At 33.1% G+C, this 144,179-nt stretch overlaps 4 protein-coding genes, 1 long non-coding RNA gene and 4 other non-coding genes across 9 annotated transcripts in view; 3 read left to right on the top strand and 6 right to left on the bottom strand.

The window, feature by feature from the left end:
- Positions 1-69,493: 69,493 nt before the first annotated feature.
- On the bottom strand, positions 69,494-71,897 carry LOC18604726 (ER membrane protein, putative (DUF962)). The gene is made up of 4 exons (XM_007037336.3): positions 71,438-71,897; positions 69,996-70,058; positions 69,847-69,918; positions 69,494-69,753 (listed from the first exon to the last, which is right to left on the bottom strand). The coding sequence occupies exons 1-4, from the start codon at positions 71,792-71,794 to the stop codon at positions 69,637-69,639; spliced, it is 609 nt and encodes a 202-aa protein (XP_007037398.2). The 5' UTR covers positions 71,795-71,897; the 3' UTR covers positions 69,494-69,636.
- Positions 71,898-80,809: 8,912 nt separating this feature from the next.
- On the bottom strand, positions 80,810-80,883 carry TRNAI-AAU (transfer RNA isoleucine (anticodon AAU)). The gene has a single exon. It is a non-coding gene; the product is annotated as a tRNA-Ile (tRNA).
- An 86-nt stretch (positions 80,884-80,969) lies between these two features.
- Positions 80,970-82,431, top strand: PNSB4 (NDH dependent flow 6). Its single transcript, XM_007037334.3, has 6 exons — positions 80,970-81,130; positions 81,222-81,269; positions 81,429-81,600; positions 81,705-81,760; positions 81,859-81,930; positions 82,105-82,431. The coding sequence occupies exons 1-6, from the start codon at positions 81,035-81,037 to the stop codon at positions 82,216-82,218; spliced, it is 558 nt and encodes a 185-aa protein (XP_007037396.2). The 5' UTR covers positions 80,970-81,034; the 3' UTR covers positions 82,219-82,431.
- Positions 82,432-115,434: 33,003 nt separating this feature from the next.
- On the top strand, positions 115,435-117,236 carry ACHT5 (atypical CYS HIS rich thioredoxin 5). Its single transcript, XM_007037332.3, has 4 exons — positions 115,435-115,825; positions 115,940-116,119; positions 116,421-116,585; positions 116,688-117,236. Exons 1-4 carry the CDS (start codon positions 115,586-115,588, stop codon positions 116,937-116,939), a joined length of 837 nt encoding a protein of 278 aa, XP_007037394.3. The 5' UTR covers positions 115,435-115,585; the 3' UTR covers positions 116,940-117,236.
- A 6,510-nt stretch (positions 117,237-123,746) lies between these two features.
- On the bottom strand, positions 123,747-124,518 carry LOC18604722 (uncharacterized). Its single transcript, XR_001926868.2, has 2 exons — positions 124,155-124,518; positions 123,747-124,016 (listed from the first exon to the last, which is right to left on the bottom strand). It is a non-coding gene; the product is annotated as an uncharacterized LOC18604722 (long non-coding RNA).
- LOC148763720 (small nucleolar RNA SNORD96 family) lies at positions 124,431-124,519 on the bottom strand. The gene has a single exon (XR_016025640.1). It is a non-coding gene; the product is annotated as a small nucleolar RNA SNORD96 family (small nucleolar RNA).
- Positions 124,520-125,165: 646 nt separating this feature from the next.
- LOC148763719 (small nucleolar RNA R44/J54/Z268 family) lies at positions 125,166-125,251 on the bottom strand. The gene has a single exon (XR_016025623.1). It is a non-coding gene; the product is annotated as a small nucleolar RNA R44/J54/Z268 family (small nucleolar RNA).
- A 519-nt stretch (positions 125,252-125,770) lies between these two features.
- Positions 125,771-125,845, bottom strand: LOC148763718 (small nucleolar RNA Z267). The gene has a single exon (XR_016025615.1). It is a non-coding gene; the product is annotated as a small nucleolar RNA Z267 (small nucleolar RNA).
- Positions 125,846-143,708: 17,863 nt separating this feature from the next.
- The window catches only part of LOC18604721 (expansin-A1-like), a 1,447-nt gene continuing 976 nt past the window's right edge, over positions 143,709-144,179 (top strand). The window contains exons 1-2 of the mRNA XM_018116860.2: positions 143,709-143,880; positions 143,999-144,179. The exon at positions 143,999-144,179 is cut by the window's right edge and continues 132 nt beyond it. Of these exons, the coding sequence (XP_017972349.2) occupies positions 143,754-143,880; positions 143,999-144,179 (308 nt within the window). The 5' untranslated portion in view covers positions 143,709-143,753. The remainder of the gene's footprint in view (positions 143,881-143,998) is intronic.

Raw genomic sequence — 144,179 nt, 5'->3', positions numbered from 1 at the left:
CTATCCTTGTAGGTTAGAGTCATAGTCATAAGGGAAGACTCACTCAACCTTAAGTGACATCATTGTCCAAAATCATCCATCGGCAGATCATACATTATCATCATAACACAATTGGACACACATATCCATACCATAATCTCATCATATCGTCATTAACATAATCATCATTCATGGTGCTACCATGCGATTCAGCCCTAGAACATAGAGTCATCAGACTCAATCTTTCCTTAGAGTCATCAGACTCAATCTTTCCTTAAGGACATAATAATAAGCATATTACTATACAATAGCCTAGGTACAATCCTTCTAGGCACTTGGCATGATTTTCATAACATATGCTAGTCTAGACACAACATTTCTAGACATACATAACATATACATCACACATGGCATTCATACTATCATAGAGAGCATACATTCACACCTAATCATCATGCTCCTAGTTCATAAAAATCCCCACTCACCTTGACAATATAGGTGTTCCTCTTCCAATACTCATATAATTTAGCTCACCAAGGCTTTAGTCTCAACTTAACAACTTATAGTTCAAAAAATGGCAGAATTCTTACTCCTCATTATCATCTAACATTTAACAATGCAAGATCATCAATATTTGTACCACAATTCTCTATTCTCAAACTAGATTCTAGCTTTCAGAGCATTTTCAGCTTTTTAGATAGCTCAATATATAGCTAATCAACATACAATGCTCCAATCCCTTAAATTCTCCAACAATGAGTTTAATCCTTACCTTATTTGTTGATTTGTCTCACTTGAATCCCAAATTCCTAGCAACACTCAAACACCCTAAATCACCGAAGCTGAAACATAAGATTTTCAATTAACAACTATTCAAATTAAAAATCAATTGGTCAAAGGTCTTAATCTTACCTCTAGATTGATTTTATAGGCTCAAAATGCCTCCTCAAAGCTTCAAATTTCCATTTATGGGGCGTGGCTTCAAAGAGTAGCAAGAGTGCTATTTCTTTTTTTTTTTTTTCTAAATGGGCAGACTACCCAATGCTTATATATTTTTACAACTTTTCATGCATTTATCAATAAATGGCATGCATCTATCGATAGATCCTTCACGGATCTTAACATTTTTTCCCTTCATCGATCGATAGATTTTTTGAGTCTATCGATATATGGCATTTTATGCACTTTTATTTCATTCTCGTAGTGCAATTTATTGATAGTTTTCGAGCATCTATCGATAGATTGTGCCCCATTCTCGTTACCATCACTCCCGAGCATTCGTCTATCAATGGTGTTTGCGGATCTATCAATTCATGTCCTTGTTGCTTTCAATTCATTCCCGGGTGGCTATCTATCAATAGATATCCTTCAGTTGCCCTTCTTTTACTCCCATGTGAACATCTATCAATAGTTACTAGGACTCTATTGATAGATGTTCATCGACTCTTGCATTTCTTTGCTTTTATCTTTCATCTATCTATATAACATGAACATCTATCAATAGTTTATACTTAAAGTTCAATTCTTCATTTGTTTAACCTTTCAAATTCATTTTTCTAAGTTCTCAATGCATTCTCATTCTAATAATCATCTTAATCTACCATACTTTACTCATCATTAAGGCATACACTTATCATATAACTTCAAATTCTCAATCATGCTCTATGTCACATAACATATCAACCATACTTAACATAATTTACTTAAGTATCATATTCATAATTTACTTAAGTATCATATTCATCTAAGTGCCAAACAAATGCACTATATCATTCATTCATGTGCCAACACATATGCACAACATCATTTAGGTGCCAAACGTATGCACAATATCATCTTGGGCTTTCACATACCCATATATTCATAATCATTTCTCTATGCACATAGGCACATCCTTAAGTTCAATAACATGTACATTAAAGTTCAAATTGGCCTATAAATTAGCTTAACTTCATACATAGTTAACATCAAGATCGGGGGTTTTACAAGGATCTAATTCGAGTTATTTGTGGAAAAGCCTACAAGAAAGTCAAGAGCTTATTTACAAAGGATTCCATTAGAGAGTTGGTGATGAAAGGACGATTTTGATTAAAAGGAACAATTGGATACCTTATGAGACCCCTCGGTTGGTTGTTATGTGTGGTGATATGGTGACAGACTCAACAAAGGTGTGTGATTTTATTTTGGATGAGCAAATATTATGGGATGAGGTGAAAATAAGAGAGTGCTTTCCTCCGTATGAAAGTGATCTCATTTTATCACTGCCTTTAAGTATAAGAAGACCAATGGATCGATTGGTGTAGAATAATAGTAATGATGGTGAATATAAGGCACATGTGGGTTATCGGTTACTTTATTTTGAGATGGGAGATACTCATGTATCAACTTCATCTGATAATGATGTTTTGATGTGGAGAAAATTATGGTCAGTCAATTTACCAAGAAAAATAATTTTATTTATATGGAAGGTGTTGACTGGCTGTCTTCCTACCAGAGAGGCTTTGATCCGGAGAAGAATTAATATCGAGCCTAATTGTCCATTTTGTGGAGCGGATTTAGAAACTGATTTCCATATTTTTTGCGAATGTTTGTTTGCTAGAGCTGCTTGGTTGCATTCCCAATGGGGTTTTAGAAACATTCCGTAACAATTCTTTTCGACAGGGGAATGGTTAAACATGTTGTTACAACGACTCGACAAGGCTACTATAGAGAAGATTATTTGTGTTTTGTGGGCTCTTTGGAAAAGAAGAAATGCAGTAGTGTTTAAGCGTGAGAGGAAGGAGCTGAATGAATGTGTGGAATTGGGCTATGACATGTGTCTGAAGTATCAGTCTGCTGTTGCTGTATCAAATTCGGTTTCACCACCTAATGAATCTAACGAGATTCAATAGCGGCCTCTAGTCCAAATTAAAATGAATTGTGATGCCTCCACTTTCGTTGAAAATGGAGTAAAACAAATAGGGGCAGGGTTGATTGTGAGAGATTATAATGGGGAATTATTACTTACAAGAGGGTCCATGAACGATAGCCGAGCTTAAAGCTTTGTTTTGGTCACTTGTGATATGCCAGCGTGAACATATATAACTGTTGGAGATTGAGCTTGATTGTGTGAAAGTCGTCAATTGGATTAAGAGTAAGCAGCTTAACGGTGATATGGGGCATATTATAGAAGACTGCTGCTTGGTATTAAGTCAAATAAATTGTTCAACGATTAATCCTTGTAGGAGGACGGCCAATTTGGTAGCTCACGAGATTGCAAAGACATTTAAAGAGTTGGGTGTGGATCAAATCGTATGGATGGAAATATCTACTCTTTGTCAATTCATGCTGCAACTAAAAGTGATGTTGATAGATTATGAAAATGATTATTGAAATTAGATTGGCATGTTTAATGAGTACTCTTTTTTCCTTCTAAGCGTTTTGTCTCACTGGATTTTACCATGGGAAGGTTTTTTTTAACAAGGCTCATTTTCATGCCTTAGGTTCTTTACAATGTGAGAGGTCTCGGTTAGTTTAAATTGCTTTTCTCGTATTGTAATATTCTGGTATTTCATGATTAAATGAAATTATCCTTCACAAAAAAAAAAAAAAGAATATGTCATCTTAGTACAATCAAATACCATGTCCACATAAATAACTACAAATTTTTAAACACCCGTTAATTATTAAATTGATATTGTCAAATTTGAAAATTATAGACTCAGTTTTTACAAATTATTATATAGAGATTAAATTCACCACTTTGATAGAGTACATGAATTATTTGCATAATTTGACCTAGATTCTATAAGAAAAATAAAAATAACTAAAATATGAATATAAAACCTTTTTGTATGTATATTTGCCTACACATCAAAGAATTTATTAAAACAATCAAATATTTATATTATTATGTATAATTAAAGTTAAGAATCCAAGATACCTTTTTTGTGTAATTTTTTCCGATGAAAGTGTATTCCAAAATAAGACAAAAGGTAATGAAGAGGATCTCAACCTCTAATTAATATCGGTAATACCTTTAAATCAAAATCTATGATAAATACTTCATAATATATAAATTATATGACTTATACTCTTATAATAATATGAGTTAGATGATGCATTGTTTTTTTTTAATATGACTTATACTAAAGAAATTAATTCATTCTAATTAAAATAAATATTCAAATATTAAAAATACATCTACTATAAATTTTGAAGCCTAAATAGAGGTTTAAAACTAAATTTGCCTTGACATATCTTCTTTACAGTTGTCTAATAAGTAATTCACTTTGAAAATATATAGCTTTTGTTTTTAATAGTTTTTTTGGTGACTATTATGTAAAAATCATATGAGTAATATAATTTAAATGGACTTATTGCTAGCTTAAATTTAGAGTTTTATTGGTCATGTGAAATTTTCTTAAAATGTTTGGAAATCAACTTGAGAAAATTAATTTAAAATATTATAATTTTTCCTTTTTTTTACTTTTAGGATTTCAATTTTATTTATTGAATTTAATTAATTATAGTATATTATTTTCTATAAAGAAAATCTTAATTGACAAAAACTAATTTTATTTTGGATAAAATACACTAACACTCCCAAGTTTTAACCATAATTTCACACAAGTCTATTAGTTTTCAAAATGAACACTTTACCCCAAACATGTAAACAACGTTAATGCCTACACGTGAAATGTTTAAAATGCCCTCATCCTTTTTCCACTTTTTTCTTTTCTCTCTAGCCAACTGGCAACATTCCATACACTTGCCGGTCACTCCACAACCGAATCTAATCATGAAATGTCAAATTTGGCCGGATCTCCCCAAGGGAGCACTAGATTGTGCTCTCTAGATTGGGGGAGCACCACTAAGCTCCCTGGTGCTCCCTCAATCTGGGGACCACTAGATTGTGCTCCTTAGAAAAGCGCTGAGATGCACTCTCCCTAGCCGGATCTGGCACTCCCTAACCAAATCGTACCGCGAGGTGGTCAGTCGCGGGATGGCTAGCCAACAAAAAGTAGAATAGAGTTTTTTTTTGAAAAATTATAATTTGGTAATTTTGAAAATTAATTAAAAGTACAATTGTCCTTTCAATATTGCCATGTTATCAAACAAACAAGAATATTAATTAAAAGTTGACTAATGTTCGAATTTATGTGTCCAGCAGAAGATATTCTTTGGGAATGAGTGTTCATTTTGAAAATTAATGGACCCGTATAGAATTATGGTTAAAACTTTAGAGTGTTAGTGTATTTTACTCTTAATTTATTATTTTTCATGAAAATTATATGTTTTATATGCTTATACTTTAAATGTTAATTAATTAGGAATTAATTAATTAAATCATGATTCACAAATTTATAATTTTTATTATTATTATAATTATGATATTAAAGTAATAAGTTATACTCCCCTATTAATCTAAAGTTACTTGACCAAACCATAATTGACTTTAATTAACTATTATATTAATGGTCAGATTTGTTAGTGAAATAACATTTGAGACCTTCCCGGAGATGATTCCCTTCCTTATCAAACTTATTTGCCAAAACATGTTGAATTAATGGATTAAGAATTGGCAGGCACATGAACTTGTGTTTAAAAACGAGCTTGAACTAAACATCTTGTTCTTACGCCTTTGTCTCTATGTGCTTGTAAGCAAGCATTAGCAAGAATTCCACCTTTTAATTATTTGACCATTAGTTTCAACAAACTGATCCACAACGCCAATTTGCTCAAATCATACCACTAATCTAGACTTTAAATCCATCATTGTTCTCACATTTTAAGTAATTGATGATTGTTAGTAGGGAAAAAACCATGGGTTGGAGAAGGTAATTACCACATGAAAGAGATAGTGAGATTAAAGAAATAATGCAGTTGATGTTTTATAAATGACCTGGTAGGCCTTAGCACCATTGAGTTTGGAATCCAGTACCTAACAATGATGCCACAGAATTTATTTAGTAAGGGTTTCCAAAGGTCACAGAATTTTTTTTTCTACCAATCTGTAAGCTCTAGCAGCCTTTTGCTTTTTATTCGTGACGATTGCAACAGTGTGCTAGCATGTATGAGCTTGAAAAATTTAGAGGTTGAAAACCACACAACACTTAGAAAACAAACGTGTGTTGTCATGTCCTTTAAATTGTTTGATGACATTAGTGATGAAGGTGCCTTAAACCCTTCAAATGCGCACCAAACCACACTGGTTGGTATGGTAGGCAGTTGATCAGCTGGAGAAGTTCTTGAATAGACTCTTGTTACCACATCACCCAATAATATTACTCTGCCATGCCAGCCTTTTTTTCATGTCAAATTTAAAGGTGTTAACCATACAAACACCGGCGAAACAACGAAACATGGAACTATAGACTGATAAGTTTCTCCGCATACACATCCGATCGAAATTTAGGGGATATCTGAACAAATTGAAAATCGAACAAGTTTTACCAGTTTGGTCGATTTCCCCTCAAAATTAAAATATTAATATCATTTTATAATTTATAAACTTGAAACATCTAAATAACTTCTAACATATAAGTAATATTTAACACAATATAAATAATATCTAACACAATATATATATATATATATACACATATAAACCATCTAACATCTAACATCTAAACAAAATATATGATACCAACCAACTTAAAGAAAATAAATTTAAGCAAACATTCAATAAACGTTCTTAAGGAGTAATATATATGATTGATTAGGAGAGTTAAATCATTACTATTAAAATTATATATGTATATATAATAATTTAAAAATATATTATTTAAGTTTGATTCTTCAATCAGTTCGATTGGATTCAGACACTGAATATGGATCGAACAAACCAAACTTATCCACCTTTAATAGCCAAACTGGCCATTGACCGAACTCAATTCGATTCAGTCAATTTGTCTGGGTCGGATTCATATTGCTCAACCTTGTCATCAATTACGATCATATCATTTATATATAGAAGAAGAAGAAGAATGTCATGATCATTACATTGAATAAATAATGTAGAATCATGATGACTAGAGTAAAACCAAACTGAGAAATAGTTGAATTAGATTTCGCAAACCAAGCTCTTGGTGCTTGTTTCAAACTATATAAGGCTTGTTGAAGTTTGTAGACCTTATGCGGAGGATGAGAGTACTTAAATGGAGGTGGCATGTACACTTATTCCTATAAATCGCCATTGAGAAATGCATATTTGACATCCACTTGAATAAGTGTCCAATGTTTAACAACAATAATGACTAAAAGACTGCGGATAGGAGTTATACGAGCCACAAGAGCAAAAGTTTCTTCATAATCTATACCACATTTTTGAATATAATTTTTGGTCACTAAGTGAGTGTTATAACATTCTACAAATCCAAGTGAGTGAGTTTTTATTTTATAAACCCATTTGCAATTAATAAGAGTCTTTCTAGAAGGGATGTCGACTAAATCTCAAGTATGAATTTTCTCTAGCGTTTGAAGCTCGTTATCCACAACTTGTCAGCAATAAGGGTTAGTATTAGCCTCATGATAAGATTGAGGCTCATGGAAGGTTACAATAACAAGAAAACAATGATAATTAAGGAGATGATTAGGAGTTTCTCATACCCAAGTAAAATGATAAAGGATAAAAACAAACATGTACAGTATCAACAACCAAGTCAATTGTACAAGGGTAAGTGTCAAACCATGTTCTATAAAATAATTACGACGTCATTTACATGCTCAATAGAATGTTTGCAGATTTAGAAAGTTCGAGGAATCGTTAAAAGATGATATTGCCCCTAATGGTACCATTAAGTCGATTAAGCCTCGAACTAGTTCAAATAGGAATTTTAAGGTGAAATTAAGAGTTTCACAGTTCATGGATGACTCAAAATGGTAATTCGGAGTTCGAGGATCAATTTGGAGTTAAACCGGAATTTTCACTATCTAGGGGTAAAATGGTCATTTGCCACTTGGGGACAAAATGAAAATTTTTAGAAAAGATTTTTTTTGGTCCATTTGACTTATTGGAGTATGATTTGAAGTTTAGAAGTGAAAAATTTTAATTTCGGGATAATTTGGAGTATAAGGGTGAAATGGTAATTTTGCCACCCCGGGGGCAAATCGGCAAATTTTCACCCCCGACACGTGTCAAGACCAAGGGATTTTATTCATCATGGAAATGGATAAACATGAGAAATGTGTGCTGGAGAATTAAAGAATTAAAAGTCAAATATTTAAAATTTGAGCCAATAAAAATATGCCATGTGTCATGTTTTTATTATTTTATTATTTCTTTATAAAAAGGCAAAAAAATCAACCCATTTCTCCCATAGTGATCAGCGAAACTAGAAGAGAAGAGAAACCAAGGAAGCACAAACCCTAGGTGGGAAAAATCAAAGAGAAAGTGTTGGAATTCAAGGATTTGATCAAGCAAAGGTAAAATTTCTTTGATTTTGCTAGTGATTTACCTTACCCATGCATTTTTCCTTAATTTCCATGGTTAAATTACATGTTTTCATGATGAAATTATGGCTGGTCAAAATAGGTATGGAGAGAGAAAGATGTTGGAATTGTTTGATTTTGAGTTATGTTGGTGTTTAGAGTTAGTTAAACATGTTTAGAAACAAAACAACAAGAAAAGAATCCATTTTCCCCATGAACCTTCAATGGCCGAAAGTTCCAAGAAGAAAAGTGAAGATAAATTTGCCTAATTGTGTGTTAATTAGTTGTGCTTGGTGAATTGAGGGATTGGAAAAGAAATGGAGAAAGTTGGAGTGAAATTGGACGCATTGGCCAATTTATTGGATGAAAAATCGACTTAGGTCAATACCGGGTCTAGATGGCTACCGGTGCATTTTTCATTTCATATCATGCATATATATCGAGCTTCAAATAGCTTATGACTGTTAGACACAATTTAATTGAAATATGTGCCATGGATTATGGCTAGGTGGTGAGCCATTAGATACGGGTAAAGGACTGTACTCGCGGACTGAAAATAGGAGTATATCGACTCCTAGAACAGTGAGTAAACTTACTACCGTCTTAATTATCTAGAGTAGATTTATTTAATTGTGTGATTTTATGGAAAAATAGTTTAATTGGAAAATTATTGTGTTTTATGGGAAAATGAGATTTTATAAAATAATTTTATAAAAATTTTGAAAATTTAATAATGATTTCAAAAATAGAGTAATTGGAGACCTATACTATGACTGTGTTGTTTATCCATGATTTTCATTAAATGGCTTATGATAAATGTAGTTATGACTGCTTATTTTTATGATTTAAAGAATATGTGAACTGCTTTGCTTTGCCTTGAATGTGTTAAGTGAGCCATGTCATACTATTGTGATTTTATTGGTTGGTAGATTATAAAGTGGGCATTGTAGTGACGGGGGTTCTGTGGGTCAACCTAATTAGAGGGGCACGATTCCCAATTATTGAGATTACCTCGATTGGAGAGGCGCGTAGGATAACTCCCGAGGTAGGATTTGAGTACACTTCATGCTGGCCACCACGTGAAACTGGGACTCAGCCAACGCCGAGGAACGGCTGTGTTGTCAAAGGTGAAATGTGTTTGTGTGTGTGACAATAAACAACCTTGGCGGTCTAGGTAAGATGCCTTCGCGGGGTATCCCCAAGAATGGATTTTTGGCAAGGGCCAAGTTTTTGAAAAGTGCATAAGCCATGTTGAGTAATTGGATAAAATCCAATTATTTATATGGGTTGGGATGAATTATTTTAATTGTCTCCTATTACTCGACTTTAGATTATTTTGATGATGTCTGTCTACTCACTGGGATTTTATAATCTCACCCCTTCTTTCTATACATTTTTCAAGCTCAGGACAATTTGTTGATAGTTGATTAAGACGAGAATTAATCTCGGAGTTGCATCTTAGAAAGTAAGGGTTCATAACCCTACATTTTCTTAGTCAGTTGGGGGCCCACGTGTCACTGTAAAAGTAATTTTATTCTTCAGTTATTTAATTTAAAATATGTATGAATATATTTTGCTTTTACACCATGTTTTTGGCGAGTTTCGGTATTTTCGAAGAAAAATGATGAAAATGCCCCTGTGAGCCAGAAAGTAATATTTTATTGTTTTGATTTGGAAATGACTTATGATTTTTTTTAAAATGTGAGATTTAATAACTGTCACTCACTAGGGAGATGCAGAAGCTGATGCTAAGCCTTGCGGGGTTTCGATCGGCATTCGAGGTAATGAACGCCTATCGGGATGTCACGGCGGTTGTCACGGGCTCAATGGGAGTTTCGGGTCGTGACAGTAAGAGCAAGGGTGGGAATATGAGTAAGTTCATCAGAAGTATTATTAGCAAAATTAGGAAAATAACTTACTAGATGTGTCAGTAAAGAACTGAGAAGTACTAGAAAAAGAGGAATGAAATTTCGATAAAGAGGAAAGCAATATCTCCTCCCAAAATGTGGCATACCTAGATAAGTAACCTACTTGAAATTGAATCCCAACAATGACAACTCCTTTGTTCAATCCCATAACCAACGGAACAACAAATTTGGGTATGTGGTTCTGATTTGGTATGTTTATGTGGTTGTAATACGATTTATTGCATACAAGATAGTTAAAACAACTTCACCTTAAACATTTTCAAGATATGAGGTAGAAAAGACAAGAGCTCAAATCGTATTAAGAATGTAACAGTGTTTACATTTAGCTCTACCAATTTTGTAAGATATATGAAATCAAGAATGTAGAATCATAGTGCTCTCTAACCAAGAACTAAACAAGTAAAGAATCTTGCTATTCCAATGCATTATCAATTTAAAGAATTTATTGGTATGAGAGAACTGAGTTTCAATCATGGTAACATGATATAAATTTGAGGTAATTTAGATCTTTGCATTAAAAAATAAATCCAATTAAAGTGTAAATAATCATCAATAAAGTTAACAAAATATTTAGGGTAAAATACTTTCACCCCCTTATATTTTAGTCATAATTCTAGACAGATCCATTAGTTTTCAAAATGGACACTCCACTCCAAAACAATATCTTTTGCTAGACATAAATCTAACCGTTAATCAACCATTAGTATTTTAGTTTGTTTGATGACATAGCAATATTGAAAAGATAACTTTACTCTTTATTAATTTTAAAAATTACTATTATACAAATTTTCTTTTTGCAAAACAAAAAATCTATGCTCCCCGATGAGGGGAGCACCAATCTAGTGGCTTTCAAGGGAGGTGAGCACTAATCAGTGCTCTATTCTTTGGGGAGCACCCAGATCCCTAGGGAGCACCTATAGTGGGGTGGTCGGTCGAAAAATGGGAGCGTCATTGGCCGACCATATTGTTTGAGAGAAAAAAATGGGAGAAAGAACAAAGAGCATTTTAGTCATTTCATTATTTATGTTAACGATGTTTACACTTTTGAGGTGAAGTGTCCATTTCAAAAATTAATGAACTCATCTGGAATTATGATTAAAAGTTATGGGGTGAAGTTATTTTACCCAAATATTTATAACTATTCGTAGATGAAATATGATAAAGGTCCCAAACTTCAAAGGGAACAATCCAAAAAGAGAATAAAAAATAAAAGTACTATTATTAAATATCAAAGCCAATTGTTTTTTAAGTTGATAGTTCAAACAATGAAAACACTTAAATTTTATAGATCTTAACTACCTACAAGTTTCACAAGGATTAAGTTTACTAGTTAAAGCATGACCTAGACAAAGTTGCCACTAATACAAAGATGAATTAGATGTAGTGGTAATTTACACATGTTTTAAAAGGAGATGAGGGAAACAAGCTTAAATAATCTTCCCACCTTGCGACCTGTCCTAAGAGTTTTCCCCGCCTATGGATCCTATACCAAAAGAATAAAATATAACAATAAAGCCTAAATCACATAATTGATCCATAGGAATAGGATTTAATGCTAAAGTAGGGTCATAATAGGTATCAAGAAGACTAAGATGCGAGTCAAAAGCATGTCTAATGTGAATGATATTCATTTTTGTATTATTGGTAGTATGGATAGGAGGAAAAGATGAAATGGATATTTTAAAAGATAAAATAAGCAGATTAAGAGTCATATGATTACAATAAACAAAGTCAATATAAAGTACTTGAAGTAACAAAAAGGGTAGTCTGAAAAGAAGAAATGAAGAAGGTAACCTGTTTTAGCATAATTTTATTATCATTTATAGTGAAAGTAGTATTTCCCTTAAATGTAATAGCAACAATGGATGAAGATCCAAATGCTAAGAAATCTCTCTTAGGTTTAGAGGTTCCACCTTTAGGATTTTATGGACAAACATGGTAGTCTTTAATAATATGCCCAATCGTTAACAATCATTCCATTAAATCATGGGGTAATAAGAAAACTTGTGATCTTTTTAGGATAATTTTATAAAATGTAGCTCCAAACTTCCAGTTTGATGGCTTGAAATGGGTAATACCAAGGGCAACATCAGTCTATGGAGATTATCCAAACCTAGATGCGTATCCTCAAAAATAATTTCCCAAATAGCTGTACATAGTGCTAAAAGTGGACTTCAATGTATTAATGACTTAATTTAAATTACCAACAAATTTTTAGCCATTACCGACAGAAAATTCCATCGATAAAGGTCATATATTTTGTAATGGAAGCCCTCACAACTTTATATTCTAGATGAAGAGTCATGAAAATCTAAGTAAGATGAAGATGATCCTTAATGATTTTAGCTTGAGTAAACTAATACCACTTTGAGATTTTGAAGAGTAGGCTAAAACTAATAATAATAACCAAGCTAGAAATTTTATCGTAGTGACCAGAAAATACCAAACTTTTTTATTCTCTCAAAATCAGCAAATTAAACATGAGTATTAGGAATATAAGTGTTATAAAACTAGTTAATGATTTGGTAATTTTTTCTATCCCAATCTTCAAGGCATTCTACAAACTTGATAACAAGCTTATCAGCTCCACGTGTAGGTTGAATAATGTCCCCAATGAGAATATGCCAAAGTTTATGTCCAATAAAAAACTTCTCATTTTTTGATTATTTCTATGAAAATGATTGCAATTGGCCTAAAAACTTCATATTTCTTCATCTTAAAATCAAAATTAACAAAAACATAAGCCAAAAACTAGAATCAAGAGATTAAAAATTTGTACAAATAGTGAACTTGTGAAATGCTGACATGGTAGGGAGTCATGGCAACTAATGTGGCAGATGATGTGTTTGTTGATGTATTAAGGTGATGTGGCGGGTGGTTACATGGCAAGTGATGCATCCACCACCATGGCAAAGTGATGTGTCAAATAACATCACCAAAATATTGTTATAGTACCCCGTATTTTGATATAGTGGTTAATAAAATTTATGGATACCAATTGAGGTTGATTACTAAGTTAAAAGGGTAATTCAGAAGTGAACCTGTGAAATCTCGATCTCCATAGACACATAACTAGAAGTAGATGCGATAATGCGGACTAGGAGTAATTTTGTAATTTCTTTTGGTGAGCTCCTACGAGTGGGTTTTTTTTTTTATGCTATTAAGATCTAAATAGGCCTAAGGAATGAACAAATGATGTTTATGATGGTAAATAAATGAAAAAGATAAAACTAATGATAATTTTCACGGTAGGGGTAAAATGGTTATTTTGCATCTCGGGTCTAAATTTTTAAGTTTTGTGAACTCAAGTACCTTTAGACTATTATGGACTTTGTTTTGGTGTCAAAAGAGCAAAAAGGTTGCACAAAGGATGGGAGGAAGACAAAACCACCATGTTAAGGGCATTTTGGTAATTTTGGTGGAAATTTGGATTAACTTGAAGCATAAATATTTGAGCTCCAACAACTTCTCCTTCTTCTTCTTCCTTCCTTTTCACGTTCCTTTTATCCTCCATGGAAGCTTGCTTTGCAACTTCCATAACTTTCTCTCTCTAGCTCCAATTTTCATGCTTTTGTGCACTTTTTCATAAAACCTTTGTGCTCTTTCACTCTCTCACCTTAAAACCCTTAAAAAGTCTTACTTCCATCTTCTTCTCACTAGCTGGACATTTAGAGAGAGAGAGAGAGAGTGAGTGAGTGATTTTCCTTGTTAGCGTAAAGAATTTTGAAAGAGAATTCAACTACAAAGACCATCAAGGTGAGTACAAGTTAAAGTTAAATTTCTTTAGTTGTTGATAATGGCTAACAATGGGGTTTGTGAGTATTTTATCATTAAGGTTGTTTATTCACTCTTAGGGTGACTAGAGTAGTGTGAGTAACTAGCCACTTAATGGCAATAGAAGCTGGTTAGGAATAACTAGTAGAACTTGATTAAGAAAGAGCTTTTGGAATTATATTAATGCCAATTTGGGTTGGTTGTGATGTTGTGTGTGTGTAGGTTCCAACAAGGCCTCACATGTCCATTTGGAGCATTAGTTAAGGTTAGAGTCAAGCAAAAGAATCAACAAGACCGGTGAGTAAACTTGCATTTCAAAATTGTTTTGAGAATGAGAAACTATTTGCACAAAACATTGATTGATTTTATCCAACTTTTCTTAAAAACGTGTGCCTTGGGAACAAGCCCTTGATAAATTGTCTCTATGTTGTGACATGTGGCTGTTATGGATTCATGCACTACTACATTATATTGATATATATATATATATATATATGTTGTGCATTGATAGTTGATATTGTGTGATAATTATAACCATGCGTGTGCACGATGTGGGGGGATGCACATGCCGGTGATGACTGTGGTGAGGGAGATGGATGATGATAGTGCCCGTGTGCACGATGTGAGGGGATGTACACGATGGCATTGACTATGCACGATGTGAGGGGATTGCACACGATGACTCCGGCTATGTGCACGATGTGGGGGGATGCACGTGAGTTGGGTGAGATGATGGTGGTATTTAGACCTGACAATTCATGTATTCATGTCTTAAAGGTGTTAGACACGTTTAGACATGAAACACGTTAAGGCTAAACACGAACACAACACGTTTAATATTCGTGTCTTAAATTTAAAACACGTACACGTGTACGTTTAATACACGTGTAACACGACATGACACGATTAACACGTTTTACACGTTTATTAAACGTGTCAATATACGACACAACTCGATTAATAATACGTTTAACACGATTAACACGTTTAACACGATTAAATAAAAATATTTATAATTAAATATAATTTTATTATTTAAATTTAAAATCTATAATTATAAAAATAATTATGACAAAAAAATAATAATAATAACATCAAATATAATAAAATTTAATATAAATAACATATATAAAATTCATTATCATATATAAGGTTAAAATACACATCAAATAATTATTAAAAATTATTTATATAAGGTTAAAATAGTCTTTAACTATTAATGTTTAATAGGTTAATAAACGTGTCATGTATACACGTTTAAACACGATAACATGATTAAGTAAATGTGTTTAAACGTGTTTTAAACGTGTTTGTCGTGTCTGACATGTTAAGGCACGAAAATTTTCGTGTCTTAACATGTCAGACACGATTAGACACGAAACACGTTAAGGGTAAACCCAAAACCTATTTAACTCGTGTCTTCTCGTGTTGTGTTAACATGTCGTGTCCAAAATTGCCAAGTCTAGTAGTATTGGTGTTTATTTATGTATATAAGTATATATATGTTTGTGAAATAAAAGTTCATGAATATGGTATATGGTTGTAATGCATGTGAAAATTGGCATGATGAATCTTGAGAATTTCTCATTTTCTTGCACATTGATTTTTATTGCAACACCAAATGGATTTTTAGTGCAAAGGAGGTCCTTTTTACACTTAGGTGCCCTGCTTCTCACTGCAGCAAGAAACATTCTGTTTTGGCAGCCAACAACTCGCTGCAGCGAGAAACTCTCGAGTTCTGATGTAGTATTTTTATTTTGATGAAGATTTTAACCACCTTCCCGTCTGAACTAGGAAAAGTAGTAAACATAAAAGTTTTAGCCCTGTCTCTTATCTTTCTAATGTTTAAAAATCAGGTCAATTGGACTTCTGTAGCTGGAGATATGATAGAAAAACTGAAACACATGAAAACTGACACTATTTCTCACTATAGCGAAAAACTTTCTATTTTGGCCGCCTGAATCTCGCTGCAGTGAGAAACTTGCTACCTTGCTTGATTTTGACATATTTTTCACCCATTTAACTTCATGGATTGATCTTGGGTTCTTGCAACATTATGAGGTTATTAATCAAAGTTTGAAATGAGGGGTTTTTAGTAAGAAACTAAATCAATTGCATTGTTTTTGAAACAAATGCACATGATTTCCAAATTCTTTCTATTGATTGCTTGTTCCCTTCTTATGTTCACTTACTGAGTTTTATACTCACGTTTTTAAACTTCATGTTTTCAGATTTGGAGGCAGTTGGGACCTAAATTGAGTGTCCACGTATGCTCATCTTCTTAGTAGGTACTATGGCATCTCAGTAGCTGTACCTTTAACCACAGTCACTCTACTGACGGTCAAGAGTCTTATGCTTGTGTATATGTATAAGTAATGAAGACCACTAAGATTCATGTTAAAAATCAAATATGTATATTTGATTACTGAAGCCACTGTAAGGTGGTAAATGAGTGATACTATGTTAGCATAATACAATTGTGAGTATTGGGTTACTATAAAATGTTATTAAAATATTTTTAGTTGAGAATTACAATATGGGTTTGAGAAATGATGGTTTGGAATGATGATCGGGATTGCATAAATAGGCTTGCTTGGGCTTAGTGGGCTATGCCCATTGGGCCCATGCGTCGGTCATAGCTTGAAATTTGGACTGTGACAATTGTAATGTGCTGACATGGTACGATGATTAAGACTTACATGAGTATGTGCAAATGACATGGACAATAGAAAACAAAGGCAACAAGTGCCAACGCATAGGACGCATGAGAAAAAGGCAATAATTTTACCTAGTGCATGGGGGTACGCAAGAGGTCTACTAAAGCTTTGGCAATCAGAAATTGACAACATCGAAAATAGATAAGGTGGATGGTAGCAATAGTGGTGTGATTCGATAACCAAAAAATGTGTAGGTGACTCAAAATGATGTAAGGCCAAATATGATGATTTTCAACAGCTTCAAGCAATAAGATTATGCCAGATTGCTTTTCCAATGATGGGTAACAATGGTGTAGTGGTTGTGATGTTGGCTATTATTGGTTTTGATGAAACTAACTATGACTTTGATACCATATTAAGAGAAGAGAAATCTTTATTTTGAAATGTTAATTAATTATACAAGGAGAATGAGGTGCGTCTATATATATATAAACACACTTACTCAGCTAAATTATAGTACTATCAAAAAAGAGATTTTGTCAATAGTTTTATGTGTTTCAAAATTCCAAAGTGATTTATTAAATCAAAATTTTTTTTTTTGAGGATTGATTGCAAATTGGCCAAAGAAATTTTATCAAAAGATGTTCAAAACATTGCATCAAAACAAATTTTTTGCCAGAGGGCAAGCAATTTTGAGCATATTTGATTTTGACATAGAGTATATCAAAGGAAAATCCAATTCTCTACTTGATTTTCTCACCAGAGAAGTTTTACAGGGGAAATCATGCCTCCAAAATTAAAAAAGCAGAAAAAGAAAAGAAAAAAAAAGAAAAGGAAGAAAAGAGAGACAACTCTAAAAAAAAAACCATCCAAAAATCCATCAAATCATGGTATGAAATATGTACCGAAGAAGAACAAGGAAATTCCTTCAAAACCCAAGACCAATACCAAGATGCCCAAGACCCAAATGAGCTAGACTCACAAATCAAGAAATGGATAGAATCCCTTTCACAATCGCTAGAAATAGCTCTAGTCTTAGCTTCTCAATTAGAAAAAAACACTTATCTTAACCAAATTGCCATCTCAATACTTGAATCATCCAAAGGAAAAGATATGGTCTTAAATAAGCCAAAATCCCTTCAGACGATCTTTCCTACATCTCAAACACAATTACCTTCCTAAAAGGCTTCAACATAATATTACCAAAAAAGATCTATTCCAAATGTTTTATTAATAGAAGAAGGTTTTTATGAAAAAGCCCCTAATATTTCAATCAGAACGGATGAATATGTTGGAGACATATTGGGAGAGTTTGTTATGCTGCTTTCTTGCCTATTATATATGGGTTGAGGTATATTCGAGGAATTATCTATTCCCTGTAAATTTGTCCTAATGGTGGAAGGTATAGAAGAAACAAAAGCTTTAGCAGTTCTAAAGTCTGTTTCATGTGTAGATGAATTTTCTCCTAAAATGTTTATGCTTTTGATAGAGATTGTGCTTTGCCCTAGATCAAAAGGCTGTCTTGAGGGCATTCTTGTTGGTCTGTTAAATACAAGTTCTACAAATCCATCTTTATATTCTGCTATATGATTTATTTCAGTGTTTTGTACTGTAACAGGAGTCATGACTCCTTTGAGTTTCCATCTATTTGGAAGTTGTACTTCATGCCAATGAATAGTTCTAGGTATGGTTGTATGGAATCTAGACATATTTGTCTGAATTAAGAGAGTTTCTCCTCTTGGGCTGTGAATCAAACTTTAGTATTGATAACAAAGTACATAGCTTTGTAATACAATCTGTATACCAAAGTTAATGGTTCTGACCCTGGCATCATCTTATAATTATGTGTTTGAATTTAAAGTATTAAAAAATTCAGGATGTTTTTATCCTTTAATGATACCATGAAATTTGGGAAACAATTGAAATGTATTAGTCCTCTACAGAGGCTTGTTTCTACTGTTCCTAGCAAGAAATCATTAAAATGTAGATGTCTTTTATCTTTTTTTTTATAGTACTATAATGCAGATGAGTAGGGGTTCAATGTCTTTGGAATAGGGGCCCAATGTCTATATATATAATGACTTTGGTATCAAAGCCATCAGAGAGAAGGTACTTCTTTAAAAATTTCATCATTTTATAACATTGCTTTCATTTTACGAGTTCTAGTTTTAATTGCTTTATTTGTACTATATCAATTTCTGCTAAGATCTAAGGATAACAGTTTAGGCCATGGGTTAGGTATTAAAGATAATTCTCCTTCCTGTAGGCAAAAAAAGATATTATCTTAAAAGCAGTAGAAACCCTCTTAGTAAGAAAATAATTCCATAGTTATAAAATGCTCCTTTTTTAAGAGCTACCTCTTGTTCCAGCTCAGCATCTAACCAAACCCAATCCATTAATGAAGAAAAAGTTCATTATGAAAATATTATTCAAAAAATAGATAACTGGGAAAGCCCTAGGATTCCTCAAAATCAAATATATAAATCCTCAACTTTTCATGCTTTACATTTAAATTCTTTCTGCGGATATCTGATCAAAACTAAAGAAAAAGGGATACCCATCCAAAATTAATATGAAAACATCCATCCTCTGGATCAAGAAACAATTGAAAAAATCAAAAACCAAAAACATAATTATATCCACTTTGGATTAGTACAAGTAGGAGCCAAACCTCTTACTCAAGAAGGATTAGATACGTTTATCCTTACAGTTCTAAGAGATAAAAGATATCTACATTTTAATGATTCTTTGCTACGAACAATAGAAACAAGTCTCTGTAGAGGACCAATACATTTCAATTGTTTCCCAAATTTCATGGTATCATTAAAGGATAAAAACATCCTGAACTCTCTAACACTTCAAATTCAAACACATAATTATAAGATGATGCCAGGGTCAGAACCATTAACTTTGGTATACAGATTGCATTACAAAGCTATGTACTCTATTATCAATACTAAAGCTTTTATTCACAGCCCAAGAGAAGAAACTCTCTTAATTCAGACAGATATGTCTAGATCCCATACAACCATACCTAGAACTATTCATTGGCATGAAGTATCACTTCAAAATAGATGGAAACTCGAAGGAGTCATGACTTTTGTTACAGTACAAAACACTGAAATAAATCATATAGTAGAATATAGAGATAGATATGTAGAACTTGTATTTAACAGACCACCAAGAATGCCCCCAAGACAGCCCTTTGATCTATGGCAAAGCACAACCTCTATCAGAAGTCTAAACATTTTAGGGGAAAATTCATTTACACATGGAACAGGCTTTAGAACTGCTAGAGCTTCTATTTCTTCTATACCTTCCACCATTAGGACAAATTTGCAAGGAATAGATAATTCCTCGAATATACCTTAATCCATATATAATAGGCAAGAAAACAGCCTAACAAACTCTCCCAATATATCTCCAACATATTCATCAATGACTAATAATCCAAATATAAATACAAATGATACAAAAAACTCAAAATATTTGTATTAGAAAAAGAATTTGTAATTGATAAAGCATGGTGTAGAAAACAATTTTACTCTAACAAAAATAAGCAAAAAAGAGAAAACTATTTCAAGACTTACAAAATGATAAAAATGAGATTTTACAAGAATATTGCAGTTCGTGAATAAACATAAAATTTTAATACAATTCTTTGAGTGGTTTGAAGAATACTATTTAAAATCAATAAATGTCATGAAAAATATAACCAAATGGCAAACAAACAGAGGGGAAGTTGAATCTCAAAATCCTCCTCTAACAGAAGTCCAATATTCACATAAAAATACAGGGATAAGAGCAAATCCATTAAGAATGAGATATTCTGACCTAGGAGAAACAGTTTCTTCGAGAGACATAAAAATGATAGTTGAACAAAACAAGTATACAAATTGAAATCTCCATATTATTTCAAAACAATTAGAAAATTTAGAGACCTTGGTAGAAAACCAACCCAAAACCATACAGAATTTACCAAAAAGCATAGAAAACATTAAAGTTAAAGAGCCAATTTTCAAACCTTTTGAAATTCTCAAAAAATTCCATCAAACACAACAAAATCAATTCTTAAAAGAAATTCAAGATCGAATTGATGCTTTAGGAAGCCAAAACTTAGGAGTAGTAATCCTTGATACACCAATACAACAAACCCATTCGATAAATATGGTAAATCAACAATTTGATCCAGATAGCTCTGAGGATCAACAAATCAACAAAATGGTTTGGAAAAAACCTAAAAAACTTTATTACCTTAAAAATACAGCACCTAATCTAAATATAGAATAGAAACTTGTGTTTCAAAATAAATATAATGCTAATACAATATATGAATGGAACATTGATGGAATGTCTGAATACAACATCCTCAGTACACTCCAACAAATGACAATGGTGTCTAATGTATACAAAACCCAAAATCAAACAGGTCAAATTACGAATCATGCAATAGCAAATCTTTTAGTTGCTGGATTTATCGAGCAACTAAAAGGCTGGTGGGATAATTATCTTACCATAAATCAACAACAAGAAATATTAAAATCTATAAAAAGGACAATGAAGGTAATAATATCCTAGATGAACAAGGAAGAGAAATACAGGATGCTGTTGCAACCCTCATCTTCTCAATATCAAAACATTTCATAGGAGATCCTTCTTATCTCAAAGACAGAAATTTAGAATTATTATCAAATTTAAAATCTAGAAAGTTAACAAATTTCTAATGGTACAAAGATATTTTTATGACAAGAGTAATGCAACGATATGATAATCAACAACTTTTCTAGAAAGAAAAATTCTTAGCAGGACTTCCCACTTTATTAGGAGAAAAAGTTAGAAATCAAATAAGAGAAATTTACAAAGGAATAATTCCTTATGAAAATCTTACATACGGTGAACTTATAAGCTTCACTCAAAAGGAAGGATTAAAAATATGTCAAGATTTAAAACTCCAAAGACAACTGAAAAAAGAAAGAAAACTTTATGCAAAAGAATTAAGATCATTATGCCAAAATTTTGATATTAGGCATGAACCCTTTTTCTTCAAAAGCTTGTTGTTTTGCAAAACCAAAACAGAAAAAACATAAGAAAAATCTTCCAAAATATTATTAGAAACCAAAATACAAGAAGTATAGAAAAACAAAACAGAACCAAAAGAAACCAGCAAAAATATATAAGACAATAAAATGTTTTAGATGTGGAAAAACTGGCCACATTTCAAAATATTGTAGAATTAAAAAGAAAATTAGTCAACTTCAATTAGAAGAAGAAGTTGAACAAAAAATTAACAAAATACTCATAGGATCTACATCTGATAGTGAAACATCTGCAGAAAGTGAATCTTCAAAAGAACTACAAATAGATGAAATACAAACTACATTTCAATCTTCAACGGAAAATGAAACTTTAATTTAGGTATTAACTAAAGATCAAGAATTTATGATTGAAATCATTGATAAAATTCAGGACTCAACCTTAAAAAAAGAATATCTTGAAAAACTAAAAAACTCGATAAAAGGAAAAACTGATAAACCCATTATAACAACCCAAGAAAATATGTATAACATTAAAAGTATCATTTTCGATAAATATGAAAATTTTAAACCAAAACAAATAACAAAAGAAGAATTACACATGGAAATAAAAAACATAAAAGAAGAAATTTCTAAATTAAAAGAATAAAAAACATCAAGTCGAATGCATAAAAACTTCAAAAAATCTAACAGAGCAGTCCTCATTAGATACAGAATCAAAACAGTAAAAATCACAAGAATACATGATGATCCTTACAAGAGTATCCATACAGAGATACTTAATCAAAATACATCTTATAATTGATAATGAATTTCAAATAGAAACAATAGCATTTTTTGACACAGAAGCAGACCAAAATTGTATTAAAGAAGGAATAATTCCAACAAAATATTATAATGAAACATCAGAAGGATTAAAAACTGCCAATGGAGGAAAACTCAAAATTACATATAAAGTTCCTAATGCAAAAGTACGCAGTCAGGGAATCAAGTTTAAAACTCCTTTTTTAATGGTTAAAGACATAACCCAAGATGTCATTTTAGGAACTCCATTCATGTCATTATTGAAACCACATAAGGTCACAAATCAGGCAATTGCTACAAAAATATTAAAAACTAAGATAATCTTTCCTTTTATAGAAAAACCCAAGATCAAGAACATTAACTTATTAAAATCTTTGTCAATTGTCGTAACGTGCGGGTCCGGGAACCCGACCGCTAGACGTGAATGTGAAAACTCACTAAAAATTAAACTAGGAGTCGCCACCAATCTTTTTTTACTAGGTGCGATTGGCCACCTATTGACTCGATTCTAATTGATGAAAACTTAAATTAATTTTAAGCCCACCGAAAAGAACCTTAAACCGGTCTACAATTTTTTGGATCTAGGTTCGGGAGTACGGTTACGCCCGGGGAAGGATTAGCACCCCTCGGACGCCCATTCCATGAACGGTACCATTTTTAGATTATCCTATTGGGCTTTAATTTTTAATTTCACTAGATTTCCTTAATTATTATTTTTTATTTTATCTCCTATTTAACCTAAAATGGAATGCAAATGGGTGGCGAGATGAAATGCATGGCGTGAGATAAAAATGCCGGACAAATAACCTTTTATCGAGGATATTTTCCGAATCCGCCCATCATACTGGTGGGACTCGGGATATTCTCTCACCTAGGGAATTATCCGAGAAACTCGCCTTCGCAAATTCGACGAATAATTCCCGTCATCGGGGTCATCGTACGTTTTCTTTTTAAAATAATATTTTTGTGCATAATGAACCCAATTCGGGCAAAAGCCTTTTATTAAAGATGGTTCTCAAGCCCTCCCATCATACTGGTGGGACCCGAGGATATCTTTTCACCTAAGGAACTTTTCGAGAAATACCCGCCTTCGCAGGATCCCTGAAAGATCCCATCATCGGGGCTTAAACTCGGAAACAGAAATATTTATATGCAATGATATGTATGATGCAATACATACATGCCATGCTAATGCAATTATCTATGTTTTTTTTTTTGTTATTATTAATTATTTTTATTTTGTTATATATTTTATTATCATATTTTCTATTCTTATTTCTTATTATTATTTTTTTATACTTTACATTTTTTGTTCTAAGTTCTTATGTTTTCCATTTATACTTAGACAAATTGCTTATGATTCTATGTTATTTTAGTGAACAAAAATTATATATTTTTTATTATACTACTTTTATTTTATATATTTTTATATTTTTTTTATTATATTTTTCATAAGCAATCTTTTATTCAAACCTAATGCCTAAGATCTTATTTATTATTTTTTTTATCTTTATCTTCACATTTCTTTATGCCACTTAATACTCAATGTTTAATTTTGAATTAGTTATTTTTTACTATTATATATTTATTTATTTTTATTTATTTAATGTCATGTATATTGTATTTTCAAATTGATTATTTATTATATGTTTAAATTGTTATTATTTTATCTTTTTTTTTATCATTTATTATTTATTTATTATTTTTATCGAGTAATTTTTTTGTATCATCAAACTCTTTATTTATTAAGAATTTCGGAATCTTGAAATCGAGGCCCTCCCATCATACTGGTGGAGCCTTGATTCGGATTTCGAGCCTAGGGAACATAAGCTCGGGATTGCGACTTCTCGCATCCCGATCGATTATCCCATCATCGGCATTGTTTACTTAACTTATTTAATATTATTGTGTCTTAAAATTCAATTTTTCCAAGGTCAATTCTAATACCTATCTTATTATAATTATTTGACTAGCTCAACTATATATTTTTTATTTAACATAAAATGTTTCTTCCTTGTTTATTCTCATTCACTAAATATATTTTTATAATCTAATGTATAAACATATTTTATATGCTCCTTACATGGTTTTACCCAAGAATACCTCACCAATGTCTCAATAGTCTCCAATTTTTACTTAACTTAACCTTTATATATTTTTTTTGCCTATCATCTATTTCATTCATTTATATTTTTATATTTTATATTTAGATCTCTAGATCTATCACTATAAACATATTTTATTTAGCAATTTATTATTTTTTTTGCTATGTGCTTTATTTTCCTAAGTTTCAATACCTCTAATAAATATTTTCTTACATTTGAATCCTTTTCTTATGTAAAAATTTTTTATATTTATATATTTCTTTATTTGTATTACTTTCTTAAATCTCAAAAATAAAACCTAAGGATTTTAGAACATTACATTGAAGTATTAATCTTAAATGATTAAACAATAGTCCTACAAATAAATAAAATGAACCAACTCAAGCCATAAAAATTTAAGAGAAATGATAAATATTTTACCTTTCTAAGCTCCTCCAAATCTACAGCCCACTCCAATCAAGCCAGCAAATTTTATTCTTCCAAAATATGCCATTTGGGGTGGGAAATGGGAGGTCTACCTAGAATACACTTTAAGAAACCCCATTATTTTTTATCATTTCTTCACTTTTTCCTCCCCTTTCTCTCTCTAGTGCCCAGCTACTTCTCTTTCTCTCCACCCGTTTCTTTTTTTGCTTTCTCACCCAAGATCCTTTTTTGCTCTCTCACCCAAGATCTCTTTTTGCTCTCTCTCCCAAGATTTCTTTTTGCTCTCTCTCCCAAGATTTCCCCCTTCCTCACTCACCCAAACCGGCGGCACTAAGAAAAAGCCCCCTGCCCTCTTTCTTTCTTCCCCTTTTTTTTGTTTGTGGCTTCTCCCTTTTGCTGGAAATCTGGAAAATTTTTTTGATGTGCAGATTTTTTTGATCCCCCCTTCCCCGAATGCTACAGTGTCCCCTCCTTTATACCCGATTCTTGGGCTCTTGAGGGGGCACGCTCCACTACCTTGCCAGACGCGAATTTTTCGCGTCTGGCAGGGTGAGGGAGGTGCCTGGCAGGGTGCGTCCGCACCCTGCCAGTTGTACCTCACTCCCCTCTTTTTTCATTTCTTTTTTATTTTAATTTTTATTATTTTTATTTATTTTTTGTTTATGATTTAGTGTCTACAGCTGCCCCTCTTTGCACATTTCGAAAATTCGAAATAGTGCAAAGACGTAGACACTGTATTTGACTATATTCTTTAATTCTCTTACCAAATTTTTTTTTTTTTTTAAATAAATTCTTCAAAACTGAGGCCACGAGACTTTTAAAATGAACTCTTCAAAACTGAGGCAATGAGACTTTTAAAATGAACCCCTCAAAATTGAGGCAACGAGACTTTAAAAATGAACTCCTCAAAACTGAGGCACCGAAACTTTAAAATGAACTCCTCAAAACTGAGGCAACGAGACTTTAAAAATGAACTCCTCAAAACTGAGGCACCGAAACTTTAAAATGAACTCCTCAAAACTGAGGCAACGAGACTTTAAAAATGAACTCCTCAAAACTGAGGCAACGAGAACTTTTAAAAGTGAGCTCCTCAAAGCTGAGGCAACGTACCTTTAAAAATGAATTCTTCAAAATTGAGGCAACGAAACCTTTTTTTTTTTTTCTTTTTTGAAATGGTGAAAAATAATCAATTCCTCATCTGAAATTCATATAATTTTAAAGATGAATTTCCCTCTTTTTTAATTACTTTAAAAATTTGAACATGTCAATTCATCTTCATCAGTTTCCCTTTTTTGGTGTTTTTAGAGCCTTTTCTTTGATCAATGGGGGATGAATCGATCACACTTCCGATCTCTCGTCTTCCCCAATTCATTTCTCATAACTATTTTCTTCCTCTATCGTATGCATGGTCCAATCATTCTTCACATTTTTACTGTGCTCCATTCTATTGCTAATTCCATTCCTTTCTTTCTCTTCTTAGACTCCATTTCATTCCCTGTCAATTACGATCCTTTTTCAAAATATTGCAAACATTTCTTACTTTATCATGCTCTTTATTAAGTATCATTCCAATTTTATGACAAATGCAATGCAATGTACTCATATCTCCTCTTTTGACAGAATGGAAATGAGGGCATTGTTGGGAGCAAAAGGCTACTTTTCATTAGAAAAAAGTGAAGTTTCTACAATCAAGTATAATGACAAGGAACAGGGGAAAATTGATTAATACAAAGGGGATACAGTCCTTTCTTAATGACTGTTTCGATAGATATTAACAGTAGTCTCAAAATTTTATCTCGAAATAGGCACATTTGTCAGCTCCCTTGTCTTTTGTATGAACATCTCGGATCATGATCTTCACCCTTTCTGTGTTAAGCTTTTGTAGTACTTGGACCTCTTTCGTGTCTAGACCGCCCTTTCAGGTTTTCGTCCTAAACACATCTCCCAGATTCAAGCCGCCTTTTCAGGTTTTCAACTTGAAAATTTTCTTTTTCTTCTTTCTTCTTCTTTTTTCTTTTTTTTTTTATGCAAAATATTTCTTGACAGCATCGGTATTTACCGGGTTGGAAAACTCCCTTCCGTCCATCTCCGCCAAAATTAGTGCTCCTCCTGAAAAAGCTTTCTTCACCACAAATGGTCATTCCCAATTCGGTGTCCATTTCCCGCGAAGATCATGCTGGTTCGGGAGAGTTCTTTTCAATACTAATTCTCCTTCTCTGAACTGTCGAGAATGTGCCTTCTTGTCATATGCCCTCATCATTCTCTTTTGATATAACTGCCCATGGCAAAGTGCCGTCAACCTTTTTTCTTCTATGAGATTCAATTGCTCATAACGAGCATTAACCCATTCGGCTTCTTCCAACTGTACTTCTTTAAGGACCCGAAGGGAAGGAATTTCTACTTCAATTGGCAAAACTGCTTCCATCCCATACACCAAAGAGAACGATGTAGCTCCCGTGGAAGTTCGGACTGTTGTGCGATAAGCATGCAAAGCAAAAGGTAACTTCTCATGCCAATCTTTGTATATATCTGTCATCTTTTCAATTATCCTTTTGATGTTCTTGTTGGCTGCTTCCACCGCTCCATTCATCTTTGGGCGATAAGGCGTTGAATTGTGATGCTTGATCTTGAACTTGGCACAAACCTCTTTCATCATCGAACCATTGAGGTTACTAGCGTTATCCGTGATGATTCTTTCCGGGAGACCATAGCGGCATATTATTTCCTTTTGGATGAACTTACATACCACTTTCTGGGTCACATTGGCATAAGATGCTGCTTCTACCCACTTAGTGAAGTAGTCAATTGCCACCAGAATAAATCGATGCCCATTTGATGCCTTCGGGGTTATCAACCCAATCACATCCATGCCCCACATTGAGAATGGCCATGGTGATGCCAATACATGCAGTGAATTAGCAGGGGTGTGGATTCTGTCCGCATATATCTGACACTTGTGACATTTTCGAGCGAAGTCTATACAATCCTTTTCCAACGTGAGCCAGTAATACCCTGCCCTCATGGCCTGTCTTGCCAACTTATGTCCACTTGCATGTGCTCCACAAACTCCTTCGTGAACTTCCTCAACTATTCTCCGAGCTTCGGTTGAATCCACGCATCTCAAAAGCGTTTGATCCCTACTTCTCTTGTATAAGATGTTCCCATCCAAGAAGAAATTCATTGCCAACCTTCTAATGGTTTTCTTATCATTTTCTGAGCTTTGATCCGGGTACTGCTGAAATTTGAGATAATGCACAATATCATGGTACCACGGTTTCCCGTCTATTTCTTCTTCTACACTAGAGCAGTGTGCGGGGCACTCTCGAAGATTAATCATGATGGGTTGGATCTTGACATTGGTACCAACTTTGAACATTGCCGCCAGCGTGGCTAATGCATCGGCCATTTGGTTCTCCTCTCGGGGCAAATGATTGAAGCAAATTTTATCAAAATTTTCAATCAGCTTTGATACATACTTGTGATACCGGACTAACTTCGAGTCACGTGTCTCTCATTCTCCTCGCAGCTGATAAATAACCAAAGCAAAGTCCCCATATACTTCTAAAATGTGAATTTTTCTCTCGATTGCTGCTTGAAGACCCATGACACAAGCTTCATATTCAGCTACATTATTGGTGCAATAGAAGTCGAGTTTAGCTATGACGGGATAATGATCTCCTTCTGGTGACACTAACACGACCCCTACGCCATGCCCCAAGGCATTCGAAGCTCCGTCGAAAAACATCTTCCAATTCTTCTTCTTTGATTCTTCCCCATTTGTTTGACATATTGACATCAAGTCCTCATCTGGAAACTCAAACTCCATTGGTTCATAATCCTCTTCCACCCTTTCTGCAAGAAAATCTGCGATTGCACTTCCTTTGATAGCTTTTTGGGACACATATATAATATCATATTCAGACAATAACACTTGCCATCTTGCCACCCTACCTGATAAGGAAGGTTTCTCGAAGATGTATTTAATCGGATCCAACTTCGCAATGAGCCAAGTGGTATGATATAGCATGTACTGCCTGAGTCGATGCGCCGTCCATGCTAAAGCACAACACATCTTTTCCAACGAGGAATACTTGGACTCGTATTCAGTAAACTTTTTACTCAAGTAGTAAACTGCCCTTTCTTTCTTACCAGTTTCATCATGTTGTCCTAACACACATCCCATGGATCCTTCATTTACCGTCAAGTATAAGAGGAGGAGTCTCCCAACCACAAGTGGCATCAATACTGGCGGACTCAACAAATATTCTTTAACTTTGTTAAAAGCAACTTGGCACTCCTCGTTCCATGCCCCCGGATTATGTTTGCGAAGGAGTTTGAAGATCGGGTCACATTTGAGTGTGAGCTGTGATATGAAACGGGCTATATAATTTAATCTCCCCAAAAATCCTCTAACTTCTTTTTGCGTTTTGGGAGGAGGCAAATCACGGATTGCTTGAACCTTATCCGGGTCAACTTCTATTCCTCTTTCACTGACGATGAAACCCAGTAGCTTTCCTGAAGTGACTCCAAAAGTGCATTTTGCCGGATTTAATCTGAGCTGAAATTTTCGTAACCTCTTAAATAATCTTTCAAGATTGGTCGCATGGTCCTCTGTTTTACGAGCTTTTATAATCATATCATCCACATACACCTCAACCTTCTTGTGCATCATATCATGGAAGAGAGTCACCATAGCTCGCTGATAAGTTGCCCCGGCATTCTTCAAACCAAATGGCATTACCTTATAACAAAAGGTCCCCCACATAGTTATGAAGGTAGTTTTCTCTCTATCCTCTGGTGCCATCTTAATTTGGTTATACCCTGAAAAGCCATCCATAAAGGAAAACATGGAGTGGCGGGCAGTATTGTCAACAAGGGTGTCAATGTGGGGAAGAGGAAAATTATCTTTTGGGCTAGCTCTATTCAAGTCTCGATAATCCACACACATTCTCACTTTCCCGTCTTTCTTAGGAACTGGGACAATATTTGCAACCCATTCAGGGTACTTAGCTACTTCCAAGAATCCTGCATCGAACTGCTTTTTCACCTCTTCTTTAATTTTCAACAGCATTTCAGGTTTCATTCTTCTCAACTTTTGCTTAATCGGTTTGCATTCAGGCTTCAAAGGCAGTTTATGGGCTACAATGTCTGTATTGAGTCCTGGCATATCTTGATAAGACCATGCAAACACATCTACATATTCATGGAGTAGCTTTATTAATTTTTCTTTTTCCATTGACACCAACGTCATACCAATTCTAACTTCTTTCTTACTTTCTTCATCTCCCAAATTAATCGTTTCAAGTGTCTCTTGATATGGGACAATTTGTCTCCCCTCCTGTTCTACTAGTCTTAACAAGTCTGGAGTTAAATCATAATCCTCCACGTTTTCTGTATTGTCAAGTTCACTGACACTTGTACCTTTTTCAAAATTAACTTCGAAACCACTGTCATTATCATCTTCGCATTCATTATTTGGAATCCTGGAAGGTAAAGGGAATTGAAATATGTAGAGCTATTGTATAGGTAAATAGTTAAAATAAAGGGATGAAATGACACGAATGGAAATGATTGATCATGAGAAGAGATATGAGAAATGCACTACGCATGTCAATTTATTAAAATGATAAATGATAAAAAGCCCGATACATAAAATTCCAATGCTCTTGGGCATAAGCATGGATGTTTAGTTTGCATTACTTTGAAATTGAATCACAAGTGACTGGTAAACTCATGATGGTCCAGCTGCTCAACTTTAGATTCGGTGGCCTGAGGTGTGTAGTGGGAATCCCATCCACATTTCCTGACTGTTCTTCACCTTCCTCTGTTGCACATATTAATAAATCAGAAAAGGCTTCCCCTAAAGCTGACACTGATTCTCGGCTCCCAACGGTGAGTAATTCAGGAAAGATGCAACCTCCAGATCGGAATGTCTCGTAAAGATGAGGATATGTCATTCCTTGAATTTCCAACTCATGCCCCTTAAAGCGAGCCAACCTTTCCTTTCTTCTTTCGGCTATCATTTCTTCTCTTTCCTTCTTAGTTGGCTTGTACCCCAGGCCAAACCTTTCTTCATTTCTGGTAGTACGTATGGGACTTCTAATGCCTTGTAGTTCTTTTCCCAATTCTGCCCCCGCTCGGTATCCTTTTCCTAATATCTGACTGACAACCATCTTGGTGGTTTTGGAAAGCCTCGGAATAGGCGGTGTGGTTCCTTCTCCAACATACGTGGTGTTAACAAACTCGAAGGATCGAAAGGAACATTCAGGCACCTCTTCCGCCGCTTCCACGTAAGGCGTATCTGCTGGCTTGCTTATGAGTAAGTCCTCTTCCCCGTTAACACAGACAATCTTCCCTTCCACGATGAACTTGACCTTCTGATGAAGAGATGAAGGTATGGCCCCAGCCATATGGATCCAAGGTCTTCCCAACAAATAGTTGTATGAAGGAGCAATATCCATAACCTGGAATTCAACGGTAAAGGTACATGGGCCAATTTCTACCGGTATCTCAATGTCCCCTACTACTTCTCTTCTTGTTCCATCGAAAGCTCTCACGATCATTTGACTCTTTCGCATGTGGGACATGTTGATGGGTAAACGGGCCAAGGTCCTCATGGGCATCACATTTAAGGACGATCCGTTGTCAAGCAGTACCTTTGCGACGGTACAACCTTTACACTTGGTAGTGATATGCAAGGCCTTGTAATTTCCTCTACCTCCAGAAGGGATTTCTTCATCGCTAAAGGATATTATGTTACCCACCGAAATGTTCCCAACGATGTAGTCCAAATTTTCAACTGAGATATCGTGATCCACATATGCTTGGTTCAGAATCCTCATCAGAGAGTTCCTATGTGGCTCTGAGTTGAGGAGCAAAGATAGTAGTGAAATACGAGCCGGCAACCGGTTCAATTGCTCGACTACATTGTACTCACTATGTTTGATGAACTTGAGGAACTCGGCAGCTTCTTTTTCTGTCACCGATCTTTTTGAGCCATCTGTCGATTCCGGAGGTTGTACCTTTTCTTCTCTAGGACTTTGCTCTTTTTCCTTTCCCTTCTCATTCTTGAGATTCTCGAATGCTTCCGGTGAATAGCAGCGTCCGCTGCGGGTAATCCCTCCAACGCCAGTTATATTTGCAGCATCATCTTGAGATTCAGCTATCCATTTCTTCGCTTTTGAAACTTGTACACTGCAGTTGTAGTTCCATGGGACAGCTTTGTTGTCTTTGTAGGGGAAGGGTTTAGGGACTTCGATGATCATCTTGGCATGGTTTTTGTCCTCCACAAACTCTTCTTTTGGTTCGTAGAAAATGGTTAAAGGTTTTATCTTCATTGGGTGAGTGGACTCCTTGGATATCATGTTTACTGCTGACTCTGAAGCTTTCGTATAAAACTCGATCTTTGATTCGTCCATCATTCTTTGCACTTCCTTCCGGAAAGAACTACAATCCTGGATTGAATGCCCCACACATCCTTTGTGATACAAGCAACATAGTCTTTGGATATCTCGTGAGTCATTCACATTAGGACATTCAGGCCACACCTCGAGAATATCGGCTTTTACCAAGGCTTCAAATACTTTCTCCATGGAGGTTTCCACTTCCCGAATGTTCCTTTTAACATACACCTCCCTTTCGATTGCATTTACCCCTGCCCCAGCATGATTTGGCAGTGGGTTGTTGTTAACATTCTGTTCTGGCTTTTTTTCAAAGTTCAGGATTCCTGCCTTGATCAACCCTTGCACTTTATGCTTGAATGCCGTGCAATTCTCGATCGAGTGACCTTCTATTCCATAATGATAATCACAGTGGGCGGAAGTGTCATACCATCTTGGGAACGGAGGTTTTAATGGCTCTATGTATAAGGGTGCTACTAGATGGTTTGCAACTAACTGAGTGAAGAGTTCAGCATAAGGGATCGGGATTGGGTCAAATTGCACTTTCTCTTGCATGTTTCGCCATCCTCTTGATTCACCAGTAGTATGGTTGTTTGAAGATGTTGTTTGTTGTGTGGTTGAAGCTGTAACAGGTGTGGAAGTAGATGGGTGAATATTTGTGGGGTAGAGTGTCCGCTGGATGGGATTATATGGGTACGGGTTAGGGAAGGCATTTGGCATAGGCGGGTATGGGTATGGGCTTTGTGAAGTGTTGTTCACAGCTGGGTAATAGGGGTATGGTAGGTATGGCTGGTAAGGGTTGTATGTTCCTCCTTGGTGTTGTCCTGAAGTGATGGCTTGGGCTTCTCCCTCTTTCCTCTTGAAAGTTCCCCCTTTTCTTGTGTTTGCCATATCACCTCCTTCTATCTTCCCTTGCTTAATGGCAGTTTCTATCATTTCTCCCGAAATCACCATATCAGCAAAGTTCTTTGTGGCACTACCAACCAATCGTTCATTGTAAGGGGCCCGCAAGGTGTTAACAAACATTACAGTGGTTTCTTTCTCAGTCAATGGTGGCTGAACTTGAGAGGCCACATTCCTCCATCTTTGAGCGTATTCTTTGAAGCTCTCAGTGGTTTTCTTCTCCATGTTTTGTAAAGAAAGGCGATCCGGAGCCATATCTGTAACATGCTTATACTGAGCTACAAATGCCCGAGCAAGGTCTTTCCACGTGTGGATTCGATTGCGGTCCAGTTGGACGTACCACTTTGCTGCAGCACCAATAAGGCTATCTTGGAAGCAATGTATCAAGAGTTTGTCATCATGAGCATATGCGGCCATCCTTCTACAATACATGGTGATATGTGTGACCGGGCACTTGGTTCCATCATACTTCTCAAAGTCTGGAACTTTGAACTTTGGGGGTATAACCACATCTGGAACCAGACAAAGCTCAATTGCATCCATAGAACAATACATTCCCATTCCTTCTATCATGCGCAGTCTTTCCTCAAAAAGGTCAAATTTTTGATGGGTATCGGGATTATCTTTCGATTCAACGGATCCACATTTGAGCTTCTCTTGTTCCTTTGGATCATCCAGATCAGGTACAGAGATGGGATCTGAAGGACTTGCCCCTCCAATTGGCCTTTGTTGAGCATAAGTCGGTGGTGGTCCCATTGGCATCCCAAAAAATGGATATTGACCCACGGATGGCATGGGAATAGAAGCATTCCTTGCAGGTGGAGGTGTAAATCCTGGTGGATACACGGGGTCTGTATTGATTTCTGTCTGTTGAACGTCTTCTGGTGTACCAGAACTCCCTGTCGCTTTCTTTCCTTTATCTGTAGATATTAACTCCAAAATTTTTGATAACTGACCCATGATTTCTTCTTGCTTCTTCTCAATCTTATCCATCCTCTCTGAATGCTCGTCCCCCATGATCTTAGAATGGGCTCTTGTATTGTATCTGTGGAGAATTTATTTTTCTGGAATTTTGTTCTATTAGTTCAAGGAATAAGTTAGAATTTTATATTGAGTGCATTATTATTTATTATTTTTATCTGAATCATGCATTATGATGCAAATGAAATGTATTTGAATAGGAAAGATATTGGCCACCCAACATTTACCATAAGAAAATCCGCATCCATAAAACTTAAATATCCAATTACATCATTGTCTAAAACCATACATAACTATCAAAAAGAAACACCGACTTTGTCATATTGGTCCCTAACCATCTTGAGGTGACTGATCAACCACTCACTCAATTCATCCTTGGGAAGGATCTCTCGCTTGAGTTCTTCGGTCTTGTCTGCCATTACTCGAGCTCTAAATGCCACTTCTCTCATCTGTCTCAGTATCCATTGCATTTCAGCTTCTTTCCTTTGAAGGCTTTGTGTGCATGAATTGTTTCTTTCCCTCATTTGGAAATATTCTTGCCTTATTGCTTCATACTGTGCCTTATAGCCCTCCATGGCAGTTTCCAACATGTTGCAGTCATTTTTCAACTCTTGGGTGGTTTGTCCTTGTCTTCGTACCTCGTGCTGCAAAGCGTTGTTGGCACTTTGGAGTTCTTGTACTCTGGCTAACAGAGAAGAATTTGCCACGCTCACTTCCTCAAACTTGCTTTGCCACTAATCCCGTTCTTTCAAAGCCACCCGTACCTTTCTTGCAGTCTCTTTCTTCACTTCTTCTAGCTCATCCTCATGTCTTCGCTTCATATTCATCATCTCCTTTTCAAGTCTTTTTCTCGTTAACTCACTCTCCAGCAGGACATCTTGAGGTTCTGGATTTACGGGATGTTTTGATGGATTCTTCGGGGGATGTATGACATTTTTCACCCTTTGGTCATGCCAAGTATGATATCCTGTGGTGACTTCATCGGTAACCCTTCCCTGATCTACTCGGCAAGTTTTCTTCCAGTCCTGAGCAATTTCCTCAATTCTCTTTAGCGTTTCTGGCTCTCCATATGTAAACTCTAACTGGTCGAGCTGGTGAGTCATGGGCACGAATTGCTCAGATCCGAACTGTCTCCGCACCATTATTGGGGCATAGCTGATGGCTCCCCAAGGTCCCATCAGTGGTACCCACGGCTTATCCCCACATTTATACATTACTTGCATTCGTGGCATCCATGGAGCTCTCCAAGTCACTTCAATGCTCATTAACCTCCGGAGCCTTGCGACCCACTCTTCTTTCCTTTTGTAGTCGGGCCATTCACTTTCGCAGAACTCAAGGATAGGACAACTTGCAGACAGATAAAGCTTTCGAAATTTGCTTTCTTTGCATTCGAAGTGGCTTTTGATCCATATGGTTAGGAGTTGAGCACATCCGATGAATCGTCCCTCACCTTTGCGTCGACAGAAATTCAAGGATCTGAAGGTTTCAGCTAAGATGGACGGGGCCGGGTTGATGCTCCTTGTCACCTGATCAAAGAAGTCTATGACTGACACCTCCACATGACCTAGAACCTTCGGGAAGACCACTAAGCCGTAAATTGCCATCGCAAAAGCCAAGAGACCTTGTTCATCCTCCATGTGTTTTTTAATATATCCGTTCAAGAAACTCCACGGAAGGCATTCTGTGTCTCCTTTCTTCTTCAAATGCTGATCCACTTCCACCGTAGTCATTCCTAACAACTTGGCCAACTTTCGTCGGTGTCCCGTCTTCTGGGCCCTCCAATAGATCTTGTCAGGCTGCATATGGTCTATCCGGAGCAGAGAGGAGTATTCTTCTATGGTAGGGGTCATGTCCACCTTGTTAAAGACAAAGCAACGATATGAGGGATCCCAAAACTGGACAATGGCTCGGAGCATCTGGTCATCGACTGGTACATATAAGAGCCATGCAATGTGTCCATACTTGTTCTGAAAATTGTCTCGGTGAGCACGTCTCCATTGTTCCCAAATTCCTACCATCTCTGTAAAGTCATTCTGCTGAAGATCCAAGTGAACTCTCTCGGGTAAAATTGAGATATGTCCTTGGGTCAAACAGTCTCCTTTTTCCTGTTGAATCTGCCTCATTTGTAACTCTATCTCATAGTCATTTCTGTATATGTTGAGCGGGCCTGCTGATGACGATGCCATGGATATAACTGGGATCTCTTAGGTTGAATGTTGTGTAGCCAATATTTCTCCTATATGCAATTACGATGTATGCAAATGAACATGTAACATGCGCATGACAAGCAAAATAAACTAAAGTTAGTATGGTAAAAAGAAATAATGGAATGTTAAAAATAATGAGAGAATAACAAGCAATATCATGGGTATTATTGTCTACTCCACGATACTTTATTATCTCGGGGCATAATTTAAAATAGAGGGAGTGGAAGAAATTCCTTCATGTGTACCTATTTATAAGGTATATTCTCACGGGTATGGCCCTTTCTAAGGTTAAGCTGCTCTCGGTACTCTATATGCTGAGCGGGGTTTATAAACAGAGCTAAGGTTCCCAAATCGTTCCTCACTGTTGTCCACACGGACTAGTAAGGCACCCCGGTCCTCACCCATTACAGGCTTCAAACGGACTAGGTTCGATTTGAGTGGGAGTCTTCACTAGCCCGTGCGGAGGTTATCACCTCACGAGAGCGTAGCTACTAAACTCCCTCCTAAAAAGGACATAACCCGGGTGGAGGGTTTATGCATGAATGTAAAATGTGCTGTGTGTGTGAAGGAAATCATGAGTTCAAAGTAACAATCTCACATCCCTCTACCCTAAATCCCCACAAGTATTAGAAGCAATAAAGTAATAAATGCGAAATAAACTAATGTACCAAACAAAGTATGCAGTACAAATCATTAATATTAAGGAAACAGTGAATTATTTAAAGCCTTGGATAACCTATTTTTTTATGGCTCGACTCTCTACTTCCCCAGTGGAGTCGCCAACTGTCGTAACGTGCGGGTCCGAGAACCCGATCGCTAGACGTGAATGTGAAAACTCACTAAAAATTAAAGTAGGAGTCGCCACCAATCTTTTTTTACTAGGTGCGATTGGCCACCTATTGACTCGATTCTAATTGATGAAAACTTAAATTAATTTTAAGCCCACCGAAAAGAACCTTAAACCGGTCTACAATTTTCTGGATCTAGGTTCGGGAGTACGGTTACGCCCGGGGAAGGATTAGCACCCATCGGACGCCCATTCCATGAACGGTACCATTTTTAGATTATCCTATTGGGCTTTAATTTTTAATTTCAATAGATTTCCTTAATTATTATTTTTTATTTTATCTCCTATTTAACCTAAAATGGAATGCAAATGGGTGGCGAGATGAAATGCATGGCGTGAGATAAAAATGCCGGACAAATAACCTTTTATCGAGGATATTTTTCGAATCTGCCCATCATACTGGTGGGACTCGGGATATTCTCTCACCTAGGGAATTATCCGAGAAACTCGCCTTCGCAAATTCGACGAATAATTCCCGTCATCGGGGTCATCGTACGTTTTCTTTTTAAAATAATATTTTTGTGCATAATGAACCCAATTCGGGCAAAAGCCTTTTATTAAAGATGGTTCTCGAGCCCTCCCATCATACTGGTGGGACCCGAGGACATCTTTTCACCTAAGGAACTTTTCGAGAAATACCCGCCTTCGCAGGATCCCCGAAAGATCCCATCATCGGGGCTTAAACTCGGAAACAGAAATATTTATATGCAATGATATGTATGATGCAATACATACATGCCATGCTAATGCAATTATCTATGTTTTTTTTTTGTTATTATTAATTATTTTTATTTTATTATATATTTTATTATCATATTTTCTATTCTTATTTCTTATTATTATTTTTTTATACTTTACATTTTTTGCTCTAAGTTCTTATGTTTTCCATTTATACTTAGACAAATTGCTTATGATTCTATGTTATTTTAGTGAACAAAAATTATATATTTTTTATTATACTACTTTTATTTTATATATTTTTATATTTTTTTTATTATATTTTTCATAAGCAATCTTTTATTCAAACCTAATGCCTAAGATCTTATTTATTATTTTTTTTATCTTTATCTTCACATTTCTTTATGCCACTTAATACTCAATGTTTAATTTTGAATTAGTTATTTTTTACTATTATATATTTATTTATTTTTATTTATTTAATGTCATGTATATTGTATTTTCAAATTGATTATTTATTATATGTTTAAATTGTTATTATTTTATCTTTTTTTTTTATCATTTATTATTTATTTATTATTTTTATCGAGTAATTTTTTTGTATCATCAAACTCTTTATTTATTAAGAATTTCGGAATCTTGAAATCGAGGCACTCCCATCGTACTGGTGGAGCCTTGATTCGGATTCCGAGCCTAGGGAACATAAGCTCGGGATTGCGACTTCTCGCATCCCGATCGATTATCCCATCATCGGCATTGTTTACTTAACTTATTTAATATTATTGTGTCTTAAAATTCAATTTTTCCAAGGTCAATTCTAATACCTATCTTATTATAATTATTTGACTAGCTCAACTATATATTTTTTATTTAACATAAAATGTTTCTTCCTTGTTTATTCTCATTCACTAAATATATTTTTATAATCTAATGTATAAACATATTTTATATGCTCCTTACATGGTTTTACCCAAGAATACCTCACCAATGTCTCAATAGTCTCCAATTTTTACTTAACTTAACCTTTATATATTTTTTTTGCCTATCATCTATTTCATTCATTTATATTTTTATATTTTATATTTAGATCTCTAGATCTATCACTATAAACATATTTTATTTAGCAATTTATTATTTTTTTTGCTATGTGCTTTATTTTCCTAAGTTTCAATACCTCTAATAAATATTTTCTTACATTTGAATCCTTTTCTTATGTAAAACTTTTTTATATTTATATATTCCTTTATTTGTATTACTTTCTTAAATCTCAAAAATAAAACCTAAGGATTTTAGAACATTACATTGAAGTATTAATCTTAAATGATTAAACAATAGTCCTACAAATAAATAAAATGAACCAACTCAAGCCATAAAAATTTAAGAGAAATGATAAATATTTTACCTTTCTAAGCTCCTCCAAATCTACAGCCCACTCCAATCAAGCCAGCAAATTTTATTCTTCCAAAATATGCCATTTAGGGTGGGAAATGGGAGGTCTACCTAGAATACACTTTAAGAAATCCCATTATTTTTTATCATTTCTTCACTTTTTCCTCCCCTTTCTCTCTCTAGTGCCCAGCTACTTCTCTTTCTCTCCACCCGTTTCTTTTTTTGCTTTCTCACCCAAGATCCTTTTTTGCTCTCTCACCCAAGATCTCTTTTTGCTCTCTCTCCCAAGATTTCTTTTTGCTCTCTCTCCCAAGATTTCCCCCTTCCTCACTCACCCAAACCGGCGGCACTAAGAAAAAGCCCCCTGCCCTCTTTCTTTCTTCCCCTTTTTTTTGTTTGTGGCTTCTCCCTTTTGCTGGAAATCTGGAAAATTTTTTTGATGTGCAGATTTTTTTTGATCCCCCCTTCCCCGAATGCTACAGTGTCCCCTCCTTTATACCCGATTCTTGGGCTCTGGAGGGGGCACGCTCCACTACCTTTCCAGACGCGAATTTTTCGCGTCTGGCAGGGTGAGGGAGGTGCCTGGCAGGGTGCGTCCGCACCCTGCCAGTTGTACCTCACTCCACTCTTTTTTTATTTTTTTTTTATTTTTATTTTTATTATTTTTATTTATTTTTTGTTTATGATTTAGTGTCTACATCAATATGCACAAACCAGCTCAATTCATTAATCAATCATAAATTAAAACCAATTAGTTATTGAAAAGAAGTAGTTTCTTTTGAAAGGATAAATGAACAATTAACCAATAAAGAAATCCAACAACAAATTGGACCAATTAAGAATGAAATACAAAAAACAATTTGTTCTAATATTCCCAGTGCTTTTTGGGAAAGAAAAAGACATGAAGTTAGATTTGTTAGGAATTTTGAGAATATGGTGCCTTGGAAAGCAAGTATATTCTCATGTTTAAATTCATTGAATTTATTTGTAATGAAAGTACATTTTGATAATAAGACGAAAAGTTTGTTTTAGTAAGCATTCATTATCTAGTTATTAAGGTACCAAGATTCTATTGAGATATTAAAATACATTTGTATGAAGAGTCATACATATGAGACATGTATTATAATTGAATCTAAAAATTGTTCACAGCCATATAATAAAGCTGGTCATTTTATTATGTTAAGGCTGTAGCGTCTAGATTACTTTTAACGAAACGAATGTGATTCATTTCAAGGGAATGATGAGTCTCAAATCATCGAAATGGTTGACCTTGAGTAACGACACTATAACATGAACTGGAATCATGTGAGAATCAAATTTAAGTTTTACCGTTACTTAAATCTTGATCTCGCACTTATGCATTTGCTTGTAGTAGAACCTAAATCTTGATAGATAGTGGACTCGTGTTTAATCTCCTTATAATCTTTGATTTGCCATGAGCTTGATCATCATAAAGCGTTGATCTAAACTCCATATTTTGGAATTATAATTGAGATGAACATCTGGGAACATATATCCAGATAATGGAGTTCATAGCATTAACATCACTTCTAGCGATTTCAAGAAGATTAGTGATTAATCTAGGCCCAGTGGATTGATGAATTAACTACTCATCACATATGGATACTCAAAAGATTAGATCTTGAGTATTGAATCATTAATTGGATGAAATTTGAGACTAAGGGACAAAATTGACATAAAGAGTAAAACGGTAATTTCACCTTTTCTCATTGGATGGTTATGAGAGTTCACAATATAAGGCTTGCAATTGGACAACTAATAATTAATATCAAATATTGAATTATTTTTTGTAATTATAATTAATCCAAGAGTGCAACCATGAATCTATGGTGGAGAGATTTCATAGTTAATAAGCTTGAATTATTTTTAATGAGATTAAGAATAATTCTAAGTTTATTGAAGCTTGAAATATCTATATCCAAATATATTCCCCACTTAGCTTTGTAGAATTCAACTTGTTTAAGTTGGAATGCAGGTTTTAATTTGTTTAATTAAATTGTATACAAAATTGGCAGCTTTTACATGTTTGTCTTAATTTATACAAGAAAACATGTTTGGTCTTAATTTAGACTAGAAAATATGTTTGTCTTAATATAAGACAAGAAAAATATTTTTTGTCTTAATTTAGTCAAGAAAACATATTTGTCTCAATTGAGACAAGATAAAATATTTTTTTTGTCTTAATTACAGACAAGAGTTGTTTTAAATTAAGATAATTTTAAGAGGATTCTTGCAAAATGAATCTAGACATCCATATTGATAAAAAGAGACTCCATATTTGACTATTACTCTTTTATTTATTATTAATTCATTTTAAATAAAGATGGATAATAATAAAATAAGAGTTATTATTCAATAAGGAGTTTTATTTTATCAAGAACTCTAAATGATAATTAAAGAATTAATTTATTTATTCTTTAGTTTTTATTTTGATAAATATGGAGCATATTTGATGCTTCCATAACTCTGAATGGATGGTCAAGATTGATTCAAAGGTGTTTTATTTTGATTAAACCTTTGAAGCAAGGCTTTTAATAAAAAGAGAAGAGATTTGAAGAAAAAAAAGAGAACGTACTTTTTCTTAAAAAAGTTTTAGCCATCTCTTCTCTTCTCCTCCTCTAAGCTTTTCCAAAGAAAAGAGAATAAACTTAGTTTCCATCTTGTAGCCTTGCATTCCACACCTTGTCCACTCAAGGTTCAAGTTGAAAGTATTCTTGAAGAATAAGTGGTAAACTTATTTGGTCGAGAAATCATTCATCGGTGTGGTATTGTCAGAAAATAAGAATCTCAAAATAAAGGTATGGTTTTCCTACTTAATAGATTCTATTTTTTTTTTTTTGATATGATTATATTACTTGCAATAATAATAATGTGTGTTTTCGCTTATGTAATTGGATTGCTTGCTTCCTTTGTTAAAGAAATTTTTGAAATCCATGCTTTACACAATCACATTAATCCACTAAGATCCTACTCTAACAGGATTACCCTATCATAAGGATTTTAATGAAAACCAAATTCCTACAAAAGCAAAACCAATCCAAATGAACAAATAAATGGAAGAATTCTGCAGAAAAGAAATCCAAGATCTTTTAAATAAAAAACTAATAAGGAAAAGTAGTTCACCTTGGAGCTGTTTTGCTTTTTATGTCATAAAAAATACAAAATTAGAAAGAGGAACACAAAGACTAGTAATCAATTATAAACTATTAAACAAAGCATTAGAAAGGATCAGATATCCAATTCCAAACAAGAAAGACTTATTACAAAAGCTATGTAATGAAAAAATTTTCTCAAAATTCTATATGAAATAAGGATTTTGGCAAATCTAGATCAAAGAAGATGAAAGATATAAAATAGCATTTACCGTTCCTTTTGGACAATATGAATGGAATGTTATGCCCTTTGGCTTAAAAAATGCCCCATCTGCATTTCAAAGAATAATGAATGAAATATTCAATCCATATTCTCAATTTACTATAGTATACATAAATGATGTTTTAATATTCTCAGATAATCTTGAGAAACATTTAAGCATCCCAAAATATTTATTAATAAAGTTAAGACAAATGGATTAGTAATCTCCAAATCCAAAATAAGTTTGTTCCAAACTAGGTTTAGGTTCTTAGGTCATTATGTGACTCAAAGGATTATAACTCTGATAGAAAGATCCATAAAATTTGCTGAAAAATTTCCTGACAAAATCCTTGATAAAACACAATTCCAACAATTTTGAAGAAGCCTTAATTATGTCATTGACTTTTATCCTAGACTTAGTAAGGTCTGCAAACCCCTTCACGAAAGACTTAAGAAAATTCCCGCCCCTTGGACCTCCATTCATACTGAAGCAATAAAAAAAATTAAGAAATATATCAAAGAACTCCCTTACTTGCATCTAGCAGACCACAGGTGTGAGACCTCAACCTCTATAGACTCGTAATTAGAAGTAAACGCGATAACATAGACTAAGGGTAATTTCATCACTTCCTCTAATAAGCTTTCAGGAGAAGGTTTTCTAATATTTTAAGGTCTAAGTGGGCATAAGGACCGAATGAATGATGTATAATGATGAAAACATGAAGAAAACTGAAAGTGAAAATAATTTTCACAACAGGGCAAAATGGTCATTTTACACCCCGAATAAAAAATTTTAAGTTTTGTGAACTTGAGTACTTTTAGACTATTATGGACCTTGTCTTGGTGTCAAAAGAGTAAAAAGATTGCACAAAGGATTGGAGAAGAACAAGCTAACTTGCTAAGGGTATTTTCGTAATTTAAGTGGAGTTAGATAAGCTTGAGCTATAAATATCTTTTTCTTCCAACAGCTTCTTCTTCTTCTTCCCTCTTATCTCACGTTGCTTTCATCCTCCATGGAAGCTTGATATGAAACCTCCATAACCTCTCTTAAAATAGCTCCAATTTTCAAGCTTTTGTGCACTTTTACGTAGAACCTTTATGCTCTTTCACTCTCACACTTTAAAACCCTTAAAAAATCTTATTTTCATACTTTCTCTCACTAGTTAGGTGTTTTAGAGAGAGAAAGAGGCAGCTTCAATAAGAGCTTGAAAGTTTTTAGAAAGAATTTCTATTTCAAAGCTACCAAGGTGAGTAATAAATTAGAGTTGAATTTTAAGTGTTGAGAAGGGCTAGAGATTAAACTTGTGAATATTTTGTAGTTGAGGTTGTTCATTCATTTTAAAGTGATTAGAATAGTGAAAGGAGATGGCCAATTAGATGGCAATTGGAAGCTAGTTAAGAGATATCTTTTAGAATTTATAAGTATTGGAATTGATTTAATTGTGATGCTAATGTGATGATTAGGTTCCAACGAAGCCCCACCGTCCCATTTGAACCATTAGGGAAGTTAGAGTCGACTAAAGGTTCAACAAAATACCAGTAAGTGAACTTGCATTTCAAAATTGTTTTGGGAATGTGAATGGATTTGCACAAAACCTTTGAATGATTTTATCCAACTTTTCTTAAAAACGGGTGCCTTGGGAACAAGCCCTTGATAAATTGTCTCTATGTTGTGACTTGTGGTTGTTATGGATTCATGCACTATTACATTGTGTTGGTATATATATATATATATATGTTGTGCATGGATGGTTGATATTGTGTGATAATGATAACCGTGCATGTGCATGATGTGGGGGGATGCATATGCCGGTGATGATAGTGGTGAGGGAGTTGGATAATGAAAGTGCCTGTGTGCACAATGTGGGGGGATACACACGATGGCATTAATTGTGCACGATATGGGAGGATGCACACGATGACCCCGGCTATGTGCACAATGTGGGGGGATGCACATGAACTGGGTGAGATAATAGTGGTATTGGTGTTTTTCTATGTATATATGTATATATATGTTTATGAAATAAAAGTTCATGAATATGGTATATGATTGTAATGCCTATGAAAATTTGGCATGCTGAACTTTGGGAATTTTTAAGTGTTTTATGTTGATTTTGTCATTTCAGTAGGATGGCCTTTTTCTTGAGAGAATGGAAACTTTTCTTTTGTGCCCTGTTTCTCACTGCAATAAGAAACTCTTGGGTTTGAGGGGTCTGCCTGACCTGGTTCTGGTTACAGCGAGAAACATTCTGTTTTGGCCACTTGAATTTCGCTGTAGTGAGAAAGAATCTCGCTGCAGCTAGAAACTTTCTATCCATTATGCTATGTTGCTGGTTTTGCCATATTTTCCCATTTCAATTACACCATAGTTTATCATGGACTCTCAACAGTTAGGGGTTTATTTAATAAAGTTTGAAATGAGGAATTTTAAAGAGAAACCCTCGACCAGTTGAGAAACTCTCGTTCAGTGAGAATGCCTTTTCGCTGCAACGAGGACCCGTCATTTCATTTGACTTGCTTATGTATCATTGAAGCTTTCATTCTTCAATTTCTTTGTTATTTGTGGATTCATCATTATCAAGTGATTAACCATTTAAGAGTTTAATGAGGGGTTTTAATGAGAATGAAACTAAATTGCATTGTTTTGAAACAAGTGCATCATGATTTTCAAATTTTTCTATTGATTGCTTGTTCCCTTCTTATGTTCACTCACTGAGTTTATACTCACTGTTTTCAACTTCATATTTTTAGATCAGAAGGCAGTCGGTAACTAGGTCGAGGTGCCCTTGTAAATTCATCTTCTTGGTAGGTAACTCAGCATTCAATAGCTGTACGTCGCTCGAGTTTCTCCAGTGGAAGTTGAGTACTCTTTTGTTATGTATAGACAAACCAATGTAAATTATTAAAATATATGTTTAAACAATATATGTACACTTTGATTGGTATGCCATTATGAGTTGGCAATGCTTAGTATTATTTTGATTCAAAGTTATGAAATGTGATTTAGCAACTTTGATGGAATGATGAACAGGTCATATTAATAGGCTTGCTTAGGCTTAGTGGACTACATCCATTGGGCCCATGCATCAGTCATTGCCCGAAATTTGGGTTGTGACAACAAGGCTCCAAAAATAGTAGAAACAGATGCTTCAGAAATAGGATATGGTGGAATCCTCAAACAAGTAAAAAATCAAAAAGAGTAGATAGTCTAGTTCACTTCTAGACAGTGGACCCCTACTCAACTAAATTATAGTACTATCAAAAAAGATATTTTGTCAATAGTTTTATGTGTTTCAAAATTCCAAAGTGATTTATTAAATCAAAATTTTCTTTTGAGGATTGATTGCAAATCGGCCAAAGAAATTTTACAAAAAGATGTTCAAAGCATTGCATCAAAACAAATTTTTGCCAAATGGCATGAAATTTTGAGCATATTTGATTTTGACATAGAGTATATCAAAGGAGAATCCAATTCTCTACTTGATTTTCTCACCAGAGAATATTTACAGGGGAAACCATGCCTCCAAAATTAAAAGAGCAGAAAAGAAGAAAAGAGAAACAACTCTCCAAAAGAAACCATCCAAAAACCCATCAAATCATGATATGAAATATGTACCCAAAAAGAACAATGAAATTCCTCCAAAACCCAAGACCAATACCAAGATGCCTAAGACCCAAATAAGCTAGACTCACAAATCAAGAAATAGATAGAATCCCTTTCACAATCACCAGAAATAGCTCTAGCCTTAACTTCTTAATCAGAAAAAAATACTCCTCTTAACCAAATTATCGTCTCGGCACTTGAATCATCCAAAAGAAAAGAGATCGTCTTAAGTCAGCCAAAATCCCTTCAGACGATCTTTCCTACATCCCAAACACAATTACCTTCCCAAAAGGCTTCAGCACAATATTACCAAAAAAAAATCTATTCAAAATGTTTTATTAATAGAAAAAGGTTTTTATGAAAAAGCCCTCAATATTTCAATCAAAAAAGCTTTTTAGGGGTGGCATTTTAAACCATAAGATTTACAAAAGCCCCAACAGTATTATGAAAATATTTTAATCCAAACAGGGTCTGTTTGTTTTAAACATTATACTGATAAACATGACCTTAGTTTGATCACCCATTCAACAACCCAAATTTTAAAAATACTTCAACCCATTGATTGGGGAGAAAATTTAAACCAATTTCAAAAATTTCTAGGTAAATTCACAATGACTACCGACTACTGCCCAGTGTTTAATTATTGGGATTATCAGTAGGCGTGGTTTAATACTTTTCTCCTCAATAACAAACATACCAGACATTCTTGGTTAATGTTTTTCAATATGGAAATCAATATAAATTTTCACTATGATTTTTGCATTGATGGAATTGGTTTGGCCCATTAAGAGAAATACTTCCCCTAAAAATTGATGAATTATACAAAAAAATTTCTCAAAATATTCAGACTGAACCTGATTAGGACAAATTAAACGTTTCAATACATTTTTTCCCCAAATTAATAATTTCTTGGACCACATCATGGGACTATGCCTACGACACTGATCCTCATACTAGAGCACCAATGGTTGTTCGAAAGTTCAAGACTAAATGGTGGGAGAAATTTGATGAGAGAAAATATGATCTCTAATTCCTTGAAACTTGGTTCAACAAAAACCCAAGACTCTGCAAGAATGCACAAATATCTCAAGAAACTTCAAGATTTCTACAAGCCAAATCAAATGCAAGTGTTTTGCTGGCCCAAGCAAAAAATAAAGCGGAATATAAAAAAATTATGGCAGAAATGCTTAGTTCCCTTGATTTTGATAAAGAAGATTCTCAGCATGAGCCAGAAGACACCACGTCATCAAGAGAAACAACTAACTTAACTCAAGATGAAGATTATATTCTTCCAAGAAGAAAAAGATAATCAATGTTGGTCCCAATAATATGTGCTAGAGGGGGGTGAATAGCACAATTTGGCTCTTTCAAAGATTGTCTCTAAATGTAGACAAAGTGAGACAAATGAAGGAAAGAAATGAAACAAAAATAGCGTAAACAAGATAGTAGAATTTAGAGTGGTTCGGTCTAAGACCTACATCCACTACCTTGATTATCCAACCAAGGATTTTCCAAACAATCCACTAGGAACCGGTGAAATTCACAAGCTTTCACCAAGCTTTATTGTCACGACCCGAAACCTCCCTCGGGCCCATGACAACCGCCGCGACGTCCCGATTGACACTCATTACTCGGAATGCCAATCGGAACCCCGCAAGGCTTACGTATCAGTTTCTTATCTTTCCTGTGAGCAATCATTGTTAAACATTCCGCTTTGAACAATTACTATTCAAATTATTGATTAAAATATAGTATTTTTATATAAAACAATATTTATAGAAACACGTGTAAGTAATCTTTTGTAACGTGGAAGTAAAATAAATTCATATATACAATAATTTACAAAGTTATAATGTACAATAATAAGTACAATGACAAGAGGCCCATAAATACACCAAGTGTTGGTAATAGTAACCACTGTCTGTGAGATAGAGGGGTCAACTGGAATCCTTGACAAAATCGGGTATCTACAAGCTACCACAAGCCTGAAATATTTGGAAAGAAGGTGGGTGAGATTTTACAATCTCAATGAGTAAACAGACATTATTATAAATATCTAAAGGCGAGTAAAATGGAGGCAAGTTTAAATAACAAATCATAAACCATTCATAAGGTTTTCAATTTATTTCTTAAATGATAAAATATTTATAATTTACCAAAACAGTTGTTAAGGCTTATGACTTTTATTAGAAACAGGGTTCAAGCCAAAAACTAGTCCTCGGGGATACCTTGGCCGAGGCATCTAACCGAGTCCGCCAAGGTTGTTAAGATATTTACATGTTAACACATGTTGGTTTTGAAAACAAGTCGTTCCTTGACGTTGGCCGAGTTTCACATTCACGTGGGGCTTCGACATGAAGTGGCTCTAACAGTACCCCGAGAGTTACCCTCATCGCCTCTACAACTGGAGTAACTATGCAACTGAGTTTACCGTACCCTTCTAATAGGTAGTCCACAAAAACCCGTCACTGCAGTGACTAAACCCACCAATTTTAATAAAATTTCAACAGTATAACGTGGCTTTTATTTATTTATCCAACCTGCATAGTAAAAGACAGCTTACATAAATTTTCAATGCAATTAGAAAATATAGCCACCTATACTCATATATCATAGGCCATTCATAGGAAAATATATTTTTCAAGACAATTGGCAGCCTCCAATTACTCAATTTCATGATCAAAAGTTTCTTATTTCAAATAATCAATACAATATATTTATTTGTCACATTTATTTCTAAAACATCAAAAGTCTCATTTTAATCTCATTTTCGTTTCATAAAATACATAAAAAGCTTTTAAAAAGAAACTCTAGATAATTTACAATAATAATAGGTGTACTCACAATTTGTACAAATTAAATACTTTCTAGGTGTCCCGATCACTATTCATCGGGTACGACTTTCTTGCCTTTACTGGAAGGCTCTCCTCCTAAACACATTGCAAAAATTACACAATTCACCACATTGATGCTAAATCACTATATGATTGGCTTAAATCCTATACTAATGCATGGTATGAAATGCAATAGTCTAAAACGGCTTAAACGCGGTATTAACCTATTTTTGGTATTTTACCTGATAAATTACTAACGCGATCCATTTTAGCTCTAAATTGTCCCATTTTCTCTCTAACATTTCTAACCATTAAATATCAGCCAATAACCCTCTAAAATCACCAAAATCAGCTCACTTTCCATTTTGAAAAATTCGGTCAAAAATGGGACATTAACTCGGTAATTTTTCACTTTGTTTTTCTATCACATTTAACCATTTTTCATCATTTTCTCTTCATTTCTCTTAGAATAAAAATTAGTTCATCATCATTGTACATCATTGAATATTCGGCCAAGGGTGGGTATTGTGAGAATTTCATGCTTTCTTGCCCTATTTGATTTCTATACACATTTAACTAACTAAAACTACCAATTTAACTAAGAATCAAAACATAAAAATTTTAAAATCCTTCCCCTTGAAATTCGGCCAGCCCTTGATATCACTTTTTGATCTCTCTCCTCAAGCATGCTAAATGGAAACAAAGGCATAGAAAAGGTAGAAATCAAGCTAAAGTCGAAAAATCTTACCGTTAGACACGTAAACGGACGAAAAACGCGAATTCCCCTTTGAATTTTCTAGTTTTCCTTTGGTTTTTCTCTTTTCTTCCTTTCCTCTCTATTTTCTCTCTTATTTTCTCCTTATGGCTGACCATCACAAGATGTGGGGTTTAAATGGGCTGATTTTCCTTTAAAATAATATTAAATCATTAAAAAGTGCCATGTGTCACTTTTCCATTAGCCCGTTTTTAAAATTTCATCCTTTAAACTTTAATTTTTTTTCACCACTTAAAATACCATAGTTATTCATACCAAAAATAAATAAATCCTATGATTTTGACAAGTTTTGGGTGGTGAAAATTACGGTTTTACCCCGAGATGATAAAATTACAGTTTTGCCCTTATGTTCCGAAAATTGCCGGAATTGAAATTTTTCACTTCCTATCATTAAATTATACTCCAAATAGTTAATCTTGATCAAAAATTTCACTCCATGATCAAATTATTATCTTAGGTGGCAAAATGACGATTTTGCCCTTGAACATCAAAATTTTCAATTTTCCCCAAATGAACTCTCGAACTCCGAACAATCATTTTTAGTCATTCTTGGACTATAAAATATTAAATTTCATCCTACGATTCCTATTTGAACTAGTTCAAGGTTAAATCAACTCAAGTGTACCATTAAGTACAATACCGGGTTTCGTCTATTCTTAGGGGCTTTCCTAGCGTAATAACATGCTACTCAGTGCATGTATGTCATGACATGTGTTTATAGGGTCGGGTTTACATTTACAATGGCCTTTACAAGGCTCAGCCAAAACCTTTTACACTAGTTTTTCCTGAGCTCAACTATAACCCAAAGTGATTTTCCAAGGCTCAACCACAACCTATAACAATCAAGCTATCCGAAGCTTGAATAACTCCTTAGAGTGACTTCCTCACTCTAAGAATATAAGAAAAGAAGTAAAAGAAAGTACCTATGATCACAAGTTGATCTAAATGGCACAAGATTGTGTGCAGAATACAAGTACAAAGAATGAGCGTTAAGGTGCAGCAGGGTACAAGAGAGATTTTCTGGTTTTTCAACTCTTATGTGGTTCAAATCTCTCTAATACTTCAAAGAACTACTTTCTAATTGTTGGAAGACCCTTTTATACTTTGAGAAACATCTCTGATGGCAGTTTGACAGTTTTCTAGCCGTTTGAGACAGTTGAGAGTCGGTTATAGCTGTTACTCTGTCTTTTAGTGCAGTTTTCAAACTTGCAGACAGAATGCTTTTAGTCAACTAACCAATATCTTAGTTGACTAAGTTGTCTCTATTTTCTACTCCTTGTCTATAGCAGTTCTGGCAGTAAACACTTAGTAGACTAGCTCATTTCTTCGTCGACTAAGTTGGTTCTGTTTCTCAATAATCTTCAGCCCGTCATTTCTCCAATTTGAATCTTGGCCAACCAACATTCTTCCTTATTCAACTAATGAGCTTCCTCCTTGTTAGGCAATCATGTCTTATCATTTTTATCTCTCTTTTTCTTTTGATATACACTTTTGAAAGATTGATTTATTAATTTCATACATTAATTTTCCTGCACATTTAAGTAAAGGCATTAGACACAAATGTATGGGAATGTTTTATTATCATCAAAAACTAATAGAGCCAACAATCTCCCCCTTTTTGATGATGACAAAACATTCCTTGATTAATCGCATAGTGTCTTTTTACTCATTTTAGTTTCTACAGAAAATGAGGATTGCTCCCCCTAAGCATATGCTCTCCCTTAGTGTGTGCATATTTTGCTTACTTTATTTCAGTAGATTTTATTCTAGTTATACAGAAGATAACATTGTACATTTAGAGTATACATATGTGCATAATTTTGGGGTGATTTATAGCAATAAATGTTGACAGTTTTTCATAGAAAATTCAACAGGGTCTGTCAACAGCATATTGTCATCAGATTTTGTCTATTCCCTTCACAAATCAGTCAACACACTATACACAGCATCCATTATTATTTACAAACACAATTTGTTAAATTATCAGCATATAGCAGCAGTTATCAGCATGCAGTCAAATATGGTGCAGTAGCAGATTTTGTTAACAACAATTAAAATATCATGGATAGCAAAATATCAGCAAACATTCAATTTTCAGCAATCAAACATCATAGACATATCAGCATTCATGTCTCACACTACTATATAAATAACAAAATTAAAATTGAGTGTTCAAGTGCCACCATGGCACAAATAGCAGTTAATTAAAAAGATGTTCTGAAATTGCCCCTAAACTGTTTTTGCTTCCTATCCCCTACTTTTCTAAGTTCTTGCTCCTGGTTCATTTTTGCTTTCTTTCTTCCCTGAGTTCTTTCCTAGTTCTTCCACCCTAACATTTTTTTTTAATTATTTTCTGGTTCCTGGTTCCTTCTCCCTTGGTTTTGCTCCCACTTTTTGTCAGCATTAAAGCAAGGGGCTTCTAGTCTTTTAATGTGTCAGAGGGTGTGGATTTAGTGTCATAGAAAGGGTTCAGAGGAAAATGAAAGGGTTCTCTTAGAGGTGATGATTTTTTAGAAGAAGGTTCAGGTGAGGATACATTGACTGGAGTTTGAGGTGAAGTGATTGGAGTTGTCTTGGATTTGTCTGCCAATTGAGAAGACTTCCTTCTCTTGAGAAATGCTATCTTTGTGGCCATGATTTTCCTTCCTTTCGTGGGTGGTTTTGTCACTGTCTGTGGTGTTGCAGTAACTTTTTGTTTTCCTTTTTCCAGATTTGGCTCTTATTTTTTGAATTGGTGTAGGTGCATTCTACTGAGCTTCTGTCTCTACAGTTGCTTTTTCAGCCTGTTTCTCAACTTGCTCTTCCCTGACCATTTGCTGGAACAATCTCATGATTGAAACTTCTTCAAAATGTGGAGGAGATGGTTGAGGTTCTGGTTAAGGCTGAGGTTTAGTGGGGGTATTTTCTCGATTAGAAGCAGTTTCTTCAGTGCCTTGATCAGATTCATCCCTATCCTGTAGCTCAGGTGAAGGTGATTTTCTTGGTTGTTCCTCTTCTAGCTCATGACCTTCTGCTGGAACACCATAACTTGCACCATGAGAAGTAGACCCTTCTGCTTGCAAAGTTGAACTTCCAGCACGTTGTTGTGCTGGTGCAGCACTTAGTGTTTCAGATGAATCAACAACAGCAGGTTCTGATGGGATTTGTTCTTTTTCCTTTACTTTCTTTTCCAATTTAGCAAGTTTCTCTTCAATCTTCAGTAATCTAATGCCCTGATCAGTTAGCTTTCCATCCATCCTCATTAATAGATTAAAGATCATTTCACTTGAGAATTGTGAGGATGCTCCCTCTATTAGTGCTGGTATTGCAAAAACCTTGGGTGTTTTAGTGAATTTCTCACTATCCAGCTTGTATCCCATTTTGATCAAGCTGCCATAGTAAATGGCTTGATCTCTTGTCTTTACCATGTCCATTTCATACCTCTTGGCCCAAACTCTCTTTTTCTGGACAAGGGATGTGATGACATTCCCATAAGGTAGATTGACTTTATCAAGTTTGCAAGCTCCTCTCATCTTTTCAATCATGAACCTGCCTACATTCAGAACAACCCCATTGAAGGCATGTTCCATCAGCCAAAGATCTTGAAGGCTGATGTAACTTAAACTTCCACTTCTGCCCTAGATGTTTACTATTACAAAGCAATGCAAAATCCTTATTTGGGGATTAATTATCAGACCGAAATTGCTCTTTGAAGAATATTTTTCCTTCCTCCCGATGATGATTTCCCATAATGATGAGGGATCCTATTTCTTTGGGAACTCATACTCACCTTCTTCACACTCAATTTTCAGTAAACTACTTAAATCATCAACAATGACAACAAATTCTTTCCCATTCAAATACACATTCAGACCATTTTTGACATAGTCATCAAAATCCTCTAATTCTTTTTCTCCTAAAGCAATGCTGGAATATAATTCCTTTACCAAACTTGCACTGTAAGATCTATTCTTAAAAGTGATATACCTTTCAGTTTCAGTTCATTAAAATAGTCGGATAAACTTGTCTGAATTTCTAAGTTCTCATTAAAACTCTTCCAGCAAATATATTTACCGCAGGTTATAAGTGCATTCTCAATTTTTCTAAATCTCAATTCATGCATCCTATTTCTGAACTTAGAAGAGGAAGAACTAGTACCTTTCTTGAGTGTGGATTCCTTGTCCTTCTTCTTTTCTGTTTTCTGCCTCTTTTCTTTCAGTTTCTTAAATATCTCTTTCACTGAAGCAGACGTAATTTTTTGTTTCTTTTTCAATACTTCTATTTCTAATTTTTCTTCCACTGGTCTCTTTCCCTTCTTCTTTTCAATGATTTCTCTACTTTGAAATGTTTTTTCCATTTTGATTTTGAAAATTTCTGACTTGGGTTTGAGGGTCTTGGTTTTGGTATGAGTTAGTTTTAGAAGCAAGAAAGTGGAGAGAAAAGGGTTTCGATTTCAGATTTTTGAGTTTCAGGGGAGAGAAAATGGAGAAAAAGAAGTTGTCAGCAGTTTTAATTTCTCTTAGAAAACCGTTCACCTCCCCCTTAAATATTGCCCTATTCTATTTGCTCTAAATTTTAGTTATTGACTTTAGGTAGTATTTCTTCTTTCTTTAGCACCTGGTACACACATTCCTTTATATTATTTTATTCACTGAGTCTTATTATTTAATGCTACCAAAATACTTTTAGTTGACTAAGATTCATCTTAGTCTACTAAGTGCATTATGTTTCATGTTCATGAACCAAAGGTTTTCTCACAATTCCTGCTAACTAATCATACCTAGATCTTTTCTAATTTCACAAAATTTATCTTCATTCAGTGGTTTAGTAAAAATATTAGCTAGTTGATGCAAAGTATTCACAAATTCAATTTTAACATCATTTTTCACTACATGGTCTCTAACAAAATGATGTCTAATCTCAATGTGTTTTGTTCTAGAGTGTTGCACTGGATTCTTTGAAATATTAATTGCACTTGTATTGTCACAGTATATTGGTATGTTATGCATTGATAACCCATAGTCCTCTAATTGTTGTTTAATCCATAATATTTGGGCACAGCAATTACCTAATGATACATACTCTACTTCTGCTGTAGATAAAGCTACTGAATTTTACTTTTTGCTAGACCATGACACTAGCATACTACCTATAAATTGGCATGCTCCACTAGTGCTTTTCCTATCAGTTTTGCTGTCAGCAAAATCAGCATCCGAATATCCAACTAGGCTAAAAGTTGATTTTCTAGAATACCATATGCCTAGAGTTTGAGTTTCTAAGAGGTATCTAAAAATTCTCTTAACAGCTGTTAAGTGTGATTCTTTAGGTTGTGACTAAAATCTAGCACACAAACACACACAAAACTGAATATATGGTCTACTTGTTATTAAGGAAAGTAGTGAACTAATCATACCTCTATATAGCTTTTGATCTACATTCTTTCCTTTTTCATCAAGATCAAGTCTTATGGACAGACTCATTGGTGTAGAGATTGGTTTTAGCTTCAGCATATCAAACTTTTTGAGCATATCTTGAGTGTACCTTTCTTGGTTGATGAAGATTTCTTCCTCACTTTGCTTAATTTGAAGACCAAGAAAGTACTTCAATTCTCCCATCATGCTCATCTCAAATTCACCCTGCATTTCTTTTGCAAAGTTCTTACATAAAGCTTCATTAGTTGCGCCAAATACAATATCATCCACATATATTTGCACAACAATTAAATCATTTAAATATCTTTTAATAAACAATGTAGTATCAATGCTGCCTCTAACATGCCCTTTTTCAACTAAAAATTTTGAAAGTCTCTCTTACCAAGCTCTAGGAGCTTGTTTCAATCCATACAATGCTTTATGGAGTTTCAAAACATGATCTGGTTTTTCAAAATCTTCAAAACCTGGTGGTTGTTCAACATATACTTCCTCTTGAACGAATCCATTTAAAAATGCACTTTTTACATCTATTTGGTACAATTTGAAATTCATGAAGCATGCAAAAGCTAACAACAACCTTATGGCTTCAATTTAGCAACCGGTGTAAATGTTTCATCATAGTCTATTCCTTCCTCTTGGTTGTATCCTTAGGCTACTAACCTAGCTTTATTTCTAACAATATTTCATTGCTCATCTACTTTATTTCTAAACACCCATTTTGTGCCAACAATAGGGTGATTTAAAGGTCTAGGTACTAATGACCATACATGATTTCTTTTGAATTGGTCAAGTTCCTCTTGCATGGCCATTATCTAACTTTCCTCATTTTCAGCTTCTTCAAAGTTTTTAGGCTCAATTTGAGATATGAATGCTGAAAATTCACATGTTTCTCTTGTTGCTTTGCTAGTTCTAACTCCTTGAGAAATATCACTTATTATTTGATCTTGTGGATGGTCTCTTACAAATTTCAACTTCTTGGAATGTCATTATGCTAATTTTCTATTTTTTTCAAATCTTCTATAGGTGGAGTTTCATTATCTCTTTTAGATGAGCTTTCTTCATCATTCTTATTGTTTTCTAAGCTCATTTCTTCCATTTGTTTTTCTAAGATTTCAACATCATCATCATCAACATGGATTTCATTTTGTAAAGCATTTGACTCATCAAAAACTACATGAATTGATTCTTCAATTGTTAAAGTCTTTTTGTTAAAAACCCTATAAGCCTTTGAGTTTAATGCATATCCTAAAAATATTGCTTCACACTTTTTGCATCAAACTTCCCTAAGGGCTATTTTCCATTGTGCAATACAAAACATTTGCAGCCAAAACTCCTAAGGTGAGAAATATTTGATTTCCTACCCTTGTAAAGTTCATATGGTGTCTTAGATATCATGGGTTTTATTGAGACTCTATTAAGTATATAAGCTACTGTGGTCACTACCTCAGCCTAAAAATATTTTGGTAGGTTATTCTCACATAGCATAGTCCTAGCCATTTCCTTTAAGGTTTGGTTTTTCCTTTCTATAATTCCATTTTGCTGGGGTGTTCTAGGTGCAGAGAAATTGTGATCTAACCCCTTTTCATTACAGAATTTCTCAAATTCATCATTTTCAAATTCTCTTCCATGATCAGTTCTTACGCTAACTATGGCTGGTCCTTTTTCATTTTCTACTTTCCTACAATAACTTATGAAAGCTGATAAAACATCATTCTTATGAGCAAGAAAATAAACCCAAGTATATCTAGAATAGTCATCAACTATTACAAAGCCATAAGATTTTCCTCCTAAACTAGTTGTGCTTATTGGACCAAATAAATCAATATGCAGCAATTCAAGAGGTCTAGATGTTGACACAATCTTCTTAGTTTTGAAAGATGTTCTAACTTGTTTTCCTAGTTGGCAAGCATCACATATTTTATCATTTTCAAATTTTAAATCCGACAGCTCAACAATTAAGTTTTTCCTAATCAATTTTGACATAGTGTGCAAGCTTACATGTCCTAATCTCCTATGCCATAACCAACTATCATTTTTAGCATTTGCAATAAGACATATCTCACTATTAATTTCAAGATCCTCAAGAAAGACAACATACATATTTTTCAATCTCTTTCCTGTAAATGAGACTTTGTTTGTACCTATGTCTATTACTTCACACTTAGTTGAATCAAAACACACTTTAAACCCTTTGTCACATAATTGACTAATACTTAATAAATTATGTTTTAGACTCTTCACTAACAACACATGACTAATTTGAGTTTAAGAGTTCTTACCAACCGTACCTATCCCATGAATTTTACCTTTTGAATCATCATCAAAGGATACGGTACCTCCCTTTCTTTTGTCTAACAGAGCAAACATCATTTCATCTCCAGTCATGTGACGTGAACAGCCACTATCCATATACCAAGGCTGTTTCTTTTTAAGTTGAGCTCTTGAACATGATTCCTTTAAATGCAGCTCAACTTACAAAACAGCATTGCAGTTTTTCTTTATAGGTACCCATACTTTGATCGGTCCTTAAGTGTTAGTTGCAATATAGGATCCTTTAAGAACCCAAATTTTTCTGATTTTTTGCGCATTTCTTTTCTTAAAACAATCATATAATAAATGACCATGTTTACCACAATTATAGCATCTAGGTAATGCATTAGCAGAATTTTTATTGTGGTATTCATATCTTCTTGAAGATTCATTTTTCAAACATTTGAGAGCTGTGTTTTCATCAAGTAATTTTTGCACAACATCAGACTTATTATCCAGCTCTAATTTTAAAACTTTAAAATGTGTCTTTGAGTGTTATAACTCAATTTGCAAAATATTTCTTTGCTCAAAAACAGAATTGAACTCTTGTCTCATCTTTTCCAAATCATTTTCAATAGATGCAGCCTTTTTCTTTAATGTTTTGTATTTTGAAAAAAGTTTTTCAAATTCATCACAGAGGCTGTCACACTCATCCTGTAAATCATCAATGGAAATATGACAGGGGGATGAGGATACCTCTATTTCATCCTCTTGTGCCATCAAACAGATGTTTGTTCTTTCCTCAGATTTTTCATCATCAGCTTCAAAGCTTAATGTGTCACTCTCCGACCATGCAGCAGCCACTATTGCTTTCTTAGATTTCTTATTTTTCTTTGGAGTCTCATCTTTCAACAATGGACACTCGGACTTGAAGTGACCAGGTTTCTTGCATTCGTAGTAGATCAGCTCCTCTTTTTTTTGTTTCTGATTTTCCATGAAGCACCTTGATCTTTTCTAAACCCTCTTCTAGCCAATCTCCGGTTTCTTCTGCCCAGAAGTTTTCTAAATTTGAGTGCAACCAGAGCTAACTCTTCATCATCATCACATGACAACTCTTCCAACTCTTCCTCAAGGATGCTAGCTTTAAGTGCAATGTTCTTTTTCTTTTCCTTTGTTTCCCTCTTATCTTATTCTTCTTCCTCTTTAAGCTCCAGCTTATGAGTTAAGAGAGAGTCACAAATCTCATCTAAGGTGATAACATTTAGGTCTTTTACCTCTCAAATTGCAGTCACTTTAAGCTTCTAATTTTTTGGTAAGCTTTTAAGAAGTTTTTTAACTATTTCATTCTCGGTTATTGGTTTGCCTAACTGACTCAATTTATTTGTGATGTTGGTGAATCTATCTAGCATGCTTGTGATGTCTTCACCAGGCTCCATTTTGAACATTTCATAGTTATGTGTCAAGAGGGCTATTTTGGACTCTTTGACTTGAGAAGTCCCTTCATGAATTATTTTAAGTTTATCCCACACTTGCTTAGCTATTATACAGCTTGAGACTTTGTTGAATTCAGTGGGGGTCAAGGCATAATGCAATGTGTTGATGGCCTTAAAATTTGTTTGGACTTTCTTAGTTTCAGCCTCAGTCCATTCAGACCTTGGCTTTGGTATCAACTCATTTGTGACTACATTTAACGTTGAAGGAATAAAAGGTCCATCAATTATGACGTCTCACATTTCATAATCTATAGCTCTAATGTAAATTGACATCCTAATGCTCCAATAAGGATAGTTAGAGCCATCAAACATAGGTGGTCTATTTGTTGATTGTCTCTCAGCAACTATGGATTTTTGTTGAGCCATTTGGATCCTCCCAAAAGGTGTTAAACCTTAATAATAGGGAACTAGCTTTGATACCACTTGTTGGTCCCAATAATATGTGTTAGAGGGGGGTGAATAACACAATTTGGCTCTTTAAAATATTGTCTCTAAGTGCAGACAAAGTGAGACAAATTAAGGAAAGAAAATAAAACAAAAACAGAGTAAACAAGACTGCAGAATTTAGAATGGTTCGGTCTAAGACCCACATCACTACCTTGATTATCCAACCAAGGATTTTTCAAACAATCCACTAGGAACCGGTGAAATTCACAAGCTTTCACCAAGCTTTACAATGGCTTTTACAAGGCTCAACTAAAACTTTTTACACTAGTTTTTCTCGGGCTCAACTATAACTCAAAGTGGTTTTTCCAAGGCTCAACCACAACCTATAACAATCAAGCTATCCCAAGATTGAATAACTCCTTAGAGTGACTTCCTCACTCTAAAAATACAAGAAAAGAAGTAAAAAAAAAAGTATCTATGATCACAAGTCGATCTAAATGGCATAAGGTTGAGTGTAGAATACAAGTACAAAGAATGGGCGTTAAGGTGCAGCAGGGTACAAGAGAGATTTTTTAATTTTTCAGCTCTTATGTGGTTCAAATCTCTCTAATACTTCAAAGAACTACTTTCTAATTGTTGGAAGACCTTTTTATACTTGGAGAAACATCTCTGATGGCAGTTTGACAGTTGTCTAGCCGTTGGAGACAGTTGAGAGTCGGTTTTAGCCGTTACTCTGTCTTTTAATGCAGTTTTCAAACTTGCAGATAAAATGCTTTTAGTTGACTAACCAATAACTTAGTTGACTAAGTTGTCTCTATTTTCTGCTCCCTATCTCTGGCAGTTTTGGCAGTAAGCACTTAGTCGACTTGTTCATTTCTTGGTCGACTAAGTTGGTTATATTTCTCAATAATCTTCAGCCCATCATTTCTCCAATTTGAATCTTGGCCAACCAACATTCTTCCTTATTCAACTAATGAGCTTCCTTCTTGTTAGGCAGTCATGTCTTATCATTTTTATCTCTCTTTTTCTTTTGATATACACTTTTGAAAGATTGATTTATTAATTTCATACATTAATTTTCCTGCACACTTAAGTAAAGGCATTAGACACAAATGTATGGAAATGTTTTATTATCATCAAAAACTAATGGAGCCAACAATCAAGAGTACAGACAACCTTTGCATGATAATTTAAACAGGAAGAATCACGAGGACAAGTGCATGATGACTCACAAAGAAAAAGAATCACCAAAAAAAGAAAAGAAGATGAAACCTCAATAACAAGTCTTCCAATAATGCTGAAAAAGACAAGAAAGTGACTCAGACAAGAGGAATCACGAGAAAAGAATATGGGACACCATTAATCAGTCTTCCAAAAATGCAAAAGAAAAGAAGAAAAGAAGATACTGCCTCTGCAATGACTCAGACAAGAGGAATCCAATCTGCCTCTACAATGACCCAAACAAGAGGAATCCAATCAGTCTTTCAAAACACAAATGCAAATGAAATGTGAATTGTAACATGAAAATGAAATGCAAAAGAAATGTAAATGTAGATGTCAAAAATGCCTATAAAAGGTCAAAAAATGTAAAGAAAAGGCAGAGTTTTCAATTGATCAAGAATTCTCTCTTGTAAAATTATCTTTTATCAATAAAAATCTTTTCAAAACTTTCTTCTTCTTTTATATATCTGTTCAATTACATACATTTTCTTGTATCAACTTCGAAGATCCTAAGGTATATAGACACACCTCATTCTCTTTGTATAACTAAATATATATATATATATATATGTAAATATGTATGTATATAAGTGATTCTCAATAATTTAAGAGAGAATTAAGTTAATGGTATCAAAATAATAATTTAACAATATTATGATTGTGTAATAATATAACAATATGGTAATCCACTAATTTAGCCTATAATCTCTACATTTGTAATAATTATGTTAATATTTTAAGCCAAATCCTAGATTGAAATTTTCAAACTCTCTTACAGTTGAATAACACCATTAGAATTAGGTGGGTCTTCTTCAATATTTTCTCCTCTTCTAAGTAAAAATAGCTTTTCAAGTGGATCAGTGCAATGCTGACACACAAAAACTTCCAACTGATCATGATATAAAATAGTCTCTGCATTGTTCTTAGACCATTGTTTATATTAGACCCAACATAAGGAGTTAACCTAGGGTCAAACACTAACAAAACATTCTCCATAATTTTAGGCAGTTAGGCTACAGGTTTATGTGGTCTCATGGGTTGAAACTCATTGTCTCCCACAATATTTTTCGAATATCCAACTTTCATAGGTCTTCGTCCATATTGGCATTCATTGTAGTTTTTTATCCAATGTAAAGCGGAAGACTTGATAGATGTAAAAGTAGCCGACAACTTACTAGCCATGCTTGTTTACATGCTTCTTGAGACATTGGATTGAATATCATTGACTTTCTTTGGATTTTCACGTGAAAAAATATCAAATCTATTTCCAAAACCCCCTTCCATATTAAGAGAAAGCTTTTTCGATCTTAAACCTGAACCTCATCAAGTTATGCACACTATACTAACATTCATGGACTGTAATGTTTAGATGAAACATGGCCACCATCACCTTCATGAAGGCACTAGAGTTTGCTTTTGTCACTGTTGTTGTTGAGGCAACTGCCTATTCCAAAGGGCATTTCTCCATTCGATGGTCAAAGACATCACAATCAAAATGCACTATGTGAATAACTTCATATTCAGTAACTTGAACAAGCTTACCAACCTTAACCTTTGAAATCAAAGGTTGAGTAAGATTAACTTTTACACAAACAAGAGAGAATTTTCCTCTAATCATCATACTTGTATTCTAATCTGATGTTAATGATTTGCTTACTTGTTGCTTGATCTCCATTAAAGTGTCTTCATTAAAATACTCAATAGGAAGTTCATTAAAATACTAAATATTTAGTAAGTTCATGAAGTGTCTTCATTAAAGTGTCTAAATGGTATTAGAGCCCAATGACGACTAAAAGTTCATTTTCCACTTCTGTAGAATTAAATAATGATCCATGATTTTCCATGGAGCTTCTGTCAACACCTTTACCATGTCACTTTTCTGTTCAAACTTCATCACATAATACCTTAGCTCGTGATTAATCACAACCACTTCCCCCTCCAAGCACCATAGCTTTAAAATTCTCATCTGAAAGACAATAAAATGGTACCCTAACTTAAATGATATTTAGAAATGTATCTATAAAATTTCGAAGGTCCTTATTGAATTTATTTATAAATAGTTGGACCTATGCTAAATATTTTCTACATTAGGGGTTTAATAAAAAGAAATTAGGGCTAGTATAAGTAGCACGTTTAACACTTAGTAGCCACTTTTTCTTTTTGATGGAGAAAACAAAAACGAAAAATTAGTATTTCTTAGCCTAGGATTTGAGGATTTACAAGATTAAGTTTAAAGAATAAAAATATCAAAAAAATATAGTTGAATTCATCCTTACTAGGTGAGTAAAAGTTCTCTTGTTATAAGAAATAAATCTTGTTGGGTTGCAAGAATTTTGGGTTAAAGTTTATGAGAAAAGACTAAAAAGTTTTGTAATTTCCACATGTTCTTCACGATCTAGCTAAGGTTGGGTCATTTGATTTCATTGTCATCATTCGCATCAGATTTAAGCATGATTATATGCATAGTCTAACAAGGAAAGATTTAAGAATGGGATGGGTTAATAATGAAATTCTATATTGTAACAACCAAATCTCTTGCACCATGACTTTAGTTATAATTTTATAATGATTTATAGAGTTTCATTATTTGAATTTTATATAGTTGGAAAATGACATACGTTTCCTTTCTAATGAGCCAAATGGAAGTGGATTTCGAGTTTCCTAAGTAGGATATGATTTTTTTTTTTTTAAAAGATTGTGGACCTTGCAACAATGTTAAGGGTAATTTTGATAGTTTAATGCACCTTTCCAACGTTGATTTATGTGTTGGGCTTTATATGGATGAAAAGCCTATTAAGTATTGTCTTTTTAGCCAACGGTGAGTAAGCTATCCAAATTATTGTTTAAGAGATTTTAAATTACTTTTTGTAATTTCAAGTGATAAATAGACTTTAGAAAGTGAAATTATTTTTCATATATTTAAATGATTATGACTTTTCATGTTATTGGGAACAAGAAAGTTGTTAGAGTGAAAGAAGGTTAGTAGAACTTCTCACACTACACTTTTTTTAAAAAAGCAGAATCATTCATTTCATTAGTTAAGCAAATACGCCCAAAAAGGAGGACAATACACCTCCATCCACCATGAAAACAAGTCTGCAAACAAAAAAAATACAATCTGCAGCAATTATATCACCCTGTAAACCTCAAAAACAAAATTTACGAACTCCCAACAAGCACAAGAAAGGATCAGCCATACAAAACGACAAAAAACCCTTATACAACATGCATATTCTTTCATAACATATGCAAACCCAAAAATTGAACTCCTCTATACATTGTGCACTTCAATTGATAGAATACTTTGCATCCATAAAAAACCCCTATCATCATAACATAACCATTTACCCCATCAACCATAGATTCCTACAAAACCAGACATTACCAAGCAAACTTGGATTACTCTCAATTAAAGGATTCGGGCAAGACTCAAAGAACGTCAGTTTGGTGTTAAACTTCCGCTTTAGCAAGCGAGTCCGCAACATCATTTGCTGACCGAGGGATTTTGACAATTTCCCAGCTATTTATCGTAGCCTTAAAATACTCAATTTGAATAATGATAAATCTTAGATTCCAAGCAAAGGACAGAACAAGCACCCACTTAATAGTGTTAGTCGAGTCACTTTCTAAAATAACTTTGATAGGCGCCCATCTCGAAGCAACAAACATTTGAAGGGCCTTCCATATAGCCTTAACCTCAGCTAAGTTATCATCCATGACCCCCCACAGATAAAAAGAAGAGAACTAAAGTGTGACTGTTCTCATCTCTTAAAATGCCTTTAATGCCTACTTCCCCTAAATTACCTCTCGATGCACCATCGATATTAAACTTTATAACACAACAAGCTGGAGGCTACCACATGACATTGGGTTTAACTTTCTTGGCTTAGAGGGAATGACTGCAATATTTGGAAACCTCTCAAGATCCATAATAGATAAATTCAGGTGTGGCCATTTAGCATGAACCCACCAAGCAATAAGTAGCTTGACCAAATAAAAAATACGATGTCTGTCCCATAGCCTTCCATTAAAGCAAACATCATTACAACCCAAACATACAAGATAGCAAGGAAAGCCATTTTCTAGACTTCTCTATTTTCAATAACATTGGCTACCTTATTCCTAGCAAGAAAGTTAATGAAGGGTCTTTATGTTGGAATGAGTCTTGCAGCCAATTAAGATTGGTTAAGACTTGGTTCCAATCATGCAACAATATTATTCATATTGAATGATTAAAGGTTTTCTTTTATCAATAAGACATCAATTATAATGGGTTATAAGTCTAATTAGATGAAGTCCATGAAATTAATATGTCTTGCAAGGTTATTGTAATGGGTTGCAATTATGAGATCCCTATACATCAAAGCATAATCTCTAAATAGTTCCTAGTCATTGTATTATTGAGACAGGGCATCAATAATGCTCAAAGATCAACACATGCTATGTTCCTTACTTGTGAAGCAAGCAATTTGTCTCATAAGTTAAAGTATTGAGATACTTGGAACTAGGATATGGGTGCTTGCTTAGGAGAGCAAGTTCACTAAACATGACCTGACGTAAGAAGTGCATTTAGTATCTCACTCTAGTGTTTATGCAATACTTCTTATGTGACAGTCATGTAAATACTCCTTATACTTGAGACACTAAGTAGTTTTATATGTGGAGTGCTATGCTTTGATTTTATCCCTACGAGTACCTAACTAAAGATACCAAATTAGGATGCTTTTAGGTATAGCATAAAGCATGTGAAGGCAAATGAGTGGTCAAGATAGGAATCATCACTTCAAGTGAATAAGGGGATATATCCTAACAGTTCTTCGTTAATATTAGCTTATTGAAGTCCTTGATCAAGGCAACTTGGAGATTATAGAAAAGAGTTTCATAAGTATCTATTGAACTAATAATCTAACCTCAAGAATGATATGAAGATCTATGAGAGTAGACACTGCACCATACTCTTATCATCTTTGGGATATACGATGAAAGAATGAAATACACTGAAAGACTGATCACTGAAAAGTTAATTTAAACCATCTTGACTCTTCTAACATTTAGGTGACCAAGATGCATTGTCAGATGCCATTCTTAGTTTATGAAATTAAATTAATTAAGATAACAATTTAATTCCATTGCGAACATGTTAGAAGCCTAATGGGTCACACACAAAATGTGATTATTGAGATTAAATTGGGAAAGATGATTAAGTTGGACTTAATCAATTAAAGACTTATAAGCTTTAAGACTTAATCGATTAATTATGGACTTAATTGATTAAGAACATATATGCGTTTAGTGTTATCGATTAATAAAATCAATATTGGATTAATGAGCTATAAGTTCTTAAGGACTTAATTAAAGTTGTTTAATTAAATTATTTGATTAATTTGTAATTACATACAAGTTATGTAATTAACCTAATTATGGCTGAATTTAATCCAAGTATATAAACCTTGCTATAAGCCTAATCTCAAATGAGAAGAAAAAGCAAAGAAAAACAAGCCAACTATTTTGTGCCGCCTTTGGTGAGTACAAAAGAGAAAATTAGTTTTCTTCTTGACTATTCAGCCTAAAGTTTTTTTTTTTTCTTTAGAGAAAAGTGTTATGAACACTACTTTGCTAGCACATCGTAAGGCTTAACAATCCCACCCTAACGTAGGGTTTCTCATAATGATCATGTGGACTTTTGTTAGAGGTTGCAAAAAAACCTCTTGGACAGCTTTGATTTGCTACAACCAAGCTAGGTGTAAGGTCAACGAAAAGGGTTGTTCGAGGCTTTAGATAAGGAATCTAGCTTTCTTTATCAATAAAGGTAATGATCTATGATCATATGTTTGCTGTATGAATGCTTGATGACAATCAAGAAACCTTTGAAGGTGACCTTAGGTGGGTAAGGCCAGTATGTATGTTTTTTTATTTGTTTCCACTATGTAATTTTATTTTCTATCGCATTGTGATGCATGGTCGGCCTAGCCCAACACTTTATGCATGACCTAGTTAAACCCCCAATCGTTGACCCATAAACCTTAAACAAAAACCAAGTTTCCATGTAGCAAAAGAAAAGATAACTAATAGATTCATAGTCCTTCATACAAAGAAGACAACCTATGGTTTCTACTCTGATAAGGTCTTTCTTCCACAAGGTTTTCCGAACAACAAGCTTACCTTTAAGAGCAAGCCAACAAAAAGATTCAACTTTAAATGGGACAATTCCTCTCCATAGGTCTTTCTAGTGATGTTCACTTCACACTACACTTGTTTTGAAATTATTGTTTATGTATATTTCTTTAAATGAGTTAAACATTTATTCCATTAATTTTCATCATACGAAAATAAGGTCAAGCATATTATTATTCTGTTTTGATTTATTCTTATAATAATTATTGATTTATGAATGATATATTAAATCTTTTGTTATCCTTTAAAGAATGTTTTAAGAGCTATAAATTAACCTTTGAAAAGTGGGATAATTGACATAAGAACTAGTTCTACGACCTTACTAACAAGTTATAGTAGTTAACATATAATTTTACTAATGGGTTATAGTAGTTAGCACCTACTAACATGTTATAATAGTTAGAAAAAATTATGAGAATGACATTGTCAATATAGTCCGTTTCACAGGTTATAGTAGTAACCGTAGATAAAGATGATGAAACTTTGTAAGTTTTAAAAATTGAATTTATTATTTACTTGATACCATATTTAAAGAATAATATTTATTTGCCAATAATTTATAAACTTATGAGATTATTCATTTTGTTATAATGATTTTTTAATTATTTTAAAAACATGATTATTGAAGTGTTCTTGAATGATCTAATAATAAATTGAAAATGATACTTGATTCGATAAGGTTTGTGTGGCTATACTTGGTAAGTTATTGTTGCTCTTCTTTCATTTACATTTTGCACATGACTAAGATTAGAGTTTTAGAAATTTGGGAGCTAAATTTCGTAAGTCTACTTTAATATCAAGAATCACTAGCTATGTTGAGATTTTTATCATGTGCAATTGATTCTTAACTTTTTAGTTGCGATTTTAGAACATGACTGTAAAACTAATGGATTTCTCGAACAATTTAACAATTAGGGAGAATGTCCAAGGGCGCCCAAATTACTTCTTCTTTTCCTTATCAATGAAAATTCTAGGAATAGATTCATCCATCTAACCACCAAGCATCCCATCCCCTTATCATGGAGCCATTACTCATCCAGATCAAAAGCAATCTTTACAATATATCCCACTGCAGCAATAGATACTAGATAGTTTCTGCATGCTTCCCACCCCATAAGAGAGTGTGTTTAAAAGACCTCAATGACGAACCCTATTCACCCTCTAGATCTGGGCCATCCACATTGGTCTTAATCTTCTTAGTGCTTGGCTCAAGATGATCAAACGAAAGAGTTTTGTTCCCATTCTCTTTTCTATAGCAGTCCCGTAAATGGCATGCATCGAATCGTAGCACCAATTAGAATTGAACTCATTTTGAATTTACCAAACCTGAAAATGCTCTTGTTTTCAATACAAAATAAAAGTTCTTCCACTTGCTTATTCACATCTCAACCTTTTCCTCTTCATCTGACAAACAAATATGTAAACCTCAGCATCAGTAATTTATGTCCAGAAAGGAACAAAATCTTATGGATTTTACCTTATATCCATTTTGAAACAAATCGAAAAACCGTAACGGTTTTTACGGAAAGAATTGTTAGCGGGTTTGGCAAGACTAGTCCCTGAAAATGCCTTCGAGAGAGACTATAGAAGAATGTAAGAAATATCTATGAGAGGTGGGACATGTTTTTCTGAGGAACACTTCAGTACGTACGTTTGGCCTGTTTAAGGACATCAAGCCTGCGTACGAAGCGTCTAAACAAAAACCATCATGTATTTTGTTTAAGTACAAAGCAGCACTTGACCTGTACTTGAGAATGTTAAGGAAAGCTGTAAAGGCTGGCCAGCCCACATTGATTGTTTTGGGCTTGCATAGCAGGGCCATGCGAATGAGGCCTTGGGGCACCAGATGGTACTCCTTTCTTGGGAGTTTGTGTGCTTGTAGCCATGGAAGGATGATTGATGAAAGATCAAGACAGGAGAACTTGGATACCATGAGCAAAAGGGAACACTCGGAACCAGCAATAAAGCACTGTGGAATCACGGTGGATATGATGGGATGAGCAGGGCTGGTAGAAGAGGCTTACCAGTTCATAATAAGTGTACCAATTTAAGTATAATATGACTGTTTGGAGGACAATACCGGCCGCCTGCCAGGTATACATAACAATAAAAAATCGTAGAGCATGGGGAGAAGGTGAGAACTGAGAAGACATCATTTTAAGTCGTATCCAGATCATACAAGTGATTATGTTCTACTAGCAAATATATAATCAAGAGCAGACAAAAGGAATGAATAATCTGCAAATAAAGCAGAACAGGAGTGTCGAAAGCCTCTTCCCGGTAAAAGTTTCATTGGTACTCCGTCAGAGACGGAAAGTCACCTGAATCTTATAATGCAGCAGTTAAGACTGCCAATACGGTTTGAGTTTAATGCAATTTTCTGACCTCCATTTAAGATTTGTAATCATTTACCATCAGTTTCGCTTGACATTCCAATATGGACTAGCGCAAAGAAGCCTTGAAAGCTCTTTATTAAAAGCATCAAAGTGTATACATTAATTTGAGAATACATGGCTTTCAAGCCTTTCCTTCATGCGTTTACGGTAGTTTAACCTAGCCCTTTCATTAGCAGGTGACCAATCAAAGCTAAGAAACTTTTTTCTGTTTCTTGTCCTGCCACTCCTTGATTTCAGCTTCTATCTTAGCTTTCACACGTCCATGAAACCCTGGAGATGGTTCATATCCGAAGAATGATTGAAGAACCTGCACCAAATCAAAATTAAATCGCTAACTGTTGAGAACTTTGGACAATATTCTTTTCATTTTCGTATAGAGCAACAAAACTACTACCCCTACCTCCAGCAAAACAAAGAACGGAGCCATCAGAAAAGCTTGAACAAGATTGTCCAACAGAGCTGGTGCCCGTTTCTACAAAGAGTATTTCAACAAGTGGTGTTTAGAAAGAGAGAGAGCACAAAAATTCTAAGCATTACCCCATTACTCACCTCAAACACTCCATGGCCTAGAAACTGTCCAGTCCAACAGAACAACTGAGCAGCCAGCACAACCTGAATAGAGAGTATTACAATTCAAGATAAAGGAAACCATGTTCCGCAATAGCTCACAACTAAATATACATACAAAAGGTTAAATATCTTCATAATCTGAAAAATGATACAGATCAATTCATCAGCATAAAAAGCAACTTTTCCTTTCTACAATAAATTATTAACGATTTCCATATATTTTTGTTCCAATATTGATGTTCTGCAGTACTCAGTATAGGTTAGAAGATGTGTTAAAGAGATATCTTTCATTCATCGCGTATTACACAACTTTTTCCACTAAAAGAGCTTTCTTGCTTGTTCTCTTTCATTTCTGTGCAAATTATCAGTAGACAGAAACTCAACAGAACCTGCTTCACAGACTGAGGATATACTGACCCTGCAAGACATATGAGCCTAAAGGGTAATTGCCACTATCTAGCATTGAGCCTAGCATGTAACTTTGTAAGTCAGTAAAACTTGTGCTAGAAACAGAAAAAGAAGGAATTAACCCCGTTTGTTTTTCTTTTCTAGATATTGGCAGGACTTCTCCCTTAATTATTCATTTACCTACAGCTTTCGATCTATGCACATAATCTACACAGTAACTGTACATGTGAAATATGCAATAACAATTGCTTAATGAAACAGAGAGCGAAAGTCACAAATCTATCTTGAAATAATGAAATTATTTTTCAGATGTCATCTTAAATTCTCCATCAAAACAACAATTCTCTCACTTTATAAACATCACTTAGAAACTATTACCTCTATAATATGTCTGCACTACACAGAAGAAAGGTGCATACTACAGCTAGGCCTATCCGAATCAGCCAAGGATTTCTCGAAACAAGGTCAAGAAACACATCTAATGCAATCTAGAAAAGTCCATCCCTTTAATAAATGATTTCTCATGTTCAAATATACAAATTGGTTGACCATCTAGTAACATATCGACATGGACTATTGAAAAGTAGAGAGTGGACTTTTTCTTTCTTTGGTACATATGGTAGGAACAAAGGGGCTGCGGCGTCTGAACCTTGGACCTCAATCTCCTAAGGAGGGTAAAGAGTGAACTTTGTTACCAAACAAGATCGTAAATAACCACATAGGTTGTTTCACAAATCCTGTTTCTTTCAACAAGAACCCTAACATGCAAAAACCCACAATCCATCAATACTAAAGAAGGAAGACATAGTTGATTCAGAAAAATAAAAGAAAAAAATCCCACATGAATTTAACAATAAAAAAATGAGGTTAATAGCATAAAATTGAAAAGATTGTTATGGCTGACATGGTTCCAATATTTCAAACTAAGGCCAAAATTTACAACATAAAAAGAAAAATCAGATACCCATAAATCTATTCTTTCTCTTTTTCCCACAGTTTCGAATACCACTTACCTTCCAAGCCAGAGAATATCCAAGCTTTGCAGCAAGAAAACTAGCCCCAACCCAGCAAGCTAAACAAAGCAGAGCAGCTAAGGACCCAGCTTTCTTATCCAAAATTACATAAAACAATCCATAGATAAGAGCAAAAACAAACCCATAATTTAAAATCAAAACAGGATTAAGCCCAGATGGCAAAATCCCAGATTGAGAAAGATCATAAATAGTAGGAGTAAAGTAGAAAAGAACAAGAGAAGTGAAAAATATCGGCCACACAAATAAAGTGTGTATCAAAATGTTAATTGGGTTACTGTGATATGCCCCATAGAATGCAAAATGATTCTCAAGATCGAACAATCCTGGCTTTCCCATCAGGAAAACTTTTTTGCTCTTCGTTTGTTTTTCTCAAGAAAGTGTGAACGATAAGAGATTGAATGAGACAAAAGAAAGAACCTTGTCTTGCCTACTTTTGGTTTCTTGTTTGGTCCTTTATCTAATCCTTTACGAAGTCAACGATGTTTTTAAAGGTAACAAACGCGCTAGCGCGTGCGACGCTGGTTTTAGCTTTTTTTCTGTTTTTTCTTTTTCTGGTCTTCGGGTGTCTGCGTTTTTCTTATTTAATTTAAAAGTATAATGTTCAAAGAAAAACTTCTGCATTATGTAAAAATATTTAAATAAATTTTTATTTTTATATTATATTCAATAAAAGCTTTTTTATTTTCATTTTAAATTAAATAAATTTTTATAATTAATAATTAATTAATTATCATTAATCAAAATATTATTTATCATTTTTATATCTACAAGTGAAAAGTAAAAAATACTACATGATAATGTTATTATATTATATTAATATGTCACATCATCATTATACTTATCAAAATAGACCTGGCTCATTGAGTCGACTCGTTTTTTATTAAATATGAGGTGGACTAGACTTAAAAATTTAAACTCATATTAAAATCGGACCTAGATGGGTCAACCCACCAAAATCAGTGGGCTAGGATGGGTTGGGGCGGGCCAGCCTTATGGGCTCAAAAATTAATAATTTTAATTAATTTAATAATTTTATATATTTAACTATATAAAATTAATAATTTAGTTATCAATAATATAACTTATTTTATATATTTCAATATGTTTAATCTTTACTTATCAAATTAATAATTTTAATTTATGAATTAAATTATAAAATAATTTATTAATAGAAAATTTATTAAGTAAAATTATAAAAATGATTTTTTTTACAAAAAAAAAATAAACTGAACCAACCTAGTCTATGAGCTAACAAGGGGTGGGCTGGGTTGAGGTTTTAATGGCCCATATAAAAAATGAGTTAGCCCGACCCAACCCATATTTTCTTAGCACACAAGGGCTTGAGTTAGGCTAGGCTGGACTGACCCATATTAACAACTCTAATCACCATCATTTATTATGATATATCTACATATCACGTTAACATCATATATTATAAAATAATTAGTAATATTTTAACTAAGTTAACTATTAATTATAAAAGTTTATTTAGTTCAAAATAAAAATATAAAAATTTATTTAATTTAAAATAAAAATATAAAAATTTAATTGAATATAATAAAAGAATAAAAATTAATTTAAATTTTTTAAATAGTTTAAAAAAATTTTAAATATTATACCAAATTTAAATAATGGAGAGAGGATAACATGTTTTAATAGATAAAAGTTTGTTGAATTTGGGATTATAAAGTCACCCAATTATACTCTTATTTGAATCCATAACATCTTTAAGTAGAAAGTTGTAAATTTTAATTATGGGACATCTCCTAGGGGACAAAGGTGATTAAATTTTTGCAAAAAGAGAAAGTACTTAAGAGAGATGGGAGTAATATTATAATAATATAAATTGAGAATTAATTTTGTCATCGTGCCAATATTCTTTATAGCCAATAAAAGACTCGCAATTAAGCAAAGAAAAAATAATGTAAAATATTTCTAGTGGTAGGGGACTCTGCAAGTAAGAAAAGAAATAATGATGCATAATATTTCTATTAGTAGGGGCTCCTTTATTAAAATAGACTAGGGACCCAACAAATTCATATTGAACCCTAAATTGGAAAATCCTGAAGAATAAAGCAACAAATTGAATCTCTGTTCAACTCCAACTTGGAAATTATAAAAAGTAAAGCAACATTAACATCTACGGTGTACAATGCTATAAAGTTTAAAAGTCATTTACTTAAAAAAAAATGGTAAAAGAGTTAAATAAGTACTTAAACTATTTAAAAAAATTCAAATAAGATCTATATTTTTATTACGTTCAATCAAGTTCTTATATTTTTATTTTAAGCTCAATAAGTCCTTATATATTTATTTTTCAGTTAAATAAGTTTTTATAATTAATAATTGATTGAATCAAAATGTCATTTGTCATTCTATATTGCGTGACACTAATGTCGTATGCTAACATATCACAATTGATGATGATATACTAATTTGACATGATAACATGACAATATGATATTTTTCATCTTCTACATCAACGTCATGTTAGTACCATGTCAATATAAAATGACAAGTAGCATTTTAACTAATGACAATTAGTCAATCATTAGTCAAAAGAACTTATCTGATTAAAAAAATATATAAAAATTTGATTGAATGCGATAAAGAAATAAGAGCTTATTTAAATTTTCTTAAATAGTTTAAGAGTTTTTTTGAACATTATGCTAACAAAAAATTAATTTAGGCTTATTTATTACTTAAGTCAACTTTATACTTTTACAGCATCACTGCTTCACGTAATGTAATATAAAGAAATAAAATAGTTATTTTGTGGTAATAAAATAAAACGAAAATAGAATAAAATAATTATTATATAGCTTAGTTCATGGAATGAAATAATGTAGTAATTACTATTATGACTCATTCTAATGTTTGATTGGTAGAAAAAAAATAAAAATGATTAACGAATAAATAACAAAATGACAATAATACCTTTTATTACAATAGAATTTATTTTCATCAGAAACAAAAATACACTTTAGTATAATTTATAGTAATATTTTTACAAAAACACAAAATTACCCTTGACTTATAATTTAATAATTTTTTTCTTTTTTAATCTTTTAATTTCTATTCTCATTAAAATTTTAAAATATTAATAATTTAATAATTTATTATTAAAGTATTAATTTGATATTTGATATTTTTTTATTTTTTTATTTTTTCTCTATTTTCTATTTTCAATTTTTAATCTTTTAGTTTCTATTTTCATTAAAATATTAAAATATTAATAATTTATTACTATTTTTTAATTTTAATTTCTTTTTTTCTTTTCTTTCATTTTTTCCTTTTTCCTTGTTTTCTTCTTTTCTTTCCTTTTCTCAAATGCGTCATTGACTATCAGAGAAGTTGTCAGCATTATAAAGTGTCGATCTAGCATTATTCACGACTAGATCTGGTTGTTAGAGCGTTGGTCTAGCGTTGGTTGTGACTAACGCCAAAGCAACGCTCTAAAAATGTTGATGATTGTGATGGTTCGCAATAAAGGACTTGGCAATCCTAGCAGCGAAAAACATCGATGGCTAATGAGGAAGACGATCACATGAAGCTCACTTAGAGAGAAAGGGTGAGATGTTGATCAAGAAGAAAGAGAAAAAAAAGAAAATAAGGATAAAAAATCCTTTTATAGTGTAGGATTTGTTATGAAATATGGACATATCACACCATATTAGACCAATTCAAGTTAGAGTAAATTTGATAAATGATAAATGTATTATCCACATTCTAGATATTTCAAGATTCATCTACATGTGGAAATTATCTAAGTGATAACATGGGATTTATCAAAAAGATAATGTAATTTAAGATATATTTTCGTAGGAGATTGTAATAGCCATTGATCTATTAAGGGTTTCAACTATAAATAAGGGATCACCCCACCTTCATTTTGTATCACAGTTATTTTTTACTTTAAGCATTGCTTCAATAATACATAAAAAGCATTCTCTCAATATCTCCCTTTTCTTCCTGTTTCTATTATTTTTTTATAACACGTTATCAGCACGATTACCCAAGGAAAAGGTAATTTTCTTGGTTCTTCATCAACCAATTAGATTTTGCTTTTGTATACTGTCCAGTCGACTTGAAATCAATAATGGACCTAGAGTATCCCTTCGGCTCCTAAAGCGATGGTGGGCCTAGTGAAACCCCTATAGTTGTCATAATTACTTTATGGTTCCATTTTTCTGTGTAAAATTATGGCAAATATCGAAAGCCAAAGTTCCACATCCTAGAAGTGAGTGAAAGCAATTATTTGTCTCGGTGCCTTAATATGGAGATGCATCTTCAAGGGCAAAGTCTTGCTAATGCAATTATTATAGACAGGAAAACAAATGACAAAGATAAGGCGCACTAATTTTCATTCGCTGTCATTTGCATGAGAGCCTGTAGGCTCAATATTTATCCATTCGAGACCTTGAGATCTTGTGGATGAGGTTGAGAGAGAGGTATGATCATACTAAGATAATGATCCTACCTCAGTTATAGATGACTATAGTATCTCAGGCTGCAAGACTTCAAATCAGTGTTAGACTATAACTCAACCTTATTTAATATTGTTTCTCAGCTAGAGTTATGTAGTGTTAAGCTTACTGAATCAGAGCTATTAGAGAAAACTTTTTCCACCTTCCATGCTTCAAATATTGTATTGCAGCAGTAATATTGGCAGCATCAAGTTAAGACATACTCAGAGTTGATTTCTGTCCTCCTAACTGCAGAGCAAACTAATGAATTGCTACTCAAAAACCATGATCTTAAACCTGCTAGCTTGAAAGCATTGCTTAAAGCAAATGCTAGCTCTAGTAAGAGTACAAGCCGATTAAAAGGTCGTGAACGTAAGAAAGGGCATAACCCACGTAGGGCTGGCAGAAGACTTAACCGCCTTAGGCAATCTAACCTTGGCCTGAATCATGGCAAGGGCAAGAAGCCCGTGAAAAAGCATGAGGACAGTATTTGCCATTGTAATGGCATGGCTCGACACTAGTCGCGTACCCCGTCGTACACCAAAGCACTTTGTTGATCTATACCAGGCATCCCTGAAGGATAAGGGCAAATGTGTTAAGACTCATGCCTTTAAGAATTCTACTGCTATGACCAACGTCGAAGCTAACAATTCCTCCATTAAAATTACTCCCTTTGCTCCTGTAAAAGCAAGAACATCCTTCAAAGTCTTTGATTTCTTCGAGGACCCTAATATACAAGATAAGGCATCAAAATGGTGGAAGACAGCCTAAACTTAGGATTTAAGGATTTTAATGTTTTCTTCATTTTTTTCTTTTTTTGAATGTATTACCTTTGGTTAATTGTTCCAAAGGAATAACAACGAGGTTATTTAATAAAATTATTATGAAATTGATTCCATATTTATTATTTGAAATTTTCAATCCCATGACTAATTTGTAAATTTTTATGATACTTGACACCTAAAGTTATCAATACAAGTGCAAATGAGAACCATTGAGAAAAAAGAAGATGTTTGTTTGCTTGATAGTGCAACAATACATACCATACTTTGTGGCAAGCATTTTTTCTAGAGTGTGACATTACGTAAGGCAAATGTCTATACAATATCAAGTCCCGTTGAGATTATTGATGGCTCTAGGAAAGCCACAGTTGTTTTTCCAAATGGCATCACTTTGCATATCGAGGATGCATTTCTAAGCAATAGATCGAAGAGGAATCCACTTAGCTTCAAAGATGTACGTTGTAATGGGTATCATCTTAAGACAATTTATGAGCAAAATAAAGAATGTTTATGCATCACCTCTTATAAGATAAGCTAGAAGACCATCCGTGAGAAGTTGGAAGGCTTAACTATAGGATTGTATTGTGTTACTATTAGAGTTGCTGAATCTTACACTACCATGTCTTGAAAACTAGTAAATCTCGATGAGTTTGGACTTTGGCATGATTGTCTAGGTCATCCAAGAGCTACGATTATACATAGGATAATCCAAAGCTCTAAAGGACACCCTTTAAAGGATAAAAAGATTTTGTTGTCCAAGGATTATACTTGTGAAACTTGTTCACAAGGAAAACTTATTATTAAATCTTCTATGACAAAGGTTGATCTTGAATCCCCTTCATTCTTGCAAAAAATTTAGGGTGATATTTGTGGACCAATACAATTGGTAAGTGGGCCATTATGATATTTTATAGTATTAGTAGACGCATCCTATAGATAGCCCCATGTTTTCCTATTATCTATGCACAAAGTTGCCTTTGCACATTTCCTTGCATAGATTATAAAGCTCAAGGCACACTTTCTTGATTATCCAATCAAAAGCATAAGGATGGATAATGCTGGAGAATTTATGAAATGCCCCATACTTTGATATGGTGACAAATAAAGCTTATCAGATATGAATTGAGGCATAATAAGGTATTTTGGGAACCAAAGAGACAAGATAAAATTTTTAGAATAAAATAATATTTTATTAATAAAATAATATTAAAATATTAATATTTAGTCGGATGTCGAAATCAGTCATGAAGAAAGATCATATGGTTGATCCAAGTGGGTGAGAAGATGTCAAGCTTGACTCTATAAAATACTTGTCATGACATGCATGTGATTGACTGAATGTTTACATACTAAGAGAGCCCCAAAAAATCGACAAAAGTCGGTGTTGTACCTAGAGGTACAACAAAGTTGATTTAAGCCTCGAACTAGATCAAATAGAGATTTTAGAGTGAAATTGAAAATTTTAAAGTCCCAAAATGACTTAAAATGGTGATTCGGAGTTTGAGAATTAATTTAGAGTCAAATCGAAAATTTCACTATCTAGGGGTAAAATGATAATTTTGCCACTCGAGGACAAAATGAGAATTTTTTTTAAAGATTTTGATCATATTTGACTTATTGGAGTATGATTTGAGGTTGAGAAGTGAAAAATTGAAATCTCGGTATTTTTTGAAATATAGGGGTAAAATGGTAATTTTACCACCTCAAGGGCAAAATTGTAATTTTACAAACACAACACTTGTTCAGCACATAGATTTTACCCAATATTATCATGGATAATTGAAAGAATTTATATGGTGGAGAGAGAAAGCTTAATAGTTAAGAAATGACACATGGACCAATAATAGGGTGACATGTGTCAAGTTTATAACCATTTATTATTTAGCTTTAAATTTAGCATAAAAATAGCCCATTTTCTTCATATGGCCGGCCAAACCAAGAGCAAAGGAAGAACAAAGGGAGAAAAGAAAAACAAGAACCCTAGGTGGGAAAATTCAAGGGAAAATTGGTGAATTTCAAGTAATCAAGCAATCAAAGGTAAAATTTCTTGATTTTAACTTGTGATCTACCTTTCCCATACATTTCTCCTTATTTTTCATGGTTAAATTACATGTTTTCATGATGAATTCATGGCTGGTCAAAATGAGTTTGGAGAGAGAAATATGTTGGATTGATTTGATTTTAAGATATGCTAGTGTTTTTAGTTAGTTTAGCATATTTAATTTTCATGTCAAACTAAATAGGGGCGGTGCTTCCTTAAGGGATTTTAAAAAATTTTTCCACATTATATAAATTTTTTAAATTTTTTATAAATTTTCTTAATGACCCTTTCAAAATAATTTTTTATTTAATATTTAAAAAATAAAGAATAACAAAATGATTTCATATGCCTAACTCAATTTTAAAGCTTTTTTTTCTTTCAATTTATATTATTATTTATATTATTTATTTTATTTTTATTCTATTTACTCATTTGTTCTAAATCTCTCTAGATTTTCTTCCACAAATTTCTATAAACCATCAATTATATTCTTTTTTTCTTTTTTTTATTATGTAATATATGGGTTTTGTCTTCTATTTGCCATGTTTTTCTTTTTTCTATTATGTGAATTTTATTTTTTACGATTTTAATTTTTAAAAATTAATAAATTATTATGTAATTCTCAAATATAAATTGCAATGTTGCACTATTGTTTAGAATTTCATCAATGTATTCTTTTTTTCAGAATAACTAATGTGTTCTAGCATGTATGTTGCAAACTTTAAGTGATATACATACAAATTGTCAAAATGAAGTAATTGTATTGCTTTCAATACAATTTTATTTATTATATATATTTTTAATGACTCTCAAAATAATTTTTTTATTAATAATTATTTTTATTCTTCAAACCATTTGATGAAATTAAAGTCATTATGGTCAGCATATTGCTAGTTAAGCCCAACAAGTAAATTTTAACTTAATATGTTAAGCCTATCAAATTTATAAAAAAAATCATAAAAATGAGTACTAACCCAAACCACTAAGTTTTAATATAAATCTAAGCCTATCATAATATATTATATCTTAACAGTCCAACCAAATAGTTTATCATAACATATTATATCTCAATAATTCAACCCAATAAACTAATATGTTAATTAACAATTTAAGAGGCAAATAGAAAATAAAATGAAAGCTTCCTTAGAAAACTATTCATTTTGTGTAGAATAAACAAAGTAAAGAAGTAATTTATTTGAGTTTGAAAAATTATTTTTTCTTCTACTCTTACACGCAGAGAGTGAGAAAGACTCATTTAATAGTTCCGTTCAGTCATATATATATATATATATGTATGATACCATAATTACTGTTAATATGTATTTTTTTTTGTATATCCAATGTCCTGTGAATTTTTTTAATCTTTTAAATGAGTGAAAATTGAATTATATATAAAGTTCTCTTTGACTGTTTAATGTCTTATTCTATTTGGCTCACCCTCTAAAAATGCTTTAGTTCCGCCCCTGATACTAAACATGATAATTTTAAATCTTTAGAGATCAGCAATTGTTAACCAAATATAATTATCTTAAATCATCAGTGATAAGATACAAAGCATTATTTACCTATTCATTCAATAAAAGAAAAAAAATCAACCTTTTGGGTTTTTTATTTCCTTTTGACTTTTTGCAAATGCTTATTATATTTAATTATTTCTGGTTTTTCTCATTAGCCTTTATTGAGAAAACAAACAAAAACGAATAGAATTCACAATGATAATATTCAACAAATTTGAAAAAAAAATGTAAACCTTAAAACGTAGTAATTACTATAAAGAGGTGTCTTGGAGGAATTTAGATGGGGGACTCGAGAAATTAATTATTCATTGAAGCCTAAAGTAAAAAGTAAAAAAAGACTAAACCAACGAAAATAAATAAAGTATAAATTAAAGTAAATTTAAATTACTATAAACAGGTGTCTTGGAGGAGTTTAGATAAGGGGCTCTAGAAATTAATTATTTATTGAACCCTAAAATAAAAAGTAGAAAAAGACTAAACCAACCTAAACAAATAAAGTATAGATTAAAGTAAATTTAGAACAAAATTTATCTAAACTAATAAAATGGCCCATGCAGGTCTCGAACCTGCGACCTTCGCGTTATTAGCACGACGCTCTAACCAACTGAGCTAATAGGCCAATTGTCTTGACAACTAAAAGTCTTTTTATTTAACACATGATATGCTAGGAATTAAGAGTGGATGGTAATGATTGCGTTATCCACCTTCCCTCCCACAAAACAAAGGCGCAAAATCCAAAATCTCAGCAAAAAAACACTACGCTCAAAATAATGGCTGAAGCAATCGTAAGCTTCACCCTCACAAAACCATGCATCAACAGTTATCTTCATGCTGCCAAATCGGACAGCTGTCCATCTTCAAGATTGGTAATATTTCTCACTATCCTTTTACACGATCTTTGAACTTTCTGTCATTGGTATTAATAAGCATAAATATGGTTACTTGATGCATTTGCAGCTTAGGAGATGTTCAAGCACTAGGCTTTTCAATTATGGGAAGCAGCAGGTAAGTGTTTAACTGTATAGACTCGAATGCCATATTCATAAATTTCTCTATATTTTTTCTTATTCTTAACAAAAGAAAGGGGAGAATTTCGTTTATTTAGTGATTGATTTGTCTAAACTTCACAGCATTATATCTTGAATTTTGTGATAAATAATATAGACTGAAGGCAGCAACAGCAGAAGAGGGGTAGCTTCAGTTAAAGCGAATGCTTTCCCAGATTGGCCTCTAATGGCAGTTTTAGTTCATAATGTTCAACAACTTGATGCACAAAGAGAAATTATCACCAACAAATCTATCTGGCATCTGAGTGAGGAAGCCATTAAGAACGTTTGTAAGTGTTTCAATCATTCAAATCGGTTAATGATTCAATTTTTCATGCATTAATTGAATTAATTATACATAACACTAAGACTTTTTGCTTTGCTTATGCTCTAGATACTTTCTACATCATGTTCACTTGCTGGGGATGTTTGTTTTTTGGTTCCACAAAAGTAAGCAAATCTGTTTTATTTAACTTTGCTTTGGTCAAATATATAATTGTTGCTTATGTTGAGTAAAATTAAGTCTAATTTATAAGAGCATGGCGTAGGATCCGTACTATGATTCCGACGTATACAGGAAAGATGGTGGAGATGGTACTGGACATTGGGTTTATGAGAAGGTATCCTTCACTTAATTTAATTCCCAAACATGAGCCAAATATATATATGTAGCCCTTCCAGAATTGATGATATTGAAATACTAAAACTCAGTATTTTCGTTTTTACTGTGAATTCACTTGCAATTCAGTTGTTGCAGTCCATAATATGTTTTAACTGAGCTTATGGAAATGCAGCAAGAGGACATTGAAGAATCTGCAAGGGCAGAGTTGTGGCGTGAGGAGCTGATTGAGGAGATTGAGCAGAAGGTCGGAGGGCTGAGAGAATTGGAAGAAGCTGGCCGCAAGTAGAAGCTTATTGAGTTGATTTTAATGTTTCTGCATCTTCCCTATTCCTCCATTATAAAGACCATGCAAACATAAGTGTATAGTATATTTAATCAACTTTGATATTGCATGGACAGAAAGAAGCTGATCAGGAAATTAATTTACAGCAAACCTTGTTACATGCTTGAAATGAATGATTGTGGACTTGCTTTTAATTCAAAAATCGATTCCAGAAAATATTCTTGAGCAGCTTATTTCTCCTGAATCGTTGTCCAAAATACAAGAAAGCAGCCAGCGTGAATGATCAATCAACATTTTTCAAAGTGCAAAATTCGATTAACTGTATTTTTCCATAGTTGGTCAGTAGCTCACCGCGCATGCTATGAATGGCTTCTCCGTACCCTACATAATAAACTTTGCAGCCTTTAGAAGCTGCCCATCGAGGGCCCGTAATGGAGAGAAATCAGATTTAAATTCCAAGATGAACAGATAGCAAACTTCATTTGAAATGTAATTATATTGATAGGATTATATTATTCAAATAGGTGTAGCTAGTTATCATGTAGTTTAGACTTGTAATTACCCTTGCCTAGTAAAATTAGCTTTATAAATACTTATGAATACAACACTAGCAGTATGCATTCATCCTCCAAAAACTATTCTATCTCTTATATTTGATATGGTGAGCTCGTACAAGCATACAAAATCAATGGATCCTTCCTTTCTCCAATTGCCGCTCTCTCTTTCACTACTTCTAATGGTTGATCAAATCAATCCTTCCAAACTCTACCATTATTCTTCCCAACCAACAAAATCATTTCTGTAACCAAAAACGCTGTTTTTCAATTGCCCATCCAGCTCACTTTAAACTCTCTCTCTAGGCGATGTCAGTTTAACTCTCACTTGGTTGGCTATAAACATTTTTGTTATGCTTATGGTTCAAGCCTTGCCCCTCCTGCCAAACAAGGCCCCACATGTAATCCACCAATGATTCCAAATCCTGCATTTCAACATTAGACTAGACAAGATCAGTTGCTTTATTAATGAGATCGTGATCTCATCCTCAAAGAATGTATATAGTTTCGTTCCTTCATTCCATTAGCGGAAATTGCACAACAAGCCTGGAAAAAGATCAACAAATCTATATCTTGCATGATAAGTCTCAGAGATAAACTCACATAACCGAGAGGTATAAAATTTGTCTCAGAATATTTTCAAAGTCCTAGAAGCATTCCTGATGATCTGGCTCTCTCTAGTTAATTGATTCATACAGTGTTTTTGATCTAGTTCGATAGGACCAACAGAAATGCACTAAGTCAACAATACCATGTTTACTTCCAGTAGCATTTGTCCTACACTGAAATTGATTTAAGCCAAATAATCTAAACAAGACGAGGTTCAAACTGATGACTGCTCAAACGGGACGCGTACAGAGAGTCGACCATGCAAGCTAACAACAGCAGATGTTTGAAGTGGATCAATTCTTGCAGGTAAGCTCATAGCGTTTTATATATCCTATGGGCTTCAATTTATTTTGGGTTACACAAGCTCACATGATCCCAATCCTAATTGGTAAACCTGTCAATTTTAAACACGACACAAGAAGACACGGGTTAAATAAGTTTTTGGTTTAGTCTTAACGTGTTTCGTGTCTAATCGTATCTGATACATTAAGACACGAAAATTTTCGTGTTTTAACGTATCAGAGACAAAAAATACGTTCAAAACACGTTTAAACATGTTTACTTAATCGTGTTATCGTGTTTAATCGAGTTATTGTGTTTAAACGTGTATATGTAACACGTTTATTAACCTATTAAAAATTAATAGTTAAAAACTATTTTAACTTTATATAAATAATTTTAAATAATTATTTTAATAAGTTTTTTTAATTTTATAAAGGGTATAATGTAATTATATATGCTCAATCCTAATTTTTAACTTTTGGTGATTATTTGATGTTATTATTATTTTTATTTTGTTATAATTATTTTTATAATTATAAATTTTAAATTTAAATAATAAAATTATATTTAATTATAAATATTTTTATTTAATCGTGTTAAACGAGTTATTAATCATGTCGTGTCATATATTGACACGTTTAATAAACGTGTTAATCGTGTCGTGTCATGTTACACGTGTATTAAACGTATACGTTTACGTGTTTTAAATTTAAGACATGAATATTAAATGTGTCGTGTTCGTGTTTAGCCTTAACGTGTTTTGTATCTAATTGTGTCTGATACATTTACGACACGTTAACACTTGTCAGGTCTACTAATTGGACTAAAAAAATCCAGCTTATAAAAAACCTTTTTATTGTAAAAATAAAAGTAAAATATCTTATTTAGATTAGTTGGCTTAAATCAATTTCAATGTAAGACGAATGCAATTGGAAGTAAACATGGTATTGTTGAATTAGTGGATTTCTGTTGGTCCTATCGAACTAGATCAAAAACACTGTATGAATGAATTAACTAGAGAGAGCCTGTCACAACCCGAAACTCCCCTCGAGTCCGTGACAACCGCCGCGGTGGCTCAATGAGCACTCATCTCCGGAAATGCCAACCGAAACCCCGCAAGACTTAATATCAGTTTCTCATTTCCCCCAGTGAGTAACTATTGCCAAATTTTATGTTCTAAAAGATTTTGAGCTATTTCCAACTTAAAACTAATAAAATAAAAATTTTTGTCTCACAGAAGCATTTTGGTCATTTTCCATTGAAAATTTCGAAACCAGTTAAAAATGTAGTAAACAAGTACCAATCGCATAATTCACAATTAAAAATAAGTTTAGGCATCTAAAACCTTTATTCAAAATGAAATTATAATTATTTGAATATAATAAGAAGATAAAACAAATATTCAATAAAATATTTTATTCTCTTATAAACAGAAATTTTGGAGTTATGCGTAAATACTTTTGTAACGTAAAAACAAAATAAATTCATTCATACTGTAGCATAATAAACTATTAAATTTACAATATCAAGCGGGCCCACATTAACCAGAATTAAAGAAACTGTGAACCTACTGTGTGGAGGACGCTAATCCAATAGAAGCCCTCAATGGAATCAGCTATTTACAGCCTACTTTTAGCCTGAAATGGGTGGAAAGGAGGGTGGTGAGATTATAAAATCTCAGTGAGTCAGCAAACACCATTTAAATAAGCTAAAGTCGAGTAAAATGAGACAATTAAAATATCCCATCATTTTAAGTATTTTACAATTTGAAAATTCATCCTAACCCATGCAAACAGTTCTATTTCATTTAATTTCTCATTAGGGCTTATGACTTTCATAAATAGTTGGCTCATGCCATCAAATACACTAGATGATACCTTGATCAGAGGCGTACACTCGAGTTTGTCAAGGTTGTTAAAAATTTCGTGTACACGTAAAACATATTTTTAGCTTGAGAAAACACAACCGTTCCTTGGCGTTGGCTGAGTTCCCCTTCACGTGGTGGTTTAGCGTGAAGTGAACCCTAAGCTTTACCCCAGGAGATACCCTACTTGCCTCTCCGTTCGAGGTAAGAATATAATGGGGTTTACCGTACCCCTCAAAAAGGCTGGTCCACAGAAACTCCCTACTACAATGATTAATTAATATATATAATCCACCATACAATAAAGTTTAATAACATGATATGGCAATTATTGTAATTCATAGCCTTTCAAGGCTAAATACACATTTCATACATTTCAACACAAATACTAATTTAGTCATTCATGCAAACACTGTCATAAGCCATTCGATTCAAATCATAAATTTAATTCATAACAAGTGGTCTCCAATTACTCTATTTTTCAAAATCATCATTCAATTTCGAGACAATTTATGAAATCTCTTCATGTAGACACATTTTGTTTGTAAGACTCAAGATTTACCATTTAAACTCATTTTCATAAAATTTCACCAAAATCGATTAAAAACATACTTTAGATAATAAAAATGATGGTAAGGTTACTCACAGTACTAGGTGTTCGATACACTCCTATTCTCGGTCTTCGGGCACAATCTCTTTACCCTTGTTAGAAGGCTCACCACCTATACATCATACGTGACACGAATTTCAATAAATTGTGTCAATTTATCATAAACTATTTCAGGCTCTCTAAATATAAATGAATGTATGCGATGGGATGCAAAATGTCTGATTAATCACTTAAATGTGATATTCGACCTAAGTCACACTATAATCGACCTAATCGGCTAAAATCTCCAATTTAATTCCAAATCAATTCTTCTCACTTTTTACACTCCAATTATATCTAAATTACCTCAGTGACTGTGAATGGGATTCAATTTATCAGTCTTGGGTCAATAATCACACATGTCTATACATTAGGTAAAAATTCATATTTTCACACCAAAATTTCCCATTTAATTTCTAGCCTCACCAAACATCAAATATCACCCAAATATCATGAAATATCATCAATTTCAGCCACAATATCCTCCCTAGAAAATTCGGCCAATAATGGTGATGGGGAAAAATGAATTCTTTTCTTGTTGTTTTGTTTCTAAATATGCTAAACTAACTAAAAACACTAACATAACTTAAAATCAAATCAATCTAATTTCATTCTCTCTCCATACCCATTTGGGCAGCCATGAATTCATCATGAAAACATGAAATTTAACCATGGAAAATAAGGAGAAATGCATGGGAAAGGTAGATCATAAGTCAAAATCAAGAAAATTTTCCTTTGATTGCTTGATCCTTTGAAATCCCACATTTTTCCTTCAATTTTCCCACCTAGGTTTGTGTTTTTTTCCTTTCCTCTCTTGTTCTTACTATGGCCAGCCACATGAAGAGAAAATGGGATAAATATGGGCTGATTTTTATGGAAAATAATAAAGCATTCTTGCTTGACACGTGGCATGTTTCCATTGGTCTATTTTTAAAACTTTAAAAATTTTAAATCTTTTTATCTCCACCACATGATTAGTCAATGGTCAAAATGAGGATAAGGGAAGACCATGTGCTGTACAAATGTCCTGGTGGTGAAAAATTACTATTTTGCCCCTATGCTCTGAAAAATAGCAAGAATAAATTTTTTTCACTCCTTAACCTCAAATCATACTCCAATACTCAAATCATACTCCAATAAGTCAAATGGGGGCCAAAATCTTTTCTAAAAATTTTCATTTTGTCCCCAAGTGGCAAATGACCATTTTACCCCTGAATAGTGAAAATTTCGATTTGACTCCAAATTTATCCTCGAACTCCAAATCACCATATAAAACCATTCTGGGACTTTAATATTCTTAATTTCATCTTAAATTCTCTATTTGATCTAATTCGAGACTTAAATCAACTTTGTTGTACCTCTATGTATAATATCAACTTTGTTGTACCTCTAGGTATAATATCGACTTTTGTCGATTTTTCGGGACTTTCCTAGCATGTAAACATGCTATCCATCACATATATGTCATGACAAGTATTTTATAGAGTCAGACTTGACATCTTCTCCCCCACTTGGATCAATCATATGATCTTTCTTCATGACTGATTCGACATTCGGCTAAATATTAATATTTTAATATTATTTTATTTTAAAAATTTTATCTTGCCTCTTTGATTCCCAAAGTTCCTTATTATGCCTCAATTCGCATCCGACCAATTTTATTTATCATCATATCAAAGTATGGCGCATTTCAGAGCCAGATCATCAATAATTCATAAAATTATAAAGAAAAATATAATCCATAAAATTATAAAAAGCCCATAGAGATTTCACTTTACCCCTAAATAATTCATAAAATTATAAAGAAAAATATATTTTTCACGTTCCTTTCTTTTATTTAATTCGATTTCTTCTTGTGATTTTATTTATTTTTATTTTTAATTTATTAAAAAGTATTTATTTTATTTTATTTTCTTTAAAAGCTATACTTTTGGTTTAATAAAATTGAGCATTTAATTTTTTATTTATAAAAAATTAAAATATTACCAAATAGCTTGTTATATCTTACAATATTTATGTATTAAATTTACCAGAGGCTATTTTAATTTCTCTTGTATCACACTTTCAAATCAACATTATTCAAAGAGTACCTTCTTATAGAAACTTTAACCCAGTGACAGAAGCTTAAAAGCGCCGAAATATGGTCAGGAGTGAAAATTCAATTTTTACTCATCAATCATTCTAATGAATATGAAAATACACTTTTCATTGTATTTTCTCTGTTTTTTTTTAATATTTCCAAACTTATTATATATTTCTGATTGAATCGATCCGATCCAATATTTAAAACACTGATCTGCATTGAATTCACGCGACCATGAATAGAGGAGATAATATAAAATCATGCAGCGTTGCAATGTGACCTTATTCCATTTTTTTTTTTTTCCATTTCATTTCCCTTGGTTTTCTCAGTCAGTTTCCAAAACCAATGGATGCCGTTTCCAAAGGTCTCAAAAATCTGCACAACTTGTGGGCCAAATATGTTATCTATATTCCAGATCTTTTCCAATTAGATATGGATATTTTAAACAATAATAACATCTACAAAATTTTTTCCTTTTTTAAAAGCATTGAAAAGAATGGGAAAAATCATGTTTTATAGAAACAAATATTACAACTTAATATTTAATTTTTAATTATTGATTGTGGATACAATGGTTCTAAAATAATTTGCACTGCCCAAGCAGATCTTACATTAACATTAAGCCCAAAATTTATGATTGTTCAATATTCCCTTTTTAAATTGTTGTCAATTTTTAAGAAAAAAAATTTAATTTTAATTTTATAACAATATTATGTTTCATAATTATTAATACCAAAAATTAAAAAAAAAAAAGTCAAATGATATAATTAGTCCATATACTCTATCAAAGTGGTGGATTTAATCTCTATACAATAATTTGTAAAAATTAAATCCTTATATTTTTTAAAATTGACAATATCAGTCGAATGTGTTGAAAATATTCTATTATTTAAGCTAATATGACATTTAATTATGTTAATATGGTATTCTTTTACTAATGTGACATTGAATTTAATAATATGACAATGATTAAGTGACATTTCATGAATTATGTAATAATACTGCTGATATAATGTGATCAAGCACTAACATGCAATTTATAACTATAGACATGAAATTATCCAATATGAGTTAATAATGGTTTTAAATGCGATTGAAAAAGAAACATATTAAAAATACAAATAGATTTCTGGGATTTAGGAAAAAAGTATTGTGAGATAGAAAAGAATTAAATTTTTGTGTTCCATAATTTATAACAATGAAAAGAATGTTGTGAAATTGATTAACAATGGCACATATACTCTATCATATTCAATGTCACATCAATAAAAAAAATATCATATCAACATAAATAACAAAAAGATTTTAATACTATTAATGATTAGACTTATATGGTTAATTTTAAAAAGTATAGGGACTCAATTTCTATCAATTATTAGATTGAGACTAAATTCACTATTTTGATGAAATATAGAGATTAATTTCATAATTTAACCAAAAAATTTACAAAAATTAAATTTTAATAATAATAATAATATTGTTATTATTATTATTGTGTATTTAGCTGCTGAATATTCTCTTTACTTAAAGAATAAAGTTTGAATCCCTTCCATCAATTCTAAATAGACAAATAATGTGTCTATAATGTGAAACATGAATTCATTAGAAACAAGAAATTGATAAGGAATCTCATTTAATGAGGAAGATTATATGATTGCCCTGTCTGGTTTCAAGTTGTTTATTAGTCTTTAGAAAATATATTGGCGAAACACGAATGAGTAGGATCAATGTCCCTCATTGTGCCCTTATCATTGCCCCACTTCTTATCGTTTCCTCCCCATGCTCCAAATAACAGTCCAGCCTCACATCAATTTTAGTGCAACTACTATTTTAAGTTTTTTTTTTTTTAATTTTTCGGGGGTAGGAGGGATAATTTGGGTATCCAAGTTTGCTGTAAAGAATAAGTGGAGAATAAAATATAATTTTATACATAATACTAATTAATCCAATTTAAAATAAAAGATAATTAATATTGCATCCACAATATTAAGCTAATAAACCATGAAGATTTTTTATTTAAACATTTAATTTAATGACAGGTATATGTATCTCTATTAATAATGTTGATGTGCTGCTAAATCCACATTAATGAAGTAATCTTAAAAAAAAAAGGTAGGTGCATGCTCATGTCGAGAAATCTTATCTTATAGTCATTTCAAGCACAACTCAATAAAAAAAAAAAATCTAATTTGTCCCAACATATATACTAATTAATAAGACTTTATTGAGTTAATTATGAGTATATATATACCCAAAAATTACTCTTCGAGAAGTCAGAATAAGGGTGAAATATTTGCTATTCATAAAAGAAATATGAAATTTTAAAACACTATCTGTGCACTCAAATGGAATACTGGTAAATTCTACAAAATAAAATAAAATAAAAGAAGAAGGAATACTTGTAAAATGATCACAAAAATAATTGTATCTATTAGTATTAATTTGAGTAGTGACTCATCAAATCATAATTGAGACAAATTAGTCATCAATGAAAAGACAACAAATTAGTCAAAAGATCATAGCCAATAATTTTATCCTCACAACTTGAAAGAAGTGTGTTTTGCATATGCAAAAGAAAAATTGTTTAGGGTCCCATAACCAATGTGGCCATTTCTTCAATATTATACTCCAATATGAACCCAAAAAACAAGAAAAAAAAGGTCTTTGTCGTATAGCATGAAGGTCCATGCGCCTGTTCTAGACAAGTTGACATGAAACTACCTTAGCCTTGGGTTTAGAAAACTGGAGTTCCAAAACAATGGGTACCATTTCTAGAGAACGCAGAAAATTCCAAAACCTGTGGGCTATACTAAGCTGCCTCCCCATATCTTGATCCAAAATCTAAAAATATCTACACCTTTTTCCCTCACAGCATGGGTTATAAATAACTGATGTATACATTCAACCTCAATATCTTTATCTCATATGTTGAGAATGGACAGCTTTATCCGGATAAGGATTACTGTTTGTCTTGCATTGTCCTTGAATGAGTTGTAGATCAATTTCATCCCGACATGAAGATACCAGTGTTTATCTTTTTTTTGAAAAGCAAGATACCAGAGCTTATCTAATACACAAAAAGAACTGATTGCATCCATTGCAACATCCCTTTCATACTATTATATTGGTTTTATTTTTTTAAATTGTTTTGTGAATTAACATTCAAATTTTACACCTTGTTTTTTTAGTAATATAATTAGTTGAAAATGGTAAGGAAGAATATTGTTAGAAACCTTTCTTTTAAATAATAGGGAAAAGTGTGTCTTATTAATTATTTGAGAAAAATAAATGTAGCCATCACTTAATAAATATGTCTTGAATCTAGATATTTACCTAAACCCCCAGCACCCATTATAGACTACTTGAATTAAATTTATAGATTCGCAAATAGAGAGATAATTATTATTTTTGTGTAGTTTAAATCTTAAACAAATATAGACCTTCACAGTATAAAAATTACTAAAAAAATTTCCAAGTCTCGAATATCAATACCTTTGTTAAAAAGGTTATTCTATTTGAGATTAAGACAAATTAATTCACAAAGCATGCACAAAGAGGATGTTATTATCAATATTCAGCAAATTTGTTTAGTTATGTGCATGTGTAGAGACATATATGGCTACAAGGTAAGCAATGGTCCAATGTCCCCGATAGATTAGATTTGGATCGATTTTAAAATGATTTATTTGGATCGATTTTAAAATGACTATGATTTATCTGGTTGTTCATTATTCAAATTTTTTTCAATTGACACTTTTAAGATAGTTCATGATTCCAATTACTTACTCACTCGTTCTGAATTGAAAGATCAAAATTTAAATCAATTCTAAATTATTATATGCAATTGTAAACTAAATATTTACAAGTTGTAAATTATTATATACAATTGTAAACTAAATATTTACAAATTGTGAGATTTGAACTCATAAAAATGTGCAATTTTTAATTTTTTTTCCTAATTATTTAAAAATTTATTTTAAATTTTTATTAAAATCAAACTAAATTAAGTGGACCTTGATAAAGAGATAAAATTTTAGTCTATAATATGATCTAATAAAATAGGTTAATTGAACCCTTTAATTAAAATCTCATATTTAAAAGTCAAATAGCGATTGAAGACTCTCTAAGGAAAAACCCTAAACCATCCCTCCTGGATGATAGATCAAAGAAGAAAGTTAGGACACAAGAAGAGATTGCTACTCCACAAATTACTAATGAGACGATGTTAGTGTACGATAACCCCTCTTTCAAGGAGGTGTTAATGTAAACAAGGAATGATGGCTTGCTGGAGGATGGTGATCTGTTTTCAGATGCGGAGATGAATCATGATGATGAATCAAATGAAATCAGTGATAATGTAACACCCTGTACCCTCGTATAGAAATCAATATGACCTTATCGACAAGACAAAAAGTCAATTGACGTTAATTTAAGTGCTAAAGAACGGTGAAAAGTGAAAGGAATATATTAGAATAAAATAATATTTTATGAATAAAAAATATTTAAATATTAATATTTTATCTGCTGTTGAAATTAGTCATGAAAGAGGATTATATGGCTAATCTAAGTGGGGTAGAAGAGGTAAGAAAGAACTTTGAAGGAAAAATGACGTTGATGGGGCTCGCATGCCTCCATTAAGTAAACCAAGAAAGAGTAAGTATATACTTAAATATTATAGAGACGAGTTGGAGAAGTATAACTTTGATATTTTATTTGTGTAAGTGTTAAGGAAGAAAAATAGGAGAAAATTACAATTAAAATATGATGGGAGGACTTAATGGCAAGATAATCATTACCTTAAACCAACATTTCCAGACATCCTCATATTTGCAACTTATCTTTATACTTATGTGACATATCAGTCACGAGCCCTAACTTGAATATATAGTCATTTGCTTTTTGAGCTTTAATGTTTTCTCATTGTAAAAAAAATCTCTTGAATTTATCTCACCAGGGTGCTCACAAGGTGGATACAAGCCCATAACTTATGGTTCAATGACTAAAGTTATGAATACAATTTCATTACTAGAGTTCTACCCTTATCTACCAATCATAGCTCCCTTGCACATTTACCTATACATTGCTTGGTTGCTCATGAGCCACTTATGGCCATCCCATTTCGTCCTCTTACAACAAGTTAAGCTAGTATATTCTCTTATGCTTTTCCATACACTTCCAAAACACTTAAACATTTCCTTTAATACAATTTCATTAGGGATTGAAACAATCAAAGGCTTATCTTCAAAGTGACTCATAACCTTAACAATTTAATATATGCTTAATAGCATTTTAGCTTATTGGTCCCAATGAACATCATTTTCAAATCTCTCAAGGTGTCTTTGTCCTTAGTTCGGACCATACAAAATTAATTTAGTATACTTGCATCTATTATCCTTAAGTTCCTTATGCTCGTCAGAACAACATCCACACTTTTCCCATCATTTATCTTACTTTTCATTCACTCTTTCCTTAACCTTGAACAAGGCTTAATTTCTTGTCTCCCTTATTTCTTAGGATTCAACTTTATTCAGCATAATGTTTTCCTTAATACTTCACATGGCAATTTATCTCGGTGTAGCCATCTTAGGAACTCTCTGACTTCTCTTTTACCTACATGCCAATATATAAGGCAATAAAAAAACTTTTCAATTCACTCATATAAACACTTTTCCAACGCACTTAAAACTCCAAATAACAAGGCTCAACATCAAAACCAATGACCACAATTCAGCTTGGGAGTTTCATCTTCATACCACTCACAATTTGCTTGTGCTTTCTAGCCATGAGGTGTTCTTAGTGCTGCAGCACTGGGCAGTCAGCGTCGCGACTCTGTGGCTACTAGAAACTTCTTTATCAAAGCCATTTGTCTACATTTAAAGTTACCACATTGGTCATCCTCAACCATTTGGTTTTCCTCTAGGCCTATATCACAATTTTCATAACCATTTATATTCTCTTTTGCTTATCACATACACTAAACTAAGCCAATATTTTCAAACTTATATTATCCTTTAGCACTCATCATCAATCAATAAGTCCCACCTTAGGACATCCTTTCCATATCGTATAATGAATTCACAATATATATATAACACCATTCATATAATTATTCACTATTTATGGCATCCCACAATTCTTATTATCCGTAACTAATTATCTTTCTTGTCTTGTAACTTAAATAGTGTGTTGACTTTCAATACAAAAGACCATGAAAATAGTTCATCTTTTTCACGCTTTATACTCACAATCCTTATCAAATCAAGAATTCATCTTTCCCAAGTTCCATAGTTTACCTCTAATGGTCTATATTTATATCAAATTGTCATTTTATAATATCATGGCACCATGTGCCTCCATTCTTACCACCGATTGTACTGTATAAGAAACAATTAAACGACTCACACATATTTTTTTGTTTTAGTTGAAATCATGACATAAACCACATGCCACGATAAATGATAATTCATATTAAACACTATCAATTCAAACAGCACTTGTACCTTGCTTAAAACTAGGGTTACCACTCAAAAGTCCATCACATTTATTGGTAACCATTTCATTAAGAGCGTTCGCTTTAAAATCTTTCTAACAATTGCTCGCGTCTCGGGTGGCATCTCAAACCCGGACAACGGCACTACTTATGACCTTTATATAACATTAGCAAAAAGGTAGGTTACTAGGAATATGAGTTTATATAGCCTCTTGCTTATGACTTGTGCTGTAGCCACAAACCATAAACAAGATTATACATTGGCTCCGACAACTCTACTAACTAACATGAGAATTCTTAGGACTCAGCTAAACCTAAGGCTCTGATACCAAGTCTGTCACAGCCCAAATCTCGGGCCATGACAAGTGCATGGGCCCAATAAGCATAGCCCATCAGGCCCAAGCAAGCCTCTCTATGTAAGCCTATTCATTAATCCATCCATCAGCCACATTTTTTTAAGATCTATAATTCATAACTTCTAATGATAATTTCCTCGAAAATGATTCATGAAACCCAAATATATATCCTTAATGGCATCATCAACCAAAATATACATATATTGTTTGCAAAATAAATCTTAGCAATTCACATCAAGTATACATGCACACATGTGAGAACCTTGACCATTAGCAGAGTGACTCTGGGTGTGGATACTATCATCGAGTGACATGGTAAACCTACCGAATGATGAATATGAGGAAGCCCCTCGACCTAGGAATTCAACAACCTTCGGATTGAAAACTAAAACATGAAGTTAAAAGAATGAGTATAAACTCAGTGAGTGAACATAGGAAGGGAACGAGCAAATGATACGAAAGATTTTTTTTAGAAAACACGATGCACTTGTATTAAAACAATGCAATTTGTATATCATAAACAAACTCGATGCCATATTAACTTTTAACTCATTTTAAAACATTTACGAAATTCAAATTTCAATATTCAATGCAATCACACTTCATTTTCCAATCATCTCTATTCTACGAGACAAGCGCACATGCGTGTAAGAATTCGTGTGTGTATATATATATATATATATAGACATTTCAAACATACATCCAACACATCAAGGTCATTCCCAACCAGTCAACATGACTCAACGCACATAACCACCATCCTCAACGCAGCTCATGTGCACTCCCACACCGCACATAGCTAATACCATCATGTGCATTCCCACACCGCACATGGCAAATATCATCATGTGCACTCCCACACCACACATGGCATATATCATCATCATGTGCCCTCTCACACCGCACATGGCATATATCATCATCATGTGCACTCCCACACCCCACAAGGCATATATCAACATAGTGTGCACTCCCACATCGCACACCACCATCACCGTCATGTGCACTCTCACATCGCACACCACCATCACCGCCATGTACACTCCCACACCGCACACGCACGGTTATAGTTATCATTCAATATTATCTTTTAAAGCATAACACACATAACAACATAGAACAAGAATCTTTGCATGATAATACATTCCACAAAGTTGATTATTTTATTCATCATACATATAGTTGCACAGTCCAACATTCAAAGAAAATAATATTAACTGCTATGCCACTAGTGTAAAACATCACAATATTTTCAATGCATCACACGCCATAATTCAATCAACAATTCAATATAGTATTTCAAATATGTGATTCGTCGCATTATACGTTTAACAACATAGAAATATCACTCGTGAAAGGCTTGTTCCCATGCATACTTTTTAAAAGAGTTAACTAAGAATACTCAAATACTTTATTCAAACACATGCACATTTGTTCAAAACATTTTAAATGCAAGTTCACTCACCTTAATAATGCCACCCTACAAGACTAGCATCCACAAGATCTTAATCTAAATAAGTTCTGAAGTACCATTAGGACTTATATTTACCAATAAACCATAACAACCTCAATTATGTCATAAATTTGAATTTAATAATTCTAATAAATATACTCTAGATAATCTACACTCTAACCTAACATTTAACCTAGAATTCTAGTATAATTCACAAACCCATTAAACCAACTATTCCAATTTAAAGTTTCTTTACCTAGATAAGCTTGGAAGTATACAGATAGATAGAAACCTAATATTTCCAAGAAAAGAAATTTGAAGAAAATTAGGAAATAAAATCTAAAAATATAAACCCATAAATTTTAAAATCCAAGAGTTGAAAATGTATACCTTTTGGCTTTAAAAACGCAAATCTGAAGCTAAAAAAGCTTAGGTAGTGATGAAAGTGGTGTATAATGGAAAATGAAGAAAATAAAAGAAGAAAAAGAAATTTTTATTTTCTCTCTAATAAAGTCCGTTTGTCATGAGAATAGGGTGGAGGATGGTGGATTTGGTGAACAAAAGGGAAATAGAAGAATGAAGAATCAAGAGAAGGATGAAAGGGAAAAGAAAGGAAAGAAAAAGAAAAAAAATTGATTTTGGTTGCAAGGAGGAAAGTGGCGTCGGGTGGGAGAAAAAGAAGAAGAAAAATGATGCTTGTTGGAGAGTGAGGGCCAGTCATGGAAAAGAAAGAAAAGAGTCAAAGCTTCCAAGCAAAATTACTATTTAGCCCTATAAGGTTCCCACCTTTTATAATTAAGTCCTCCTATCATCTTTTAATTCCAATTTTCTCTTATTTTTCTTCCTTAACACTTGCACAAATAAAATATTAAAGTTATACTTCTCCAACTCGTCTCTATAATATTTAAATATATACTTACTCTTTCTTGATTTACTTAATGAAGGCATGAGGGCCCCACTAACATCGTTTTTTCTTCAAAGTTTTTTCTTACCTCTTCTTCCCCACTTAGATTAGCCATATAATCCTCTTTCATGACTAATTTCGACAGTAAATAAAATATTAATATTTTAATATTATTTTATTCATAAAATATTATTTTATTTTAAAATATTCTTTTCACTTGTCACCGCTCTTTGGCACTTAAATTGACGTCAATTGACCCTTCATCTTGTCGATAAGGTCATATTGGTTTCTATACGAGGGTATGGGGTGTTACAGATAATGAGAATACTAAGAACATGAAAAAGTGAGCAGATGATTTCTATATTGAAATGGACAATAGAGTCCCTTTTATTAGAATCTTAAAAAGGAAGCAGAAGGAACTAGTCAAAAGATTGTGAAGATCAATTGTAGTCAAAACGCTGGGTCATCCGATATCATATCAGTTGCTATGTGAAAAAATCGTGTCCCTTTGGGCACCTAAAGGTAGGTATTCGATGGTGGAACTTGAAGATGAATCCTACTTGGTGAAATTCGCAAAAGAAAGGGATTACCTACGAGCCCTTGTGGATGGTCCTTGGATGGTTCAAGGACACTATTCAATGGTTAGACAATAGACACAAAATTATACTAAGGGCTTGAATGATCTCTCTGCAGTAGCAACATGGGTGCGATTTCCCAAGATGCCTTTTCACCTATACCATAACACGGGACAAGAAAAAAGTGGCAAATTTGCTAAGGTTGCTATGGAGATTGATCTGACAAAACTATTGATACCTTAGTTTTATATCAATGGTAAAATAAAAATAGAGGAATATGAAGGACTCCCAAAGGTATGTTTTTCTTGTGGAGTTTATGGGCATACACATGATGACTGTCTGACACATTCTGCTAATAAGAAGACCAACGCTTTAAAGGAGCAAAAAGGTGATGGCCCGCAACAAGAAAACACCCCTTTTGGTCCTTATATGCTCATTAACAAGAGGAAATCTAGAGGGATAGAGGTTCAACAAACAAAAGCTTTGATGAACAAAGCCAACATTAAAACTGGTTATGGCTCACGTTTTTCTGTGTTTGAGGATGATCTTGGCACAAATGAAGGTCTAACATTTGACATTAACAAGATGGAGGCAGAGTTTTCTATGCAAATGAAAATAAAGGACAAGAAATTTAAGTCTAACCCGTTAGTCCAATGAGTCATTGAGAAGACAAATACTTATACGAGTAAGAAAGCAGTGCTCAAAGTGAGTAATAATCAAATAGCTGAAATAAAAAGGGAACATATTAGAACCGAGATGGACTTAAAAGCTAGTGGTGTCGAAAGATCAAAAGAAGTGGATTTGGCTGCGAACTTAAAAGAGATGGCCACAAAGGAGGTAGAACCAAGTGAAGTTCCAATGAGAGCATCGCATACTAAAAAAACAATGGTTCAAGATAGAGTGGACCTAACTAAACACTCTGTAGTTATTGTAGTAGACAAGTCAGTGTCTAGCTTCTCTACAAGAATGTTGTCTATGCAAAGAGGTGGCAATATTGTGATGGGGGAGAAATTAGGTGGGGTTATTATTAACAAGTTGGATAACAAAGCTCAAGATAAGAGGGATATTGTTCATTCACATAAAACTTCCTTGAAAACTATGGCACAAACAAAAAATGTGGCAACATCTTTTGTCACGACCCGGAACCTCCCTCAGGCCCATGACAATCGCCGCGATGTCCCGATTGACACTCATTATCCGGAATGCCAACCGGAACCCTACAAGGCTTACATATCAGTTTCTTTCCTTTCCTGTGAGCAATCATTGTTAAATATCGAGTTTTTAGAGAATATATACTATTTTAGATCAAAAACAATCAAAATAAAATTTTCGCCACACAAGGGTATTTTGGTCATTTTTTTCTCAAAAATTTCAAAACTGGCTAAAACATAATATACAAGTACAAAACACATAATTCATATTCAAAATGAGTTTAAAAGTCTAAAATCTTCATTTAAAATGAAATTACGATTATTTGAATATAATAAGAAAATAAAAGAAATATTAAGGAAAATATTCTATTTTCTTATAAAACAATATTTATAGAGTTATACGTGAATAATTTTTATAGCGTAAAAGCTAAATAAATTTATACATACTGAAATACAGTAAGCCAAAATATTTAATTTAATTTACAATAACAAGAGGGCCCCCGAATAAACAAAAGTAAAGAGGACTGTGAACCTACGGTTTGGAAAATGCAGATCCAATGGTAGTCCTCGATGAGATCAGCTATCTACAGTCTATACTGAACCTGAAATTGGTGGAAAAGAGTTGGGTGAGATTTTGCAATCCCAATGAGTAAACAGACATTATCATAAATATCTAAAGGCGAGTAAAATGGAGGCAAGTTTAAACAACAAATTTCAACCCATTTCATAATGTTTCCAATTTGTTTCTTAAATTATAAAATATTTGTAATTTACCAAAACAGTTGTTAAGGCTTATGTCTTTTATTAAAACAAGACTCAAGCCAAAACTAATCCTCGGGGATACCTTGGCCGAGGTATCTAATCGAGTCCGCCAAGGGTGTTAAAATATTCACACGTGAAACACATTTTTTTTTTTAAAACCAGTCGTTCCTTGGCGTTGGCCGAGTTACACATTCACGTGGGGGTTCGACGTGAAGTGAGCTCTAATACTACCCCGAGAGTTACCCTCCTCGCCTCTACAACCGGAGTAACTATATAACTGGGTTTACCGTGCCTCTCTAATAGGCAGTCCACGGAAACCCGTCACTGCAGTGACTAACCCACCAATTTTAATAAAATTTCGACAGTATAACGTGGCTTTTATTTATTTATCCAGCCTGCATAGTAAAATCAACTTACATAAATTTCCCAAATGCACTCACAAAATATAGCCACATATACTCATTTCTCATAAGCCATTCCTAGGAAAATATATATTTTTCAAGTCAGTTTGCAGCCTCCAATTACTCAATTTCATAATCAATACAATATATTTTTATTTATCACATTTATTCCTAAAACATCAAAAATCTCGTTTTCATTTCATAAAATACATAAAGGGCATTTAAAAATAAACTCTAGATAATTTACAATAATAATAAGTTTACTCACCGTTTGTACAAACTAAAAGCTTTCTAAGCGCCCCGATCACTACTCGTCGGGTACGACTTCTTTGCCTTTTTCGAAAGGCTCTCCTCCTAGACACATCACAAAAATTTACACAATTCATCACATTGATGCTAAATCACTATATAATTAACTTAAATCCTATACTAATGCATGGTATGAAATGCAATAGCCTAAAACGGCTTAAACGCGGTATTAACCTATTTTTGGCACTTTGCCCGATAAATTGCTAACGCGCTCCATTTTAGCTCTAAATCATCCCATTCTCTCTCCAACATTTCTAACCATTAAATATCAGCCAATAACCTTCTAAAAACAACAAAATCAGCTCACTCCCTTCCTTGAAAAATTCGGCAAAAAAGGGGACATTAACTCGGTTAATTTTCTACTTTGTTTTTCTATCACGTTTAATTGTTTTTTATCATTTTCTCTTCATTTTCCTTAGAATAAAATCAATTCATCATCATTGTACAGCATTGAGCATCCAGCCAAGAGTGGGTATTGTGAAAATTTAATGATTTCTTGCCCAATTTAATTTCTAAACACATTTAACTAACTAAAACTATCAATTTAACTAAAAATCAAAACCTAAAAATTTCAATTTCTCTCCCCTAGAATTTCGTCCAGGCCTTGATATCACTTTTTGATCTCTCTCCTCAAGCATGCTAAATGGAAATAAAGGTATAGGAAAGGTAGAAATCAAGTTAAAATCGAAAAATCTTATCGTTAGACGCGTAAACGGGCGAAAAACGCGAATTTGCCTTTGAATTTTCTTGTTTCTCTTTGGTTTTTCTTTTTTTCTTCCTTTCCTCTCTATTTCCTCTCTTGTTCTTCCTTATGGCCGGCCAGCACTCAAAATTTGGGTTTAAATGGGCTGACTTTTCATTAAAATAATATTATTTCATTAAAAAAAATGTCACGTGTCACTTTCCCATTGGCCTATTTTTAAAATTTCATCCATTTGTTTCCATATTTTCACCATACACTTGTCCACATATCCATAGCTTAGATAAAATTCTCAGACTTATCCAAAGTCTCGGTGGAGTAATTTTTTAAATTTACACTTTTACCCCCGTAAAAGTGAAAAATTACATTTTTGCCCAAAAAACTGAAAAATTGCTCATAGACATATTTTTCATCCCTTATACTCATACCATTCTCCAATTTGTCAAATTTGATCTAAATTCTCTCAAAATCTCAAATTTTGTCCGTGGGTGGCAAAATTACGATTTTGCCCCTACACTCCAGAAATCACCAGAATTAAACTTTTTCACTTCCTATCATTAAATTATACTCCAAATAGTTAATCTTGGTAAAAAAAATTTCACTCCATGATCAAATTATTATCTTAGGTGGCAAAATGACGATTTTGCCCTTGAATATCAAAATTTCCAATTTTACCCCAAATGAACCCTCAAACTCCGAACAATATTTTTTAGTCATTCCTAGACTATAAAATATTAAATTTCATCCTACAATTCCTATTGGAACTAGTTCGAGGTTAAATCAACTCAAGTGTACCGTTAGGTACGATATCGGGTTTCGTCTTTTCTTAGGTGTTTTCCTAGCATAATAACATGCTACTCAGTGCGTGTATGTCATGACATGTATTTATAGGGTCGGGTTTTACATCTTTACATTCAAATGTGCTTTCACAAATGATAGAAGGGATGAAGTTAATAACAACTAAGTAGTTAGATGGGAACATCATTACTACAACCATTGAGGTGGTCGCTAATCCTCCCATGAGCAATGCTAAAATGGTGAAGATCGACAATGAGGGTCCTCAGCACCCATAAAATTATTTATTTTTATCATTTTTATGGATATAAATATTTTGGTTTGGAATTGTTAAGGTGCAGGAGATAGGCGTAATGTCAAGGTGCTAAAGGATTTTTTACAATAATATAAACTTTCAATTCTTATATTAGTAGAACCTTGAATAAGTGGGGTAGAGGCAGATACAGTTATTCGTACCTTAAATTTTGATAGGTCTTATAGAGTTGAGACATTGGGTTTCTCAAGAAGAATTTGGATCCTATGGTAAAAAGGTATTCAGCTTTCAGTTATTAAAAATCACTCACAGTGCCTACATTTGGCTATAGAGTATTCTGTAAGCTCTATTTGGTACCTACCAACAATATATGGACATCAACTCCATCTATTAGACAAGCACTATGGGATAAGCTTTCTAACTTTGTAAGAAATTTAGACAAGCCATGGTTAGTAGCAAGTGACTTCAACATATTCCTTTTCTCTCATGAAATGCAAAAGGGCTCATAAAGAGATAGTAAGCCTTGTTTCAAATTTCATCATTTTATAAATCAGTTTAACTTGATTGTTTTGGGTTATAAAAGTCCAAAATTCACATGGAAGAGAGGTCTTCTTTCTGAATGTCTTTACAGTGCTTTGTGTAAAATGGAGTGGCACCTATTATTTAATGAAGCGGTTGTTCAACATATGCCTCAAATACATTCTAACCATAGGCCACTAGTACTCTTTCTTGTAGAACATCGCAACATTCAAGTCTAGACAGGCTTTCATTTTCAAGCAACTTGGCTTGCACATAAGGAATTCTGTAATTTTATGTAGTAGACATGGGGAAATTCTAATGATGTCTTCTTTCTGAATGTCTTGATAAAACTTTGTGTAATATGGAGTGGCACCTGTTATTTAACGAAGTGATTGTTCAGCACATGCCTTGAATACATTTTGACCACATTCCACTAGTACTATCTCTTGTAGAACATCGCCATGTTCAAGTCTAAACAGGCTTTTATTTTAAAGCAGCCTGGCTTGCACATATGGAATTTCATAATTTTTTACAGCAGACATAGGGAAATTCTAGTGATATCGAAGCTAAAATGGGGTCTTTTGCAGAGAAATCGAGTCACTAGAATAGGAAGGTTTTCGACAATATTTTTTACAAAAAGAAAAACTTATTAATGAGACTGCAAAAAGTAGAGAAAGCTTTGGAAGCTAATCCAAGTAGACATATCAGGGAGGTGGAATATGGGTTACAAGTTTAATATGAAAAGTACTTCATCAAGAAGAAACTTTTTGGATGGAAAAGGCGAAAACAAATTGGATTAGGATAGGAGATGGAAATACAAAATACTTCCATATTCGAGCAACTCGAAGAAGGAACAAATTAAAGTTACTACACCTCAAAAATTCTAATGGTGAATAGTGTGACACCAAATATTCTCTAAAAGCCCAAGCAGTGGCATTCTTTCAAAATCTATATTCTAAAAAAAATGATGTGGTTCCGGCTTACCCCATCAGAGGTATGTTTCTTGCTCTTAATGCTGATGATTATTCGAACCTGATCAAACCAATTGCAGGAAAGGAAGTTCATGCTAGTTCATGTTGCCTAATTTGAAATGAAGTCACTCAAGGCCCTAGGAATTGATGGATTCCATGCTTTATTTTTTCAATCATAGTGGTCTGTCGCTAAGGAGGATTTAATCAAATATGTATCGAATGTCTTTGAATAAGGAAATATCGGGGCTAGGATGTGTCAATCTCTCATTGCACTCATTCCAAATATGCCAACCCTAGAATTCATAACACAATTTCGGCTAATCAGTTTACTTTCAATTGTTTTTACGGTACTGATGAAAGTAATAACTAATATATTAAAGCCAATCATGAGTTTTATTGTAGAAAGAACTTAGTCAAGTTTCATCCCAAGACGGCAAATTACAGATAATATGCTTGTAACACAGGAAGTGATACATTCATTTAGGCGAAAGTAAAGAGGCAAATGGTGGATGATCTTCAAAAAAGATTTGGAAAAGGCTTATGACAGGCTTAGTTGGGAATTTATCTATGATACATTAATAGATGCTGGCATTCTTACCAAGATTATAAATGTTCTTATTCGCAGTTGGAGCTGTAGTAGTGCCAAACTTTTATGGAATGGTTCTCACACTAAATCCTTTAAACCAGCTCGAAGTGTCAGACAAGGTGACCCACTCTCACCGTATTTATTTGTCTTTTGTATGGAGAGGCTTTTTCATGGAATCAAATCTATCGTCTCTCAAGAACACTAGAAACCAAGCAAATTAAGTCCCAAGTATCCACCTTTAACCTACTTATTTTTTGCAGATGATCTTATTTTGTTTGCAGATGCGTCTTTCTCTTAGATGAAAGTCAAAAAAGGTGTTTTAGTAGATTTTTGTGCATGCTCAAGCAGAAAGGTGAGCATGGAAAAGTCTACTTTTTGCTGTTCAAAGAATGTCAGTAGTAGAAGTATTAATGAGATCAAAATGTGCTCAAATTTTAATTATTCAAAAAATTTGGGAAAATACCTTAGGGTGCCACTGATCAACGAGAGAAAATGGATAAAGAACTTCAGTTATTTTGTAGACAAAGTGCGAAGTAAAGTGAGCTCTTGGAAGGTTTACTCTCTTTCTTTTGTTAACAGACTTATTCTAGTAAAATTTGTTTTGACAACCATCCTTTATTATACTATGCAAATGTTCTCTTTATCAGTTGATATTTGTAAGAAAATAGAAGGTTTTTCTAAAACCTTTCTTTGAGAGGGTGATGTTGATAATGGAAAAGTCCACTTAATTCATTGGCTAGATTTATGCAAACGTCGCCAAGAAGAAAGGATGGGCATTCAACGTCTTAAACTAATGAATGACGCCTTCTTTTTGAAATTACTTTGGCAACTATTAACCAGGTCGGAAGCTTTAAGGGTACAGGTGTTGTTGGAAAATAATGTATTTCATAAGGTTCAAACATCCCACATTGTCAAAATATATAAAAGGTGAATGCCTTATATTGGGAAACCAACTATGGGCTTGTTGCAAGCAAGGAAAACAGAGTGGGCTCGCGTGCACACAAGATTGGGCTAAATAGTTAAAAACTTCATATTTCCCCCCCTACACGCGAGTATACATGTGGGCTGTGCCCAAGTGACTTTTTGTACCTTGACCTTATTTTTTAAAACTTTTTCAACCTTTGATTAAATCAAAGTCCAACTCTACCATGCTTACCTGATTCTCCTGGTTTTCCTCAACGTTTATCCTAGTTTTGCTCCAACATCTATCTGACTTGGTATAAATGCTGACCAGGTTTTCCTCAACTCCCTCAACTCCCTGATCTACTGCAACATTCACCTTATTTGGTGCAACGTTTACTTCACTCCATGCCTATAAATGCAGCCTCACACCCTCACTCACAACACACACCAAAGCTTTTCTTTTCTAAAGCTTTCTCTGCTACTTCCCTCTACCTCTTTTCTTCTCTTAAGCTTCTCTATTGGGTTTTCTTCTTTCTTTTTCTTTCTGTTGTTCCTGTCATTCCTTAATAGTTTGTGCAAACTATAAGGAAGGGTCTATTGAATCCTGGAGAAGAACCGCTACATTCTTTTTGCACCGAGTTTTATACTCCGAAGGGGTAAAAATTATCCTTAAGGACAATGACACCACGCCTCAAACCAATTACTGCTTTTACTAGTTTTATATTCCTTTGTTTCTAATATTCTTTCAATATTCTTAAGGATAATGGATTCCCACGTTGATAATGCTGCTGCCACTGTTCCTAATGCTGCCTCTGTCCCTGCTGCCACCATTGTCAACGGTTCCCCCATAGCTCCCACTCTGATGACCATTCCTCCTATGCCCTCGGCTTCATATGCCAAACCATTTTCAGATATTTCCAAAATAGAAGTCTTTGATGGCAGAAACTTCAAAAGGTGGCAAGAAAGGATTTTTTCAATCCTTGATGTTCATGGGGTTGCTTTTGCACTAATTGATTCCAAACCAGATGATGTCAAGATGCTGGAACCATGGATGCATGCAAATAAGGTATGCAGGCATACAATCATTAGCACACTTTATAATGAGTTGTTTGATGTATACAGCCTTTACAAAGAAGCAAAGCAAATATGGGAGTCAATGATAGCCAAATACACTACTGAAGATGTTGAGAAATAGAAGTTCGTGATTGGCAACTTTTATCGCTGAAAGATGACAGATGACAAGGACATCAAGAGTCAGATCAATGAATACCACAAGCTAGTGGATAATTTGAAGGCTAAAAAAATCAACTTGCAAGAAGAGTTCGTTGCTGGGTTGCTAATTGAGAAGCTACTAGAATCCTGGAATGGATACAAGTAACAACTGAAGCACAAGGAAAAGCAGTTGTCACTTGCAGATTTGATTGTGCACATCATCATTGAAGACACAACTCGTAGGGAGATTAAGGCCTCCAAACCTAAGGAAATTGCAACTAAAGCCAATTTGGTGCAAGGCAGAACCCAACGCCAACCAAGGTACCTTTACAAACCTGATTATAAACCCAAAGCTCTTCATCCCACCTTCAAAAAGAAGGGTAGTTGTTTTGTCTGTGGAAAGCCAAGGCATCATGCAGCACAATGCAGAAAAAGAGCAAAGTGAAATGACAAACCTGCTAATCCAAGAGTCAACCTGGTCAAAGCAGATGAATCCGACGACATAATTGTTGTGGTCATTTCACAAGCAAATATGGTGGCCAGTGTGAAAGAATGGGTGGTAGACTCAAGTGTTACCAGGCATATTTGTGCAAATAGAAATGCCTTTACCTCCTATACTCCTGTAAGGGAAGGAGAAGAGACAATTTACCTTAGTGATTCTCAAACTGCTCAAGTTCTTGATAAAGGGAAAGTCCTTCTCAAGCTCACATCTAGCAAGACCCTAGCTCTAAATGATGTTCTTCATGTTCCCAATATAAGGGCAAACTTGGTATCTGTGGCCTTATTAGGCAAGGTTGGGGTGAAAGTGTCATTCGAATCTGACAAGATCATGATGACAAAAAATAATGTGTTTGTGGGTAAGGGTTATTGCAATCAGGGACTCTTTGTACTTAACATTTTCAATGTTTGAATGAAAATGGCAATTTTTCTGCTTACATGATTGAATCTGTTGATTTATAGCATGGTAGACTAGGACATGTTAGCATTCCCTATATTAAGAAAATGCAATCACTAGGATTAATTTTTAATATTAAAAATGGAAGCTTTAATAAATGCGAAATATGTGCTGAAACGAAATCAACTAAGAAAACTTGTATTTCAGTAAATAAGGAATCTGAATTATTAAGTTTAATTCATACAGACTTATGAGATCTAAAACAAACTGTGACTAGAGGAGGTAAGCAATACTATGTTACATTTATTGATGATTATTCTAGATTTACTAAAGTTTATTTACTTAGGTATAAAGATGAAGCTTTTAACATGTTTATTAAATATAAAGCTGAGGTAGAAAATCAACTGAATAAAAAGATAAAAAGAATTAGATCAGATAAAGGGGGTGAATATATACCGATTAATGATATTTGTGAAAAAGAATGAATAATTCATGAAATTATTCCTCCATATTCTCCTGAATCAAATGGTGTAGATGAAAGAAAAAATAGAACATTAAAAGAAATGATGAACTCTATGCTTGCTAGTTCCAATGCACATGAAAATTTGTGGGGTGAAGCTTTATTGTCTGCATGTCATATTCAAAATAGAATACCTTATAAGAAAACTGGTAAGATACCTTATGAATTATGGAAAGGTTATTCTCCTAATTTAAAATATTTAAAAATATGGTGGTGTCTAGCTAAGGTAATGTTTCCTGAATTAAGAAGAGAAAAATTGGTTCTAAGACATCTGATTGCATGTTTATTGGTTATGCTTAACATAGTGCTGCATAGAGGTTTCTTGTATTAAAAAGTGATGTTCTTGATTGTAATACAATTGTTGAAACAAAGAATGCCGAATTTTTTAAACATATTTTTCCATTAAGAATTGATACAATTTCTCATGCACCCTTTAGTAAAAATGATTTTAAAATACAAAATGATAATTTGAGAATGAGTAAAAGACCAAGGAAGGAAATTTCTTTTAGTAATGATTTTTATACTTATCTTGTAGATAATGATCCTTTGACTTATGTTGATGCAATTTCTTCTAAAAAAAGTTTATTTTGGAAAGAAGCCATACAAAATGAGATTGATTCGATTTTACAAAATTAAACTTGGGAATTAGTTGATTTACCACCTAGAGCCAAACCAATTAAATACAAATGGATTTTTAAAAGGAAATTTAATTATGATGGTTCTATTGATAAATATAAAGCTAGATTAGTTACAAAGGGTTTTACTCAAAAACCAAACATTGACTATTTTGGTACTTTTGCTCCAGTAACAAGAATTGCATCAATTCGTGTTTTATTTGCTTTAGCTTCAATTTACAAACTTGTTGTTCATCAAATGGATGTAAAAACTGCTTTTTTAAATGGTGATTTAGAAGAAGAAATTTATATGACACAACTCGAGGGATGTATTGTTCCTAGTCAAGAAAACAAAGTTTGTAAATTGATTAAATCATTATATGATTTGAAACAAGCACCCAAACAATGGTATGAGAAATTTGATCAAGTTCTTGTTAGTAATGGATTTTCTACTATTGGAGTTGATAAATGTGTGTACACAAAAACTGTTGATAGTGGATGTGTGATTATTAGCTTATATGTTGATGATATGCTTATTTTTAGTACATGCATTGATGTGGTTAATAAAATAAAATGCTTTTTAGCTTCTAAATTTGACATGAAAGATCTGGGAGAAGCCAAAGTTATTTTGGTATTAAAATCATAAGATATGATAGTGGCTTAATGCTAACACAAGAGCATTATGTTAAGAGGCTACTTAAAAGGTTTGGACATTTTGATATCACACCTGTGAGTACTCCTTATGATAGTAATATCCAATTAAAGAAAAATAGAGGTGATAGTGTAGCTCAGTTTGAGCATGCACAGATTATTGGGAGTCTGATGCATTTGATGAATTATACTCGACCAGATATAGCTTATGCTGTATGTAGACTGAGCAGATATACACAAAGTCCTAATAGAGATCATTGGACTACCTTGAGTAGGGTGATGAAATATTTGAAAAGTACTATAAACTATGGCATTTTACATAATGGATTTCTCGTTGTATTAGAAAGATACAGTGATGCTAACTGGAACTCAGATTCAGATGAGACGAAATCTACGAGTGGTTATGTATTCACCCTTGGTTGCGGTGCTATAACTTGGAAATCAGCCAAACAAACAATAATTGCTAAATCTACAATGGAGTCAGAATTTATAGCTTTAGAGTTGGCTGGTAATGAGGCTGAGTGGTTGAGAAACCTCATAGCAGATATTCCGTTAGGAATGAAACCAACACCTTCTGTGTCCATGCATTGTGATTGCCAAGCGGCAATAGCCATTACAAAGAATAAAACTTTCAATGGTAAAAATAGATACATTCGTTTGAGACATGATGTAGTAAAGCAGCTGCTTAAAGATGGAATTATATCCATTAATTATGTGAAGTCAGAGTTGAATTTGGCCGATCCTCTGACTAAGCCCCTAGGAAGAAAATTAATTAATGCTACATCAAGGGGAATGAGACTTAAGCCAAATGAGGAAATCAACAAATAGTAGTAACCCAACCTATGTGATTAGAAATTCCATGAATTAGGTTCATATGGGTAATAACAAGTTATTTGTTGATAAATTAATGCACTATTGAAAGTATTGTCCCTCTTATGGTGTGTAAGTAGTGCAAAACTGCAATGTAAGAGAGGTTGAGTTAAACTCTTAATGCATTCCATATTCCTTATGGGTAATGTATTATACTGCAGTATACACTTGATGGAATCAACCTATATAAGTGTGGAGTGTGGCCGTTCCTATGAGAACTATGGCAAATTTTCTAGAGCACTTATGAATAACCAGGCAAGCGCATGGCCTATTTGTGCAAAACCGCGTTGAACAGCAAAAATTATGGGGGTGTAATGTGATTGATGAAAACTATATTTCACATAAAGAATTTTGGTTCATATAAGTTACAAACTTCACCAAAATTCTATGATTTATATTTCATTCTTTCTAAGGGTGGTTCATAGCTTAAAAAGCACCAATCACGATGCATTACACTCAAATGAAATTTGACTCAGTAAAACTTCTTATAAAACCTTATGAAATATGTGGGGGATTGTTGGAAAATAATGTATTTCATAAGGTTCAAACATCCCACATTGCCAAAATATATAAAAGGTGAATGCCTTATATTGGGAAACCAACTATGGGCTTGTTGCAAGCAAGGAAAACAGAGTGGGCTCGCGCGCACACAAGATTGGGCCAAACAGTTAAAAACTTCATATTCCCCCCCTACGCGCGAGTATACACGTTGGCCCAAGTGACTTTTTGTACCTTGACCTTATTTTTTAAAACTTTTTCAGCCTTTGATTAAATCAAAGTCCAACTCTACCATGCTTACCTGATTCTCCTGGTTTTCCTCAACGTTTATCCTGGTTTTGCTTCAACGTCTATCTGACTTGGTATAAATGCTGATCAGGTTTTCCTCAACTCCCTGATCTGGTGCAACGTTCACTTCACTCCATGCCTCTAAATACAGCCTCACACCCTCACTCACAACACACACCAAAGCTTTTCTTCTCTAAAGCTTTCTTCGCTACTTCCCTCTGCCTCTTTTTTTCTCTTAAGCTTCTCTGCTGGGTTTTCTTCTTTCTTTTTCTTTCTGCTATTCCTGTCATCTCTTAATAGTTTGTGCAAACTATAAGGAAGGGTCTGTTGAATCTTGGAGGATAACTGCTACAGTCCTTTTGCATTGAGTTTTATACTCCGAAAGGGCAAAAATTATTCTTAAGGACAATAATACCACGTCTCAAACCAATTACTGTTTTTACTAATTTTATATTCTTTTGTTTCTAATATTCTTTCAACAGGTGTTAAAAGGTAAACATAATTTTGAAGTTGATAGGCATCCCAGGAATATTCATCGACAGAGTGCTTCAGCATTGTGGGTGTTGCTAAGGAGGCTATCGCAGGCATTTAATGTCAATTAAGATGGGCACTTGGAGATGGCATCTTTGCAAGATTTTGGACAGATATCTGGTTTAGTGATTCAGCGCTGCTAGCTAATGGAAATCAGTTAAATAAGCATGGAGTGGAAGTTGTCCGAGTTCGTGAATTCTTAGCACCAAATGGAGAATGGATTCAAGACAAGCTAATGGAGCATGCGCTAGAGGATGTAGCCAGAAAGATCGTGACGTCCAAACCTCCTTCATTAACTCTCAGTCCTAATGTACCGTACCAGGCCCTCACTTTATCAAGTGACTTTACAATAGCTTCAGCTTCATCAGGTGACTTTACAATAGCTTCGACTTATGAAAATTTGTGGACCCAATCAACTAATGAAGCTGTACAAACGAGTGGAGTGTGGAACACTGCTTGGAAATGGCATAGCCCCCAGAGAATCAGAATGTTTCTACTCTACTGCCTACATGGATGAATTCTCACTAATAAGAAACGGCAACGCAGAAGAATGACTAGTAATTCAAATTGTTTCTAGTGTGGCTTTGGGGAAGAATCAATTCTTCACTTACTAAGGGACTGCTCGGTTGCAAACATAATTTAGAGGAAAGTCATCCCACAGAGTGAGTGAAACCATTTCTTTACTCTTTTGTTGTCAGCATGGTTAGTGAAGAACTTAAGCAACTAGAAGCAGTTAGTTTTTGATAGCCCTTGGGCCATTGTTTTGGGACCATATGTTGGTATGCGTGGATGTGGAAGAACTCACATATTTTCGAAGGCAAGATACTACTTGTGGAAAGCAAGTTAAATGTGATACGTAGCATGGTAGTTTCCATTACCATTGCTTTTTCTTTGACAGAGAGCATCAGTACTTTAAGCTCCAAGAAAGAGGAGGTTTTCATCGGTTGGAGCCCACCGATGGTAGGCTGGTTTGCATTCAACTCCAATGAGGCATATAGGCGTTCTCCCCACACTGCTGTAGTGGGAGGTGCAATATGGGATTCAGATGGATAATGGTTAGGAGGATTTGCGGTGAAGCTTGATGGTTGTTCTGTTTGTTGAGCAGAACTGTAGGGGTATATCACGATCTTAAACTTGCATGGGAACTGGACTTGAGAAAGATTTGGCTTCAAGTTGATAATAGGATGGTGGTCAATGCTATCACTATACCTTCATCACGTCCTTGTGCAAATTCAGATTTACTCCAAGTCATCAGGACCTTCTTACAATGGCAATGGGAGGTTAAAATCTTACACATTTATCGAGAAAGGAATATGGTTGCCGATCTTATGGCGAACATAGGTTTTACTCTAGAGGAGGATAAATTAATTTATTCTTGTCCTCCAGTTTAAGTTAAGAGATTAATAATGTATGACATGATAGGGGTCTATTTCCCTAGAATGGTTTGATCTTAACAAAAGTTCCTCTTGAGAAAAAAAAAATAGGTTAAACTCTAATACATTGTATGTGAAATAATTAGTGTATGTCTTTATAGTAAATGCTAAATCCTATTATGGATGAGACTAAGAATTCACTATATAAAAGCAAGGTCTTTTATTTGAAAAAAATAAAAATCTCATATGTTAGAGAGTTGTAAATTATAGGAGGAGAAGATCTTAACGGCAAAACCCAACCGTTAATTTGATTAATATTATTTTCATTATCAAATCATGGATCAAGAATCAAATATAACTTTTTATTTTAAATTCTTACTAATGTTAAATCTTGAGTTATTATACATAGAGTTTATCTCATATATGTCATCTTCATCTTGGACAATAGAGATTTGTTTTCAGAAAAGAAAACGATAATAAAGGAGACAGAAACTATAGTATATAATTTGGTCTTTGGCTTATAAGGTTTAACTTGGAAGTAAGGAGAAATCATTGTAATATTAATCATTCTTACTAGTTAGGTTATTAGTCTAATAAATCAAGGCATGACATGTCATTAAAATTTATGTGCAATGTGCTTTTGTTTATGAATCCATGTGTATTAACATGACAATTTTAAACAACATTTTGTATTTTAATACGTTAAACCTACGATTCATCACGTGACCAAAAATGTTTATCTAATATTCTTTTTATAAAAAAAAAAAAAAAGATCAGTATAATTTAGAGCCGAAAATGTGATAATCTCAGTAGTGATTAAGAGGGCACCAGAGCCCTCGGTAATTATAATAGCTAGTAAGTACCAAGTTACACTCGCATGGTGATAGAGAAATAAGTTTTTGAACAAACAGCACTTATACCTTAAAAGGTGGATAATAAGGCTTAACAATCTTCGTCTCTCAGTGTTATTAGGTCACATTTTTTATGACAAAAGGCGCATCTCAACTCTTCCACCCAACCCAAGGGAAATGGTCAAGACTCGAGACTCTAAAATGGATAATATTGATAGATAAAAGATAAAATGGCGCCATGTTTTCTTTCTCCCACAAAATTAAAAATCAAGAGTTATTTTAATATCTTTATTACCAAATAGGGATATTTTTAAACTTATATCTTTAAATAGGGTAATTTAAGCCCTGTCAATGACACATCATATTTTTCTATGTTTTCTCCTTTTTTTTTTTTCTTTCTTTCTATCTAGATATATCTATTTTTTCCGCGTTGCCAAATTTCGAGAGCTTATCCACCACCGATTACCCCGGGGAAAAAAATTTTGTCGTTAAAATTGTTATACAAATTCTATCTTAAAAATAACAAGTCGTTTTGTTGTAATTACAATATCTGCTCTTATCTATAAAAAAAAAGGCATGAGTAAAAGATTAGAAATTAATTTTTTTAGAAGTAATTAAGTTATATATAGCTTATATATATTTAATTTATGACAGGGTACTTTATATTTTGTTAACATTTATTGCGATTTAAATATATCTTTAATAATTAAATTTAATCATAATAATTTATATTGGGTTCTTATTGAAAATGGGAGGTTCACAATTAATCTCCATTTAAGATGTACGACATGGAAGAGCAATAGGATTTAAAGTTGATCGGTCTCGAAATTTGAGTTATCAAAATACTATTGTAAGCACCACTTGCAATATTATTTAGATCCCATCTAGCAAGTTGAAATTTATAATTTAATTTTAATTTCTCATAATTATTATGAAGCATGTTGCAAATGATAATAATAAATGGTTTCAATTAATGAGTAATCAGCAAAAAAATTAGCATGTATCCAAAACATAATCATCTCCGCCCAAAAAGGAAAAGAATTCACAGAATAATGCATGTTACCATGTAAAATAAAAAATTTAGTCACTCCTAAATATCTGTATTTTGTTATTCATGAATGTCAACCCATAAAGTAAAATTTTAATTTTTTAAAAGATACTTTTTAATTTATATCAAAGATGATATAGATATATACTTATCCACGAATGATGTTAAAATATTATCATAGATCTTTTTACTTATCATATTAATTTATAAATATCCTAATGGGATATGAGACAACCATCTAATCCATTATAAAATTTTTAAACTCTATGGATAATATATTGGATAATTTTGCTATGGTTACTTATAATTTTCAGTTGCCAATAGCTTACAATTATCCATTTGTTTTAAAATTTCTAGAGAATAAACCACCCATGACGGCTTTTCTCTAGAATTGGGGGTTATCCAAAATTAGAAGTGGCAAACACAGCCTCGGTACGCGGTTAGGCCATGTATGATAGGAAAACATTCCTGAAATATAGAAAATCCCAATATTAATGAAGCATCTCTCACATTTCCATAATAATAATAAAACATCATTATCCTCAACCTCAAATTTAGTTGATTCACACATCAGACACTAATGATATATTTTCTGTATATATTCTCAAACAAAAAACAATTTAGATAAACTTAAATCCAAATCATTCTGACCCCACCCAACTCTCCGGCCTTTTTATTCCCAACAATTTCTTCTTCTTCCCCTCCTCCATTTAAACTCTGAAGCTTTTCAAACACCACGCAAAACCCCTTCTTTCTCTCTCTTTTCAACCCCCCTTTTCAGGAAAAAGTAACACATTTTTTATTCAAATTCTTCCGTTTTGGTTGATTTTACAGAGGTGGTCTTGTTTACATGGCCTGTTCATTGAACTGGGGTTCATATCTTTCTGGGTTCAATGGGACTGTGGTGGGCTCAAATTCCAATAGGGTTGCCTGGTTTGGCACATCATTGACTTCTTTAGAATCTAAGGATTCAACGTCAAAAAAGTTTCCTCTTTTGAGCATTGATTTTGTGGGCAAACCACTAGTTGTCCCAGATCAGAAAGGTTCGAGAAATTGGAGCAGCAAACCTGGAAACAGATTCTCTGTTCAAGTATGTGCAAATGTTTCTTACTCTGCTTGCTTTACATTTTGGATTTTAATACTTTTTCTTCTTTGGATTTGTCTGTTGGGCTCAAAACTGATGTTAATTCGATTGGTTTTCCAGGCACGAACAGCCTGCGTGAGTAGAGCTATGAGATGGTGGGAGAAGAATCTTAAACCCAACATGGTGAAGATCCACTCGGCAGATGAACTTGTGGATTCCTTGCAAAATGCTGGGGATAGATTGGTTATTATTGATTTCTATTCACCTGGTTGTGGAGGCTGCAAAGCTCTCCATCCTAAGGTATGTTTGGCCATTAGAACAACTTTTAGTAGTTATGGTCACATGTTTTATTTTAGAATCGTTTATTTTAAATTCTTACCAATCTAAATTAAGCCCTAATGATGTTTGATGGATTACTGGGCCTTGAATTGGAATTTATCCAATAGCCTTAAGGTACATATTTTGATTATGGCAAGAAAGATTAATACTAGTACATCTAAGCTTCAATAAAATGGTGAAGAATATCAAAATTGATTTTAATTCCTTAATTTTTAGATATTTGTGTGTAAAATTTGTTAACAGTGGCTTATGTTTTTAACAGATCTGTCAGTTGGCTGAACAGAATCCGAACGCGATTTTCCTAGAGGTTAACTATGAAGATCTAAATAACATGTGCCAGTGTCTCGACATTCATGTCTTACCATTCTTTAGATTCTATAAAGGTGCTAAGGGGCGAGTATGCAGCTTTAGCTGCACTAATGCTACTGTAAGTGTTTCAGTGAGTGGATATTATTCCTAATTTCTTGATAGTAAGTGTTAATAGATCATGTTCCCTGCAGATTATAAATGTAAATTTTCTGTATTGCAGATCAAAAAATTCAAAGATGCATTGGCAAAGCATGGTGCTGATCGAAGCAGCCTTGGCCCTGCGAAAGGTTTGGATGAGTCTGAGCTGATGACATTAGCATCAGCTGGTGAATTATCAACCAATTTTGAATTACCTTCCACCAAGGAAAAAAGATTGGAGGATTTACTCATGAGACGTGTAGAACTGTCTGGTATCATGAAAAATGCAGACAATAGCAAGATGGAGCTTAAAGAAGAGGCTGCTCTGCTCTAGGTTTTGATTTGTTAGTAAGCGTATGCAGGAGTAGTTATGGAAGAGGAGTGAAGTGGCTCCATCCTCCAATTTTGATATTGGTAATTCTCTATTTTCCATTTGTATATATCATTAGCTGAGTTTTTCATAAGCAGGCTCTGGGCTTTTTGAGTTGAGCCTTGCCAATTTTATTTATTTCTTGATTGGACGTTGTTGTATTCTTGTCAAGAAATTGGTATAGATTTATCTATAATATTGTTATTATAAATGTTTGGAACCATTTGGAAACTATTCAAGTTCCACATTTGTTCTACATTACTTGTTACTTTTCCTGCAAATTCACTGCTGAGTTGTTGTGCATTATTAATGCAGTTCTCGTGAAGTCCATGTGCATGACATTGACCATTTTCCACATAGCAAATTTATGGCCATTTACAGCCTGTGTATGACCTAACTCATTATAAAGTTGAAATTCCGTTCAATACCGAGAGTCGTGTTGCATAGTTTTATCTGTCTGTGACATACACAGATATATATATAAAGAGAGAGAAGGTAGCGTATAACCTTTGGGACAGCTGGGGGTTTTCATTTTTGGAATTATATGATGACTATGGATAATGATTTAGGGTTTAAGATCACATGGGATCCTGCTGGAATCGAAAATTTTCAACGTGTTAGAGAATCATTGGGGTGGTTGAGGCCAACCACAAGCATTACTGTGCTCTTTTTTCTACTCTTGTCATTTCTCAGAGACATAAAAACAAGCAAAATCTAAAACCGGACCCAACTAAATTCAATAAAGGATTTGGGCACACCTTCGTGGTTGTGTTATGTCAATTTTGAGGCAACTAGTTTTATATCAGAAGGATTCCTCTTAAGCTGCATGCCTTTCTCTCGTTTAATAATTTCAACTATGGGGATGTTTGACAATCAGGTTTTAATTCATGGCAAATAGAAAATTATGGGAATGAAGTGGAAGCAAAGGAAGAAAAGGTGGACGAAGACAGACAGGCTTGCAATTCGACATGATACAGGGACATGAAAAAGCAACATAAACTTGAGATTTGTTTGGTGGGTTGGATTCAAAGACGACTTTCATTGGGAAATCTCCTTTGTCAAGATATGCAGACGAGTTCACAAGATTTATAAAATAGTAATTTGAGATATAGTTTTCACAACAATATAAAAATTCGGAAGCCAAGTAGATAAAAGGTTGCGTGAATCCTGATGAATGATAGATTGAAAGGAATTGCACCCACCAGCCAATCAATTTCCAGCAGTTAAAAAGTCATTTTCTCGGGAAAAGAAAAAGAGCAGAGGGTCCCAGTCCCAGATGCTCCATTAAACAAAGTTGGAGTCTAGGCAGAAAACCGTGGCACTGACGTGGATTACTCAGATTCCTAATCAGATTTGACCCCACTCAATATATAATGTGGATGAGAATGGGCTACTTCACAATGGTCCCGATCATTTCTCTCTCCAGGAACTAAAGTTTACGGAAGCTCTCTTCTTCTTTTTTTTATTTCTAAAATCTAAGTTTGACAGAATAAATAAAAATAAAATAAAATAATTATTATGTAATTTAGCATAATGAATATAATAAAATAAAAATAACTATTGTAATTTGATACAATATTTGATTGGTAATGATCATTTTGAAATAAAAAAAATAAAAAATAAAAAGGTAAAAACACTTTTTGTTATATATATGATTATTTATTTTATTTTATTTTTAAATATTAATAATTTATATTTTAATTAAAATATTAATAACTATTAAATTAAATATTAATATTTTATTTATAATTTAATCATTAATATTTTAAAATATTAATATTTATTTAATTTAAATATTATTATGACTAATTTTTTATTTTTTATTTTATTTTTTGAAGATTAATAATTAAAATTTTAAATATTAATATTTTATTTTTTAAATATTAATAATTGATAATTTATTTAAAATATTAATAACTGACTATTAAAATATTTATATTTTATTTATAATTTAATCATTAATATTGTAAAATATTAATATTTTATTTAATTTAAATATTATTATGATCAATTACTTTGTTTTTTTTATTTTAAATATTAATAATTGATAATTTATTTATAATATTAATAATTTATCATTAAAATATTAATTTTTTATTTATAATTAAATCTTTACTTTTTAAATATTAATATTTTATTCATAATTTAAATGTTTTTATAGTATTCATATTTTATCTATGATTTAAACGATATTATGGTTATTTATTATTTTATTTTATTTTATTTTTTAAATATTAATATTTTATAATTTATTTATAATATTAATAATTTATCATTTAAGTATTAATATTTTATTTATAATTTAATCATTAATATTTTAAACACCAATATGTTGTTTATAATTTAAATGTTATTATGATTATTTATTTTTATTTTATTTTATTGTTTAAATGTGAATAATTTATTTAAAGTATTAATAATAGATCATTTAAATATTAATATTTTATTAATAATTTAATCATTTTATAAAATGCTAATATTTTATTTATAATTTAAATGTTAGTCTGATTATTTATTTATTTATTATTTTTTAAATAGTAATAATTTATAATTTATTTAAAATATTAATAAGTAATAATTTAAATATTAATATTTGTTTATAATTTAATCATTAATATTTTATTTATAATTTAAATATTATTACTATTATTTATTTTTATTTTATTTTTTCAAAAGATTTATAATTTATTTAAAATATTAATAATTGATTACTTAAATATTAATATTTATTTATAATTCAATCATTAATATTTTAAAATATTAATATTTTATTTATAATTTAAATATTATTACGGCTATTTATTTTTATTTTATTTTTTCAAAAGATTTATAATTTATTTAAAATATTAATAATTGATTACTTAAATATTAACATTTTATTTATAATTTAATTATTAATATTTTCATATATTAATATTTTATTTACAAATATTAATATAAGTAGGATTGTAAATTTCTAAATTTATGAGGGGTAATTTAGTCTTAACATGTTTTGAAGCTATTCCATCAAACATGGAATAGCTAATACTAAGGGAAAAGGTGGGTTTAGTTAAACCTAACTTTTAACTGATTTTAAAGAATAGTTATTCTTAAAGAATAGCTATTCCTTGATATAATTGCCAACCAAACATGGGAGAAAATATCACATGAGAATAGAGAGGAAATAGCTTAGCTATTCCCCATACCAAACATACAGTAAAACTTTTATTTTTTCTTTTCTTTTTTATTTCTTTTTTTCCCTCCTGTGTCCTGTTAATGCTTAAATGTGGTTAAATTAAAGGTTGTAATTGGATGGGTCAAATTAAGTCATTTAGGGTTAAAAGAAATTCGATTCATTTCGAATTTGAATCGTTTTATGTTGTGGCGAAGTCAAAATTTTAAGTTTGTAGAAACTCAAATAATATTTTCAATATTTGTAAAGGTAATATTATAACATTTTTAAGAAATAAAGATAAAATTTAAAAATTTAAAAAAATTTATAACATTTGAAAACTTTTGGAAGGTTGGTGGCCTCTACTAGCCCTTTTCCCTTCACCTCTAGTTTTATGTTATGGTCATCTTAAATTCAAATAATTTAGATTTGAATCATTTTTGAGTTCAAATTATTGACTTTTGAAATCAACTCAAATTGAATTCAAACGTGTAATTTATATCTAAGTCATATATTATTAATCGTAATAAGCTTATTTTTTTTTATATAAAAGGAAAAATAAAATCAAATTACATCAAATTGAACTAATAAACTCTTAAAGTATCAGCTAATAAGCAAGTTGATATACCATCTGATAGATGCTCAAAGATATGCACTCTCAAATTAAGAGTGTCATGGTATGTAATCACCCAATCAGCACATTGGTCGGCTTCACGATACATATGAGTAAGCAAACAATCCCAATCTCACAGAAACAACGCCTTGATACTTCTTATAAGGTTACCATTTAGATAAGAAGGTGAAACCTAGCTATTGATTTTCTAGATAGCCAACAGACAATCTGATTCAACACACAGCTTTCTATATCCCTTATTCCAGCATAGTAATAATCCTTGGTAAATAATCCAAAGTTTAGCTATAAGTGAGAAAGAAATGCCAAATTTAAAGATAAAACCTATAACTCAATGACCTTTGGCATCACAAGCCAATTTACTTGCTGCAGCAATTCCCGGTTAGCCCTTAGCACTCATATCAACATTTAATTTGAAGAAGTTTTGACACGATTTATGCTAACTAACTGCAACCTCATACTTTAGTCTAACCTCTCGGCTAAGATTATTCCAAGCATGCTTGGTTTTGGTCCATATCCAGTTCCAACCATTAGAAGGCCAAGTGAAAGTTGCATCAAAAAGTTGTTGATTTCTCCAATACCATAGATGCTAGACTGTGAAAACAAAGGTAACTCCCCAAAGGACATAATCAACTAGCAACAGACCAGAAATATTTTCAAGAATCCATTTAGTTAAGTTGCTAGTAAAAAAACTCCCATTAATTAAACATGGTTGAATCATTAGCCATGTTCTCTTCGAGGGTCCACAATCTTTAACAGCATGCACTATATTCTCCACTGTGCCACTACTTTGAAAGCAGGAGGATGAAGGTCTTCCATTCTTTGAAAAAGGCCATTTAGCAATTGGTGATGCATTATGTAGTACCCTCCAAATAGAAAAATGTTATCTTTCTACAATTTTTAATTCATCAAATCTTAGTTTAGTAGTCTTCATGAAATGTAAAAGGGTTAATTTTTTTTTTAAAGTTAAGGGTCAAGTTAAAACCTCATAAGTTGCTCTCACCAGGAATAAACCATTACTGGTTAGCCTCCAATAAGCCACATCATCATCTTTGCTTAGTGTGTCAAATTTGCATTGCCACAACTCGCAGCAGTACCTGGTACGGAAGAGATTGGAGTAAAAAATCGATATCCCAAGTTCCCACTTCATTACAAAAGCTTGCAATTGGAAAATTAGCTTTCGTATCAGTTATATCTCTTGTTGCTAATTTAAATACAGGAGTCGAGTCGAGCCACCTATCCACCCAGAACTTAGTGGTATGGCCATTGTTGATATTGATTCCGAAACCCTTTTCAAGAATATCTCTACTCTTTAATATGCTTCTCTAAGTGTGTGAGTCTATAGATTTGGCCCAAACAGTCATAAAATCATGTTGCCTTAAATACTTCTTCTTTAATAATTCATTCCATAATAAATCTTTTCCTTGCCACACGTTCCAACCCAATTTTACAAAAAGTAACAAGTTCATCTTCTTAGCGTCACGAATCTGTAAGCCATCATGAACTCCTGGCTGGCAGATCTTCACACATCTAAATGCATGGATCCTATAGTTGCCCGCTAAATGTCCCCACACACCACACAAAATCTCTATTACATGACCTTATTCAAAATCATATTTCCATACACTTGCATCATACCTTCAACTTTGATTTTTGATATCATAATATTACATTTTAAAAAACCTAGATAAGGAAAACAAATGAATTAAAAATCATTTACTAATTTAGAATTATTTTATGTAAAAATACAATTTGCTTTCAAAGAAAATATTAATAAATTTTTATTAACTGATATTTGATTGTCAATTCTATTACACTCATTATTATTAGTGATTCACTATAATTATTGTCACAGCTTTGCAACTCCAAAAGTTTGACATAGTGTTGATTAATTTCTTGAATATTAGAATTTATTGAGGGATAAAAAAGATTATTTAAGTTTTTGAATATGAATAATACCCTTTTAAGCTAATTTTGAAGAATTAAGATTTATAAGACAAAATTTAAATGAAATTTAAACGATTAATTTTTTTTTCTAAATGACATGAAAGGTTCTCAAATCTAGTGACTCGTTGCATTTTAAGTCATTATCTTTGACAACTACCTAATATTTATTTAAGTGCCCAAATTAACTTTATGAATTATTATCAACTATTTTTAGTTTATGAATTACTTTTTGTTTTTAAAGTTATTATTATCTATCCTAATAATTTATTTTAGTATCTTTGAGAGCGACAAGAAAGAACTTTTACTTATGATGTATAATTTAAGATAATGAATTTAATTATATTAAAAGAAAAAAATTGTTTTCTTACTCATAATTAAGAAGGATAACACCTAGAATTATAAAAAATATACAGAGTTAAAGGAAAGAGATAATCAAAGGCTAATTTAAAGTTATTAAATAATAGTTAATGAAAAATTTGTGTTATATTAATTATTTAAATTAAATTAATATTTTCATAATTTTAAATTATATTCAATTTCAAATTGAAATCTTTGTTGCTCTTTTTATCAAAACGGATATTCATATGCAGTGAACTTTTAGAATTCGAGCAAACTTTTATGTCTCAATTAAGTGAATGAAATTTGTGACTCACTTTAGGTTCAATAGAAACCTGTAAAATATACATTATGCTACTATCCTATTTAACAAGAAGTTAATGCATTTTCTTGTAAGAATTAAAGAACATGGGGTATAACATTAGCATACCATCCTAACCTGGTCTTGAGAGTCGAGTCTATTTTAATCCTTCGTGGTAAAAAGAGTATACAGAGATCAAATATTTTACTCATACAAATGAAATTGCTTGAAGGTAAAATCCTAATGCAGTATGCATTCAATCCCCTCGGCCACCGAAACTAGTACATATAGGAAATCATACATCTAGTTGCAAAGTGCTAGCTTCTTCTCATCTTGAAACAGTTTTCTACCAAAATTTTTGACATCAGATCTCTAATTTATTTATTCCAACTGGTCTCAATGAGATTCTAAGTTTAAAGCAACTTATATTTCATGAGAATCAACAGGTTTCAGACAATCTCAATAATTCGCCAAAACTAGCAAATATTCAAGTTTTGCGATTGTAAGACATTAGACAGCAATAAAACCATGCAATTGGAGAATATTTAAAGCCTTCATAAGTAGTCAATGTAGAACTGTTTATCACATGAGATGCTCTTGGAGCCCAATTGGTAATCAGGCTTCAACAACAGCACCATTCGAATCTCCGTTCTTTTTTAACAATCATCAGGCAATCTTCAAGCAAAAAACACAGAGAATGGATCACAACTTTTAAAATAATTTCAAAATTTATATCTTTAAAAAATAGCTCCAAGTTAAAAAGAGACCAAATATAAACACAATTATGTCAGCAGCATTCAATAGATAACATACTTCTCATAGTGGAAATTGTCCCTTCCAATGTTAATCAGTACGAACAATGACCAAAGGTTCCAAAGCTCAGGGGATGAGAAGCATTGCCGTATCAATTACTGATAAAAGGAGCATTGCATTACAACATAAGACACAATGCAGTCAAACAGGAAACACATCATAATCACAAGAAACTCAACTTTATATCTAAATCAATATACATACAAACATTAAATGCATCACAAGAACAAAATAACAACTAAATTATGAAATAAATTGAACAATTAGCCCACAGCAAAGCCTCAGATTTGCAGACGGACATCAAGGCTAACCAAGCCATTCAGTCCCGAAAGATGGTATTTTATTATGGATATCCTCATAGGCCACTGCTTGTTAAAAGCTTTAAGATAAACTTTATTGAAAATGTATGTCTATGGCCTGGCCCAAGAAATAATGGCGGCAATGCTGCTCCACAAGGCCATGCAATATGCAATCATCTATCGATGGAGGAACTCCACAGTGGGAGGACCTTCAACATCTATGAAAATTTGTTTGTGACGTTTAATTTGGAATTTACAGACATCAAATATATATATATATACATATATTTGCCCAATAAAGATAGGGATATAACCTCGTACTGAGAAAACACCAAAACACAAGATTTAAGTCTAGAATTTGGTAGAAAACAGATTAAGTGCTCAGATGTAAGTCTTTTCACTTCATTTACTCAAAATATATTTAACACCAGCATCAGCACCAGCACCAGAAATTGACAACAATTACATACTAAATTTGCATGTGTACGACTTAATGTGAACAATTAAAGCAAATTCAAGAAACATTTCTGCGGTCCGTCTCAGAGGTAGTGACAATTATCAGATATCATCATTATTTGATCTGATAATACGTGCATTAAAATGCATCATAGACAAACCACAATCCTTCAAGTTAAATACAGAGAGGATGATTAGCATATCAAACTATATTTCCAACACCTGTAAACAGAAACTCTATAAATCAATTTATTTTTGTGCATCAGAGAGATTCCCATCATAGACAACTCATCATCCTCAATGGGTGCTGATGTCCCTGTCTATTTTATCATCACTTGCACATATTCTAAGAGAATAAATCAGATTTTAATGGACATTCAAACTAGTAGAGCAAATGGTACATACCTAATAAAATTTAGGCAACTCACTGATATAAGCTTTACTCACAGAAAATCATTGCAATTATAGAGTGTAAAGCCATCAGTGGGGACAAAGATCAATCGCAACATTCAAAAGTCCCCATTTTCATAACTATAAATCAACATAAGTTTAAGCTTTATCAGGAAAATTTCACATAAAAGCAAGACAGTAATTTAAAAGAAGAGATGAAACATTAAATTAGAGAGATTCCCAATAAAAACCAAGTCATCAATCACCCAAAGAAAGGAGTGCAGATATTCAATCATCACTTGCCCATAAAATCAACAACCTTTCAAATATTCAATCAAAAGCAACTTTTATAATAGCTTAAAAAGCCTAAAAAAACTCAAATTTATGCTAATTAAACATGAAACATTCAAGCAAATAAGCATATTCAAAAACAAATCCTACTGTGGCATCAATCAGTTACAAGAATAGCCTTTTATGCCTCAGATTTGATATTTTTCAAAGAGAAAACCTCTCTCAAAGTATATTTAATACCATCATTGGCAAAAAAAGAAAAAGGCATAAACAAGACCAAAAAATAAAGAGAAAATTTCAAATAGCAAATCTGTAGAAATATTGGGAAAGAAGAAGAAAAATGAAAGCTTTGAGTCAAAAACAACGTAACATTAAATCATAAAGGAAAATCGCGCTAGCGTTTTATAAGATTTGAAGAAGATGGTGAGGGAGGAGGTGAAGAGGGCCTCCTTTGGAATGAACAACTAGGGTTTAAGGGTTGTCTGCTGTTACTTGTCCTATATATAGAGCGGGAAAGGAAAGATGTAGGGCAACGAGGGGAGGATCAGTTTTGGGCAATCTATGTGGGCTAAAATAGGGTTAATGGGCAAGCCCATTCATAATATTTTACAGTAGATTTGGGCCCATTGCCACCACATTTGTCATTACTTATTAGCCATTGGGTTTTTCTTTTAAATATTTGAGTGTATGTTGCATTGCAAACTTAACAAGTAGTTCAATTGAAGTCGAAACTTGCAAATTTTATGTAATTGAGCTTCTAAGCTACCCAACCCAAAGGGCTGAAATAGGTGCCTTCTTGAGCCCACTGTATCTCTTTTTTGTTTTGTTGCTCTTCCTTACGTAATTACATATTTGAAATATTGATATAACACTTAAAAAAATCTTTAAATTATTAAAAAATATAAATAAGTTATTATTTTTTTATTTTGTTCAATCAAGTTTGTATACTTTTATTTTAAATCAATTAGACCCTTATCATCAATAGTTGACTAATTATCATCAATCAAAATCTCATTTGTTATTTATATTCACACGACATTGATGTGGTATTAACATGAAAGATAAAAAATATCATATAATCATGTTATCATGTCACATCAATATATCACGTTATTATTCATTTAACATATGAGCATGTCACATCAATGTTAATTGTCATAAAATGATAATTATATTCACACGACATTGATGTGGCATTAACATGAAAGATAAAAAATACCATATAATCATGTTATCATGTCACATCATATATCAAGCTATCATTCATTGTAACATATTAGTATGTCACATCAACGTCAATTATTATAAAATGACAAATAGTATTTTGACAAACAACAGTTAGTCAATCATTAGTCATAAAGATTTATTTAGTTAAAAATAAAAATATAAAAGCTTTATTAAATACAATAAAAGAATAACAATTTATTTGAATTTTTTAAAGATATTTTAAGGACTATTTCAAGTATTATGCCTTGTATTTTTTACTTAATCGTTGATAACTCTATTCGATAGAGTTATTTTGATACATTTTAAGGCTTAAATAGTTAGATCTTTGAGATTTTAGTTTTGCATTTTAGCATTTTAAGTGTTTTTTCTAATTTAAGTTGGATTATATGTTGAGTAGTTAATTTAAGTTATTTTAGTTTAATATTACTTTATTTTTGCTTTAATTTACTTTAAGAATAGTTATTGTTGATTTTTCTCATTGCGTTTATAAAATATTTGATGAGAAAAGTTCATTTGATTTAAACTCGCACAAATATAGTGATGACTTTATTCGTATATATTACAGTATTTTGAAGATAACTTGAGTTGTAGAAGTCCAATTGATGTGATTCTTAATCCATTGAAAAGGTAAGAAAAAGGGCTACAACTTTGGTGCTTGCCACTTAGTCCGATTCTAATCAGATTAAGGTAAAACTCATATTTGAAGATGCTAGACTATTACAGTTCTGCACAAAGCAGCATGTTGAGTAAAGGCCACGACCTGAAGTTGCTCAAGGTTGCAGCGCCAAAGAAGCAAAGGTCGCAGCACTGAGGAGACAAGGTCGCAGCGCTAGTGAAAAGAAGGGTATCGTACAAATTCCCTAGGCTAGAACGCTACGATGCTAAAGAGGGGAAGGCTGCGACACTACTATAGCAAATGGGGCAGCGTTGTGACACTAAGGAACCCAAGGCCATGGCACTAGAGAATTTCCTAAAAATAAAAATTTGATGGGATTTTAAAAATTAGGTTATTTGGATCCTATTTAGGGGACTTTTTTCAAAGGTTTTGAGGAGGAGGTAGTAAGCAATTATTTTGGAGAAAAGGAACCAAGAATAAAGTAAGAAAATAAGAGAATTTGAGAGAAAATTCAGATTGCAAAGCTTCGATAATTAGTTTCTTTCTTTATTTTTATTTTTCTCTTATTTTTTTGGCTTGGATTCATTGTTAAATTTCTTTTGATATTGTTTTTATTAGATATTATAAACCAAACTATTTGTCTAGGATTGTGGTGGATTTTAATATATAGTCTAAATATTAGTTTCTTTTTTATTTATTATGAATGAATATAGTTTTGCTTATTCAAATCTATTTTTAATACTTTTAATTGTCTGATCAACAATTAACTGATTTATGAATCTAATTGAGACTTGACAAAGAGATTTTAGATTGTAATAAGGTTTGAATAGTGTATGTTTACATCATTTAGATGATCTGATTTGTGATTTAGGTGGACATACGCCAATTTCCATACTTAGCCAAATTAGGACATTAGCTTAATAAATTCAATTTAATTGATTCCTATAAACATATAATGAACTAATTAAATTAGGTATTTATGCAAGCGTTTCGATGGAAACTTGTACATAATTTTGGATCCTAGGTTGGTAAAACCACCTAAGAAGGTAAATAATTAGAGAAGTTGGCATCAAATGAAGTATTGAATGAACTCATAATTCTAGATCTTTAGTCTATTGTCTTTCTCAAGTATATTTAATTTATGTTAGTTAATTTTGTGTTTATTTTAATTAATTTTTTTTCAAATTTTGATTACTTAAATAAGATTAATTTGTTATAAAATTTTAGTACTTAGTAAAAATTTAAGAACAAATCCTTATGAAAATGATACTCTATTTATTATTATATTACTTGTTTGTAATAATGTACACTTCCGTGAAAATTCTACAACAATTATGTATGTTGATATTAATAACCATGGTAGATTTTTAATGTCTAACAATTATTGTGTGAAATACAGTGAGAAAATGAAATCGTTGTATATGTGAAATGCTAAATAGCCTGTTAATCCCATTATCCAACTATTTGTAAGAAATAAATACTCAAAGTGATTATTTATTACTATTTCCTTATCATACGTGAGTAATTCAGAATAAATGGACAAAATAATATTACTTTTGTTCTTATACTATATAAAAGATATGACCAACAAAACAATTTTCCTTTTTTTTTTTTTGCAACAAATAGCAAAATAGTGCTTACCAGAATTGAGTCTCTATGGCTTGACTTTATAAATCTTGAAGCATATATTTGGACCAAAAGTTCTGAAAGCATATTTGAATAATTTGTCTATATTAATTTCAAGCTAGAGTGTAAATCGAGATAAGCCGAGTCAATACAATAATAGATTCGAACTTGACTCAATTAAAAAATTCAAAGTTTGAGCTCATCCTGAGCTTGGTTGAGTTTTATTTTTTTGTGTTCGAGTTTGGCTTAAAAAATAATCAAACTACTCAAACTTGATTTAATTAAGTTTATCATCTTTAACTTATATGAAAAGCTTGATAATCAACTCAAACTTGAATTTGTAATAAAAATTTAAAATATATAAATAAATATTATATTTTATTAATATATATAATAATAATATTACAAATAATTCATAAAAACTCAATAAAATTCATGAGCCGTTTAAGTCGATACTCCTTACTCGACCAGCACCACCAAGGTGTGCTAGATAATAAAGCAAGCCTCGTTACCAAATTAAGGAAAGGAAAAAAAAATTTCTATATGTAGATAAAATGCTACAATTCGATATGTGGTCATCTTTGGTATAAACCAATCAAATTAAATGAGGAAAGGAAAAAGAAAATTTCTTACAAGATTTTGTGTTATTTGCCACTTATACGAAGACTTCAAAGGCTTTATATGTCGACAAAAATTGTTGAACAAATTTTTGACGACATATGATATGGCATGATATAACCAAAGTCAAAAGGGAGTATTTAGACACTTTGTTGATAGCGAGGCTTGGCAACACTTCAGTTGTACTAAACAATCTTTTGTATTGGAACATTGAAATGTGAGACTTGGATTACGTAAGGATGGTTTTATTCATTTTGGACTAACTGTAAAATTTGATTCTGTTTGGCCAATAATGTTCACATTGTATAATTTAATCTTATGGATATGTACAAAACTTACATATATATACCTTAATATGGTCATTCCAAAAAAAATTGTTCAAGGCAAAACATAAATGTTCTCTTAAGACCTTTGATAGATGAGTTGAAAATATTGTGGAAAGATTATATTGTGACTTATGATGCTTATAAGAAACAAAATTTTTGGTCTAGAGCAATCTTGTTTTTGACAATTTATGATTTTTCAGCATATGTTATATTGTTCAAGTGGAACACTCATTGATGACTTTCATGTCCTTATTGCATGGAACATATAAAGTTGTTTATTTTGGAACATAAAAAGAAGCCTTTCTTTTTTCATTATCATCACCAATTCTTGCCATTTAATTGTTATTTTAGAAGGTGAAAGACTGAAAAGAGTGATTGAAGTGTTGTCAACCCTCACGATCAGCAGGGTGTCTAAACACTCCCTTATGACTTTGGTTTTGTCCATGCCTTATTATATGTTCAATGGTTTTTGCTGACATATAAAGTCTTTGAAGTCTTAGTATAAGTGACAAGTAGTGCAAAATCTTGTAAGAAATTTTCTTTTACCTTTCCTCACTTAATTTGGTCGTTTATATTGAGGATGACCACATATTAAACAATATGTCAACTCATTAGTTTCTTTATAAACAGCATGAAATTATTTTTACATGCATGTATCTTAATATAACCAAGTCCAAGTTACATCATCTTTATCTTCATCATATATAAGTTTTCGAATAAAGTTTCATATGATGGAAGCATATTCTTTACTATCTCCATGAAACGATTAAAACATGACTCATTAATGTTAAATTTTGATTTATATGACATAGTTGATAGCTTTATATTCTTTGTGCAACTTGATCATAATTTTTCATCTGCATCATTCAACCAATAGTAGAAACTAGCTACATTTAGATTTGGATTTTGTTCCTCATATTTTAACTTATTATCATGACTAGCATCAAAATCAAAATCTAGAAATATAGCATCTTTTACCGTTAAGTGAAATTTTTTTTATTGTTCCAGCTTGGATACATTTCCCTTAAGTTGTAGGAAATTTGAGAGTTTAAAATGGTCTAGACCAACACCTAAAGTAAGGATTTAAGCTTTTGGTCTTAGAACTTGAAATTAGACTTGGAATGTTGAGAAAATGGAAGTTGAAATAGGTTTGATGTTGGAAAATACTTGAATGCTGAGGAATAAATTGTTTGTGTTTTGTACAAGGGGGAAACAAAGTTATTTGACCATTGTTGAATTTGGAAATCATTTTTGGGGTAGTTAAACTGTTGGTGGAGCAGGAACACTTGAATTGTTATTGGAGGAGCTTATGCTTGTCACTGTGAGTGGGGCTTTATGTTTTGAACTAGGAGCATATGTGTATATGTATATATTTATGCATGAATAATGCTATGTGATGCATATTTTTGAGTTAGCCTAGAGGTGAGATGTCTAGGCAACTATTTGAATATGAATTCTATGAATTTTGATTGTGTTTGAGAAATACTTTGATTTACACAAAAGCTTTTGAAAGCTATATGTATGTATATACTTGTATATGATTTGAAAACGAAAATCAACCTTCTTTTGAAAATGTTTGATTGTCAATGATGTCTATGAATTTTGTTTGTTTCGATGTGGACCATACATTGGTCAATGTGCTTACTTTGTTCTGCACTTAGAACCATGACCCAACAATTTGACTGCACCTATTGATATGAGCCAATAGTTGATTAGCTTTGCACTATTGAGATATATTGAGCTTGGTATGATGATGCATGTAAAATGCTAAGTCTTGTGATTTGATAAATATTATGATAAGTTTGGTATCTTTGAATTGTGAGGGTCAGTAACTGTTTGAAATATTTGATGGATAGATGCACAACAAGAGTATAGTGAGCTTTAGGAACAAAAAAAGAGTTTTATTGCATATATACTTAGTACAAAAGTCATTTCCTTCAAATAAAGGGGCTCAAGGGGTTTATATGGGCCTAAGATCATTTGGATCCATTACAAGGCTATGCTTAACAGCTAAGTAGCATTTTGAACCCTAATGGGCCACTTTAACGCACCTTAGCACTGCTCTTAAATTGCTAGCAACGACTGCCTCGCAGGTCTTGGGTTAGCTAGTGGTTCCCACGAGTCTTAAAGGTAGATAGTCCCTTTAATGCCTTAATTGTGCACCAATCTGGTCTAGTGCACTTCGCGTTGCTTGTGCGCCAATCCCATACCCAAGCTTTTCGCATATTGCCTGTGCATTTACCTTTTTGCCCAAGCTTTTTGCTCATTGCCTACGCTCCAGAACACTACATTGGCAAAAGATTTGAGTCTCAACTCTTTCAGCTCGTCTACCATCGAGCTGGCTCGCATATTCTCAAGCTTGGCCTGGCCACCATCAAGCTAGTTCACCCCAAGCACAAAATGGACGTGACACTCTCCCCTAATTAGGTTTGTAATGCCTTCGTTGCCTGTTGAGCATAGAATTGCTCCACTAAATCCTCGAACTACCACAAGGTTTGGGTAGGTTCCCAGCTTGTCTCACTAGCTAGCTATCTCTTCCATCGAACCATGTATTGGTGTTGTAGCTAGTGGTTCCTCATTTTCAAGACCCTCTCAACTGTGATCCCCTCAATTTCCTAGTCATAAGAGGCCTTTTGCCCCATGGAGTGCCTTTGGCTTTGACCTCTACTTAGGTCATCAGGATCTACATGATCAGGTTTAAGCATGCTGACATAGAAAACCGAGTGGACTTTGGGTTCTAATGGCATGTATAACTTCTAGGCTATCCGACCAACCTTCTTTACAATATGGAAGGGCCCTTTATACCTCTTGGTTAGCCCTTTGTGTAGTTTCTAGTTATGGAGGATCAGATGAAACTTGATCAACTCAAGGTCCCCCACACTGCTGCTCCATAGTTAACGCCTTTTCCATAGTTAATTAGTAAATGGGGGATTTCTATTTGGGAAGTACGTAGTTAATGCCTATTTCATTGATTGAACATTGACATCTAGTATGCATGTTCATCTGACAGTCCACTTTGCTGAGTCAAAGTCTATTTCTGCATTATGGTTTTTAAACTATAACATGTTTTGGATTATGTAGGCACGGTGTTGCCATTTGATTTTGTTCAATTGTTGTACGAGCGTGGCCCTATTATGTTCGCCAAGACATGGTTACTTTGTATATAATGTGCATTTGCACTTTTGCTTCCATTTATGCACAAAAATGCATTGATATACGTGCCAAAGTGCAAGTTTGTAAAAGATGATTTGATTATATGCTATGAAAAACAATTCTATGATGCACTTTTTGTATGGACGAATGGTGTGTTTGATTATTTGATGTCTTTAGCATTGTATTTCAAGGTTTGCTCGAGTCTAGCAGATTTTGTATGTTGAACTTGTGTGCTGGTCACAGCCCCTGGGTTTGGAATGTGACAATGTTAATCCTCTTCACCTTAATTTTTCACTTTATTATTTGTTCGGCATAAGTAAGTTAATTATTCTATGAATATGTTACACGCGTTTTTAAATCTTCTACTAATAAAATATATTTCCTCTAGTTCAGGTCAGAACTCAACATTTTCTCCAATTATCATCCACAACAAATGATCAAACAGAAAGCTTTAATGGATTACTAGAGGAATATCTGCAACATTTTGTACAAGCAAATAAGAAGAATTGACTTAATTTGTTAGATGTAGCTCAATTATGTTTCAATTCGCAGAAAAGCTTCACCACAAACAAAACACCGCTCGAAGTTGTCACTAGTCAACAACTTAGACTTCCCCACATCTTGGTGGAATCTTATAGCAGGAAGAGCCCTCGAGCCTTTAACTTTGCTAAAGAGTGGAGACAGAATACAGAGATTGCTTAAGCCTATCTAGAGAAAGTCCCCAGCCACATGAAAAAGTGGGCAGACAAAAGTCGATGAGAGCAACACTTTAAGGTGGGGGACCTTGTGCTAGTGAAGTTGGTACCTAAACAGCTTTTTCATGCCGAACATACTACGGCTAAAGTGGGGAAAACCTCCTACAAGATTGGTCCATCCAAGTCGATGAAGGTGCATCTAGTGTTTAATGTCAGCAACCTGAAGCCGTTCCATGCAAATCTAGCAAATGCAAGCAAAAGTTAGCCACGAAAGCCACCATCACCACCACCCCACAATCACAAAGTCGAGTAGAGGAGATCCTTGCAGAAAGAATGAAAACAATCAACCGATGATCGATATAAGAGTACTTAGTGAAATAGAAAAGTCTGAGGGTAGATGAAATCACCTAGGAAAAGGAAGTCGACCTCATGCTTTCAAGCAAAATATTGAAGAGTTCCAAGTCAACTAGTCAACAAGGACGTTGACAGATTGAGTGAGGGAGGATGTCATGAGCCAACATTGTATAGGGCTATGACAAGGTAAAATTGTCTAGGAGACTAAGTCCTTTGTACCCTCAGAAGAGATGTCCCCTTTTTAAATATTGTAATGGCACTTGCTAACATCTCTAGAAATGCTTGATAAGTCTTTAGGGGAAGATCTTTTAGAACAGGAATGTTCCCATCTCACACATTGTAATGGCTCTTGGTCAAATACTTGTAAAACCTCGTAACCTCTTTTTAAGGGGTGAACAGTCGACAGATTGTTAGGCTGCCTCACTAGTCAAGGTATATTTGTAGTGAACCATCTAAGGCTGCTCCTATGGCCCAAAGATGACGTGTATTGGTCCCTTTGTACTTATTTTGATATTAATAAAATATTTTCTTTATTTGGCCACAGTGCTTGTGTATATGATATTCGTTATGCCCTATGATTTCAATGTTGCATTGTCTTAAACTAATTTATGGATATTATTGATATTTGTTTAGATATAAACGAGTTATTGGTTGGCTTGTATGGAAGCGCCCACTCAAGTGCCGCATGGACTATCGCATACTTAAGTGAAAAAGAGTAATTTGTGACACATAGCACATATATATATATTGTTGGTCCCAATGGAGTGCTAGAGGGGGTGAATAATACTAAAAATTTTAAGTTTAGCCTTTTTTGAAAGATAGAGCTTTTAACTGTGTAGAGGAAAATGAATATAAAACTTCTAGTGGCTAAAAACACCAAGTAAGGAAGGGTAAAGAGAAGTGGATAATGTAAAGCTATTATAGTGGTTTAGTCCCCTTGACTTACATCCATTATCTTGAACTTCCAATCAAGGATTTTCTACCCAACTTCACTATACCAGAGGAATTCATAGCTTCCACCAAAAAAGAGAGTTCTTCCCACACTCTAATTTTTCAAGAAAGAGAAGAAAAAAAAGTACAACTAAGTACATTTACAAGTCTGGACAGATTACAAGCAAGATCAAACACTTTTTCTGGATTTGGAATGAAGAACAAGTGTATTTGGTTAAGAATATTTGGCTTTTTGCTTAATGTAGCTCTTTTCTCTTCAAATCCTACTTCTTTGACCGTTGGAGCTTTCTTTTATACTTAGGGAGTCAGATTTTTCTATTAGAGATAGTTTTTAGCCGTTAGAAGCAACTCTGATACACTTCTAGCCATTTTTTTATCCTTTAGTATTTAAATTCAAACAGGCAAACAAACTTCGACTAACCAGTTACAAGCAGCTCTAACCAATTACATTTTCTCTACCTTGCACTATCCTGTTGCTGCATTCTTTGCTCTAACCGATTATTAGAGGTTCTAACCGATTAAGAGTTCTCTGTCTTCAGACTTTTCTCTTTCAGCAGACTTCCTCTAACTGGTTATGGTAGGTTTTAACCAATTACAAACTTTCTATTTTCACTTCTCTTCACAACAGCCTTCTTGTAATTGGTTAGCTCTTCCTTTAATTGATTGAAGCTTTACTTCCTTCAACCATAATCAATTAAAATCAACTTTAATCAACCAAAAGATCTTCGAATTTTAAACTTCTCCATTTTGGCTCTCTTCAATGGTCAACTATACTTTCAAACTTATTTTTGGCACTTGAAGATACTAGGACCTTGTGCTCTAACCGATTAACCAAACCTTTTAATCGATTAGTATATTTCTGTTTTGCTTTAGCTTATCACATAGACATGCCTTAACTGATTAAGGTCCCTTGATAATCAGTTACTAAGATTCTATTTTTGTTCATTACTTGCTCTTTCCCTCTTAATCGATTAACTATTTATTAAACTTAGCAAGCTCTTTAACTTGCTTTTAATTAATAGCTTTGTTATGGGTATTAAATTAAACCCTGCACACTTAAATAGTGAAGTTAATGAATGAGGAATGTTTTGTTATCATCAAAAACATATGAAATCAACATATATATATATATATATAATAGAATATGGCCCATTTGCAAACGATAGATCTAAACAATTTCAAATTGAGTCATTTCGAACATGAGTTCAGAATGTTTTGAATTTAAATTGTTTTTATCTTAAATCGTTTTGAGCTCTAAGTCCATATCAAATTATGATTGGAATGAAATTAATAATTAAAATTTTCATTTTTAGTGTTAAATTCATATTATTGTACGAAACTGTTTTGAATTGTTTTTATTTCAAGTCGTTCTGAGTTTAGAACAAATTATGATTAGAATGAAACTAATAATTAAAATTTTCATTTTTAGTGTTAAATTTAGACTATTACGATTTTAAGTTGAATATGTTTCGCGTTTGGATCATTTTTTATTCAGATCATTTATGTGAGACCCTGTCAAGCTCGATTAAAAGACGGTATTGTACCGAGTGGTACAACTAAGTTAAATCGAGCCTTGAACTAGTTCAAATAGAAATTCTAAGAGGAAATTGAAAATTTTGAAAACCCACAGAATGGTTTAAAATAGTGATTCGGAGTTCAAGGTCCAGTTTGGAGTCCATCAGGAAAATTGACCGATTAGGGACAAAATTGTCATTTTACCATTTCATGATTAAATGGAGATTTTTAGCCAAGATTTGATCACATTTGACTAAGAGTAATTATATGAAATATAATTATGATTATTGGAGTATAAAATGATGTTTAGCAGTGAAAAAAAAATTATGATTCCTGGCATTTTTGGAGCACAAGGGCAAAATGGTAATTTTGCCACTAGAGGACTAAACGGAAATTTTTATAAAATAATTTTTTTGCCCCATTTGGTTAATATTGATCAATGTTAGTGTTATTTGAGGTTGAAAAGTAGAAATAATTTGATTCCGGTACATTTCGGAGTATAGGGGCAAAATCATAACTTTTTCGCTCCGGGGGCAAATCGGTAAATTTTTTACCCCAACACTTGTCAAGGCCATGAGATTTTATTTATCCTGTAAATGGATAAACATGAGAAATGTGTGGTGGAGAGAGATTGCTTAATGGCTAAGTATGACACATGGATCAATGGAATGGTGACATGTGTCAAAATCTCATCCATTCATTATTTCTTTATAAAAGGTATAAAAATCAGCCCATTTCTCCCATAGTGATCAGCCAAACTAGAAGAGAGGAGAAGAGAAACCAAGGAAGAACAAGCCCTAGGTGGGAAAAAAATCAAAGAGAAAGTGTTGGAATTCAAGGAAACAAGCTAGGTAAGTTCAAATTTCTTTAATTCTCCTTGATACCTAGCTTACCCATGCTTTTGTTCTTGATTTCCATGGTTGAATATTGAGTTATCATGATGAATTCAATTCTGAAAAATGGGTATGGAAGAGGAATTATTGTTGGAATAATTTGATTTTAGACTATGTTAGTGTTTAGGGATAGTTAAGCATGGTTATGAACAAAAACACAAAAGAAATATTCAATTTCTCTAGGGTTCCTTGTTGGTTGAACCATGAGGGCTGAATATCAATGGGGAATTGTTTTATTTCAAGGAAAATGGCTTGGAAATATGATGAATTAAGGTGAAGCGGTTATGTAGAAAAATTTTGGTGCTAATGCACCAAATGATCGAATTTTTCTATAAGAAACTGTGAGGGTTCTAATGCTGAATTTGGCTTTATTTAAATGGTATGTGGTAAATTAAGGTATTAGAGGAGAAATGGATTAATTTGGAGTAAAATTGGACGCATTGGCCAATTTATCGGATGAAAAATCGACTTAGGCCACTACTGGGTCTAGATGGCTACCCGTGCCTTTTTCATTTCATATCATATATATATCGAGCCTGAAATAGCTTATGACTGTTAGACACAATTTAATTGGAATATGTGTCATGGATTATGGCTAGGTGGTGAGCCATTGCATACGGGTAAAGGACTGTACCCGCAGACTGAAAATACGAGTATTTCTACTCCTAATACCGGTGAGTGGACTTGCATTTCAAACTTGTTTTGGGAAATATGAAAGATTCTATCTAACTTGTCTTAGAAAATGTACCTTGGGAACAAGCTTTTAGTAAAATGATTTTATATTGTGAAAATGTGTTATTCAATGGTTTATGTGTTATCACAATATGATAAAATACATGATATGCATTGGATGTTTCTTTACATGTTGATTTGGACAAGGCTATGTGCGAGTAGGAGTGCACATAAGCCGTTGCTGACCCGGCTATATGCGAGTAGGAGTGTACATAAGCCGTTGCTGACCCGGCTATGTGAGAGTGGGAGTGCACATAAGCCGTTGCTGACCCGGCTATGTGCGAGTGAGAGTGCACATAAGCCGTTGCTGACCCGGCTATGTGTGAGTGAGAGTGCACATAAGCCGTTGTTGCCTCCGTAGCTTATAGGGCTGGATGCTTCGTGATCTTTCACCCTATGAGTGCTTTGATAAGTACGATCTGTGGCGAAGTATGACTCTCCGCCCAAGAGCTTGGAAAAGGAGGGAAGGGACTGCTCCGTTGCTTCGTGATCCGGAGTGAAGTGCACCTCTTACCGAGTGAAGGGGGGGAAAGCTTAGAAGAGGAGGGAAGGGACTGCTCCGTTGCTTCGTGATCCGGAGTGAAGTGCACCTCTTGCCGAGTGAAGGGGGGGAAAGCTTGGAAGATGAAGGAAGGGACTGCTCCGTTGCTTCGTGATCCGGAGTGAAGTGCATCTCTTGCCGAGTAAAGGGGGGAATGCTTCGTGATCTCCCACCGCCTAGTGACAATAGCATAAGTCGTTGCATATGAGATGATGATGATGGGATGATGTGCATGATGATGATGATGGGATGGTGTGCATGTTGATGATGGGTATATGGTTGTAAATGCAAATATGTAAGCATTTGTTTTGTTGAAATTTGGAAGTTTACATGTGTTACATGTTGCTATTGTTATTTTAGCAGGATGACTTGTTTTAAGGGAAAAAGGAGACTTTTTCCTTGATGTTCTGGTTCTCGCTGCAGCGAGAATGAAGTTCGCTACAGCGAGAAACTTTCTATCCATTTTGCTAACTTGTGGGTTTTTGCCATATTTCCCATTTCTTTGGTACCATAGTTGAGCATGGATTTTTGTAAAGTGATTTACTCATCTGGGGTTTACATGAGACGTTTAAAGGAGCTAAAACAATTGCATGGTTTTGAGAAAATGAATGCATCACGATTTCGATAAACATTCCTTATGGTATGCTTGTTCCCATCTTGTTCACTCACTGAGTATTGTACTCACGTTTTATAAAAATTCATGTTTTTAGATCAGGTGACTGTTGGACCCTAGATCGAGGAGTCCCCATAGTGCATCTCCTCGGTATGTGTCTGGCATTCGATAGTAATCCTTTTTATTGTAAATGTCTCTGCTGAAAGTCATGGGTCCTTTTGTATTGTGAATACAATCTAATAATGTGAATATGTGTATACAATGTAAATTGCTAAATACATGACTTGTATAGTGCATGTATATTATTATTGACAATGCCATTATGTTTTGGCTATGTTCACACCCGGAAAAAGGTGTGTGTGTGTATGCATGATATGATAAATTTGTTAAGTAAAGGTAAATGGATAGGCTTGCTTGGGCTTAGTGAGCTATGCTCATTGAGCTCATGCGCCGGTCATGGCCCGGGAAATTGGGTCGTGACAATTTAAGATTCCTATCATTTCGAATTTGAAATTTGCATCTAAGAATTTTTGAATAATTTGGATATCATCCAATTTAAGAGTTTTTTTCAGGGTGAAATTTCGGGTTTGGGTTTATTTTTATTACTTTTACACTCCATGAGTTTCGTTTTTGTCACAATCCTTTCAAAACATATCCTAGAAATGGCAAAAGGACTTTTCTGTCAATGTCAAGATGATCATGCCAAAATCATGAAAAGAAAAATAAGTGGCCCTACTAGTGAAAAATACATTTAAGAAGTGAAGGAGTTGATTATTCATTTCCTCCCTTTTCCTTGCACAGAGGGAAGTGAAAGATAAGGGTGAGCAAATAGGTAGATTGGATGGTTTGGTCCGGATCAAATATTTATAGAAAATCGACCAAAACAGACCAAACATAAAGGAAGATCAAATGGACGAAACATAGAATTAATTTGATCAGTTTGGTTTTGGACCAATGAACCAAAATTTTATCATTTTTTTACAAATTCTAATATTAAAATTTATAAACTTTATCCATAATTATAAAATATACAAATTATGTATAAATTAAATATATGTATATATAATATATTACTTTATTATATAAATGAAATTAATGATACAACTTATATGGTATAATATTTTAATTTTTATATCGAAGTTTGTATAAATAATAGCTAATTATAAACAATATGTTATAAAAATTAAGACGATAACTAATAAAATTATTAAGTATAATTAAAGTCTATTATAAGTTACAACAATACTTATATATCAATTAAATATATGTATATGTATAATATATTACTGTATTATGTATAAATGAAATTAATTACACAACTTACATGTTATAATGTTTTATATCAAAGTTTGTATAAATAATAACTAATTATAAACAATATGTTATAAAAACGAAGGTGATAGTTAATAAGGTTATTAAGTGTAATCATATAAATAAAGTTTATTATAAGTTATAATAATATTTATATATAAATTAAAGATATATATAATATTTATACAATTATACATATTCATATCATTGTATATTCTGAACCATTATCAAGGTGTAATATTACAACATATATGTAAGATATTTATTGTCATATACTATAATATTAACACATAAGTTATATCATGTAAAATATATAATTTATAATTTCATATTAATACAAATTTATAAATAAATATATAACTAAAATTAAATTGCTATGTTTATAATTTATATACATACATATAATAAACTAATATATTTTAAGTATATTATTAATTAAGTTTACCATCAATTCTTCTTAACATATATATAAAAAATATTATATATATTAATATATATAATATATACAAAAAATTAGTTTAGTTTTTTTTTTTTTTGTGAATTAGTTTAAAAATTTTAAAATCGAGAACCGACCAAAAAACTAATTGAACCAAACATTTTAAACCAATTAATTTAATAAATCAATTAAATTGAACCGTTTTATCCAAATCGCATTTGATTTGGATAAGTAATTGGTTTAGTTTGGTTTGCCTCACCCTTAGAAGATACTGAGTACAGAATTTAGCAGAAAAAAAGACTGGAAAAGTAGCAAAAAATAGAGATTACAGTATTTAAGAGAAAGAATGGACCATCAGGAACCAGAGGGGAACAAAATATTACTACTACTATCATTGAATCAATGGGTGCCATAGATTTTTCTTTTCTTTTTAAAATGAATCATCAATTTTCCCACATGCCAAGCAGTTTTTGAAAGCTGAGAAATAATTCAGCTGTTGAAGAACCGTCTTGGCAAATGTTGAGTAAATGTGGGATATATAATAAATGAGATTGAGCTGTTCTTGGCCATCCCAATGTAACTACCTGTTAATCAACATGCATCACCCACCACATCACCCATGTGCAGCCTCACTCTTTCCCTCTCCGTCTGCTTCAATCCAAGAGATTTGTTAGCATTGAATGATGAGAAGGGGATTTTCTGGCAAATAATAAATGGGTCAAATTTTCAGGTTTCTGCCGCAGTTTCCCTCAAGTCCTTGTAAACGGCTCCATAGCAAGAATGTTAGGAGTGGAGAAATTGGTCGGTTTTTCCATTTCCAACATGATTTAGACATAAGAAGCTAATCGAACCATTGACTTGCTTGCCCCCTGAAAATTAAAAGCTTTCTTTTTCCAACAATTCAACCAATCTCCAGGGATTTGCAGCAGACTTGAGTTTTCGTATACCTTGCATCCTGAAAATGTCACGTGTACTCATTTTCATTTCCATTCTGAAATGTATGTTGTAATATTTATTTCGGATTTGAATCATACCACTGGCAGAAATAATTTAGGTGATTAAATTACAAGATGGATTGAACTTCGGTTCAATCAAATCAAACCTCTTAAATATCGTTATCGTATTATTTTACTTGTAAATGGCCACCGCTCAAGTTTCCTTTGCAAAGATAAAATGATAAGCCATAATTAGCTATGAACACCGGTGCTATCTTCCCGTTAACATCAGGCATTTCCTGTGAGCGGCGGCCCCTGTTTTTCATGGCGGATATCTTAATAGATGAGGACAAAATTGGTCGTTCTTTACAGCTTGAAAGGTAAGACGATTGCCCCCTACTTCTGCCAGAGCACTTTATTAGTTGTTACCCTTTTCTTGTTTTTAACCGCTACCAACTAGAGTTTGTTAGCATCGTAACTAGTTAAAAGGAGAAGGTATTGACAGGGGGTGAAGTGCATGCACCTTCTGTTGATACTTACTGTGCACACCTTGTTCGTTGTGCTTTAATTTTGACAGCAACCACCCAAAGCTCTAAACTTGTACTAGTGTGGCAAGTTTAAATGGAAGTGACAGTCCTTGATGTGGCGTAATCATTTCATACAATCCTCAACTATAGAGGTGGCCTGCAAATCCTAACCTCCTGAGCAAATGAGGTTGGAATGAAGGCTACGAGCATAACACCAACGAGAAACAGGGGAGGGATGAGGCTATATTCTGCAGCTTCTTACTTTCAAGAAGGGTTCATTATCTGCAAATTGTCTATTTTTGATAACAAAGTTTCTCAATAGATAAAGTTGCCTCTAGGAATATGCTTCATCTTAAAGGGGAGAGTATTACAACCACGAATATCTCACTCTTTACTTGTTTTACAAGACTCTAACCAAGGAATACTTTTAAAGTGTAACTTGTTAAGATTTTTTTTTTTTTTAAAAAAATAAATTATTTGCCTCTAATGTCTGAAAAATCCTATATTCATATTCAATTACTGAATTAAATGGATCAGCCACATACGATCAAGACATCACTTAAAGCGTGAGAAAATATTTGTCTAAGATTGTCAATTAACGAAGGGACGAAGAAAGAGGAAGTTAGTTGCAAATGCAAGTAAAAAGGTAGCCACATGTCCCAGAGGGACAATTTTAACAGCAGGGACAGAGAGCAAAACTACCATCGTTTTCCTTCCTAACCTAAGGAATCTTTGAATATTCCAGCTTATTTCAACCGCAGTACATAAAAGAAAACGAGCTAAAACACAGGGGGAAGCACAAAACCACGTGGTTTCATGGAAAGCTCCCTTGGTTCCACGGGCTGGAACCCGCTTGCACCTGGCGGTTTGAAAGGTCCCCACACAGCTCAAGCAGTGTCAGTTAGCTAGTTGGTGTGACGTTCCTTGAGACAACACTTCTACTTTCTCAGGCCTACTCTATATATCCCCACCTCACCCCCCGCTCCTCGCTTCCTCATTCACAACTTCATTTCTTCGTGTCTAAGCTAGCCAGGGGGTCACCCATATTTAGCAAATAGAAGAAAAGCGAAACTTCTCGTAATTTTAGCAGGGAAATGGTACTTTTTGGTCTAGTTTTAATGGGATTTCTTCCTTTGTTTTCACATGCTTACGGATATGGTGGGGGGTGGATTGGTGCTCATGCCACTTTTTATGGCGGGGGTGATGCCTCTGGTACAATGGGTATGCAGCAAATGTTGATTTTCTATATTATTTTTCTCTGTTTTCCTTAGCTGAGTTCATTTCTTTTTTCATGATTCTTTAATAAATGCATAACCAATTGTTTTGACCATTACTGAAGGTGGCGCTTGTGGATATGGGAACCTATACAGCCAGGGGTATGGGACTAACACAGCAGCTTTGAGCACAGCACTGTTTAATAATGGCTTGAGCTGTGGGGCTTGTTTCGAGATTAAGTGCGTGAATGACCCTAGGTGGTGCCTGCCTGGCTCTATTGTGGTCACTGCCACCAACTTCTGCCC

This window comes from Theobroma cacao, chromosome 3, assembly GCF_053813885.1.
Source record: "Theobroma cacao isolate CCN51 chromosome 3, ASM5381388v1, whole genome shotgun sequence".
In the NCBI taxonomy this organism is placed as follows: domain Eukaryota; kingdom Viridiplantae; phylum Streptophyta; class Magnoliopsida; order Malvales; family Malvaceae; genus Theobroma; species Theobroma cacao.
This window is presented reverse-complemented; position numbering and strand designations above follow the sequence as displayed.

Excerpts from the sequence above, each read along its gene's own strand:
- ACHT5 (XM_007037332.3), top strand. The coding sequence starts at position 115,586 with ATGGCCTGTTCATTGAACTGGGGTTCATATCTTTCTGGGTTCAATGGG. Across the intron at positions 115,826-115,939 it reads GAAACAGATTCTCTGTTCAA|GCACGAACAGCCTGCGTGAG; the intron begins GTATGTGCAAAT and ends TTGGTTTTCCAG. Across the intron at positions 116,120-116,420 it reads GCAAAGCTCTCCATCCTAAG|ATCTGTCAGTTGGCTGAACA; the intron begins GTATGTTTGGCC and ends TGTTTTTAACAG.
- PNSB4 (XM_007037334.3), top strand. The coding sequence starts at position 81,035 with ATGGCTGAAGCAATCGTAAGCTTCACCCTCACAAAACCATGCATCAAC. Across the intron at positions 81,601-81,704 it reads GGAAGCCATTAAGAACGTTT|ATACTTTCTACATCATGTTC; the intron begins GTAAGTGTTTCA and ends CTTATGCTCTAG. Across the intron at positions 81,761-81,858 it reads TGTTTTTTGGTTCCACAAAA|GATCCGTACTATGATTCCGA; the intron begins GTAAGCAAATCT and ends AGCATGGCGTAG.
- LOC18604726 (XM_007037336.3), bottom strand. The coding sequence starts at position 71,794 with ATGGGAAAGCCAGGATTGTTCGATCTTGAGAATCATTTTGCATTCTAT. Across the intron at positions 70,059-71,437 it reads GATATTCTCTGGCTTGGAAG|GTTGTGCTGGCTGCTCAGTT; the intron begins GTAAGTGGTATT and ends CTCTCTATTCAG. Across the intron at positions 69,919-69,995 it reads TAGGCCATGGAGTGTTTGAG|AAACGGGCACCAGCTCTGTT; the intron begins GTGAGTAATGGG and ends TACTCTTTGTAG.